Below are 121896 nucleotides of genomic sequence, written 5' to 3'. Positions count from 1 at the left end.
GCAACTCGGGCAATTGCAGTGACTTCCAACCTTCCCCCACCCAATTAGCAGAAAGCTCCACAAACCGCGCGAGCTCCCAGTGTTCCTTCCCCTCCAGGGGAGACTGTCACCTGGGAACCCTGTCCCCTGTACCTGGGCTCCGCGGGCCCTGGCACGCCCCCAAGTCCCTTGGGGAAGGTGGGGGCGCAATTAGTTTCTTTCAATTAGTTTCCCCTCTTTGTATAAACCCATTCAAACTGTGGGATGTAATCCTCCGCGCGAGGAGGAAAGTAGTCCCGACCTCGCATTCAATTTCTGTTTTCGTGTCGCGCATATTTTACTTTTTGAAGCCGGTGGGACGCTCAGTGGGGCCCTTTGGGGAATGTGGGGGCCGAGTACACGGGGGTGAGCGCAGGTGAGGGGGTGGGAGTCGCGACAGGAGGGGGCGGGGAGGGCAGCTAACTCCTCGCTAGTGCCTAGAGAGATGGATCATGGGGCGTAGAGAGATTGCAAACCTCAAACCACGTACAGTGGGCGATACGCGTCAACCGAACCTCACCAACGGAAGCCCGGAGCCCCCCCACCCCTCTCTCCCGCCCCATCTCTTGGATAGACGGGTGCCCCGAGCCAACCGGACTACCGCTCACCGTCCAAATCCCGCAACAGCCAATGGGAGTGCGCGAAGAGCGGAGCCGCTCCTCGCTGGGTTGGGCTGCGCGCGGCTTCCCTCCGCGGGCCCAGGCCCCGCCCCCTCCCGCCCGCCCGCTGCTCTCCGAGTAGTTAGTGCCAGTGAAGTGCGGGCGGCGATGAGAGCGAAAGTTGCGCTCGGCTCGGCGCTGGGGGCTTGAAGCAGCTCTGCGCTCCGCCCGCTAGGGCCGCCCCCAACCCCAACTCGCGCCCGCCGCCCTCGCCCGGCCCCGCGCCGGCCCGCATCCCCCAGTCCCGGCGCCCCCTCCTCAGGAGCCGCGCGTCCCGGTCACTTTCGCCCGGCCCCGGCCCCCGCCGATGCCGGCCATGGTGGAGAAGGGCCCCGAGGTGTCAGGGAAGCGGAGAGGGAGGAACAACGCGGCCAGCGCGGCCGCCTCGTCCGCCGCCTCAGCCGCCTCCTCCTCGGCCGCCGCCTCGTCCACCGCCTCGGCCGCCTCCTCCTCGGCCGCCTCCGCATCGGCCGCCTCCTCCTCCGCGGCCGCCTCGGCTGCCTCGGCCGCCGCCGCCCCCAATAATGGGCAGAATAAAAGTTTGGCGGCGGCGGCGCCCAATGGCAACAGCAGCAGCAACTCCTGGGAGGAAGGCAGCTCGGGCTCGTCCAGCGACGAGGAGCACGGTAGGTGGCTGCCGCCCCGCGCCGCCCGCGCTTGCCCACCCGCACCCGCTGACCGCGGTGCTCTGCTTCCCCGCAGGTGGCGGCGGCATGCGGGTCGGACCCCAGTACCAGGCGGTGGTGCCCGACTTCGATCCCGGTGAGTAGCGCCCCGGGCCGGCCGGCGGCCCGAGGGGGCGGGAGCCCTTGGACAACTTTCTTTTTGTGTGTTCGCCCTGCCGTCCGCGGGGAGAACAGCAGGGCTCGACGAGGAGGGACACACACACACACACACACACACACACACCCCGCGCCTCTGCACACCGGGAAGGCCCAGCCGGCCCCCGGGCCCCCGGGCACTGAAGGTGGCGTCCGGTCGGCCACCCCTGGCCCGGGGCACCGGCGGTCCCCGGTCGGGACCGGCTGCGCCTCTGCCAGGGGTCGGGGTGGCAGTGACGGAGAGTTAGCATCCCGCGAGCGCCCGACTCGGGGCGCCTGCAGATATCCACTCACCCTCTAGCAAATGCTGCCCCAGGGCCTTTCCTCCTGCCGGCCCGCGGGGCTCCGCGCGCCCCGACTCTTCTCCCAGCCCGAGGGCCACTGGAACGACGACCTCTCCAAATCAGCTCGTGAAGAAGTGGCTTCTCAGAGGGCGCCTGCCGGGGGAAAGAGTCTGGCCTGCGGCAGTTTTAGGACCTACTTGTAAATGTGTGTCCTCCCCCCCCCTTTTTTTGAAGGAAGGGGTTATGAAAGAATAGAACCTGCGGAAGCTTTAGCCTAACAGATTTCCACCCCCAAAGAAATCCCTACACCCTAGAATGGAACATTTACTTCCCTCGCTGCTGTTCAGTGTGGAAGCAAATTTAAAGTGGTACCAGAAAAAATCCAATCAGACAAAGGAATTTGTTAGATTTTAATGCATGAGATTCTAGCCCGTCTCTATGAGGCAGTCTTTAAAGATTGCTGGCATACAGAATTTTTGAAAGGACATGTTTTTTTTTTTCTTCTTTTTTTTTTTCAGAAATAAAATTCCAAAGAGAATCTGGCAGCACTAGAGTTAACAGTCCTCCCAGTTGGAGGGCTTTAGAGCTGGAGGTTCTCTATGTAGGTTATACCGCCAGTTTATTTGAGAAAATAAATGCATAAATGCTTTTCTTTGGAAACAACACTACAGAAAATTGCACGGATCTAGTCCTTGAAAAAGGTGATTGTTCTTAAGCTGTTATTGAGGTACTAAACTCTGGGTGTTCTTTGAAGTGAAAATAACAAGGATCCCAGAGTGAGCTTTTGGGTGCTTGGGAAATAAATGACCTTTCCCATATTTGCCTTCTAAATTTTGGTCCGTGGATTTAAATCTCTTAAATTTAGGTAGTCTAACACCCAGGTTTGTATTCCTTTTAAACTCACGTTAGTCTTTTTGCTAATTTACCCTTCCCCCACGTCTTCCTTTTTTGGTAGTCACTTCTCGTTTATAAGTGACAGGAGAGGACTAGGAGACCAGGCTTTTTCTCTTCTGTACTTGCCTTCTCTTGGTTGGCCACCAGGGGAAGCATACTGTTTTTTGGTTACAGTTGACCCTATCTTCATTTTGTAGGTCAAGTCCATCTTTGTTTCAATGCACAGAACATAAAGCTTGTCACCAAGTTTCCCCCACATGTTTTAAAAAATCAACTTGCACAAGTCTTAGTTTTAGTAAGTTGGTCAGTTTTTGTTACATTTTGTTTATGTTAGTTTAGAAAGCTTTATTTAGTACGTTGGGTGTGACTAAGGAAAAGAGCATATTTGATGGCAACCACAGGAATTAGATTTCTGGCATTCCTTTAAATAGTGATGTCTAGCTCTGCACAGTTAGTGATGAACCTGAGGTCTTTGGAGTTCTCTTTGAAACAGCAATAGGATCGTATTTTGAGCTGTCCTTGCATTTTTTAAAAAATTATTTTTTTTCAGTTACAGTTGACATTCAGTATTATTTGGTATTACTTTCAGGTATACAGCATAGTGATTAGACATTTATATAATTTATACAATGATCTCCCTATTAGTACCCACCTGGCACTCTATATAATTGTTGCAACATTATTGACTATGTTCCCTATGCTGTACTTTTACATCCTGGTGACTGTTTCGTAACTGCCAATTTGTACTTCTTAGTCCTTTCACCTTTTTCACCCAGCTCTTCAACCCCCCTCCCCTCTAGCAACCATCAGTTTGTTCTCTGTATCTATGAGTTTGTTTCTGTTTTGTTTAATTTTGTTCTTTAGATTCCACATATAAGTGAGACCATATGGCATTTGTCTTTCTCTGTCTTTTTTTCAATTAGCATAATATCTTCTAGGTCCATCCATGTTGTCGCAAATGGTAAGATTTCATTCTTTTTTATGACTGAGTAATATTCCATTGTATATATTACCACATCTTTATCCATTTGTCTGTTATTGACGGGCAGTTAGGTTGCTTCTGTATTTGGCTATTGTAAATAGTGCTGTAGTCAACATAGGGGTACCTATATATCTTTTTGAATTAGTGTTTTGGATTTCTTTGGATAAATACCCAGAGGTGGAATTCCTGGGTCATAAGGTAGTTTCTATTTTTAATTTTTCGAGGAACCTCCAAACTGTTTTCCATAGTGGCTGCACCAATTTACAATCTCACCAACAATGCACGAGGGTTCCCTTTTCTTTGCATCCTCACCAATACTTTTGTTTGTTGATTTATTGTTGAGAGCCATTCTGACAGGTGTGAGGTGATATCTCATTGTGGTTTTAATTTTCATTTCCCTGATTAGTGACGTTGAGCATCTTTTCATCTGTCTGTTGGCCATCTGTGTCCTCTTTGGAGAAATGTCTGTTCAAGATCCTTTGCCCATTTTTTAATTGGATTGTTAGCTTTTTTGGTGTTGAGTTGTGTGAGTTATTTTTATAGATTTTGGATATTAACCCCTTATTGGATGTATCATTGGTGAATATCTTCTCCCATTCAGTGGACTGTCTTTTCATTTTGTTGGTGGTTTCCTTTGCTGTGCAAAAACTTTTTAGTATGAGGTAGTCTCATTTGTTTATTTTTTCTTTTGTTTCCTTTGCTGGAGGAAATATAGCAGAAAAAATATTACTAAGAGCAATATCAGAGTTTACTGACTATGTTTTCTTCTAGGAGTTTTATGGTTTCAGATCTTACATTTAAGTCTTTAATCCATTTTGAGTTTATTCTTGTATGTGGTGTAAGAAGGTGGTCCAGTTTCATTTATTGCACGTATCTGTCCAGTTTTCTCAACACCATTTATTGAATAGACTATCTTTACCGCACTGTATATTCTTGCCTCCTTTGTCATAGATTAAATGACCATATAGGCGGGGGTTTATTTCTGGGCTCTCTGTTCTGTTCTATTGATCTGTGTGTCTGTTTTTATGCCAGTACCATACCGTTTTGGTTACTATAGCCTTGTAGTGTAGTTTGATATCAGGTACTGTGATACCTCCAACTTTGTTCTTTCTCAAGATTGCTGTGGGTATTCATGGTCTTTTGTGGTTCTGAATAAATATTAAGGTTATTTGTTCTAGATCTTTGAAAACCGTCGTTGGTATTTTGCTAGGGATTACATTGAATCTATAGATTGCTTTGGGAAGTATGGACATTTTAATGATGTTAATTGTTCCTATCCATGAGCATGGTATATGCTTCTATTTATTTGTGTTTTTAATATTTTTTCTTCAGTGTCTTACAGTTTTCTGAGCATATGGACTTTATTATGTTGAGGTATGTTCCCTCTATTCCCACTTTGCTGAGAGTTTTTTATCATAAATGGATGCTAGATTTTATCAAACAATTTTTTGCATCTATTGATATGATCATATGATTTTTATCTTTCATTTTGTTTATGTGATGAATCATGTTCATTGATGTGCGGGTACTGAACCAACCTTGCATCCCAGGAGTAAATCCCATTTTGTCCTTGCATTTTTGATGGAATAGGTAAGAGCATAAATTTGTTAGAGACCTGACATTCCAAATGTAAAACATTGTAAATCTTCTGCGTAGTCTTACTGTCAGTTGATTCGGTCTTGGTACTACCATTTCCAAATTTCCTATTTTGTATTTGTTTTAATCTAGGAAAGTCATTTAACTGGAGAAATAATTTCAGACGCTGTTTGGCCAGTCTGAAAAGTGGGACCCATACCTAGATATGGCTGAAAATTGTGGGACTTTACTGTTTGCTAGTGATTTTTTTATTTTTAGGTGTGTTCTCATATAACTTAAAATATAAGGGAAGATAAGAATTCCATTTGGAATAGAAATGGTCACCATGTTCATTGCATGGCAAAAAGAAATCTTTTTAGGTCCTTCGACTTAAAACGAGTTCTTTCCCTTAGTGCGAGTTAGGAATGGTGTGGATTGAGATTGTGATTGTTACTACCTTTTCTTTCTCCCTGCCTGAGTTTTGAATGCCTTTCCTCCTTCTTTTATTTCTTTATTTTTACCGGAATTTGAACAGAAAGGTGAATATGAAACTCATTAGAAAGCCTTTTGCCGCCCCCTCCCCCCCCCCTTGTAAAGAAGAAGTGGGGTTTAATTTTTCTTTAAGTCAGATTTTGTTTATCCACAGTATCCCAACTTGACCCTGTTTAGCTTTAAAAGCAAATGGTTGAAACTAGGACCAGCTGATACTCCCTGTACAGTCTAAGGAAGCGTTATTGCTGTCATCCCTTGCCTCACACAGTGAGTGAGGTGGATACAGAGAGCTGTAGTCCTGAAATGCTGATTCAGTTCTTCTAATCTCATGAAGACCTAACTACCTCAGTGCACTACGGCATAGCTTGGTAATTAAAACACTGTGTCTGTTTACAACAATAAAAAAAGTTTTATCAATTAGACTGAAAAGCAGAGTTCCAGGATACAGCTCTGTACCTTTCACTTAGGCTTTGTTCTTACATGCTATCAGGCTGCCTTTCCATACTCAGTGCCATAGCATCTGCTGAGTTCTTATTAGTTTCTGTTGGAATTTGATCATCCTGGAATAGAGTAAGGGAGGACTGCTTATTCTGTCCTGCCTCTGGTTAGTTATTTTCTACACTTGCAAAGCATAATTTCTTTTGCAATGAGTCGTGTTTTCTGTACTAAAGTGTGAATGTCCCCAATAAGCATTCAAAGGCAGGTCTAGAGCCTGTATATTTGATCACTTGTTTGGTGTCTGCCTGTTCATTGTCATCTAGATAGAAGAGTGCAGTGACAGGATTTTAAGGTTGACTCAAGTTCTTTGTTTTCTGAAGCAAGTGTTTTTATGTCAGCTTTTGTCCTGAGTTGGTTTTCAGTATCACAGTTCACTAAGAGGAAATGTTAAGGGCAGATATTTTTGCGGTACTGGGCCTTTAAACATGCAGCCCATGTTTAGAACATCGAATCCAATCAATTTAATCAGATTGGAAAGTTGTGGTTGTCACTTCAGAGTTGACTTGTATTAATAAAGTGTGTTGTGCTTTAATGTGGAATAATTTTAGTGAACAGGGTGTCTTGACCTGCTTTTCATTTCTTTTTACTGGTGGTTCTAATGTACATCTTTGAACACATCATTTTCTATGCTTTAGTTTTGTAGATATCCTGAAATTCACAAGTTATGGTGAAAGGTTTGTGATTTAAACATACTTTGAGGCAATGTTTACCCAAATGAGAGGTCAAGATAACGATAAATCCTGTGAGTGATCAAATTCTTTAGTAGTGGGGAGAGAAACACCTAAAAGAGGCTGGTTGGCAGGATACTGCCTCTGGGACTGCCTCTGATACCGCCTCTGTTACAGCCCTGCCTCTGTGACTAAGAAGGTGATAGAAGGAGCCTCAGGTTCCTCAGTCATGAGTCAGGTTCCTTTCATCACTAATAGGCTATTATTATGTCAGTTATAGTCACCTTTCAAATTTCATGTTTCCTCCAGAAGCAATATAGAGCAGACTGAGAGCTTGGGCTGTGACAGTTGTGAAACCTGACTTCACATCCTGGCGGTGCCTCTTGCCAACTGTGTGTTGACCCTGGGCAAGGTACTTCGTTTTTGTCTTCATCTGTAACATAGAGGTAATAGAACTTCCTCAAGGAAAAGAATTAACTGAGCTAATACACGCAGAGTGAGTGGCACAGTGCCTGGCACATAGTGAGTGCTAATAAGTAAACATTTTCTGCTCTGCTTATCATTCATGGAACTTAAGTTGCCCAGTCGTGGTCCCTGCATTGCCTGCTTTCCTGCATAGGTAGGATTGGATTATAACAAAGCCATTGATTTGAATGCAAACCATACACAGGTATTTGAAGATGATTGCGTTTAAGTTACCTATACCTGCTGCAGTTTTGGTAAATAGTCTTTCCTGGAAGAGAGTACTAGTCCAAAAGATTTATATAGCAGAAGAGAACACTGAGGTCCAGCGCGAATAGGTAAAGTTGTGCAGATCAAGTTTCTAGATATACAAAAGAAACCTTGAGGGGCGGCCGATGGCTCACTTGGTTTGAGTGCGAGCTCTGGACGACAGGGTTGCTGGTTCGATTCCCACATGGGCCAGTGAGCTGCACCCTCCACTACTAGATTGGGGACGGCGAGCTGCTGCTGGGCGTCTGGATGGGCGGCGGGTGGCTCAGTTGGTTGGAGCGCGAGCTCTCAATGGCAGAGTTGCCGGTTCAGTTCCCACTATGGATGGTGGACTGTGCCCCCTGCAACTAGGGATTGAGGATGGTGGCTGGAACTTGGAGCTGAGCTGCGCCTCCACAGCTGGATTGAGGGACAACGACTTGGAGCTGATGGGCCCCAGAGAAGCACACTGTCCCCAATATTCCCCAATAAAATAGAAAGCAAGAAACCTTGAATCCATCCTGGGATGGGAAGTGGGGGCAGGACACATGAACGAGGTTCGGAGCTAGGGAGTCTTCAAACTTGCCAGTTCTTGTCCTTACGAGTTAGTGCCTTTGAGGCGGGGTGCTCCACAATCTTCCCTCCGTGGGTGAGGACTGATTAAAGGGGTAGCTGGTTGCCGCTGACCAAAGCAGGGTTGTAAAAGCAATGTTAAAGGTCATTTGTACCGAAGAAACTTAGGCTCATTACTCTTACCCATTTTCCTTAGTAATTTAGTTTAAAAAGGTCTTTGGAGATGAAACATCAAAATTCTACCCATGTTACTGTATTCTTCCCCAGTTTATCAAACTTTTTATATTTTCCTCTCTGCCACATAGATTGTTATAATTAACTTATAGTTTAGCCCTCACATTCTTCTAAGCCTTTCTTCAGAGGTTCCATGCATAATTTGAAAGAAATAAGGCTTCTATTTATCCTTACTCTAATGGAAAACAGTGATCTTTGCTAAGGAGTATAAGTTAGTATTTACATTCAAAGCAGAGAACTGGAAATGACCTTCTGGTAGTGGGACTCTGGCAGCACAGTAAAAGTCTGAAAAAGGTAGGAATTGGGCATTGAAATGTTGATTTGACTGGTTAATTTCTACAGCTTTAAATAGCAAATGTGGAAAGTATTTGTGATCCTAGAAATGATGGGGGTATAGTTACAATATAACATTTTTTTTCTGTTTTGTGTTCTGGAAGTTTCATTAATACACATATCCAACCTCTGTTTCTGTTGTTCATGGTTTCTGTTGTTGATTTTTTTAAATGCAGTATGTTAAAGTTGGTGTAAGGTGGCAAAAAATGTTTTGCTGAAATGTTTGAGAGAAATAAATATTTTAAAATAACATTAAAATGTCACTTAAATGAAATGTTACCAATAGCCCTAAAACTCCTATTTTTTCCCAAATTAGTCAAATTCTTTAAAGATGTGGATCTTAGTAAAAATTGCACACTAGACTTAATTTGAAATTTCTGGATTTTTCTTCCCTGAAAGTAATGAGAGAGAAAATTATAATGGCCATCTGATCCAACCTCCCTCTGTTCTAGATGAGGGAAGGAAGGCCTGTAAACATAAAGTGACTTGTACGTGTCTGCCTTTCAATACCTAATCATTAAAAGTACCTCAAGGTTGACTTGAAGCCATCCGAGGCCAAACTTCAACTTTTATTGTTTTCGATGTTTCAGAGGCTGTTACTGGGTGCAATAATTGGGAACAGTAATATGTGTTCATAATTTTAGAACCAGAAGTAAGAGTTAAACTTTCAAAAATTGAAGTGATTAGGTAGTTACTGTACATAGTTTGAATGTCTTTGCAAATTACCATAAGGTAGGATAGAATTGTAAAGATAGGTTTGTTTTAAAACATCAAATAGAACAGAAACTAACACAGTTATGTGCCCACAAATACTGCTAATATTAGGCCAGATTTGCTTTAGGTGCAGCTGAAGGCTAATCGCTCTACTCCCTCCCTCCCTCATTTGAAGTTGATTTATGTTATCCTGTGATAGTTCATTTGCATCCTCTGAGATTCCTAAGTGTAAATGCCTGTGAAGAATGAAAAGGGGAGGAAAAGGTAAGGTGGCCAAAGCCTTCAGAATAAATGTAGGTGTGACACTTAGGAAGGAAAACAGGAGGAAGATTGACGTGGACCCAGGAGCCTAAGACTGCAGTGCAGCTTGGAGAACAGCTCTGCCAGAGCCAAGGTTGTTAAGGCCCTGCTCTAGAAGCCTGCTGTGTTCAGTTTGGCCTGGCCTTGGTGTGCATGCAGCCCTGGATCCCAGAGCTGCCTTGGGTGGGCGGGCGGGGCTGCTGGGTCTGTCAGCTAATTACCCTTCTCCTCTCAGCACCCTCCTCCCCCAAAGGGAGGTCTGAGTGGCCCACGCTCCAGACCCTCAGACTCCCATGCATGTCATTGTACTTCAGTACATACTTATGTATGGTAAACAGTATGTGTTGTCATTGTCAGTCTTTTGTTGTAAATGGAATTAATTGTGCATATAAATAATTTGCACCACTTATTTTTATGCTTTGATGCTTTCCAAACAAGTACATTCCCACTAACAAGGCATACGAGTTCCTTTTCTTCACCCAGGCTTCACTATGGTGCTAGATTTATTAACTTTCAGTGCCACCTTTTGTGGTTTATGTTGACATTTTTCTAATTACTGGTAAGGTTAAGTGTCTTTTATGTTTTTTTGGCTACTCGGGTTCTGCTTGTGAATATATCTTTTGCTGTTTTTTTGATAGGGTGTTGGTCTTTTTCTTATTGATTGGTGTGAGTTCTTTATATATTTGGGTGCTAATCCTTTGTTATGGTGACATACAGAGTTTTTGTTTTCTCTTTAGTATGGGGGGGGTTGCTGACTGAGATTCTTTGATTAGGAAGGAATGAAAATATATCCCTGGTTGAATATGTTTCTGTTCAAAGATTGGCCTTGGTGCATAGCACCTGTAATATTTGTTACCAGGTACCCTGATTTCTAAGATGAATGTCACTAAGAATTGACGTCTTTTTTGTTTTGTTTCAGTGTTTCTCAGTTCTTTTGGTGTACCGTTAACCAGTTGGCCCAAATTACAATGCCAGGTGACTTGAAAACCTCTAAATTAATTTATGTCTGGCATATAGTTATTTATTTATTTTCTTCACAAGTGATTTTTTTTTTATTAGAACAAAATGCCATATTTAAATACAAGATTACCATTTGTGAGAAAGCACACCAAACTGGTCTTTAAAAAAACCCATCACAATGACAGAAAACGATGTATTACACCTTGGAGGAGCCTGCAACCCGGCTAAATGGAAATAAACACACAACTCCCACCACTACACACACAATATGTACAAGTTGGATAAGCAAAGGTTTAGAGAACACATTGGAAGAGAAGGGCAAACACACCCATGTGTGTACACGTGTGTGTGTTTTCCTTAAAAACAACATGGTTTTTCTTCATTTTACTCAGCTCAAAGAAATTCTCCATCTAAAACTGTTTCGTGTCCAGCATATAGTTATAAAAGCGTACTACTTAGAGGTTAAAGTTATGACTTTAGTTCCCAAAATGATCATTTGGTTTCATATAGAAGGTTAATGTGCTGTGGACTAAAACTAAATTCAGGTGTCTTATGGGTTTGCTACCGATTGATTGTGAGGGCATAATGGGTGAGTGTGTGGATGGGGTGCAATTTATCATTAATAGAAAAACTTCAAAAAAAAAAATACCTCTTTCAGTGCTGGATCAATGTAGTGCTTACTATGTGCCAAGCTGGTTTGACCACTTCAGTAAGTAATTTCACACAACCGTCACAGCAGTGCTGAGTTAGTGAAAGTCGTTGTCTCCCTTTTCCAGATGAGGTGACAGAGGCGCACTGAAAGGTTTATCGTTATGGTAACCTAATAACTTGCCCAAGATAAGCCATTCTCAGATGCCATTAGTTGTAAGATGTACCATTATTTTAGATATAACAAAGAAAGGAAAAACACTAAGATGCCATTAATTGTAAGCTGCAGTCAGATTTCAATCTAGTGTATTTCAGGAAGAGTCAGCCAGAAGTCCTCCTTTGAGAAAAAAACACTTAGGAGCAGTGCTTTATTGGCTCAACTGATTAGCTGTTTCCACGTGGTCCCAAGTGTTGTGGAGTTTTATGTTTAGGGTTTCCAGAGCCTGCTTCATGTCCAAATACATTCCTCCTAGTGAAAACAGATGAAACGGGGGGTAGCTCTCTGGTTGACTGTGGCAAATTGGAGTGGGTTGCTTTACTCTTGTATGTATATTGAAATAGTCAAACATACATGTTCAGAGCTTAAAATACAATTGCAGCGTTTTTGAGGGGAGAGATTTCTTATGATTGTATGACTAAGGGTTACAAAGGACAGTGTATGTTGGCTACCCTTTAGTTTAATAGGTATGGGTATAACATTTAAATATCTTCTATCTTCCCTCCACCTTCCCTCATATGTTTCTCTACAGGTGCACATTGACCTGTGTAATGAATTTAAGAACCATGTCTTGAATAAGGTGTGAAATAATACACAAAATATTTAGGGGAGTATTTTTAAAAACCCTTGATTTCACCTGTACCTCTATCTGGTTAGTATTGTTCAAGAACTAATTTCTTTCCCTTGCATGTTATTCCCATCTTCCTCCCCCCCCCCAAAAAAAAAAGCCCAAACCAAACTAACCCCGCCCCACAAACCCAAAGTATATTTTTTGGTTTTATTAGTGAATTTTGTTCTATTTTTCAAAGACCAGAGAGTACTTAAAGAACATTGCAAGCCTTATTCTGATTGACTCAAATGTGAGGTTTACCATGCTTGATTTGATCATAATGTAATTCAACTAAGGACTAACTTAACTGAGGACTAGTTTTTGCCCAGAAATTCAAGGCTTACTTTGTATTTAAACTGAGGGCATTTAGGTGAGTCTGCTCCTGAAGTGTGGCTGTGTTTATCCTTCTTCCGTCGGTTTTAGCTAGTGGCCAAGACAGGTTACCTGATGTGGCCTTATGTCTGAAAAGGTTAATTAAAAATTTTGAGTTGGTTAGACATTCTGTCCACTGGGTAGGGTATTTCTGTGCTGTTTAACACACACAAGTACACGCTCTCACTGACGGTTTTACAGTTCTGCTTTATCATACTGGCACCTGAATTTTTGGGGCTTGTGTGCTTTGAAACATAGCATGGATACAGGGAGATGAGGAGAGCAGGAAGAGTAGAGGAAGTACGTAGCTAGTCTGGCCTTACTCAGTTCCGCAAAGTCTTCTGGGAGCTAGTGGTGTCTTGGACGTCTGCTTTTCCTAGAGGATGACAGCATAGTTGTTTAAGGTTCAAGTTATGCCAGCTCACGTTTATCTTCTGTTATTAACTTGTTGTAACTGAATGTGGTTCTGAGTTTAAGGAAAATGTGCTTGGTTTGACTGACTTTCCTTGTGTAGACATTTTGTAATGGACATTTGATAATTAAGCACCAAGTTCAGTTATTCAAGAAATGGAAACCCAAGGAGAAATGAGCCTTTACATTGCAGTTAAAAGCTGATTTTCCCTGTTTTCTATGCCTTTTTTATTATGATTTTGTATGAATTAGAGATGCACATCCAGCTTAGATGTACATTCTTAAAATTTTGTTTTAATCGAGATAAAATTCACATAAAATAACCATTTTAAAGTGAACAATTCAGTGGCATTGACTACATCCACAGTGTTGTGCAAACAACACCCCATCTAGTTCAAAACGTTTTTATCACTCCAAAAGAAAATCTCATACCCATTAAGCAGTTACTTCCTATACCCTATTCGCCCCAACCTCTTACGCAATGTAATGACGGTACATAGAGGGTGGTACTATGAGATGTGGTGTAGTGGGGTCACCTTAATCATTCCTGGGTGGGGGAGGAATCGAAGAAACCAGGAAGAAGTTTTAGATGAAATGGTCCTTAGAGCCACGCTTTAAAAACAATGAAAAAAATTGTTTATGATTATGGGTTTTTAAAACTAATTTAAAAATTAATATAAGCTATATTTAAAAATTACTTTGAAAATTCTAATCATTCTTGAAACTTTGAATCAAGATTTTCTTTTTAATTGTCTTGAGCTGTGCTATACAATATTGTACTTACTAGCTATGTGACTATTTAAATTTATTAAAACTAAATAAAGTTAAAAGTTTAGTTGTCACACATTTCAAGTGCTCAGTAGCCCTATGTAGCTGTCTACTATATTGGAGAGCACAGAATAGAGTATTTCCATTGTTCCAGAAAGTTCTATTAGATAGTACTGATCTAGAAAGTTCTGATGAATTGAAAGCTTCATTGTTTTTAATTTTTATAATTAGTTCATAAGTTTTTTGCGTCTTGTAATCAAGGTGCATGGTGAAATGTGATATTGGACAGCGGATAGAAATATTGGCTGTGTACTGAATTCCTCTAGTGGAGTATTTGTTAAATTATTGTTATTAAGGTATCCAAAATAAGGCTTCTTGAGAAAGCAAGTAGAAAGCTCCTTGGGAAATGGAAAGCTTCATAGAGTTTTGTTTTTTGAGCTTGTTATTTAGTACCTAATTAAACCAAAAAGATTATACTGAATAAATGTAGGACTAACAACAATATGAAGGGTCAGCTTTGTCTTGAAAGATTAGGATTTTTAAAACAGCTTTATTTAGGTGTAATTGGCATAAAATAAACTGTACATATTTAAAGGGTACGTGTATAGCCTGTTTGAAGTCCCATTATTGATACCCTGTTCAATCTTTCGTTTCATTTTGGATAGTTTCTATTGTTGTAGCTTTCAGTTTACTAATTTTTTTTTTCCTAACAGAGGTCCTTTATTTGCGATTGTCCTCGTGGCCTAATTATTTTCCTTTTCATTAGGATGATTTTCAAACATAAAAGTAGAGAACGTTCCGTATAGAGCACGCACGCGCACGCACACGCAGATACACACGTGCACGCACACGCAGATACGCACGCGCACGCACACGCAGATACGCACGCGCACGCACACACCCCGGGACACACCATCCCGACGCTAGGGGCGCACGCCTGCGCATACCCACCGCCTCCAGCGCCACGAGGGGCTGGCGCACGCACACGCTAATCCCAAGGCCAAGCGTACGCGTACGTGCCTATCCACACTAGCCCCACCACCACATGCCCGCACATCCACCGCCCGCATTGTGCTTTTTATCCTCTGAGAGTTGCGCACGTGGTTCAGGGGCGTGGCCCCCGGTTTGACCTTGCGCTTGCCCACTTGCAGGAATCTTTGCTCATTTCTGCCCATCCTGTTCCTGCTGGTCACGTAGGCACTTGCTTTAACAGGGGGGGTGAGGGGGGTGGGGCTGGGGGGTGTAACCCATAATGCCTCGCTACAAAACAAAACGGTTACTAATCTTTTTATTTATTTATTTTTTTTCACGTCAGACGGGTAATGTGCCGATGTTGTAACAAGATTTGTGGGAGGCACATCTCACGCAAGAGCATGAACACCCAGTCATCATACTTACGAACTACAAAAGGATCTACTAATTTTTTTTTTCTTGCAGTGTCTAATCTACCCTTAATCCCATCCAGTATATTTTTATCTCAGACGTTATAGGTTTCCTATCTAGAAGTTTGATTTGGGTTTTTTTTTAATCATGTCCCTGCTTAGCATAATCTTTCCTCTAATTTCTTAAGCACATTGAAGTACAGTTATAATTGTTTTAATGCACTTGTCTACTAATTCTATGATCTGTGTCATTTCTGGGTTGGTTTCAATTGATTGATTTTTCTCCTTATTATGGGTTGTCTTTTCCTGCTTCTTTGCTTGTCTGGTAATTTTTGTTTGGATGCTAGATATTACGAATTTTACTTTGATGGATACTGGATATTTTTGTATTCCTGTAAATATTTTTTAGCTTTGTTCTAGAGCATGGTTAAGTTCTTTAGAAGTAGTTTTTAAATTTCTGATCGTTTAAGCTTTGTTAGGTGGGATCAGAGCAGCATTATAGTCTAGGGCTAGAGCATGGTTAAGTTCTTTAGAAGTAGTTTTTAAATTTCTGATCGTTTAAGCTTTGTTAGGTGGGATCAGAGCAGCATTATAGTCTAGGGCTAATTATTTCCTACACTTGAACCAAAATCCTTGTGAGTACTCAATAGTCCATGAATTCTGAGGTTTTCTAGTTCTGGCTGTTGTTGGCAACAGGCAGTCTTCTTGGTGCTGCGTGAGCCTTATGGGTTGTTCCCTTTTATTCTTTGGGTGGTTCTTTATCCAGAAACCTCAAGTATTTTCTTCACAGGCATGTTCTGATCAGTACTATGCTGGATACTCAAGGGGAACCCCTTATAGATCTCGGGAGTTCTCATTGTATGCAGCTCTTTCTTTTCTGATATTCTGCCGTGCAAAGCTGCCTTAGTTTCCCTGGAGTCAGCTCATCTGTTCAACTCAGGGAGTCTGCCTGACTTTCCCTGGTTTCCTCTTCCCCATGGTACCTGCTGGGAATTCTCTCCAGGCAGTAAATTGGGGCAGTTGTAGGATTTGCTTCATTTGTTTTCCATCTCTCAGGGATCCGCTGTACTTTGTTACTTGGTTTCCAGTGTCTTCAAAATTCTTGTTTTTCACATTGTTTGGTTTTCAGTTGTTTGAGACACTATGGGGTAAATCTGGTTCCTGTCACACCACTTTGGATGGAAGCAAAAGTCTAGGTTAAAAAAAAAAAAAAGAATGCAGAGGAATTGGCTATATTTCCTTTTTGTTAGAAAACAGTACGTATTTATATGTTTTCTTTTACCCCTAATGTATTTAGATTCTTCTTGAAGTTGTTAGGGCTTTTAAACTTTTAAATTTGGGGTTTGTGTTCATGGAAACACTCTGTAAATAGAATAATAAAGCTTTTAGAAACTTGAATACCAAATTTTATATTTTTATATAATCACTGTTCATTTCAGTATGTGTGATATAGTGCTCAGATCATTGCAGTCCGATGCTTCTAGCCCAGAATTTTCCAAAGGAGGATAGTTGTTTTTTTTTTAATTCACTGTTCTTTAAAAAGTAAATTACTTAAAAATTAATACTTCTAATGAATGTATTTCCGAGAAAAGTATAATTTAGAAATATCTCATTCTTGGACTGTCTTCAACCTCCATCTTGCTGGGATGTAGTAAGATGAGTATTTGTGTTTGTGTATGTGTGTATGTGTGTATTCCTTCAGAAGCACTTTTTATGGAATTTTTATTGTTTCCTAGTCATTTTCAGCTAGCTGCCTTTCTAATTTTTGAACATCAGGTGCTTTCATGTGCCATCTTTTGATACTTCTGAACTGAGTTAGTGTTTTATGTATCAGCTGATGAACTATCTTTTTGAGTTTTGCTTGGTGTTCTGCTTGCTTGGCAACAGGTCAGTTTCCATGGCATTGCCAGTTTTGCACACGGCATTGTTAGGGGAGCTGAGAGGGTGGGGGCGGGGGTGGGGATGCCAGCCTCTTCCCTGCTAAAGCAGGGTGTAAACTAGAATAGCTGAGCTCTTAGTTTTGCATATGAAGTTTCTGGATAACTTTTTAAGAAAGTTTTATTTTGGTAAAAACGTTTTAAAGCCACACTTTCTGCCTTATTAAGAGCAAGTAGCAATGGCAAAGTGAAAGTGTTGATGCCAGGCGTTTGAAGTGTAGATTCAACCAACTTGAATGCAGTTGAGACAAAGCTAATGATAATTAGGCTTTCTAAAAGCATGCAACTTTTACCCCTGTTAGACACATTCATTGGTTAATTGTGAAGGAAAAACCAATTTAAGAACATTATGAAATTGTAATTATGCTCTGGAAAAGTAAGATGAGATGTAATTAAGTGTTTTTTAGTTTTTAGCTTTTCAGGAACATAATTTCCCTTAAGACATTCTATTGTATTGCTTTTACACGTTCCACTTTTGTAAATGTTTTTGGAACTCGTGAGAAAGTGGTAGATAGCTTATACTTCTGATGGTCTGAGAACACTAATTTTTCTGTTACAGGTTATTATACAGTTTTCTTAAACATTAGTAAATTTGCTTTTTTGTTTATAGGAAATTTGAACACATAGAAAAAAATAGAATATTAATAAGTCCTATATGTTTAGCAACTCGATTTAATAATTGTAAGATTTTTACCATATTTGCTTAATCAGAAAAGTTTTTTGGCTGAATTTTAGTAAATTTGCTCTTCAGTGGCATTTGTACATTACAGAAAATAAAGCTTTATATGTATTAGACTTAATTATCTGTTGGACGCTTATCATTTTCCATGGCCATAAAATGCCTAGTCTGGTACAATAAATGCCGTGTGATAGCGGTATATCTGTGCTCTGAAGGCCTTGGGGGCCAGGTGGGCTGAGGTCAAGTGAATGAAACTGGGTGTGGAAGGCACCGCTCTCCAGAGGTGACCCTTAAGGTAGGGCTTGAAGGGCAGACGAAGGAAAAAGACTCCAGGCAGAAGGAGCCACATGTTTAATTCCTGTGGATAGGGAGGGCTTGACTTTTTTGAGGAATCAGATGTAGGCTGATATCCTTGAAGCTTGGGGAGGGAATCAGGAAAGTGGTGGGGTGGGGCTGTTGAGGTCTGCCGGACCTGACTGCAGGGCCTTGTGTGCCAAGCGGAGGAACTGGCTGCTTTTATATCATAGCTTTGTTAAGATATAGTTCGCGTACCAGAAAACTCACTCTTTTAAAATGTACACTTTGGTGGTTTTTTAGTATCCAGAATTGTGTAACCATTACCACTATCTAATTTCATTTTTATTACGCCAAAAGAAGTCTTGTACTTATTAGCAGTTATTCCCAATTTGGAATTTATTTTTAACTGTTGTTTAAATGATTTTTAACAACCACAAAGACTCATGTGTCTGCTGTGCACAAAAATAGCACACTTTCCTTAATGTTGGTATTACGAAAGCAATAGTGTGACACTTAATGACATTATACATGTTGTATGGACGGTGCATTTGAAAACCACACTGCTCTGCTTTGGAAAATCCTTGTTCTTGCGTGAGTAACACTGGAGAGTGTCAGCCAGAGCGAGCACTGTGAAAGTGATTGCTGTGCGGGAAGATCACTGTTGTGCTGAGGAAGACTTACGAGAACGGGTTCATGGGAGGTGGATCATACCACACAGTCATTCAGAAACTTTAAATGAGCATCTGCTATATACCAGACACTTCCAGGCACTAGAACATCCCAGCCTTCATGGAATTAAGTTCTGGTGAGGGGAAGTGAGGATGGATTGGAAAGCTCTTAAGTTGTTAGAATAGACAGACTTTAACGGCAGATGGGATGTGGAGCACAAGAAGGCCACAGGAACTCCTGGATTAGGGGACTTGGGTTAGGGGACTTGGTGATGGATGATGCCATTCGCTGAATAGGGGGTATAGGAATTTGAGATGAAGTGAGATCCTGCACATAATAATTCAGACGGCATTTATTGACAGTTACCATGGACTCTTCTCCTTTTTCTCCTTTAAGTTGGGTTCTCCTCGTCTGTTTTCCGGTTGTACTTTGTTGCTTAGCTCTGCTATAGCACTTCTCTATTTTTAAGTAATTATTAGCTTTTGTGTCTTCTCCACTGCCTGTTGAGGGTGGGAACTGCCTGTAACATTTTTGTTGCCCTGTCTACAGACCATCTATACGAGCTTGGAGAATATAATTACTTCATTGCCTCCACTGCTGCTCTCTTCCTATAAGCCTTCATTATCTGGAACTCAAGTTACTGCAGTAGCCTAGTGAGTCCTGCTTCTGTGTGTAAAGATGTAAGTCAGTGTTTCTCTGCTGCCCACAATCTCATGGTGGCTACATTTCACTCGGTGTAAAGTGAAAGACCTCACAGTGGCCTGAGAAGACCTACTCTGTCTGTTCTTGCATACGTCTCTGACTTTGTCTCCTTCACTTCTTTCAAATCTGCTCAGATGTTACCTTCTCAGTGAGGCCTGTCTTGACCTATCCACCTATCCATCTATTAGTATATCATCTCTAAAATACGACTTAAAATCTAGCTATATACTCTGTGACTCCAACTACATGACCTTCTGGAAAGGGCAAAACTATATAAACAGTGAAAAGATCAGTGGTTGCCAGGGGTTAGGGTAGGAGGGAGGGATGAATAGATGGAACACAGGATTTTTAGGGCAATGAAGGTACTCTGTGTGATGCCTTGATGACGGATACATGTCATTATGTGTTTGTCCCAATCCGTAGACTGTACAACACCAAGAAGTGAACCCTATGGTATTGTGTGGACTTTGTATGATCATGCGGTGTCAGTGTAGGTCACCATTTGTAACAAATGTCCCACTTTGGTGAGGGTTGCGGATAATGGGGGAGGCTGTGCGTGTGTGGGGACGGGACAGAAGAGAAGTCTCTGCCTTCCTCTCGATTGGCTAGAAACCTAAAACTGCTCTAAAAAAATAAAGTCTTTAAATAAAAAAAACAAAAAAAAAACTAACCAAAGATATCACAGTTAAATAAAATTGATACTTAAATCTCCAGTCAGCTATTTTTTTTTAATTTTTATTTTTTTGGGGGAACAGTGTGTACTTCCAGGACTTTTTTTCCAAGTCAAGTTGTTGTCCTTTCAGTCTTAGTTGTGGAGGGTGCCGTTCAGCTTCAAGTTGTTGTCTTTTCAGTCCTAGTTGTGGAGGGCGCAGCTCAGCTCCAGGTCCAGTTGTTGTTGCTAGTTGTAGGGGGCGCAGCCCACCATCCCTTGTGGGAGTGGAACTGGCAACCTTGTGGTTGAGAGGACGCACTCCAACCAACTAACTGAGCCATCTGGGAGCTCAGCTCAAGGTGCCGTGTTCAATCTTAGTTGCAGGGGGCGCGGTCCACTGTCCCTTGCGGGACTCGAGGAATTGAACTGGCCCATGTGGGAATCGAACCGGCGGCCTTCGGAGTTATGAGCCCAGAGCTCTAACCGCCTGAGCCACTGGGCCGGCCCCTAGTAGACTGTCATTTAAAATGTACGGTTTGATTAGTTTTGATACACAGAGGGTGCCAAAAAATAATGTATACACATTTTAAGAAAGGAAAAAAATGATTAAAATTGTAATACTCAATATATACCGCTAACAAAAGATGAATACAAGTCACGTTGACTTCTGCAATTACCAGAGGTGCTCACAGTGGTTTCCATCAGCGTCCAGACACTTCTGATTGCGGTGAACTACTGCTTGAGCAGCGTTGACCAAAGTGTCCACCTGTAGACATTTTTTTTTTGTGGTGAAATTATCACCGCAATCAAGATACTAAATAGATCTATCATCTCCAAAAGTTCCTCATGCCCCTTTGAATTCCTCCTACCCACCCTCTTCTTCTAAGTAGCCACTGATCTTCCCTCACGATAGACTAATCATAGTATCTATCTAGTGTTTTCTGGACAATAAGACCTACCTGGACCATCAGCTCTAATGCATCTTTTGGAACAAAAATTAATATAAGACCTGGTCTTTTAATATAAAACTGGGTATGATATATGATACATAATATAATGTAATATAATATAATACTGGGTCTTATTTTAATGTAAGACTGGGTTTTATGTTAATTTTTGCTCCAAAAGATGCATTAGAGCTGAGCCGGCTAGGTCTTACTTTCGGTGTAGTTGTATGCTTAATTTTTGAAGAAACAGCGGACTTTTCTAAATCTTACGTTCCCATCAGCAGTGTATAAGAATTTCAGTGGCTCCACAAGATTGCCAACACTTGGTCTGGTCAGTCTTCTTAATTTTAGACATTCTAATATGTGTGTATGTGTCTAGTGGTATTTCACTGTGGTTTTAACTTATATTTGCCTACTGGCAAATGATATTAAGCATTTTTTGTATGATTATTTGCCGTCCTCGTATCTTTGGTGAAGTAACCATTTTCACTTCACTCTACTGGCTTCATGGCCTGGAAATGCTCTTGAATCAGTAAGCAGGAACAGTTGTGGGGCTCCTCTCTTTTGTTTCCCATTTTTCAAAGGTCACTGTCATTTGTTGCTTGATGGCTGTTGTCTGGAAGACCATTGTTTTATGTTTTGTTTATTTGGGTTTTTTTTTCAAGGGGGAGGGTATATGTGGTCTCTCATACTCCATCTTGACCAAAAGTATACCCGGTGAGTTTTAATACATAGATTTCCCCCCCTTTCTTTTGGTTTTCCTTGTAACTTAGTTGTGGAAAACCACTGGATTGTCTGGTTGAGTTTCCCTCTTTCTGGATTTGCTGATTGCAGTCCCGTGCTCTTTTTAATCTGTTCCTTTGTCCTCTGTATTTTCTGTAAACTGGTAGTTAGATTAGAGGGTTGATCAGTTTCTGATTAAATTTATTTTGGGCAAGAATAATTCATAGGGGATATTTTGACCATCCTATTTAAAACATAAACCTCTTCTGCATTCCAGTCCTCCTTATCTCGCTTTACTGTTTCTAATTTTCATAGCACCTGCTAACATACTACTGTGTTTTACGGTGTATAATGTGCACTTTTTTGCCCAAATTTGTGAGGGAAAAATAAGGATGCACATTATACATAGGTAATACTAATTTCGTATTTATATAAATGTTTTTAATTCGTTTATTTATGCTTATGAGTTAAAAGTGTAACTCTGGAAATCAATGTCTACATCCATATGCAAAATAATACCCTGTAATAGGATGATCATCGGTTTTGTTGAACTTAGGAGAAACTTGCAACAACAAAGAGTTCTTGGCCTTGTAAGATGTATGAATATTGTAAATTTGTTACCGGTACATAAAATTTCTTGTATCTTGTGTCAGTTCTTGTGTTTTGTAATTATTTGTTGCATAAAATTTCTTGTCCCATAATATGTTAAAAAATAAATGCTAAAATTCCTTTATAAACAAAAAATAAGAACCTAAATATAAACAAATAAACATTTGAATTAAAAAATTAAAAGTTTTTTTTCCCTGAAAGTTTGGGCCAAAAATGTGGGTGTGCAGTATACATGGGAGCACATTATACACAGTAAAATTTGGTATAAAAGTACATATTTGTTTAATGTCTTCTAAATTATAAACCCCAGAAAGGCACGGGTCTTTGTTTACTGCTGTATCCCCAGAATCTAGAACGTTGTTTAGCACACAGTTGGCTACAGTCTCTTGAATAAATAAATGAATGAAATACGAAGGCGCACCTTCGTATTAAGGTAAAAATACGAAGTTTACCTTAATGGGAAGGTAAACTGTCCCATGCCTCACTACCGTCCCCAGAAAAGTAACATTTTCTTTTGTTAGAATACTTGTGCTTAACATTATTAAAAACAATGAGAAATGCTCTGGAGGTTGGGCAGTTAGAAATTGCAGAGGTGGATTTGGGAGGAGAGCTGTGAAACTGGCTCCTTTTCTGGGAATAACCCTCCTTTTGGTCGCTACCACACCTTTAGTGGCTCTTTAAAATCCGAGTTCAAACTCGCAGCCCTTTCCAGCAGAAATCAAATGTTCCAGTGCATCGAATGAGGCTGCCCCGCTGCCAGCCTAGGCACTTGGGAAGCCCCAGAACTTTAGATTTCCTGGCAGGATCCTCATGCCACTCTCCTTTCCCTCAGCACTCCTAGCTTCTGGCACTATCTGCTACCAGTGCGATCTAGTATGTACTCTTTTTTCTTAGTAATCAGTCACCAAGAAGGCCAGGATTCCTAGGTCATCCCCTGTCCTATGGACTCTAATCTCTGAGTCTGTTCTTTTTTTTTTTCCTGAGCCCAACCCGGACAGCCCCTTGAAGCCTTTACACTAAGCCTTCTGAAACTCAAGACATACCAGCAGTCCCCTAAATCCGCAACTTCTTTTGTGAATTCCCCTTATGTTCTTGAAAATTGGCTGTCTCCTGATGCCACTGTTTGCCCCGCATCCTTTTCATGTCATCAGCAAGTAGTACTTGCTGTTTGCCCTGCATTCCTCACAGCATCTGATTCCTCAGAGCCTCATGTTTTGACTTTTCCTCAAGGAAATACTTATTAACATGTTATTATTAGTGATTATATTTTATAACACAATTAAGTTCAATGTATGTACTTTTCATAAACATAAAATGGAAATCAAGGCATCGGTCAGATTTACATGCTGAGCCAAAGTCCTGGTTTTCAGAATTCTGCAGCCAGTCATGATTCTGATCCACGGCCACTGCTTTGTGATTTCAAATGGGCCTAGAAGTGGGATGCCCTTCTTGTTCTTTTTTGTATTCTTCTTATTTTTATTTTTTAAATTTATTTTTTATTTTTCAACAGTTGACACATAGTATTATATTAGTCTCAGGTGTACAGCGTAGTGGTCAGACATTTATATAACTGAGAAGTGATTCCTCGATTCCTCTAGTACCCACCTGGCACCACACATAGTTATTACCGTATTATTGACGGTATTCGCTGTGCTGTACTTTACATCCCCGTGACTGTTTTGTAACAACCAATTTGTACTTCTTTTTTTTTTTCTTTTCTTTTCTATTTTTTTATTAACAAGCAAAATAATAATTAAAAAACCAACACAACAACAACAACCTTAAAGTTGGAACAGCAATAAGTCAAATTACTGCTGGAGTTCACAGATGTACCTGGGGTACATGCTCCCTCATTGCGAGGCAGGACCTAGGTACATTCATGACTGTGCATTTAGGTATATGTGTGACCAAGAAGAGTCAGAGATGGAAACCGCGGGACAACAGAAAAGCATCAAGAGTTTCTCATCAGGCAATCCCAAAGCGCTCTGCTCTTTTCCTCTTCTTTGCCTCTGTATCCTCTGTGGTTCCTGTTCCAGCTGAACTTGTGACAATTCCAAATCGCTCCTTCCTCTTTTTCAGCTTCTCGTCATCTTTAGAGTTTCTGGAGATTGAAGAGACATTCAAATCAAATCTTTGAGCTCTTTCTTTTAGCTTGTCCAGGTTAACCATAGGCTTGGTGTCAGATGACAGGCCTTTGGATGGAACTGAAGAAATCCCAAATCTAGCTGCCCGGGCAGCTTTCTTACTCTCCAAGCTCACAGGTACATTGAATCGTTCAGCTCTCTTCTGCGTTCTCTCAGTCTGTGGTATTTCAGATGTAATTTTTACCACTTTCTTTTCTGCTGCCACATCAACAGCTTTTTCAGGGGGTTCTTCCTCTTTGACAGGCAGTTCTATGGGCTTTGGTTCTTCTTCCTCTGTTTCATCTCCCAGTACATCTTCTTCATTTGCCTCCTCTTCAGCATGCTCTTCAAGATATGCCTGGAGCCTGTTGATGAGATCTTGTTTTATTCCCTTGGTCTCCAAACCACGAGCAAGACATTCCTGTTTTAGTTCAGCAAGCTTCAGCTTATGGAGCTCCACCGTCTCCGCCGCCATCTTGTTACCCCTCCAATTTGTACTTCTTAATCCCTTCACCTTTTCCACCCTGTCCCCCACCCTCCTCTCATTTGGTAACCATCAGTTTGTTCCTGTATCTTTGAGTCTGTTTTTGCTTTGTTTGTTCATTTATTTTGTTCTTTAGATCCCACATAAAAGTGAAACCACATGGTATTTGTCTTTCTCTGTCTTACTTCACTCAGCGTAATATCCTCTAGGTTCATCCCTGTTGTTGCCGATGGCAAGATTTCTTTTTTTTTTATGTCTGAGGAATATTCCATGGTATATACATACCACATTTTCTTTTCGAATTAGTGTTTTGGATTTCTTCAGATAAATACGCAGAAGTGGAATTGCTGGGTCATACGATAATTCTAATTTTAGTTTTTTAAAGAACTTCTCCCTATTCTTTATTGCCACTTCCATACCATTTTTCTCTCTTCCCTAAAAACACCCACTATGAATATGATGTCATCAGATTGTACTAATCACTGCTGCTTTTTGCTGTAATCTGCCTTCGCAAAGATTGCTTTGGAGGAAACCTTTATCATTATGGAGTGTTCCTCTGTACTTCTAGTAATGCTTCTTGCCTTAATGTCTGCTTTGTCTATTATCAATACAGTTTCTTTTTGTTAGTGTTTGCGTAGTATCTTTTTTTCATCTTTGTGCTTTCAACCTTTCTTTATTCTGATGTTTTAGGTATATCTAAACAGGTTTTTACCCAAATTTTAAAAGGAAATCTTCGCTTTTACCTAAGGCATTTAGCTTCATTTAGTTTCATTTACTGGTGTATTTATTTACTAGTATATTTGTAATTAGGTCTACTGACTCAGAGCTTTCTATTTGACTCACCTGTTCTGTGTTTCTTTTTTGTTCCTTTGACTTTTGCATGGATTTGATGTTTATTATTATTCTACCCTCTCTCTTTAGCTTGGTAGTTATATTCTTTTTAAAAATCCTATTCTCTTAATGGTTATCCTAGAAGTTACAAGTTTTGGTTGTATTTTCTAATTATTTTTATTGGGGTAAAGTGCACATAATATAAAAATTGCCATCTTGGGGTGGCTGGATGGCTCAGTTGGTTAGAGAGCGAGCTCTTAACAAGGTTGCCTGTTCAATTCCCACATGGGATGGTGTGCTGCGCCCCCGACAACTAGATTGAAAAAATGGCAACTGGTCTTGGAGCTGAACTGCGCCCTCCACAACTAGACTGAAGGACAATGACTTGACTTGAAGCTGATGCATCCTGGAAAACACACACTGCTACCCAATTAAAAAAAAAATTGCCATCTTTAACCATTTTTATGTGTACAATTCAGGAATATTAAATACAGCCATAGTGTTGTCCAACCATCCATCCATCTCCAGAACTCTTTTCATCTTGTAACACAAGCTCTGTTCCCATTAAACACTACCTGTCCATTCCCCTACTCCCCACTCTCCAGCCCCTGAAAACCTCCATTCTACTTTCTACCTCTATGCTTTTGAGTATTCTAAGTACTTCGTGTAAGTAGAATCATGCAGTATTTTTTTTGTGTGTGTGACTGGTTTATTTACTTGGCATAATATCCTCAAGATGCATTCATGTTGTAGCCTGTGGCAGAATTTCCTTCCTTTTTAATGCCGTTTGAAGGATAGTTTTGCTGGATATAGGATTCTTGGTGGATGGTTTTTCCTTTTAGCACTTAGAGTATATTGGCCCACTGCCTTCTGGCCTCCAAAGTTTCTGATGAGAAATCTGCTTCTAATCTTACTGAGGATTCTTTATATGTGACGAGTTATTTCTCTCGCTGCTTTCAAGATTTTGTCTTTGACTTTAGAAAGTTTGATTATAATGTATCTTGGTGTGGGTCTCTGATTCATCTTATTTGTAGTTTGTTGAGTTCCTTGGATATTTATATTCATGTCTTTCATCAAATTTGAGAAGTTTTTGGCCATTATTTCTTTTTTCTCCCCTTAAATTTTATTGGGGAATATTGGGGAACAGTGTGTTTCTCCAGGGCCTATCAGCTCCAAGTCCAGTGGCCGTTTTCAATCTTAGTTGCAGGGGGCGCAGCCCACCATCCCATGCGGGAATTGAACTGGCAACTTTGTTGTTGAGAGCTCGTGCTCTAACCAACTGAGCCATCGGGCCGCCCCTCTGGAAGCTCAGTGGCAGCTCATGGTCTTCAATCTAGTTGTGGAGGGCGCAGCTCACTGGCCCATGTGGGAATCAAACCGGCAACCCTGTTTTTCAGAGCTCATGCTCCAAACAAATGAACCATCTGGCCGCCCTCAGCCATTATTTCTTCAAATATTCTCTCTGCCCTTTTCTTTCTTCTTCTGGGACACTCACAATCCATATGTTGGTCTGTTGGATAGTGTCACACAGGTCCCTTGAGCTCTGTTCAGTTTTCTCCAGTTTTTTTTCTTTCTGTTCCTCACACTGTAATTTCCATTGTTCTATCTTCAAATTTGCTGATTCTTTTTTCTGTCTGCTCAAATCTGCCTTTGGATCCTTCTAGTGAATAATTCATTTTAGTTACTGCACTTTTCAGCTCCAGAATTCCCCCACACCACCTGAAAGTACAGGGAGTTTATTGAAATGAAAGTACACACTTGAGAGGGAAATACAGGTGAACTCAGAGATTGAGTTGCCCTGAGGAAGTCCCAGCCAGGGGTGTTTATCTCCCTTAGGGATGGGAATTGGAGATGTTCTATTGACGGGGCCTGTCTGTCTCCTCCAGTAGGTGGGACCCCTCAATTTACCGCTTTTTCTTCCTCATTTGGTTTTCTGTCTCTTTATTCCATTTTGTTCATATGTTACTTTTGTGACTTTCTCCACATTTTCCTTTAATTCTTTCAGCATCTTTAAAACCATTGTTTTAAAGTCTTTGTCTAGTAGATCTGCCATCAGGTTTTTTTTATTTTTATTTTTTAAAGATTTTATTGGGGAAGGGGAACAGGACTTTATTGGGGAACAATGTGTACTTCCAGGCCTTTTTTCCAAGTCAAGTTGTTGTCCTTTCAATCTTAGTTGTGGAGGGTGCCGTTCAGCTTCAAGTTGTTGTCCTTTCAGTCTTAGTTGTGGAGGGCGCAGCTCAGCTCCCGGTCCAGTTGCCGTTTCTAGTTGCAGGGGGCACAGCCCACCATCCCCTGTGGGAGTCGAGGAGTTGAACCTGCAACCTTGTGGTTGAGAGCCCACTGGCCCATGTGGAAATCGAACCGGCAGCCTTCGGAGTTAGGAGCATGGTCTTTTTTTTTTTTTTTTTTTAATTTATTGGGGTGACAATTGTTAGTAAAATTACATAGATTTCAGGTGTACAATTCTGTATTACATCATCTATAAATCCCATTGTGTGTTCTCCACCCGGAGTCAGTTCTCCTTCCATCACCATGATTTGATCCCCCTTACCCTCATAGGAGCATGGTCTTTTAAAGGGACAGTTTTTGTTGAAATTTTCCCTTTGAATGGGTTATACTTTCCTGTTTCTTTGTATACCTACTGATATTTTTTTTTGTTGAAAACTGTACATTTGAATCTAATAGTGTGATATCTCTAGAAACCAGATTCTCCCCATTCTCAGGGGTTTGCTGTTTTTGTTTTTCTGATTGTTATAGGCCGTCTCTGTGTCAAGGGTCATCCTGTGGTGTAAACTTAAGGTTTTCTCAGATCTTTTCAGAGCCTGCTCTTTTCCCTGGGCATGTGCAGTCACTGTCTAATTATCCCCATATATGCAGTTGCTTTTGAATGGCCTAGTGATCAGTGTCTGCCTTCCAGAAGAGAGGAAAGATAGAAATGAGGGGTGGGCGTCACTGCCGCTAGAGGGGCAGAGGCTTGCTACAGTGAGGGAGGTGTAACAATAATGGCCACCCACCCCTTTTCTGCACCTCATGATCAGAAGCAGCAATCGGTGATCAGAGCACAGATCCTCAGTAGTTGGAATACAGGGTCCTTTTTGCCCACCCTAGCTCCTGCAAGCTTTGTGCAGGCTGCTTCAGAAGCTCGTGCATAGCTACCTGCCTGATGAAGTTGGGGGCGGGGGTAAGAAGGGGGATGGGTAGCTGCTACTGTGCTAAGCGCTGAAATTGACCTCTATTTACTATTCAAGCCTTTGAAAGGTTTAAGCCTTCAGTAGATTGCAGAGTTCCAAAATATTTATATCAGACAGATTCTATAAGTGCAATTGTTGTCTTGGTGGGGAGACAGATTCCTATTGCTTCGTACTCCGCTGTCTTTCTGGAATCCTCTCCCCCAGAGACTACAATTTACATCCTTGATTTATCAGTTTAATTGTAAATGGGGTGCTTCTTTCCTCTTAAGGGTGATACAAAGACTGTAGAACTTCTGCTCCAGTTAACCCCCGCCCCCACCCCCGTACTCCCTTTGTGCCTTTGTTTTAAATTTTAAAGTCTTACGTACTTTAACTTCTACAAGAAACTATTATCTTACACAATTATTTCATTTAGATTTATTCACATGTTTACCCTTATTGTTGTTCCTTAATCCATGGTATATCTTGTGAATTTCCATCTGGGTTTATTTTTCTTCTACCTGAAGAATACCCTTTGATATTTCTTTTAGTGTAGGCTTGCTAGTGAGGAATCTGTCTGAAAATGTTTTTATTTCAGGTTCATTCTTGAACGTTATTTTTATGGGGTATAGAATTCTTTCAACACTTAGGAAGCCAAAACACAATTAAACACTTTCGAAGTATTTACCTGTGTTTTGGCTTCCTTTCTTTCTTAGTTGATTAACTGTTGTTATAATGGTAATCTGCCCCCTTTTCCCCAGGTTTTTAAAAAACTTTTCTTTTTGTCTTTGTTTCAGCTATGTTATTGTGATGTCTGTAGGTACGAATTCTTTTTTAAGTTTATTCTGCTTAGGATTCTTAGGACTTCTTGAACCTGTGACTTGCTGTCTTTCATTAATTTTAGAAAGTTCTCAGCCATTATTTAGTTACTGCTTCTGTCCCATTCTTTTTGTCCTTCCTGGGATTTCAATTTCATATGTATTCGGTATCTATGTCTCTTAGCCTCTAGTCTTTTTCCAAATTTTCATATCTCAGCTTTATTTGAAATATTTTATTCTGATTTGTTTTTCTCATTTTGCTTGTGTCTATCTGCTTTTAAATTCATCCATTGAGTTCTTATTTTCAGTTGTATAGTCTTTTTAGTTTTGAGCTTCCATTTTATAGTTTTTAGTTCTCTGCTAAAATTGTAAATCTTGTCTTTTATTTCCCAGAACATTGTAAGTATATATTCCCCTCCCCTCAGTTCAAGCCATTGTTTCTCAGTCTGGTTGTGTAGGACACAGCTCCCTGGCCCATGCTGGTGTTATGAGCTTTGCACTCCCCCTGACTCAGGCAGTCGGTCGTGGGTCCGCCGCTCACGGCAGCACATGGTAGCCCGCGGCAGCCCACGATGGTTGCTGGCCACACCTGCTGCCTCAATGTGAGTGGGTGCATGCCCGCGCAGCTCACACTGACCTCCAGCTGCTCACAGCAGCCCAGCTCCAGGGAGAGCTGTTGTTCACAATCTTAGCTGTAGAGGGCGCAGCTCACTGGCCCATGTGGGAATTGAACCCGTGACCTCAGCATTCGGAGCACGGCGCTCCAACCACCCGGCCACTGGGCCAGCTCCTTAAGTATAGTTATTGTAAATCTAGTATTTCTAATATCTGGAATGCTGTGAGTCTCTTTCTATTTTATATTTCTTCTGTCTTTTGTTTATTATTTCCTTATGTGTCTGGTCGTTTTTGATTGTGTGTTTTATGTCAAACTTGCTACTTAGAAAATTGTTTATTAAAAGTTTGAGGCCCAGGATAATATTTTCTTCTAGAGAGGTTTGATTTCTACTGGCAGTCTGGAATCACCTTAATCCAATTGCAGATGACCCAGTTGAAATGGTTCAAAGTTAGACTGCAGTCCCTTTGAGTGTCTATTTAATTCAGTTCCATTCTTGCCTTCTAGGGCATAGCCTGTTGGAATTCGAACCGAAAGAAATGGGCATTCACTGACGGCTGTCCTTTTCCCTCTCCTCGGTGGCAGTAGTTGGAGTCCACTGTCCATTACTCTAACTCCAAGAGCCTGTCAGATGCATTACTTAGTCTCTCAGCCTCTTAATGGCCTCCTCTGGAATTGGCAAAAACTCTTGGGGGAAAGTGACCCCCATAGCTGGACTTTCCTTCCTAGGCCTCAGTTTCTCCTGCATTCTAGCCTTTACCTTGTTAGTTCGCTGATTGTTTCAAGCACATGTTTTTAATATTCAGCTTTTCTCATTGTCCTCAGTGGGAGGGGTCTGAGTTACTTAGTCTGTTACTAGAACAGAAGTGTGTTCTCTCTTTTGTCACTTAGTACAGCACAGTGTCTGTAGGCTTTTGTGATTTCAGTATCTCTTAAGATAATTCATCCAGAGCAGCTGTGAATGGTGGACAGTCCCACAACAGTGACACTGATTCTTCAAGTACCGTGACTTCTTCAGTTCTTGACCTCTCTCCCTGGCACCTGTTCTCTCCTCTGCCTTGACCACCCATGCCCTTGAGTGACCAGTATCTGAAACTCCTGTGTCATTTCAGTTTCAACCGTAGTACTCTTACTACCTCTTCCTGATCGGTTTAGCTCACACCTTCTAATATCCCATTTCCTGCCGTCTTCAACCCCGTCGTGACTTTCAGTTCAGTGGCCCTACCTCTTTTTCCCCTGGTCACGCTCATGTCTTCGTTCACTTTAAGTTCCATAGTGAATCATGATAATATATCCTCTACTCCGATTCCCTGTTTTCCTCTCATTTCATCTACAGTTGTGAATAAGCCACAGCCTGCGTCTTAGCCTGGATTCCCCAGAGAAGACAGCATAAGACAAACCTTATATGCTAATACTTGAAGTTAGAGTGAGAGGGGGGAAAAAGAAAGTGAGGCAGAGAAGGAGAGAAACAGACACAAAGTGGTATGTTATCAGGTTGGCACAGCCTCTCAAGAACCGCAGCAGGATGCGCGGTGATGCTGGAAACCCTTGGATAATCATGGCACTTCTCAGAACACTCTCAGGTGGGCAGCTATGTGGAGAGGACAGCTGACAAATTGATGTGTTGCCTCCTCCCCGCCTCCTGTCTCTTAATGGTCAAAGTTGCCCCATGGAGTCTTAACGATTCTGTGCTTTTGGGTTTGTTACTTGGCCTCTCCAAGCAGCTGCTGGAGAAGCAGCTGAATTTGGGCTTTGGAGCTCCTGTGGCTTCTGCCACAGTGGGCACAAAGAAGGCTACCAAAGACCAGCTCTTCCCCTGGGGTAGGCAGAGACAGCTGGTGGTATTAGGAGAGGAGACACGTATAGTGGGCTGGGGCTTTGGCAGGCCTGGTGGGGCTGCTCCCGTGGGGAAGTAGAGCAGCAGGCATGTCGGAGTGGATTTGGGGGAGGTGCATGATTGCAGCCAGCCTTTTGCTTACGCTCCGCCTGTTTTTGTAATGCTGGGGAATCATACCGACTAGTCTCACTTTAAAGTCACGATCCCCAAAATCCGGTAGGCCCTTTACATGGTACATCCCGTTTGAGTACTGCAGTTACTCACCTCGACAGCATTTAAGTGTCTCACTTTAAACCTTCAGTTCTTCTTTCTCCATCCTTCCTTTATTTCCCTGGGAAAAGAATTGAAGCAACTGGAAGGAAACTTCCACAGGCTTCCACTGCCACATGTGCCACCGTCTCCCCTCTGTGCCTAATATGCTCCTTTGCCTCACCTGTAACCATTAATGCTCCTAGCGGAGGCCAGGTCCTCTGCATGGGCGCCAGACCCTGTTGCCTTCTCGCTAAATGAAGACATTACTCTCTCATCCTTTATTTGTATCATCAGTTTTTTTCCCCTCTGTTGTAGTCTCAACAGTGTATAAACAGGCTGTTATTTCTCCCTTATTAACAAAAAATTCCTCTTGCTAATTGTCTAGATTCTGTTTTCCGTTATATTCTTTTCTCCTGTTCTCTCTTGAATACATTCTACTCAGGCTTCACCTCCAGAATTTCTTACAACGTCACTAGTGACCTCACATTGCTAAGACCAGTGGTTAGCTTGCAGTGCTTATCTAATTTGACTTACTACCCCAAGGGACCCAGTAGTTCACTCCTCTTTGAAACCTGATTAGTCAGGGTTTTCCAGAGAAACAGAACCAATAGGATGTCTATGTCTATCAGTCTGATACACACGTATACAGAGGGTGCCAAAAAAATGTACACACCTTTTAAGAAAGGAAAACCTGTGTTAAAATTGTAATACTCAATATATACAAATAATAAAAGATGAATACAAGTCACGTTTGACTTCTGCAATTATGAGGTGCTCAAAGTGGTTACCATCAGTGTAATTTTAATGCAGTTTTTTTCTTTCTTAAAATGTGTATACCTTTTTTTGGCACCCTCTGCATATTATAAGGAGAATTGAGAAGTTCCAAGATCTGTAGTCAGTAAGCTAGAGATGCAGGAGAGGCGATGGTGTAAGTTGTAGTCCAAGCCCAAAGGTCTAAGAACAAGGAGATCCATGGTTCCAACTCAAGTGGGTGGACTAGAAAAGTCCCCTCTTACTCAGCCTTTTGTTCAGTTCAGACCTTCAGCTGATTAGACGAGGCCCACCCATGTTATGGAGGGCTATCTATTCCGTCTGCCAGTTCAGATGTTAATCTCGTTCGACACTGCCTGCACAGACGCAGTCAGAATATTTGACCAATATCTGGGCACCCTATGGCCTGGTCAAGTTGACACATGAAATTAACTGTCGCAAAACCCTTTCTTCCTGTGGCATGCAGAACAAGATGCCAGTTTAGTCCCTCTAATATCTGGTCTCAGTCACCCCTCACCTCAGCTCCAACTACCCCCATTTTTCTCCACTCCAGTCATAGGGACCAACTTGCTGTCTTAGGGTCTTTGCCCTCATTTTTCTTCTGCCTGCAGTGCTTTTGCTTCGCTCCTCTGCCTCCCCCTTTACCCTTAGTCCATAGGGCTCGTGGCCTATTTCTTCCTCTGCGTTGAAATATGCAGCGTTCTCAGGCTCTTCCTGGTCAGTCTATCTAAAAATTTCAGCGGCATCCCTGCTGCTTCCTGTTCCCCTTCCTTGCTTTATTTTTTCTCATTCACTCTTATCATGAGCCAACATCCTTATTTCTCTCGTTCATTGCCTCACTCCTCCACTCGGAGGTAAGCTGTGTCTTAATCCTGTGGTCTTTTCTATCCCAACCCCTAGAATAGTGCCTACTGCCAGTTTGCCTCTCAGTGGGCATAACTTTCTGATTGTTTAAAACCATGGACAGAAACTCTTTCCATGAAGTTTATAAAATAGAGGTTTCTGCCTGCAATTCTCAGCAATGAAGATGTTAATTGGCTTATAGATGCTTTTTGTAGTCTAACTATGGATGAACTGATGTAATTCCTCAGGCACCTTGCCAGCCACCCCACCTCTGTGTCCAGCTCCGTGTGTGTGCGCGCGCGCGTGTGTGTAAGAACCAGCACTGTGCTGAAGAGCTTTTCAGAGGTGATTTTATTTAATCCTCATGCTAACAATCCTCCCCATCGCACAGCTGAGGAAACAGATTGAGGGAGCTTAAACGAGTGGCAGAACCGAACTTGGAGTGATTTGATCTGGATCCTGTATTAACTATTTTTACATTATATGCTGCCTCCTGGATATAGAGATGTCGTCTTGTTTGGTGTCATGCAGGAACTTAGGAATCTCAGGCAGGCTGTTTAACTTCTTTCAGCCATAATAGTGTGAAATATTTAAAGTATACACTCAAAGAAAGCCACCACTCAAAGTTAAGAACCCTCTCTAAGACCAGTGCAGAAACAGCTAAACCTCAAGCCTTTCTCAGCGTTAGCCTCCCAGGCCTTCCTCGGGCCAGTCCCCGTTAGGTTCTTGGATCTGAGGGACATTCCTTGTCCAGATGACAGGGTGGTGGTGACTGCCATTACACAGGATCTGTCCCTTTTGGCTTAAGGTATCAGTCAGCTCCACCCCCTCGAGTATTCCATGAAGAATTACAGGAGTCCCCTTGACTCTCACAGAAAAGTGTAACAAGCCACTCAGGTTTTATGGCTTCAAATAACAACTCTTCTGTCATGTTTCTTGCTCAGCTGGAGAGCTGTTTTGGGCTTCCTCGGAGTCTCGTGTGGTTGGTGTCTCAGGGGCTGGGATAGTGGCATCTGGTGGCTTCAAAGAGATGCTGGGATAGCTGCACCTCTTTTCTTCTCCGTGTAGTCTCAGGGGTCTCCAGCGGGGTGGTCCATTTGTTCCAGTGGTCGAGGGCTCCCCAAAGTAAGCATTCCAAGAAGGAGGAAGCAGAAAGTGCTGGTCCTTTGAAAGTGCAAAGCCAGACTGGCACATTGTCACTTCTGCCACATTGGTTAACGTGAGTCACGGACCAGCCCACATTTGTTTTGAGAGCTGACGACACAGGGTGTGGGTGGAGGCTCGTGGTCGACTCGTCCAGATGACTTTTGAGAGTGAACGGGCCTATTAAAAATTATGCCAGCTTGACAGGTGTAAACTGGAATGCTCTGCGACTGACGTGGACACGTGGTCATATGGTGCCCTATAGGAAGCAAGAAATAGGGATTACCTGACATCTTTCCTTGCGAAGCTCCCCGTGTGATAATGTGGCTGTTTAACGATGGTCTGATGTCTTAAATTGAACATGACTTCTACACACAACTCAACAACCCGGAGTGCTCAGTGACTACAGAAGGAGTCACTTATTTTTAACAGCGGAGGGAAAACTGGCGTGGAGCTTACCCAGAGGATTCGTGTGTTGATCTCCACTGCGGAGTTTTCCTGAGGTGTTTTTCAAGATTGATTTTGACTGTGTGCCATTTTCACCTTCCATGATAACTTGGAACCTGATCGCTTCCTGTGTGCAGCTCCATTTTGCAGTTCATCAGATGATTTCAGAGGTCTCTTCCAGCTCTGAAGTTGTCTTCTAATCTTAAAGAAAGTGGGTACAGGTACCCCAAAGACAACTGGAGAGTTGTAATAAGGGCTTTCACAGTTCCCATGGGATCTGGGGCCAGGTGTGATCCAGAAAACTCTGTGGGGTCGAGTTCTTTTTATGCTTTGAAGGAAAGTTAGGTTGTAATCCAAAATAGAATTTGTTCTTAGTAGACTATTAAATCTTGAAAAGTTGACTGTACAAGAACATTCTAAAATTGAACGCCCTGCTTTTCTATACACTGGAATGGAAGTTTTTGAGGCATGACCTGTAAGCTCCCATTTTGCCTCCAGAATGTCTCCCACCTGCATGCATGTGCACCCACACGTGATTGTGCGTCAGGGACAAAGGATGATGCCCACGGGGTCTTCCTGAAGTTGGTCGAGGCGGGAGAAGGCGGGGGCGCCTGTGGAGGGCCGCCTGACGCACGCAGTTCCGTCTCTTGCCCCAGTTGGGAGGGATCGGTGACAGTTCTTGGCTTGAACGCAGTGTGATGACCTCCTGTTCATCCTGACTACAGTGTAGAAAACAACAAACCTCTCAAAGCACGTTTCTGCAGATTTGAATAGTTGTGAGATCTCCTTTTGGCCGAACAAGTTGCTAATGTGACTGTAGTCAGCTGAGGCTCTATGCTCTCTGCCATGAGGGGCAGAGGACTCCCCAGCACTGGTTTCAGGGGGCATGTGCCAAAGAAACATTCTGTCCAGTTAGGACATCGTCTCCACAGGTGTTTTGTGTTCCATTTTGAAGGCAGCAGGAGCTCTAACACTAGTTGCATTTGTAGGAAGGAAGGCCACCTTCCTAGATTGCTGTTTATCTACTTCTAGGAGTGGGGAGGGGAGGTAACTTGATAAATCAGAATGACTGTTGAACTTTGCATTTGTTGGACAGGCTCATATATGTTGAGAGTCAGGGGAAATGTTAGCGATTTTATTTACTTTTAAGATGCCCTTGGTATAGATAATGTTAATTTTTAAAATTATTAAATAATCACATAGGGGAAGATTACCATTTATCGATCACCTTTTGTATGTGCTCATTATAGGAGTCTTATGAAGAATATCGGCGTTTTACACATGAGGGAACTAAGACTGAGTTGCCCAGAGTTATGTCATGTAGCCAGTGATTGTCAAAGCTTGGATTTGACCTCATGCTTGTTTGACTTTAAAATTCTCCTGGTTCCTCTCCACCCCCTATCTTGGTGATGTGTGCAAAGGCCCTTCTCAGTGACACCATCTGTATACTCTACTCTGTCTTCTACCAAATGCATAGACCCATCCACCCTGGACAGACTTGCATCTGGCTGCATTGCCTGATATTTTTCACACACCTATTTCTTACATTATTGTAAACATACTGAGTGTTGGGATTTTTTTTTTTTTTTTTTTTTTTTAAGCCAAGCAAGCAGTGGATTTATGAAAAGAAATAGGATAGTACACTCCCAAGATGGTGGGAGCAGGCAGGCCAGGAGAAGAACAAATGCTGAACGCAGGGTTTTTTAACCTAGGACCTAAGGACCCTCTGAATTTGTGTGCAAAACATTGTATGTAGATTTTTTTGTGGAAAATCAGGATCCGTAGCTTTAATAAAATTCTCAGTGGTTTCTGACTCAAGAAAACCACCTCCAAGAACCACTGCTTTAAGCCACTAATAATTTATTAAGTGAATTAATACATAAAGTGCTTGGACGTGTCTGACAAGAAGTTCACTATTAGCATTGTTATGACATTACTAGTTCTCCGTGGGGTTACCTTTTTAATAATTGGAAAATTGTCCATGGACTAGATTACTAGATATACCAACTCCTTATTTATTGTTGACAATGTTTGGCCTTAACATTTGTTTTTCCTATAAGTAATTTGAGACGACTCTCCATGTATTTATAACACTTTCCTGTATTTTGGAGCATTTCTATAGATTCCCACAGTGAGATCACTGGGTCACGTGTGGACATGTTGCAGAGCTCAGACACGCTGCCACGTTGCTCCAGAGGCACACACAAGCCGCACCAGCAGCTTATGCTCTGCTTTGCTCTGCACTCTTGCTTGCACTTGACAAGTAGATCAATTTAATAAGTGAAAGATTGCCTTGTTTAATGAGTATTTTTCCAGTTTCCGCAGAGGTGGAACATTTTTGGTGTACTTTTTTGTGAATTGTCTTTGTCTTTTTCTCATTGAATAGGGTTTCTATGGTTTTCTTATCAGTTTGAGATATTAACACTTAGTCATCCTTTGCAAATATGTATTCGCAGATTGCTTACCTTTTAAGTATTTAGTTACAGTTCTTTTAGTCAAATGTCTGGTTTCTTTTGCATGTGCTTCTGTTGTTTCTAATTTTTAAATCCTCCTTCCCTGTCCCATTTATTCCAGTGTATTTTGTGCAGACTTAAAAATTTTCCTTTATATGTTTCTACAATCTCCTGATATAAAAAATACTGGAGCAATAGATATTTCTTAGAGTGTATATATGTGTACATATACAGAAATGGGCTGAAGGCAGCTACATTTCTTCGTGATTGTATAGAGTGTTTGTATGGGTTTAACCATAATCTGACGCTATTGATGGACATTTTCTCATTTCTAATGTTTTCTACTACAACTCTAGTAATTCTGCATGATTGTCCTTATTTTAAGAGTTATCATCAGTCCATTTAACTAGTGAACTTAAGCATCTATTCATATATTTTGCTTTTTTTTTCTTTCTGTGTAGTGCCTATTTGTGACCTTGGCCCATTTTACTTTCTTACTGATTTATAACAACTCTTTGTATATTAAAGGAATTAGCCCTTTGATGTAAGTTTTGTGATTTTTTTTCTTTTTTTTTTTTGGTTATGGTTTATGTTTATGTTTATTGTTTATGGCTACATGTGTGTTATATGGTTTATTGGACTGATTATGGATTACATTTATGGTGTATGGCTATGTGTTTTTGGTTGTAGTTTATGGTTATAGTTATGGTTTACGGATATGGTTCATAGTTTGTGGTTTCTGGTGATAGTTTAGTATTACATTGAGGGTTTAGATTATGATTTATACTGTTGGTTATGGTTTATGGTTGTAAGGTTTTACAGTTTATGGTAAGGTTTAGATTTAGGCTTAGGGCTAAGGGTTTAGTGTTTAGGTTTTAAAGCTTAGGTTTTAGGTTTGGGGTTAGGGTTAGGGCTCAGTGGTGTGTAATCTATTGCTTTCCTGACCCAGCATCTGTTCTCTGGCCCCAGTCCAGCACCGCAGCTTCCAGGGAACTCCCTTCAGTTGCTTCCGGTCCTATCTGACATATCAGAATCGAGGCTTCCTGGGTGCGGGAGATGAGGACACTGGGTGGGGACCAATCTCAGGGGAACTTCCGAACTGCTTTGTCCCCTTTCCTTCCCTGTCCCAGGAGAGGGAACTCCAGAATAATGTGACGAAAATAAGCGGGAGGAGAGATCCTGGATGGCTCATTGGTTAGTATTTTCCTTATTTTAGGGTCCATTTTGTTCATGGAAATCACCCATTTCGATGCAATAGGTATATCTTACTTTAGTTTTACTTTCTCTTCTCTTTCCAGAATTGTTACAATCAATGTACACATGTTGATACATTATTATTCACTAAAGTCTCTATTTTATTCAGATTCCTGCTTTCAGGCTCAGTCTCAGTGCTGACACCTTTATCTGTTAAGGCCCACACCAGACAGGTTAATGCTGACAGCTGGGGCACCTGGTGAGTGAATTGGGGTGTTATGATAGGAAATGAGACCAGGAGAAAAACATGAGACCTGATAAAGTCGCAACACTGTGCTGATGATAGAGGCTTTACTCTCTAGCCCAAGTTGTAGGCACAGGAAGTGACAGGATTAGATCCCTAACTTAGAAAGATGTAGCTGGTCACAGTTTGGAGGTTGCACTGGATGAGAGGACGGGAGCAGGAAGACCAGTGAGAAGAGCGGTGAGAGGCGCTCTGGCCTGAGCTGAGACAAGGGCCCTGAATTTGGAGATGAGCGGGGTTTGAAGACCAGGGAGGGGCTCTGCTGAGCACCGCCCTGAGGATGAAGTTGGCACAGATGGCAGAGTCAGCATTCGGGACTGTGGCTGTGTGGACACCAACAGGAGATCTCATTCTGCCACCAGGAGACTACTTGCTAAACTCTTGATCCTTCCAGCCCACAGAGGTAGAGAAAGGACTGGGAAGGGAAGAGGGAGGGGGAGTGAGGGCCCATCATGTGTGGGGCAGGAGCTGACCTGCATCACCTCACTGATCTCACAGCCACTGGAGAGGGAGCCGTTATCCCCACCTGACAGGTGAGGAGACTGACTTTCCATGTCTTTGTCTGAAGTCACACAGCTAGTACTTGGAGGAGACAGAAGCCAGCTCTGCGCCTGTCTGAGGCTCAGGCACCCCTCCATAAGGAAAGTGTCACCCCAGACTCCATTCTGAGCAGCCAGGAAGCTCTTGGCAGTTGTGACCTGAGAAGAAGGGAAGATGGGGAGAAGCAGATCCGTGCTCGGGGCTCAGGAGGAAGAGATTTTAAAAGGCCCAAGCACAGGACTCCCCCAACGCATAGCTGTGGGGGAGTCGTTGTCATAGGATCTGGTGCTGCTTGTGCTCCTGTGAAGGGCCAGGCCACCACCTCACTCCCCACCTGCCTGCCCTGGTCCCACCCCAAAACCTGCTTGGGTGAGTGCATGGCAAGCTGGACCATTAGGTTATGTGCAGGTTTTCTTCAAATCGAATGACCATGATGCACCCCAACGCCGCAAGGACTATTTGTATCCAGTGTGTGCAAGCTCTATTGGCCCATGTTAGCCCATTTCGGTCCCAGTTTTGGACTCAGAACTGTGCTACAATCACTCTCCTGTTTAATTACCTGTGCATGGAGATAATAATTGTTTCTGCCTTTCCTGGAAAATGGGAGCAGTAGGTGCCTTGAGGCCTGTGAAACAGGATTTATTTCACAGTCAGCTCAGTCCCAGGGGCCGGGATTCTCAATTTAAGGAGGATGGGTATGCAAGAAGTTAGCCTCACAAATATTTTTGTCAATGTAAATTTAGAAAGGTGACAAGGCCTCACACCTTTTCTAACTTCTACCCAACTGCAGAGAGACCAGGAATTGTAATACATGCGTGTTATAATACATGTAATTACATATGTGTTACAATACATGTAATACATGTGTGTTACAATACATGTAACACATGTGTGTTATAATACGTGTAATAATGCACATAGAATTCACATAAACATGACATTTCCAAAGACAGTGAGGAGAAATCAGGTAAATATGACATTTTAGACAAGGGTGGGAGTGGGCCCTTAGATTTTAGATGAAGAATGGGAGATTTACAGGTAATTCAGGAAAAGCTGAACACACATGGCAGGTAAAGTTTTGTGAGGCTCCTGCATGGAGTCTTCCTGTCTACTGCTAAGGGGATTGTGCTCAGGGTTTTATTTGTGCTTCGCAGTCTTTAAGGAGGCAGGAAAAGGGGAGCCAGGCTGGACGATGGAGGCTTGTATTGTTAAAACTGCCCCTTTTGAAATTTTTACGTTGTTTAGCTCAACGGGCCTGGGGCAGTTGTGGGCTGTGTTTCCATTTCAGATCTACTCCGCAGAGGGCCGGGGGCTGATGGTGAGACTTTCTCACTTCTATGAGACTGAAAAATCAACTTCCATTTTTCTCAAGTTTCTGATAGGTTATTAAATCCTTTAAAGCTGGTTTCAACATACCAATTCTCATAATCTTATATATCCAAAGTTTTTTAATATTTGCACTTCTCTTGATTTTCCCTTTTGCCTTTTTCAAACCTAATATTGATATTAGCTTCTGTAAGACCCAGGAAGCTGAATAACTAAATCAAAAGCTTAAGAATAGTTAAATTTCCTTGTATTCCTTTGTATTAAACATGTGGTCTTTCTCTAGGGTCCAGTAAAACAGCTGTTTCTCATGAACGTTCTCCAATGCATTTTCAGATTTTGAAGTTTTTCGAATTCTAAGGATCCATAGTCTGGCCACTGATGGTAGGATTTTAATAGCTACTCAAACCAAAAAGCCTTTTTACAGCTTAACCAAGGAAGCCAAAAGCTTTCTTTCTGTCTCTGTGGTATTTCCTTGTCAGGACAAATGACACAAGAGACGTAGACACCAAAAAAATGACCACCTCTGGGAGGAAAGATTCAATAAAGAAAACCTGTGAGTCGCTACTCCCAAGAAGCTAGCTTCACAAACATTTTTTCCTGACAGTCCACATGTAGAAGAGAGGAAAAGGACACGCAGCACTTTTAAATTCTCCACAACCCCGCAGAAATAGACCAGGAAGCCTGGCAGGGTGAACAAAAACACCGCTTACTTCTACGTGCAAAGGTCCTTGAGTTCTCAGATACAGCACTTTCCAGGGGCTAGCAGTGCCCCAGCCAGTAATTCTCCTCGCTGACTCCCCAATACTGTGGGGGCTTAAAAATTTATTATTTTGTTCTCATCTTTTAAGTGTGTTGTCGGAGAGTGGGTAGGCATTCCAGGATGTAGGAACAAAGCCTTGTGAACAAAGCCAAGCAGGCCAAGCATTTATTAAAAGAAAATGTAGTCCCAAAATGCAGCACATAAGTGCAGGAAGAAAGTGACTGCCGTAAATGTTTTTATTATGATGGTGTACTAATAGTTTGGCTCTTCAAAAGTTTAAAATTTTATGTAGACAAATTGATCATTTTATTAATATTTTTGACTTCTGGGATTTTTAGTCTTTAGTTTGTGCCCTTTTTTGTGCTGTTACAAGTTTTACATTTTAGGAAAAAGTTACTTGAACAAAGGAAGAGTGTCCTTAAATTGCTATGAGGGAGTGTTCCTTTATTTTCTCTAGTCACAGTATATAAAAATTTAGTTTTTTATACTTCTTACAATGTTTAAACACTGGAAATAAATATCCAAATTTAAAATAATTGTCTTCTCCACAATTTGGATTATGTACTTCTTTCACTTCAGATATCAGTATTTTTAAAATTGATTTAGGAAGCAATTAAAATGTTATTGATTTAGAAAACCAATAAAAACATTTAGCTTTATCCAGATTACAGATTTAAAATGTGAATGGGCATCTGCCTTGTGTTCAAGCCAATTTGACAAATTTACTACATCAGAGAGAACTGTGTTCCAGTCTCGGTTGGGAATAGCGCGTATACAGATAGCCTGACGTCATCATCAACGCTGCTGCAGAGGTTATTGCCGAAGCCTTATTAATAGTTGTCTGTGGAAACACTTGGTGAGGGCGGGGGGAGGTTTAAGGAGGGAGATTCTAATGGGAGGCTGTTGGTGACTTGGAGGGAGGTGGATTTAATGAGAAGGATACTAGACGTTATTCCTACCTTTATAGTGTTGTTTTCTAGCCACATTTTAAATATGATTCTCTTGGGGTTCTTTTCTTGATTTGTACAGCTGCCACTGTACTGTGCATGACTGTATCCATGGGAACATAAGTAGGATGACATGACTTTATAACTTGTTGCTAGGCAGATCTAGCTTGGAATGTAATAAAATTTTCTCATTAAAAAGTATTTGGATGTTCTACCTTCTGTGCGGGAAGGTAACTAAACAGAGTAGTTTGGAATTACAACTGTGAAATTGTATTATATAAACCCTTTATAGTGGAAAGGATTGGTCATGTTTTAAATTAATTGAATGTTTGAAATAGAAGGGAATTAGTTGAGATAACTGATCGTGTGCTGTAAGCTTGGCCTCTTAGGCTTAAAAGGTCAGTATTCAGATGTGTATGGACTAGATGTGAATACCTGATCCATCCTAAAGTATATCAAATTCCAGAATGATATGTGATATGTTAGTCCGTTGTGACGCTGAAGGACTTCCTAACCAAGGAAACCTCATGGAGCTTGAGATACCCGTCTCTTATTTTGGCTGAAAATTTAACTTTTTTAAATTTAATTTTTTAATTAAAAATGTTCAGTAGGTAATGTGTCATTGGTATAAAACAACTCAATTTCAAAAAGATGTAGCAGAGTGGAATGGAATTGGTCTCTTACCTATGACTTCCAAGTCACATAGTTCCCTAGAGGCTACCACACTTATTAACTCTTGGTCTGATTATAATTTAAAGAATTATTTGAGTATTTAATAATAGATAATTAGGCATTTCTATGCCAACCACTGTGATCAGTGCATTACAGGACAATCTTAGGAAGCAGTGAACTCCATTTTAGTATTAACTCCATTTTATTGATAAGAAACCCAAGGTGTAGAGGTTAAATAGAGAAAAACTTCTCTACAAAGAGAAGTCTGAGTAACAGCTACACAAGTCCAAAGGCATAGAGAACCAAGGCATAGAAAACCAAGGCAAAGAGGTTAAATAAATCCCACAAGGTTTACTATTTCTTGCCCACTAGATTGCATGCTCCAAGAAAGCAAGGGTCATGTTTTATTTCTGCTTTATCCCCCTGCGTCTAGCATAGTTCCTATGAGGTTTGGGTAGTGTGTCAAATATAGTATGAAGGCTGGTTTTACAAAGGTGGTTGTATTCTCATTAATACGCTTTGGACTTGTGTAGCTGTTTCTCAGACTTCTTTTTGTAGAGAAGTTTTTCTCTATTCACTATTTGAACAGCATTGAATCTACATATTTATCAGGGAACCTTATATTTCTGAATTTCATGTTGGGAACATTTGAGAGAACCTCCTTTGTGATTTGATAAGGTCCAGTATTTGGGGACAAGGGTGGTTAATCTAATCTGTTTCATTTCTAATGCTTAGTTTAGCCTTCACGATCAAGCTTAGAATACTATAAAATCTTCATAGTGGCCTTCCTGACTCCATTCTACGTACTACAATCCCTCCTATGTCTCACCATACTTTTCTGTCCATGCTACGCTAGCACACAAAGTGCTCAGCAAATGTAACTATTAGTATTGCCATTAAATCATCAGACCAAGATTTTATAAAGATGATCTCCTATCGACCTTGTGAGATAAATATTATCCTCACTTAACAAAGAAAATAATTTCACAATTATTTGTGGAATTGAACTGTCCCTCATTTTCCTCTTGCCAAATAATCTCAATAATACTACCCAGCTCTAAAATTGTATTTTCTATAATTCATGGATTGATATCATTATGACTCCATTCCCTTGGGGTGTATTTACTTTTTACCCCTTTTCTTCCACTCCTGCCCCAACTGTATTTTGGCCAGTGTCTTTTTAGTTTCTTGATCTAAGAGAAGGAATAAGCAGGAATAGAAGGAATCAAACCGAAGGAATAAAGTCCTTTGTTAAATTAAATGCCAATATTAGAAAGTATCTGTGATCCTGAAAATCTGTTTAATATAAGTTGTATGTAGTGCCTCTAATTTCTTACCTTTGAATTATAGAAAATACAATTTTAGAGCTGGGTAGTATTATTGAGATTATTTGGCAAGAGGAAAATGAGGGACAGTTCAATTCCACAAATAATTGTGAAATTATTTTCTTTGTTAAGTGAGGATAATATTTATCTCACAAGGTCGATAGGAGATCATCTTTATAAAATCTTGGTCTGATGATTTAATGGCAATACTAATAGTTACATTTGCTGAGCACTTTGTGTGCTAGCGTAGCATGCACAGAAATGTATGGTGAGACATAGGAGGGACTGTAGTACATAGAATGGGGGCAGTTTGAAGATTTTATAGTATTCTAAGCTTGACTGTGAAGGCTAAACTAAACATTAGAAATGCAAGAGATTAGGTTTGAGAGGATGTGAACAAACCATATAGGGCTGGTGGAAAGGAAGGGAGGTAAAAAGATTGTTTTGTTTGAGGCCTTGAGTAACGGGATACTATAAACTAGAGCAGTCTGGAGATGTCACTGATGTTTTGGAAACTGAAAAATAGGTTAAGGTAAAATAGTAATTACCGTGGCAGAACCGAGAAAGCTGAAACCAGAGGATGTAGTGACAGTGGTAAGAAGCAAGCAGAAGTGGTGGCATCAGGAATGTCCACAGGCTTAGGTGTGGTGTGGATGGCGCTGAACTGGAGGGCTGACCAGGAGTCTGTCGGAAGTCCTTAGATCTCCGGCCTCTGGCTCGACTCTAGCAGCCTAATAACTGCCCCTTCCCTGTTCGAGCAGAGAATACGTTTATTCTTCATGGAGTTTGAACCAAAGGGACACTACATTTGAAGGGGGAAGGATGGATGGGACTGGACACCAGAGGATGGGAAGGTGCATCGATTAAGTGAAAGTTTGTATATTGAATGGTGAGAACCTCAGAACATCCCAGAATTCTTGCAGCCTGGCTAGAACCTTCTAGGCAGTAGTTTAGAAGATTTCTTAAAGAGAAAACTGGCCCGGATGAGAAGGTCTGTACAGCTTCTGACATTTGTCACCCTGCACTCCAGTTATTGTTGCATTACTGTTGCCTTAAAACAACACCAGTCATTTTATCACCTCGCACAGTTTCTGGTGGTCAGGATTTAGGGAGGGGCTGGCTTCTTGCGCTTCTCTCTGGGTTGTGGTCACATGGTGGCTGGGGCCAGAGCAGCAGGGATGCTGCAGCCGCTTGGGTTGGCCCAAACATCCTTATTATGTGGTCTCAGCGTGGGCAGACACCAGGAGAACCAAGGGTGAATTGTATCACCTTTCTGACAACCTTGGCGTCTTTTCTGCCATAGCCACAAGTCTGTTCAGCTTCAAGGGAGGCAACATAGATTCCTTCTCTTGATAGAAGTTGAATCGAAGTCATTGTGAGGAGAACACGTAGGATGATGTGGCCATCTTTGGAAAACATGATTTACCAGTTTACCCTTGGTTGTAATACGGTCCAACTCCATGCAAATTAATATTCATACCTTCCCCAGAAGCCCCACTCTCTTCCTGTTATGACATTAGCTGCAAGTTCAGGATCTCGTCATCTAAATCAGGCGCAGTTATGACCAGATGAAGCTCCTCAGGTGTGGTTCTAGATCTGAACACATGTGAACTCCAGAAACAAGTAGTCTGACACTCCTGCTGACTTACACTGGCGGGTCAGGCTTAGGATAATTGCTGTCGACACATTTCTGCACAGAAAAGGGGAAACAGGCACAGCAGTCACCAGTCTGTCGCTTTTCTGAAATCCAGCCAGGCACAAATGCTAGTTCAGTGGCTGGGGAATGGTTCTCCAAGGTGTTTGCTGCTGCTCTCTGAGAGTTTTGTTTTGCCTTCCAAGTTAGCCTTTTTTTTTTTTAAAATGGTGTTAAAATATACATAACATAAAATTTGTCATCTTAACCATTTTTAAGTGTGTGGTTCAGTGGTATTAAATACATTCATAATGTGCAGCCCTCACCAAAAATCTACCTCGAGAACTCTTTTCATCACGTAAAACTGGAACTCGGTACCCATTAGACGCAAACTCCCCACTTTCCCCTCCCAGCCCCTGGTAACCACCATTCTTTGTCTCTATGATTTTGACTAATGTAGGTACCTCGTAAGTGATGGAGTGATAACAGTGTTTATTTTTGTGTCTGGTTTATTTCTGTTAGGGTAGTGTTCTCAGGGTCCATCCATGTTGTAGCCTACGTCAGGACTTCCTTCCCTTTTAAGGCCGAATAATACTCCATTATATGGGTACACACCAAATTTTTTGTATCTGTTCTTCTGTGGCTGGACACTGGATTGGTGCTTCCGTGTTGTAGCCATTGTGAATGATGCTGCTCTGAATATGGGTGTACAAATGTCTCTTCAAGAATCTGCTTTCAGGGGGCGGCCGCTTAGTTCAGTTGGTTAGAGCGCGGTGCTCTTAACAACAAGGTTGCCAGTTCGATCCCCGCATGGGCCACTATGAGCTGCGCCTCCACAACTAGATTGAAACAACTACTTGACCTGGAGCTGATGGGTCCTGGAAAAACACATTTAAATAAATAAAATGTTAAAAAAAAAAAAAAAGACTCTACTTTCAGTTCTTGTGGGTACACACCCACCAGTGGAATTGTTGGATCATGTGGTAATTCTATTTTAAATTTTTTTAGGAATCGCCATAGTTATTTCCACAGTGGCTGCAGCATTTTACAGTCCCACCAGCGTTGCACAGAGGCTCCAATGCCTTCACATCCTCAACAACGCTTGTTACTTTCTGCTTTTTTGTTTTGTTTTGTTTTGTTTATAATTTCCATCCTAGTGGGTGTAAAGTAATGCGATTATAGTTTTGGTTTGCATTTCCCTAATGATTGGTGAGGTTGAGCTACTTTTTATGTGCTGCTTAACCGTTGTATGGAGGCAGACCTCAGAGATATTGCGGGTTCGGCTCCAGACACCACAATAAAAGCGAGTATTGCAGTGAAGCGAGCTGTAATCTTTTTTGCTGGTGGAGGGTCTTGCGTTCAGTTTGTTAGAAAGCACAGCACCCGTGCAGCTCAATAAAGCGGGGTGTGCCTGTAGCTTTGAGAAATGTCTGTGGAAGTCCTTTGCCCAGTCCTTTGAACTGGGTTGTTTGGTGTTTTGTTGTCGAGTTTTATGAGTTCTCTGTGTGTTGTAGATTTTAATCCCATATCAGATCTATAATATACAAATAGTTTCTCCAAGAAATGGCTGCTTTTATAGCTGAGTAGTTTTCTCAGCCTGCTTCGTGCTCATAATATTTTGGGAGGAACAAAGGCCTTCGTTTTGTACTATTTTTATCTCTTTTAGTCCAAACTGGTACAATTCTTGAAAAATTTCGTAGGTTGTGTGTGCCAGTTGACAATCCCTCCCCCCCCGCCCCCCCCATTAAACAAAAGCCACGTTACAGATCTCTGTGGTTAAGTCCCTCACTTCCTCGTGAGTCTGCTGTGGGACAGCCTCTCCTCAGTCCTAGGAGCTTTGTCTAATGAGAGCCCCTTGGTCTGCCCGCAATGCCAGTTGGGAACCTGCTTGGCTCTTGCTGAGGTTTGAAAAGGTTTTCAATCATAACCTGGATTTGTTCTTTCCTTCTGTAGCCATTTCTTATTTTGAGAATCATTTGCCCTCAGGAGAGGCTGGGGATGAGAAATCGCTGTAATTTTGAACCCAGCAAGTCCTGACTTCTTTATTTCTAACAATTTCTTTTCCCCAGCTCACCTTTCTCTTCTCTCATTTTATCCTAGGCAGTGCGAAGAAGCTGGATGGTACTTTCAGTATTCTGTCTGGAAATCTCCTTAGATAGAGGACTGAGTGTGTTAGGTACATTTCCTGTATTCCGTTTTACTGCAGGCTCATTTTCCACCACTACATACCAAGGGCGCCCTTTTCTCCACTGTACAGTAATAGTTTTTCTTACTTACACTGCGTCTCTACTGATACTCTCCTGTCAAGGCCCTTCAGGCTTTCAGAGCCTCCTCCGGTGCTTCCAGTTCCGTCACCCACCCCAACGCCAGTTCCACGTCTTCCAGGTTTTTGTTGCAGCAGCATCTCCCTTCCAGATGCCAAAGTCTTATTCTTCCTGCCTAAAAAATGACCCCTCAAAATGAAATGACTTAAGATAATTTCATGGTTTCTATGGGTCAGGAATTGGGTGGGAGCTGGGCTGGGTGATTCTGGCTCAGGCCACTTCTGTGGTTGCAGCCAGTTGGTGGAGGTGGAAAGTTGTGGGCACAGGGCAGGTGGGCAGTGTGTGTCCATCTGGGCTTCTGTCTCTGCATGAGTCCCGGGGCCTTTGCACGAGGTCTCTGTGCGGGCTAGTGTGTGCTGCTGCCTCCAGAAACTCAGGTTGCTCCCATGGAGGCTCTCCGTCCAAAAGTCTGTGTCCCAAGAGAATCAGGCAGAATGTGTTCCATTTTTTTAGGACTTAGTCTTAGAAGTCGTATCACATCCCTTCCGCTGTGGTCACAAACTTGCTCAGGTCCAAGCGGGGAGGGAACCCAGACCTCACCTCTGAAGGCCAGAGTTCCAGCTGGTCACACGGGGAGACGATCATGTGAGAGGGGAGGTAGTGTGGTCAGCTTTAGAAAATGCAATCAGTCGTGGCTCTTGGTGAAACAGATCCCTGTCTGGTCACCCCGCAGGCATGCCTTGCTGCTGCTCTTAACACGCCCCGTCTGTGCACACGAAATTAAAACCGACTTTTTTAGTTAGTACTTCCTTTTTTAGTTAGTACTTCCTTAGTTAGTACTTCCTTCCTTTAGTTAGTCCAGGATGATCATAAATACGAAGAAAACTTCTAACAGTCTAACACAAACAGATAAAAGAAAGTGAAGGAAGAAATGGGAAATGCAAGCAAGCTGTTTTGAAGGAAACTTCCAAAACAAAAGGCTTAAAGAACTAAAAGAAGATGCTAAATTCATGACAAAAATAGGATGGTATAAAAATGGGAGACCATTTAGAGAATAAGGAAGAACTCTTGGAAACCAGGATAGCAGGGAAAACTTTCAATAAATAACTGAGGAAATCTTCCAGAAAGTAGTAGGCAAAGACAGATGAGCCTTGATTGAGTCTTTGATTGAAAAATACTGTTTGAGGTGAGAGGACGAAGTGTAGAAATGTGCATATGGACTGCATATTAAGTGATAATAATTAATGTTAGTTAATTAAGTATAATAGTGACACTGTGGTTATGTAGGAGAATGTCCTTATTCCTAGGAGGTGCATACTGAAGGAGTTAAGTGTCAGCATGCGTGCTGCGCTTTTCAGATTGTGCGTGTGTGTGTGTGTGTGTGTGTGTGTGTGTGTGTGTAGAGAGAGGAGAGATCATTAAAACAATTATGGCATGATGTTAATAATTAAGAATGAGTACAAAAGCAAAACAGGAGTATATAAGAGGTAACAGATCAGTTCCGGGGATCCAGCATCTGAATTACTAGGTGTTCTAGAGAGAGAGAAAAAAGCAAATTGAGAGGAAACAGTGATTAAATTAATAATTTAAAAATCGCCAGAACGGAAGGCCACAAATCTCCAGATTGAACAGATCCGCTGAGTGCCTTGCACGGTGAATAAAAGAAAAAATAAATTGGTATATCACAGTGGGATTTCAGAACCCTGAGAATAGAGAGGACCCTGAAATCTTCCCGGGGGAACAGTCAAGTCACAGCTGGATTGGGAGTCGGCATGACCCTGGATCATAGGAGATAGTGGAGCAGGCCCTCAGGTACTAGGAGTGTTACTTCCAATCACGGAGCCTGTGCCAAGATGTATGTGTGAAGTGTGAAGGCAGACATGTTTTACACATGGAAGGCTGTTTTCTTTTTTTAAAAGGGGGAGGGGCTTATCTGCCCTCTCTATATGTAGAAACCTTTTTTGGGACCATTTGAGAATAAGTTTCAGACATGATACTCTTGTTTCCTAAGTGTTTGCCAGGGTTCTTCACTGTAAAATAATACTTAAGAAGTACTTATTTCAAATATATGGTGATGGAAGGAGAACTGACTCTAGGTGGTGAACACAAAATGTGATTTTTTTAGATGATGTAATACAGAATTGTAAACCTGAAATCTATGTAACTTTACTAACAATTGTCACCCCAATAAACTTTTTTTTTTAATTTTAATTTATTGAGGTGACAGTTGTTAGTACAATTACATAGATTTCAGGTGTACAATTCTGTATTACATCATCTATAAATCCCATTGTGTGTTCACCACCCGGAGTCAGTTCTCCTTCCATCACCATATATTTGACCCAATAAACTTTAATTAAAAAAAAAGTACTTATTAGTGTATTATAAATATTTTGTGAGAAAGTAGTTTGTGACTCCTAAATTCTCTGCCATTTATTTATTTCTTCATTTTTATCAATTTGGACTCAGTGATTTTCCATTTTATTCAAAACGTTACAATTCATAAATATCATTATTTAATGCTGAAATTATTCCAGATTTGGCCAGATGGAGCCCCTTCAAGCTGGCTCCTGTGTCCTTTTGACAAATTTCCATCATGCTTGGAGCAGTTCTTTGCTTGCTGGTGTGTCGAAACATTCCAGATTCACCTGGTATTTTCCCTGCCCCATGCTGGAGTCAGCTCTTTCTTTAAGGCGCACTGATTCCTTTTAATGGAGGAATACTATTGTAGAGACCAAGGTCTGGCCATTAGACATGCTCTTGCCTCCCAGGAGGCATTGCTTCCGGGCCTCTCGATGAGGAGGGCTGTGTGTACGTGAGATGGAAGCAAACGGTGAGTGTTTAAATAATAGCACGTATTACAGTAGAGGACACACTGCCATTAACCCCCTCAAAGTACTCCCCTCACTTCAAACACACTTATCCCATCGTTCTTTCCACTTTCTGAAACAGTTCTGGAAGTCCTCTTTCACAAGTGTCTTTAGTTGTGCTGTCGTGGCTGCCTTCATGTCCTGAATCAATTCAAAACATTTACCTTTCATGGTCATTCTGACTTTGGGGAAGAGCTAGAAGTCACACGGTGCCAGATCCAGTAAATAAGGTGGATGAGGACACACTGTAATGTTTTTATTTGACAGAAATTGCCGTCCCAGAAGTGATGTGTGACACAGAGCCTTTCCGTTGTGATCAAACAATACTGCGAATACTGCTGCCGAATGCCATTCAACGGAAAGGCAGGGATCTTCAATATGGGAAGCGGTACCTCAAACCTTAGTAACAGCGTGTGACATGTTTCAACTTGTTCGGTGCAGTCAGTCAGGTGTGAGCTACGGTTGAGTGAAGGTATATTTTAAAGTGTGCCAGAAATCATTGTCCTTCATGATGACACTCCGTTTCACACATCACTTCTGGTACGGCAGTTTGATCCAGCTGTGAATAGTATTTACAGTCATAAACAATAAACATACGGATTTAATCACAATATTATGTCATACTAATATAATCACAATTAAGCGTATTGGAGGAAGGGAGAGGTTTGTATAAGAACGCCATGTCCTCCTCTTCTATACGTAGTGAAAAGGTACTGACAGTGGGGAAAAATTCAACAGCATGTTGTTTAGGAATACCAGAAACCATTAATGGGGTTGAAAGTGATTCCACTCTGCAGAGTGAGGAGGGTGAGAGCTATAACACCAAACTTTAGGGAACAGTCGAGGGGAAGAAGCCGAGAAAAAAATAGGCCAGGGCCGTAGGAGGTGAGCGGCTAGTATGATATCACGTGTGGGTATTTGTTGTGCTTTGTGGTCAGCAGCACCTTGAAATCTTCTGGAGGCATTTCCCACCTGTTTCAGCCGAAGGCTAATATGCTTCCCCACCCTTCCTTATGGTTGGCCACAGACATGTGACTTTTGCTCCATGAATCAGGGCAAGGCTGAGACTGGGCAGCAAGTGATGGGAAGTGGGGAGGGGGGGGCTGAAGGCTGTGCCCGGTCGGGGCAGCGGGCACCGGTGGCGTCCCTGCTGGGTGCCCGGTGTGCCGCGGTCTCAGCTGTCCGATGTCCCGTGAAACAGTTCTCCAGGAGAGTTCTGGTGCTGTACGTCTGCAGGAGCACTAAGTTCTTCGAGGTATCGTGTTGCTTACACTAGCGAGGCTGGGTTCTGTGACTGATGGAGCAGTTGACACTCAGAGTCGTGATCTCCAAGCAGATGGACTGGTTGTCTGTGAAGGCAGGGAAGAATCACAGTGATCAGCAGTGTTTGATGACTAAAGATTCGACAAGTAGGAAGTCAGTGTGTAAGAACGTTTCAGGGGGAAGGGAGTGAAAAACACCCCAGTGTTACGAACCTGACCACACCCGCTCAATAAAAAATAAAACAAGATTTCCTTGGATAGTGGGAAAGGGAGGTCAGACTTCAAAGTGAACGGGATTATGCCACTTCATTTGTCTATTAAGTAGACTCCAGAGATCAAGTCCAGTCCTCTCATTTTACTGATGGGGAAGCTGGCTCTCAGATACATTTTGAAATTTATATGTTTTTGCAAGAGATTGGTTATTCTGCATTTAACATATACAAAGGAATAAACCCTGGGGTTTTGGGGCTCTATTTCTATTCATTGGTATTATGGGTGTTTGCTTGTTTTTTGTCGAGGAATTGAACTGGTAATCTTGTGGTTGAGAGGACGCACTCCAACCAACTGAGCCATCCGGGAGCTCAGCTCAAGGTGCCCTGTTCAATCTTAGTTGCAGGGGGCGGAGCCCACCATCCCTTGCAGGACTCTTGGAGTTGAACTGGCAACCTTGTGGCTGAGAGCCCACAGGCCCATGTGGGAATCGAACTGGCAGCCTTTGGAGTTAGGAGCACAGAGCTCCAACCGCCTGAGCCACTGGGCCGACCCTATGGGTTTTCTTTATCACTGAGTTAGAAACTGATTTCCCTGAGATATTTCAACAAGATGGGACTCATTTTAGAGTTCTTAATCTTCGTCATTAAATGTTGGATGGTTTGTCCTTGTACTGAATAGTTTAATTATCTTCCCACTAATAATTGCTGTATTAGGCAATGAGACTTGAACGCATAATAGAATCCAGATATCTTAATGAGAATGTTCTCATTTTTAACGTTAACTCCTAATTTACTAGCAGCTGATGGAACTATCAGCAAATTGTTGACGGTGATTGTTTAGAATGATTTGACAGTAAGTTTTGAGTATTGCCATTGAGGGATATAGAATTAAAAAATAGTTTAAAAGACTGGAGTAGAAATGGTTGATATGAGTAGGTGTACTTGCAAAATAAATGGGTTCCCTAATTAGATAGCTGCATGTGTCTGCTTTGTGGCTGAGGGTTGCCTGAGTTGATTATCAGCAGGCCTTTTAAATAAAAGGAAACTTACACTAGGGGACCTTTATGCTGAGTTGGCTGGAATAGTAGGAGTTGCTGGGTCCCCATTAGATGAGAGCTTTGTAACCAGTCTCTTAAAAACATCCTGTGGTTGAATCTAGTGCTGGTGTCTGGAGGGATTATTTTAAGCTCCTAATATGGGACAAAATCTTTGCTCCTTGTTTTATTTTATTTTAATTTTTTTCTCTCAACATTTTTTCAGTTTCTGAAGTGCAAATCAAAACACATTTTTGTTACATAACATGTCATTCTTTTCAATACAGGATGACTTAATATAGGTACTTTAAAACTTCCTTTTTAAAAACACATTTTATAGAAAAATAGCTCATTAATAAGATACATGGGTACATGGGCTGTAATTTTTCATTATTTTAGTGTTTATGAATGACAAACTAGGATAGCAGGCCCTCCAACTGAAAATATGGTCCCCTAAATTATATAAGTATTCCTTCTTTAAGAAAAAAATAAATGTTCTGTTGAAAACACAAGTATTTGGTATAGGCCTCTGAGTGAGCTTGAAAAATGAATTAGAATGTGTTTCAGCTGTAAAGAAGGAAAATTCTGGAATCCACCTGAAACCATTTGGCAGAGCTGGCCTGCTGTTGTTGGGTTGTTCTGCCTCAGGGGGGTCAGGGTGCCTGGGCGAGTGCTCAAGACTCACAACAGCCAGAGTCACCTACTCAAAATTAACCAAAATCAATGTGGAATAGTACACAACGGTAGTGGTACAATCTCTACAGTTATTCAATGCCTGGAAAGCAGACTGGAAGCTTAGAACACATGCCTCAGCAGGAACAATATTCAAAATGTTTACAAGACTTTGAAGGCGAAAGAAACTTGATCATTCATAGATGATGTCTTGTGCATAAGTGCATTGTTTCCAGGACACTAGGGACAACCACAAAACATACAAAGTAAGAATAAATCCAAGCTGCTTAACCTTCCCCCATTCTTGTGAGTGTTGAGCCCAGATCACCTCTGGCCACTTGCGGGGGTGTCTGTCTTCTTCATTCTCAGTTTGTCAATACTTGCTCCTTGGGACACCAGGCTAAGTGTAGCGGCGTGTTGGCGCTCAGCGTCTGGGAGGTTTGCGGCTGCTCTATGGTACAGGATCGGAATCACCTTCACGTGGCCCTGGGCTGCTGCCCGGTGCATTGCTGTAGCCTCGTAGTGGTCCTAAGCGTCTGGGTTAGCCCCGCCTTCCAGGAACACGACAGCGATCTAGTGCCTGCTTTGGAAGCTGCATAATGTAGGGGAGAACAGCCATTATTATGACTGGAGCACCTCTTCCCAGAAGGGCATTTAGTCTCATCCCGGCCAGCAGAAGCGGCAACATGAAGAGGACACCAGCCTGCATCATCTTTATCATTCCCTGGCACTCAAGTTGCAGCAAGAATTCAGCATTTTTTGTCCGGCTGAGCACGCCCAGGGCCGTGCAGACAGTGCTGTCCTGGTCGGTGCTGGGAGCCAGGGATTTGTCGGCCAGGATCCTTTCCTTCGTCTCCTCCAGCTTCCCGCTGTAGGCAGATTGCAGACCGTTAGGTTCGACTCACACCCCTCCATTCTCTTTCCCCCCTTGCTACTTGTTTTAAAATGCTATTTTATTTCATCTCTAGTGAGGAAGGAATTGCTTCCTCTATTTTTACAGAACAGAAAACTGAGGTCTGGAGAGATTGGGTAACTATTTTAATCCAAGACTGTTGCACTAAACCAAGTAAATGTTTGCTGCATTAAAGAACGATGGACAGTGAATACGTTGAGTCTTGGATGTCCATTTACCTAGATGGGAGAAGGAATGAGACATGAATTATGGGCGCTCTTTCCCTAATCTGTCTGTTTTGGCAGTGATCAGATTGCTCAGACCTTTGCGCAATTCTTGTGTCCTCAAACTTAGTGCTTTATGTGATACTTGTTCTATTCTCACATTAAACTTGCCTATCTGCTTGTTCCTCTGAATAGTTCTCTTCAAGTATTGTACCATCCACTCACATCTGTGTTTATTTTGTGTCCTTTCATTGAGACCCTAATTTGGGTGAAAATTCTCCAAACTGCATTTCTTTCTAGCGTACTCTGTTTTTATCACCTAGAACCAGCCCCAGCTGAGACTCTTTTTGATAGATAAAGGTTTCCCCCACTATTCGAAAGTAGAGCTTCCTTTGACACCTTCCATAACCTGAAATGACGTGAACTGAAGAAGCAGTTGCCATTAATTTCTGCTCGGGTGCAAGCTGCCTCTGTAACAGCTCGCTGCAAAACACGCTGGATGCTATTTTCGCTTTTTGCCTTTTTTCCTAAAAGTGAAAATTCTCTTTGGATTTCTTTCGATTAACAAAAACAAGTACTAACTAAGTCTTTAATAAAAGTGAAGGGACGTGAAAAGAACTTTTGAAAAGCCGGGGACACCTGCACATAACAACCACTTTTAACATTTTCTGTCTTTCAGTTGACAAAAGTATTATTATTTATAAATAATGAACTTAAAATGTATAACCATACACATAAAATGGGGAGGATGTATGTCTGCAGGATTTCAGGGGAGCGTGGAAACAAAGCTGTTTGAAAATAGCAGCCGTTGAGTTTTATCATGTTATTCTTGAGTGACATGTTTATAACTCATGTAAAATACGGATTCCATTTTGAGTTGGGTCCTTGGCTAAGCTGAACAGTAGGTAAAGACAAAATTTAGTTCTAGTTCGAGTGAGTCATTGAGTAATGCCTTATAGTGACAATGGGGTTCTGACAACACACCCCCTTTCTGGGATGTGGAGGCCTAGGGAGAAGCGTGTTCTGTTGGAACCATAGTGTTCCCTGCCAGAGGGCGGCAGTCAAGACTAACCTGTCATTTAGAAGTGGTGGTCTTCACTACGCCTCTCTCCTTGTGGTTGGCTTTTTAAAAAAATAAAATTTTATTGAGTATTTGCATAGGTAATACAGGTATGAGGTACAAAATTAAAAGATGCAAAACCGTGTGTACAATGAAAAGATTTTTCCTCCGTTGCTAGCCTTCCATTTTCCCCTCACTGGAGACAACCATTTTTATTGCTTTTTTTTTTTCCTGTGTGTGTGTGTTTTGACACTGGCTTCCAAAGGATTCTCTTACCTGTTGTACTTTGTTTTTCATTTTTATTTATTTTTAAGTTTTTATTGGGGAACAGTATGTTTCTCCAGGGCCCATCAGCTCCAGGTTTTTGTCCTTCAATCTAGTTGTGGAGGGCGCAGCTCAGCTCCAAGTCCAGTCGCCGTTTTCAATCTTTAGTTGCAGGGGGTGCAGCCCACCATCCCATGCGGGAATTGAACTGGCAACCCTGTCGTTCAGAGCTCACACGCTAACGTCGTTCAGAGCTCAACTGAGCCATCAGGCCGGCCTACCTATTGTACTTTAGAATGGCAGGAAACTGAATGACTCATGTTCAGATATTTTTTCTTTCTTTCTTGAAGCTCGTTGGCATTTCTTCCTCTCACCTTTCCAGTGGTAAGTGTTGAAATTTGCTTTTTTCACTTTATCATGGCACTTTCCTGTTTTTTTCTTTTTCTCTTTTTGGTCTTTCAGTTTTTAAGAAATGGCTTTGGTATCTCTTTCAAAGAGTTGTGATGATTACAAGCTAATTTTTGTGAAAGTGCCTGGCACATAATAGTTGATCAATAAATATTTCCTTTTATCCCTTCTCTCTCTCCTACTAGTAGTGTGTATAAAATAAAAAAGACAAAAAAAAATTGTGAACCAGGCAATGCAGTGGATTCCAAAATTAAGAGTAAGCTTGGATAAGTTGCAGTGTTTCTTGCTGAATCCATTCATTTGAATACAAATAAGTTATTTTCTAGTGGATGGGGGGAGGGGGGGTTGTCACTGTGTGAGGGATATAAATGATAAATGTCTAACTATTACATTGTTTTGTGCACCTGAAACGAATAAAAAAAGTTATAAAAAATAAGTTATTTTCATTCTTTGAATTTACTTTGCTCAGATACACACACGCACACACAATATTTTTTTTTAAAGGAGGGCACAGCTCACAGTGGCCCACAGGGGATTGAACCGGAAACCTTATTGTTAAGAACACCATGCTGTAACCAACTGAGCTAATTAGCCACCCCTGCTCAGATATTAAAAAAAAATTCCTCAAGGCTACTCTTGGTTTTTTCCCTCATATAACTTCATCAGGTTGGCTATGTAAACCCCAAACACGTTTTTGAAGATATCTTTGCAAAATGTTCCTCATCACTGTGGCGGATATGTGCCTAGTGTCCAGATTTTGGGCTTCCCACCTGTGTTGTTCTTACGGTGTGTCCTCCAAGGACACTTCGTGTCCTCGTGCTTAAGGCATAGGTGTATTGGCTTTCTGTTAAGTGTGTTACAACTAACCCTAGTATTTCAATCCTAATCTAAGACCGATTTCCTTCCACTTAGAGTTAATATGTATGAACTTCTAGTGAAGTTGTCTTTGCTTCAGAAGAAAAATGCTATAACACAGAGGTGTTGTAGGATTTTAGTGAATGGCTTTTGAAGACGAAAAGAATTTTATAATGTTATGTCATTAGAATGTTTATCATCGGCCTGGAAAACTATCTGGCGTATAAAACAAAACTTCCAGACTTATCCATTCTTTTTGATATTATAAACGGGCTTCTCAACATTACATGTTTGCCCAAAAGATCTGATAATTAAAGGTAAATTTAAAGTAGACAATTTCCCATTCATTCTCTGACCCGAGTGCAAGGCTGTCCTTCTTTCTGAGGAGTGACCTTTCTTTTACAAAAGTGAGCCGCAACTCTTTGTGACGTTTTTCTATGTTTATATTTTCATTCTGGGAGTTTTTCAAATGCTGACTTTCTCAGAAACCCCGTGGCTCTCATCGGTCCTCCTTGCCTTCCTGTAGCCACAGGTCATCAGACCGCTTGTCCAGTTGTCCCCATTCCATGCTGTCACATTCTCACATTGAGAAGTGAGTTGGTACATTACCCTTAACTAAGCCACACACTTTGTTCAGAGTTCACTCGTTATCCCATTAATATGCTTTTTTTGTTCCAGAATCCAATCCAGGGTACCACATTTCATTTAATTGTCCTGCCTCCCCATCTCCTGTGTATGCCAGTTTTTCAGTCTTTCTTTGATTTTCATGATCTTGAGAGTTTTGAGGAGTCTAGTCAGATATTTTGTAGAATATCCCGCAATTTATTGGACCTTTTTCTTACGATTAGACTGGGCTTACGGGTTTGGGAAGAACCCCTCACATCTTATCACACTGGAGTGGGGGTGTACATGCTATCATGACTTGTTGCTGGTGATGTGAACCTTGATTACACGGCCAAGGTAAAGTTTCCAGGTTTCTGTACTGTAAGGATACCCCACCCCCTTTCCTGCTGTATTCTTTGGAATCAAGTTACTAAATTCAGCTCATACTCAGGTGTGAGGAACTAAGCGCCACCTCCTGGAGGAAGGGAGTATTTACACCAATTATTCGAAATTATGTAGGCAAGCGGCTTTTTCTATGAAATATCTTTGCCCATTTTCCGGTTGGCTCATTAGGCTTTTTATTTGATTTTAAAAAGAAGCACTTTACATAGGCTCTCCATAAGTATTTGGATAAATTACTGAACTTAGCTATTTTCATATGAATAAGTAGGCTTGTTTTGTTGATAGAAAGTTATGAGATCTCTACTATCAAAACAAATATATCTAGACCATATCAGCATTTATAAGTATCTGGGTACATGAATCATTAGGCCCAAAGTCTTTCATTTTTATATTGGCTATTCTGGTGGCAGATAACGTATTAACAGCAACAGCAAAAAAATTCACCTTGTTTTACCAACAAAAAAAATTCACCTTGGTTTACCAACAAAAAAACTCACCTTGTTTTATCAGGAAATTCCTGTGTGAAGTGCCACAGAATACCAGGACGAGGAATCATACTTATTTCTTAAACAAGGAAGGTCTGGGCTGAATGTAATCACGTGTGGTCAAGAGAAGTCTGAGCTGGAATTGGGATGGGAGGCTGCACTAAAGAGTTAGCCTCGGCACTGTGTCACCTTGGGCAAGACACTGCATGTCTCTAGATTAAATTCAGCAACCTCCATCTATGAAGTTCTTTTTAGCTGTAATATTCTGAGTCAGTTTCTGAGTTTGCATGGATTTTGGAGAAGTTCTTACACGGTACTGTGAAGTAGCACTGTGTGTGGACAGTACAGGGAGATAGATGTTTCTTGCTGCTGTTTATGGAATAGATTTGAATTTGGAGGCGAGGAGAGGAGGCCGGAAGTTTGATAAGGATGCTGTTGCCACCTGAACAAGCCACGTAGGGCCTAGATCAATAATGTTTGGGAATGTAGGAGAAGAAAACCATAGCGAAGAAGTATGAAGTTATGTTCAGTTATTTTAGTTTTTTGTTTGTTTGCTATTTTTTTGCTTATCTTACTCCAAACATTGGCATTCGTAATAAGAACAATCGATTATTTGGTGAGTAGAGTGCTCATGGTGTGTGCCAAGGCATTAAGTAAGTACTTTACGTATATTATCTCATTTAATTCTTTCACTGTGAGGTAGAGACTCTTTAAACCACCTTTTCCAGATGAGAAAGTAAAGGCTTCTTTCTAAGGAACTTTTCCAGTGTCTTAAACGTTGTAGGTGGCAGACCTGGAATTCTAACTTATGATAGTTTGAGTTTAGAGCCCATCTATTTAACTAGCTCATCTTAATAGGTTTTTTGTGGATGTGAACCAAAGTTTTGAGGTGTGATCAAACAGTATGGTAAATGTTTAAATTTAAAAAATTTATTACAGTAAAAGACACATTGCCATTAATCCCTCTCAAAATACCCTTACTTCCAACACACTTATCCCATCATTCTTGCCACCTTCTGAAGCAGTTCTGGAAGTCCTCATTCATGAGTATCTTTAGTTGCGCTGTTGTGTTTGCCTTGATGTCCTGAATCCATTCAAGATGTTTACCTTTCATAGTCGTTTTGACTTTGGTGAAGAGCCAGAAGTCGCAAGGTGCCAGATCTGGTGAATAAAGTGAATGAGGACGCACCATAATGTTTTTATTTGACAGAAATTGCCAACCAGAGTGATGTGTGACACAGAGCCTTTCCATTGTGATCAAACAATACGGTGAATGCTGTTGCCAGAAAGGCAGGGATCTTCAATATGGGCAGTGAGGCATCGAACCTTTGTAACAGTGTGTGGCAAGTTTCAACTTGTTCAATGCAGTCAGTCGGGTGTGAGCTACGGTTGAGAGAAGGTGTATTTTAAGTGTGCCGTGAATCATCCTCCATCATGATAATGCTCCGTGTCACACATCAACAAAGAGATAGGAAACATAAGAATGGAGATAGAAAATATAAAAAAGAACCAGAGATATGAAGGATACAAAAACTGAAATGAAGAATAGAGGGAATCAATAGTAGATTAGGTGAAGCAGAGGATTGAATCAGTGATTTAGAAGATAAGGTAGCAGAAAACACCCAATCAGAACAGCAAAAAGAAAAAAGAATCCAAAAACGTGAGGATAGTTTAAGGGGCCTCTGGGACAACATCAAGCATACCAACATTCACATTTTGGGGTACTGGAAGGAGAAGAGGGAGGGCAAGAAATTGAAAACATATTTAAAGAAATAAAAAAACTTCCCTAATCTGACAAAGGAAGTAGACATACAAGCCCAGGAAGTGCAGAGTCCCAAACAAGATGAACCCAAACAGGCCCACACCAACACACATCATAATTAAAATGCCAAAGGTTAAAGAGCAAGAGAGATTCTTAAAAGCAGCAAGACAAAAGCAGTTAGTTACCTACAGGGAAGCTCCCATAAGACTATCAGCTGATTTCTCAAATCAGAAGGGATTGACACAAAATATTCAATGTGATGAAAAGCAAGGACCTATAACCAAGATTACTCCACCCAGCACAGTTATTGCTTAGAATCCAAAGACAGATAAAGAACTTCCCAGACAAGAAAAAGCTATAATTGAAAACTAAAAAATTATTTTATAAAAATGAAAAGAAAAATAAAGAAGATGGCAGCATTAGGTTTTCTGCCATTATTAGTGTCATTACCAGATTAGTATGCTTATGTGAGATTGTATGGTAATTTTCATTCATATTAAGGATAGGCGTTTCCTTAATATGGTATGACAAGTATAAATTACAATCATAAATTGGTTCAGGTTTGTTTTTAAGAGAAAACAATTGGTAAAATTGTATATTGTGATATTGCTAAGCTCTTCAGGGCTATAATGTGGTTTTATTTTTGGATAGGTGTTGCTCTTTGAATTAGAGTAGTCATAGTTGTAGCTTCAGACTGCATGTACAATGTAAGATTATTGCTCACAGGAATGGAATGGTACTCTAGAAAAGTCTATTATTAAATTGTGTTCATATCATTACATGTCAAAAAGAGAGGCATTCCCTAATTCCTGTTTTAATTTACAATGGCAAGTTTTTTTTGTTAATTTGGTTCTATGCTGTCTGAAACTTAGCTTATTTGTTTTAAGTCTTTAACCTTTGAGGGCAAAGAGCTTTTACATTGCTCTTGGGTCTGATTAGGTTGATGTCATTTTAGTCAGAAATTATGTCTGCTGTACACTTGTCTTACTTCGAGCAGTGCTTTGTTTAGATTGCATGGGACCAGGAACGTGCAAACATTTTCAAAGGGATAAAGTGCTGTAAAAGAGATTGTGGAGGTAGGAATCTAATAAAATCCTCACAAATCTGAATTAGTTATGGAAAAGTCAGTAATAATTATGGAGGTTTTTAAAAATCTCACCCACAGTGCTGTTTTTTATTCCACTGAAAGCATGAATGTTTATTTCTTCTTCTTTCATTAAACTATGTCAGTGGTTTTATACTCAGCATTCCCTAACCTTGTAAGACTTCAGAGGCAAGAAAATTCAGAAAAATGTAGTCAACATCATAACCATCCATGAAGTGTTAAGCTTTGGGAAAAGCACAGCGGAGAGAACCTCGAAGCGCAGTAGGTGCTCTCGTTAGAGGTGAGCACAGGAGACGTGCACTTGCAGGTGAGACGGGTAAGAACCGGCCACGTCAGGGTTTTAGTACAGTGTATGTAGTTATGTTTACGGAAACGTAATTCTAATGGACATGCATGGTTATTTTGGATGGTTCTGGAATGAACCTCCAGGGCCTCAGTGGGCTGTTGAGGCCAGGACGTTGTGGACGTCACTCATTGGTAGGCACGTAACACGCACACTGTCTCCCCACGGTCATGGCGTGTACTTCCTTCCCCAGCTTCTGTTCGTGTGCGCGGTTTCTGCTGGAGCGCTGTACCAAACTTTGCAAGTCTCTTGTTGTTGGACGTTTGAGTTGTTCCCAGTATCTTGCTGTTTCTGGTAGCACTTGATAAACAATTTTGTAGGTGAGTTTTTTTATAGCTCTGTGATTATTTCGTTTTAGGGTAAGTTGCTAGAGGCTGTGGTAAACATTGCCAAACTGCCCTTCTGAAAGCCTGCACTAATTTACAGTACACCACTGTCAACCTTTTGGGTGGCCATTTTTTCTGTACCCCTTTGTAACATCCTGTTCTGCCAAACTTTTAGAAAGAATTCCATGTTCTCTTTTTTCCAACTCAGCTCTGTATTAGGAAACTCTGATAACATGGGTATGATTTTAAAGATACGTCCTCAGCTAGCGATTCAGTAATTGAAGTTTTCACCAGGCTGTGGAGAAGTGGTGGTGATTTCGGGACTGTTGTTACAGGGTAAACTGGGCCTGTGTTTTCTTACGGTGGTGGTGCGTCCCCATTAGCAGACTGTGGCTGCGGGGCTTTTTTCTCTCCGAGCACTCGTGGTGAAATACCAATACAGGCAGACCTCGTTTTATTGAGCTTTGCTTTATTGTGCTTTGCACACACTACACTTTTGACACATTGAAGGTAAGACCGTCCATCAGCAAAAAGGTTTAGATAACTGTTAGAATTTTTTTATCAATGAAGTGTTTTTCATTAAGATGTGTACATTGTTTTAGACATATGGCTATTGCACACTTAATACTCTATGGTATAGTTTAAACATAATTTTTATATCTACTGGGAAGTCAAAATGGTGTGAGTCAGTTTCTTGAGAGAATCGCTTTATTGCAGTGGTCTGGAACCAAACCCACAGCATTTCCAGGGTGTGTGTGTGGTCGTCCCCATTCAGATTAGTGCTTTTGTGGCATTATTGGGAGAGCAGTGTTAAGGAAAACGGGGATCCAAAGCATAAAATGTTCCACTATGAAATGATTTGGTCTCTGAAGTATTTTGTCCCTCTTTTTTTTTTGGTTTAACGATATGTGCTGATATTACATTGGTGTTAAATGATGAGTTTGTTAAATTGATAACACGGAAGGAAAGTGTGTTTTCTCTAGAGAAGACTAATTCAGAGTTCGAGACATTTGTAGGTTACGGAGAATGAGAGAATAAGATGTTAATAGTTAGAGACTGGGCACACAAGTCCAGTTTCTAGTGTAGACAGTTACTTTAGCAGCATTTGATGAGAATTGGACTTCCTTCTTGGGGAATCAGGAAAGGGACATAGGTCAGGCATTGACTGGGCGTAGGTTACTGGACAGTGATGTAACCAGTTCTGTGCTCAGTGTTGTCCACTTGGAATATTGAGACTCACAGTATGTTTGAAACGGCCTCCCTGTAGGAATGGACCGTGCCTGCAGAGGGCGGAGCGCTAGTGTGAAAAGGGGAGGGAGGGCTGCGTTCCAGAGGCCGGACTGCGAGAGGTGCTGCTGGTTTTCACACCTGGCAGCAGCCTGGATAGCTGCTGTGAAAGAAAGGGAACAGAAGAGTGGACTACTCCCTTTCTAAAACTTTCCATTAATTGGCCACCTAACTTGTTACTTCGTGCATATTAATTTACTCAGCTTTTATGAAGCACCTATCATGTGCCAGACAGCGAAGATACAGGGTCTCAAGAACCTTAGTCTAGCTAGCAGGGGAGACAGAAGAGAATAATTGCTATTATTTATTGTTAATAAGTGTGTACCAGGTACTTAATATGTACCCTTTCTAATCCTCACAGAAACGTGGGCACAAGGTGGCATTTTCCTTCCCCATTTTTCAACAGAGGTTGGTGAAGCTAAGTTCATAACACTCAGTGACAGAGTGGCTAAGGTGGGATTCAGACCCAGCAGGGGTTGAGTCTCAGAGAAGAGCCCAGATCCTGGCCAGTTTATGCTCTAGCACGAGTCACTTAAACCCTCTTTTCAAACAAAGTAGAACAGTTCTTATAGGGTTGTTTCGTGTTTTATAATTAGGTCTTACTAAAAATAATTAGTAATAATTATTAGGGACCCCCCCATCCATGGATTCACTTTTCACAGTTTCAGTTACCCATGGTCAACTGTGGTGCAAACATATTAAATGGAAAATTCCAGAAATAATTCATAAGTTTTAAATTGTGTGCCATTCTGAGTAGCGTGATAAAATCTCGCTCTGATCTGCTCTGTCCCTCCAGGACGAGAATCATCCCTCTGTCCAGCGTCTTCACACTGCATATGCTCCCCTCTCGTTAGTCACTTAGTAACCATCTCAGTGGTCAGATTGGTTATCAGAGAAAAAGAAAGAAGCACACACACAGACACTACACATTCACGTGACTTTTATTACAGTATATTATTATACCGTGTTTCCCCGAAAATAAGACCTAGCCAGACAGTCAGCTCTAATGTGTCTTTTGGAGCAAAAATTAATATTAGACCCGGTCTTATTTTACTATAAGACCGGGTCTAATATAATATATAATACCAGGTATAATGTAATGTAATATAATTAAAATAATATAATATAGTATACTATCATATCGGGTATAATATAATATAATACTGGGTCTTATATTAATTTTTGCTCCAAAAGATGCATTAGAGCTGATTGTCTGGCTAGGTCTTATTTTTGGGGTAACACGGTAATTGTTCTATTTTATTATTAGTTATTACTGTTAATCTCTTACTGTGCCTAATTTATAAATTAACTTTTATCCTAGGTCTATATGTATAGCATAAAACATAGTGTATAGAGGGGTTTGGTTCTATCCGCAGTTTCAAGCATCCGTGGGGGTCTTGGAATGTGTACCCCATGGATAAGGGGGCACGACAGTACTACCAGTGATAACTGAGTCTTACTTGCAAAGCCATTGCTCTTGCCACAACAGCAGGTGCTTTTATGCAAACCGTTACTGATGAGAGTCGAGGCTGGCCCGAGGATGGGCCTCAGTGTTACGGGACGTTGAGGACAGGTGGCCTGCTGACCTGGCCGAGGAGCGGGAGAGCCGACTTCCCAAGGGTCGTGGTCCTGGGGTTATCGTGACGTGAGGAGGAGTTAGCTGGTGGGGAAAGATGCTGGGGACGACAACACTGCAGTGAGGGACGTGGCAAGGGGAAAAGACGTGGGAAAGTAAAGGGCACAGCAATGGAATCACCATGGGGAGGACGCAGGAGTTGTGAGAAGGGTCATAAGGTTAGAAAGATCGGCTGGCAGGTTGTGGGGGGCCTGGGAATGCCGTGGGTTTTATGCCGGAGACAATGGGGGAGCTGTGGAGGGTTTTTTCCCAAAGTAAACTTCTTATTTTTAGAATGGTTTTAAATTTACAGAAGTTACAAATGTAGTACAGAGAATTTCCACATACTGTACCACACCCCGTTTCCCCTCTTATTAATGTCTTACATTAGTTATAATTAATGAACCAATATTGATTCATTAGTATTACTGGAAGCCATAGTAATTTATTCAGATTCCCTTCGTTTTTACTTAACGTCCTTTTTCTGTTCCAGGATCCCATCCAAGACACCACATTGCATTTAGTTGCCATGTCTCCTTAGGCTCCTCTTGGCTGTGACAGTTTAAGACTTTCCTCGTTTTTGATGACTTCAGCAGTTTGGAGGAGTACTAGTCAGGATTTTTGTAAAATGTTCTTCCACTGGGACTTGTCTGGTGTTTTTTCAATGGTTAGGGTGAGAGTTTGGGGAGGAAGACGAGCGAGGTGAGGCGCCTACCGAGGGCATATACTGTCAGCACGACCTCCCCACTGTGGGTGGGGACGGGCACCACGTGGCTGAGGTTGTATTTGTCAGCAGTCTCCACCCCACGCGTAGCCCTTCTACACTGTCCTCTTTTGCAGGAAGTCACTCTGCACAGTCCACTATGGAGCGGGAGGCAGGGCCGACCTCTGGAAGGGTATTAAGCATCGGAATGGTTTGATCTGAACTGTAATAGGGCTGTGCGCTGGGGCTTGGTTAGCCTGGGACCCGTTAGACAAGGTGAGACAAGATGAAGGTCTGCACTGAAGGCCGCGAGGAAAGCTGCCGGGGGCTCAGTGGGTGGGGGTTTGGGCCGGTGGGCGATGGAGGAGGAGGAGGAGACCAAGATGACGTGCAGGGATCTGGCGGGGTGTAATGAGGGCACGGCCTGTCAAGATGACTAACCACGGCTATGCTGCTTTCATCAGCTGGCAGAGGCGGGGTTTGTCAGGTTTCTCATTGAATTTAGGAGAACTTGCATGGAGTTCGAGTTTGTACGGGCCTTATAACATTCCTATGTTTATTGTAGATTTTAATAGCAAAGAGCTGGTAATTGAAAAACTGCGCACTTATTCCAGCATAAACTTGTAGCATTTTAAAAAGGAAGAGCCTAGAGGAGAGGGAGCCAGACAAAGAAGTGTATACTTTGATTGTAGGAAGATACAAGTAAACACCAAAATTGCTTCTGATTTCTTTGTTTAATGGAGGACAAATGGTTGTCATTTGAAAATTCTTAAGCCTTTTTAAGTGTTAAAATACTTAATGGGATAATATCCTGAGGAGGAAACATGTATTTATGTATACTCTGGCTTTTGATCTGTTTTTAGACTTCTGATAATTGATGGTGTCTCTGAAAAGTGGGCAGTGTACATACAGTTAACAACGGGCCCTGGAATCTACTGCTCAGGTCTGACCCTCAGTTCTATTGCTCTTAGGTGTGATGTGGGACAAGTTACTTTCTCTCTCTGTGCCTTAATTTTCTCATCTGTTAAACGGGGATAGTGACAGTAGCGACCTCATAGAGTTGTTAGGGAGACTGAATGAGCTAATGCATGGAAAAGTACACAGTGCCTGGTACGTAGTAAATGTGTGTTAGTTATAACAGCAGTAGTAATATTATGCTAGTGCTCTTTAGGTTGATCTCCATTTCTTTCTGAATGCCCAAAATCAGAAGCCCAAAATTTTGGAGTCACAGAATGATTGTTTTCCACAAAATTTTTATCACAAAATGATAACATAAGGTTAAATTTATGGATGCTTAGCTTCTCGGGATAGAGTGACAGTATGGGTAGACAGTGGGTACATTTAAGAATAAGAATTTATCAGTTTCTAAAACTTTATCCCTTTATTCCTTTCTTGATTAGTACCGGTGAGTAGTCTATCCTACTCTATATTTGGAATTCTATGTGTCTTTTTTGTTTTTGATTTTGTTTTCAAACTTTAAGTTTTTTATTGGGGAATATTGTGTGTTTCTCCAGGACCCATCAGCTCCAAGTCGTTGTCCTTCAGTCTGGTTGTGGAGGGCGCAGCTCAGCTCTAAGTCCAGTGGCTGTTTTCAATCTTAGTTGCAGGGGGCGCAGCCCACCATCCCATGTGGGAATTGAACCGGCAACCTTGTTGTTGAGAGCTTGCGCTCTTAACCAACTGAGCCATCCGGCTGCCCCTCCAGAAGCTCAGCGGCAGTCCGTTGTCTTCAATCTAGTTGTGGACGGTGCAGCTCACTGGTCCATGTGGGAATCGAACCGGCAACCCCGCTGTTCAGAGCTTGCGCTCTAACTAACTGAGCCATCCGGCCGCCCCTCCATGTGGATTTTTTTAATGGAGGTATCAGTATGACAGTGACAGTCATATGGAGATAGAATTGAACTTTTCAAGCAAACAGCCATCTTATTTATGGGAGCTGGTTTAAGATAGTCTGATACTATGGAGATATGGTTATTAAGGTGGATATAATGACCAGAGCGCTCTGTATATAGACGGTTATAGCTTTTAAACTTCACTTTCTTATCAGGAACTTGAGCAGGAAGATAGCATTTGATTCATAGCTCATTATGCTATTACTGCTGTTTTCATACTTGTTCATTAAGCTTCTGGTAAGATGAAAACATTTAAGAGTTAGGATCGTGGAAAACAAGACATGTGTTGCTAAAACCTGTAATTGTGAGCATATCTGAACATGGCAAGGTTATCCTGTATGACTATGGCCAGAAAAGCATCGTTGGAGGGAAATGGCACACCGTTTCAGTTCTGGGTGCTCTTTCTCCCTGTCCTTCTCTCTGTGTTGATCCATTTGGCCAGCCTCTTGCTTATCTTCCCTTATTGTTCTGCCTCAAGTCATCCAGGGCATAGTGTGGACCCTGAGTGGTAGACCAAGCCCCTCCCCCTCCCCCCTGCAGACTTAAAACAAAGAGAGCTTTTCAGGGTGTGGGGGAGATGTTCTGAGAGCAGGGGAACCGAGATGGATGGTTCCCATGCCGTGGAGGGGCTGATAGTAACCGTTCTTTCCTTTCCAGTCACGTTGTTGGTTTTCAGTGCCATGTACAGCCATCGAGGCACCTGACCTTGACCAGTGCACACAGCGGCCTGGTTTACCTTGCTTAGGGGGCTGCAGTGTGTTTGTATACCACTCATTTCACCTTTCTGTGCTTGTCTCTTCACATATAACCTGGGGATGGTGCTATTTGTCTCAGTTTGTGTGTGTGTGAGGAATAGATGGGTTAATACATATGAAGAGTTTGGGCTGTGCCTTTTTAAACGTTGCTCCTAGTACGACCACCACTCTAAGAGAAAAGAGTAGAATGCATATATAACCTCGTACAACAACAATCCTTTTGCTTAAATTCTCAAATTTTGGCATAATGTTTATAATATGTAATCTTTAATTTCAAATAGATCTGGAATTGTATCCACTTTTTTGATTCCTAAAATTATTTGTACCTTCTCTTATTTTTCTTTATCAAATTCTGCAAAGGTTAGTCTATTAGGTTTTTCAAGAGACCAACTTTAGCTTTGTTATTAATCAGTGTTCCGTTTGGTTAATTAATTTCTGCTCTTTTTGTGTACCTTCCTCCTTTTCTTGGATTTATTCTGTTGTTCTTCCCATGTTCTTAAGTTGGATGCTTAGCAGAGTAATTTTTAGCCACTATAATTTATTATAAGCATTTACAGCTAAAATTTTTTGGTAAGCGTAACCTCTTCCATTGTTTCTCATAAGTTTGTAGTCTTTCAATTTTACGTAATTTTAACTTTTTTGTCAGGATTTCTTCCTTGACGCAGGATAATTGAAGAATATTTTATCATTTCTGAATGTATGGAGTTTATGATTTAGCTTTTAATTTTATTGTGGTTAGATGGTGTAATGTACCAAAGGTGCCAAAAAAATGTATACAAGTGGACACTTTGGTCAGTGTTGCTCAAGCAGTAGTTGCCATAATCAGAAGTGTCTGGACACTGATGGTAAACACTTTGAGCACCTCTTATAATTGCAGAAGGAAACGTGACTTGTATTCATCTTTTGTTAGCGGTATGTATTGAGTATTACAATTTTAGTACAGTTTTCCTTTCTTAAAATGTGTACACATTTTGTTGGCACCCTCTGTATATGCTTCCTATTCTTTGGAATGTGTTTAGAAGTGCTTTGTACATGGTCAGTTTTTGTAAATACTTTGTAAGTTTGAGAAGAATGTTCATACTTTTATTGATACAGCCTTCAAAAAAGTATGTCCAGTAAATAAAACTTGTTTGTGTTTAGATCTTTTAATTTTTGTTTGGCCTGTTAACAGATGTATTAATCTCGGTATGATGTTGTTTTTGTCAACATCCCATTTTTCCATCAATTTTTGCCATATTTATTTTGAGACTTCTTTGTTACGACCGTATAAAATTATAATTGTCTTGTCATTTTCCTTTCTTTTATTCTACTCTTAAGTTTTTTTGTTGTGGTTTTGTTCGTTAAAGAGTCTTTCGTTATTCTGCCTTCTACTGGTTTGGAAGTTTATATATACTTTTTAGTAGCTATTCTTGAAATTTTGCTATACACACCTAATTTAACATCTACAGTTAATCTTTAAACTTTAGAACAGTTTAGTTATGATCTACTATCCGAGTTACATGTTATTGTCCAGAGTTTTAGTTCTGTTCTTTTTCAAAACTCCTTCAATTGGACATATTTTTATTTTTTACAGGCAGCATTTACAAAATCTTGTTTACCTGCGATTTCTTTTTTGCATATCAACCTTCCTTTCAGGATTTATTTTGTCCCTGAGCATATTCTTTAGAGTAGGTAAAATCACCCAAAGTTTTTGTTACTGTGAAAACATTTTCATTTTGCCCGTGTTTCTTGACCCAGGATAATTGAAGAATATTTTGTCATTTCTGAATGTATAGAGATTTATGATTTAGCTTTTAATTGCATTGTGGTTAGGCAGTGTGATGTACCGTTTGGTAGGATACATTCTAAGATTTCCTCTCAGCACTGTAAAGATATTATTCCACTATCTCTGGCTTCTATTGCTACTGGGAATTTTACTGTCAGTCTGTCATTTATTTGTAGGTGATTTGTCTCTTTCTCCCAGGCTTTTAAAATTTACACTAACCTTTACAGTAAAGGTCTTTTTTGAAGATATAATTGACATGTAATAAAATGCACAGATCTTAAGTGTTGACTGAGGTTTGACAGTTCTTTATATACCTATGCAGCTGCCACCTCAAGGTAAAGAACATCTCTGTCCCCTCAGATAGTTCTCTCGTACCCCTTTCCAGTTAGCACCCCTTCTCTCCCATTCACACCATCCACATGATAGTTTTTATTGTACTTGGATTTCATGTTAATAGAATCATGTACTATGTACTCTTTAGTATCTGGGATTTTTTCCCCTCTTTTTTTGTTTTTGAGATTAATCCATGTTGTTGTTTGTATCAGCAGTTTGTTCCTTTTTATTTCTGTGTAGCATTCCTTTGTTAAATATGCCTCTTATTTGTTACTTCACTCTCCTGTTGGTGGACCCTTGGATTGTTTCTAGTTTTTAGCTCTTATGAATAAGGCCGCTGTTAACATTATTTTTGTGGATAAACGTTTAATTTTTCTTGCGTAAATAAAATATAAGGGGTTGAAATGCTGGGTAACAAGATAGTTTTAAGCCCAACTTTATAAGAAATTATCTCAGACTGTTATTAAGACATCTCTTTTGGTCGCTGCCATTCTTCAGTTTTACCGTAATGGACCTGCGTGTGGTTTCCTTTTTAGTCATTTGCTCAGTGAACATACTTCCTGTGTCTGTGGATTTATGTATTTCATCATATCCATAAAGTTATTAGGTTTTATGGCATCAAATATTGCCTCCTCAAATCTGTATTCTTTTTCTGGGACCCTGATTAGACATGTTGATCTTACTTTTTTCGTCCTCCATAATTCTTAACCTATCTTTTATATTTTTTATATTAACTGCGTTGTGAATAATGTTTTAGACTTACAGCTCTTCAACTAAGCTAACCTGCTGCTTAATTTATCCATTGAGTTTTTTGTTTGGACAATTATAGGTTTCTATTTTTAAAGTACTGGCTGGTTCTTTTTCAAACCTCTCTGGTAATTTTTGATGCTGTTTTGTTGCTTACTCATTTTTGTGATTCCAACTTCAATTTTCTTAAACATTTCATGCGTATTTATACTTCTGTATTTGTTAATTACAACATCTAAAGTCTGGTATCTACAAACTCACTGACAGTGTTTTGTTGGAGTACTTGCCGTCTTTTGAATGTGAGCCCATGTTGGTTGATCTTTCTGTGGCAATCTGAGAGCCTAATCCTGCAGGAAAGTTAGCTCTTTTTTTCCTTCTGTTTGGCCAAGGAGAGCACAAAGAAGATAGTCTTGCTTTATAGTTACAGGTTTTTAAAGTTGTTTGTTTGTTGCCCAAGTGTTTTTGGGCCCTATGTCTGTGATAACGGGCCTCACTATTTAGTGCCTCACTAAATTTTGTGAGTGTAAGATCTAATTTACTAAAACTGTGTCTGATTTTGCTTTCTTTACTGCCATCATAATGGATGTCCCTGTCAGAACTCAGAGTTCTTAAATTCTGAAGATATATTTAGTTTACCTTTTGTAAGTAATTTGTACAGTATTCCTGTTTTCAGGAAAAGAGCAACATAAGAGATAAAATTATTATGAAATGATTCTTCAAGTTTTAAATGAATTTACTTAGTATTTTTCTTTAAAAGAAAAATAAGTACTATTTGAATGTATTCTTAGGATAAAAATCCAAACAATAAGGAAATATGTGGTGCAAAATTACAACTTCCATTTTTCTTCCCAGCCCAGTTCACCACTTCTTTCCTAGGAATTGTCCACTGTTTAAATTTACAGGGTGGTTTGTCTTATCTATAGTTTGATATGTTTGCTTTTTAATTCATTTATTCATAAAGAAATACATCGGCTAAAAACAATTAAACCGAGTATTCTCACTTGCTTTTTATAACAGCTTTATTGAGATATAATTCACAAAACATACAATTCACTTGTTTAAAATGTACAATTCAATGGATTTTAGTATATTCACAGATTTGTGCACCCATCACTACAGTCAATTTCAGGCCATTCTCATCACCCCATAAAGAAACGCTATACCCATTAGCAGTCGCTCCCCGTTTCTCCCAAGCTCTCCACACCCTCTGGCAACCACTAATCTACTTTCTGTGTCTATAGAGTTGCCTATTCTGGACATTTCATATAAATGGAATAATACAGTATGTTTTTGTGTGTGTGTCTGACTGGCTGCTTTCACTTAGCATAATGTTTTCAGGTTTCAGTCATACTGAGCGTTGATTAGTACTAAGTTCCTTTTTATGGCAGTAAAATATTCCATCATATGGATCTACTACATATACTATATATTCATCAGCTGGTGGACATGTGGCTTGTTTCCTCCACCTTTTGGCTGTTATGAATAATGCTGCTGCAAACATTTGTGTACAAGTTTTTATGTGGGCATAGGTTTTCATTTCTCAGGGCTGCATACCCAGAAATGAAATTGCTGGGGTATATGGTAATTCTACATTTAACCTTTTGAAGAACTGCTAGACTGTTTTTCCAAAGTGGCCACACCATTTTACATTCTCCTTCTAATCAAATAATCCAATAGACAAGTGGGCAAAGTATCTGAATAGATATTTCTCCAGGGAACATATAAAAATGGCCAATAAGCATATCAAATATGCTCAACATCCTTAGTCATCGGAGAAATGCAAATCAAAACCACAGCGAGACACCACTTCACACCCACTGGCTAGAATCAAAAAGTCAGATAATAACAAATGTTGGAAAAGATGTGGAGAAATTGGAATCCTCGTATACTGCCAGTGGGAACATAAAAATGTAAGTGTAAATTGTTGCTTTAGTCCCAAACAGTTGGCAGACACAATATATGTTACAGAATGAGGAATAATTAATTCCAGGTTTCAGGGCAGAAAAAAAGATACACTTGAAGAGTGTTTCCCGGAGCGTGGGACAAGATTAGATTATTTCTTTTTCTTCGTCTTTATTCTTTTTAAAAAAGTGTTTTTAAATTCTACACATAAATACTACAGAAAAATAGTATTTGCCTACCTACCACCCAGATTTGCATTAAGCAGGGGAGCATTACAGATAACAGCCAAAGCATGACAGCCCGTTCTTAGAGTGGCTGTTACTGATTTTTCCCCCCTTTCTTCCGCCTCCTCCTACTCTGTTTCAAGCCGTTGTTTCTCAGTCTAGTTGTGTAGGACACAGCCCCCTGTGCCCATGCTGGTGTTATGAGCCTTGCCCCCCGCCCCCCTCAGGCAGTCGGTCACCAGTCGGCAGCCGGCTGCTCCTGGCAGCACTCAGCAGCCCACGGCAGCTTAAATTGGCTGCCGGCCACTCACAGCAGCCTGAGGCAGCTCACACCACCCTCCCGCTGCTCATGGCAACCCAGCCCAGCTCCAGGGAGAGCTGTTGTTCACAATCTTAGCTGTAGAGGGCGCAGCTCACTGGCCCATGTGGGAATTGAATCAGCGACCTCGGTGTTACGAGCACGGCGCTCCAACCACCTGAGCCACTGGGCCAGCCGAATCTTTGGATTCTTGTTGAGTCACTGAAAAGTTACTCTGGAGGAGAAGGGTAAGCGTATTCAAAGCACACTTAAAGGATTCATATTTTAAAAGAATCTTTGAGGAATGTGCCACATGTGACTTCCTGTTTGGATGTCCCATGTCTGAAACCAGGGCATCATAGTAAATATTGCTTAAACCCTTGGGCACTGGAGCCATTCTGTCTGAGTTCAGTCCTGACTGCCTCCTTCTAGCTGAATGACCTGTTTAGTTTATTCATCTAACAAACAGGAATAATAATTGTACTTAATCTCATACGTACCTGTTTGTTAAATAAGTAATAGTAAAGTAGGAAAAGACTTAGAAGTAGAAATGTTTCTGCAGACTTCAGAGCCTCCTCTACCTCCACCCTCACCCTGTGATGGTAAGTGTGCAGGTTCCACTGGGGCAGATTTCAGTAAAGGAAAGGTGATGTCGTCATGTTCTGAGGTTTAAAAGACCAGAGTGGTATTGTTAATCATTACTTCTTCTGTTGGTTAAATTATAATAAGAATTTTTTTTTTTTTTATGTCTACCAAGCCAAATTAGCAAGACGCAGTCAAGAACGAGACAATCTGGGCATGCTGGTCTGGTCACCTAATCAGAATCTGTCAGAAGCAAAACGTAAGTTTTAGAGCACCTTTATTTTCCACCTTCTTATTAAATGCATAGCTTTAAATAAGCTTTTAGCCAAAAGTCTCTATATGTTACCTTTATCTTACATTTTTTAAGTAAATAATTTCAAGAGTTTGAAAGTATGTATTTCTTTACTGTGGCCTGTCATAATGATTTAAAGATTGTAACCTATGGTTTCATAATCTATTTTTTCAAAATGCTGTACAAGCTAATACTGAAGTAACTAGGAAGAAGGGCTCAGAGTGGGAAAAAAAATTGTGATGCAGTGTATAACTTCCTCAGCTGGGAATCTATAGATTTATAAAGATGAAGAATTGAACAGCTTTCTGATTCTAAGGATTACAGCGGGCAGATACGTGTTCTTGGAACGGCATTCTAATACAAGACCTTCAGCCTAACTAAAAGTAAACTTTGGAATCGGCTCTTTCATGTGTTTCAAATTTTATTAGGATGAATATTCTGAGCTACCTTGGATTTTTTTTGGGGTGGTGGTAGGGGTCCTATAGCTATTACTAATATTAATTGTATTTTCAGTTTGCTTTTTCAGCTTTTTTGTTCCCTCTGCTCAAATGATACCATGAAAGAATAACTTTTTATCTGATAAATTAATATAGTCTTTGCCATTTTCAGAGATTTTATTTTCTTCATAACTTGAAAGAGAGAAGAAAAACTAAATCCCCTTTTTGAGAATTTTTCAGTCGGGTCTATGAGTGGAATTAATGGGAATTTGTGCACTTGGAAATCACATGGCAGAGGTTTTTGGTATATGTGGTGTTTTTCTGGAGAAAAGGACGTCAGATCGTCAGTGAGGTCTTTGACAAGAAAAGCAAGTTCACAATTAATGCTCTAAAATGCGGCAGGGCTCAGACAAAGCCATCAGTGGAAAATGTTCCTCAGGAAACTGTTCAATGGTGAGTGAAGGCTGGAACTCTGAGGCTTTGATCAGGATTTCCCAAATGGTGATTTGCAGGTTTAAAGTAGGTGTTAACAGGTTTCCACTGTCAAATACGTGTGAGAAATGGAGTATATTAAATATCCTCATCTTGTATATCCAACATCCGAATTAGCATTTTAAGATGCAGAGGGCTCATACAGTAAAGAAACATGTTTAATTTGGGCCAATCAGGATCTCTTTTTGGGTGCAGTGCCCTCCATGGAACAAGGGAAATACAGCTCCTCTGAGCAGTGCTAAATCCAACAAGATAAAGCTGTCTCAGTATGATCTGACTTGAAGAGTGCCTTACCTCTGCCTGCACCAGGCAGCATGCTGCTTGACGAGTTATGGTGCAGAACAGGACAGCAGCAGCAGGAAGTGTGTCGGCGTTTCTGATGCCTTGACCGCGCTGGGAGGACCTCAAGTCGTTCCTGGTCCCCGCTTTGAGCACTTGAGTGACTTACAAAAGCAGTCTGTTCCCTTTTTGAACATGTTGTTCTTTCTAATAGAGAGCTGAAAAGCTGCCTGCCTGTAATTTTTAAAGCTGTATTTTCCTGAGCTCTGCTAAATAAGTCTGTTTCCATGTGAAGCTTTTGGATGTTCAGTCATCCTACCTCCCCTACCATCCCTGTCCAAATTAAATTGGTCTCGTTGTTTCAAGTGTTTTTCAAATTATTTTTTGTTTTTCAATTACAGTTGACATACAATATTATATTAGTTTCGGGTGTACAATATAGTGATTAGACATTTACATAACTTATGAAGTGATCGCCCTAATAAATGTAGTACCCACTTGGTACCACACATAGTTATTACCATATTATTGACGATATTCCCTGTGCGGTACTTTACATCCCCATGACTACTGTGTATTAACCAATTTGTACTTCTTATTCCTTTCCCCCTTTTCACCTATACCCTGAATATCTATCTATCTGGCAGCCATCAAAATGTTTTCTGTATCTATGAGTTTTTTTTCTGTCTTGTTTGTTCATTTATTTTGTTCTTTAGATTCCATATGTAAGAGATCATATGGTATTTATCCTTCTCTGTCTGACTTGTTCCACTCAGCATAATACCCTCTAGGTCCATCCATGTTGTTGCAGATGTCAAGATTTCATTTTTTTATGGCTGAGCAACATTTCATAGTATATATGTCCCACCTCCTCTTTATCCATTCATCCTGATGGACACCCAGGCTGCCTCCACATCTTGGCCATTGTAAACAATGCTGCAATGAACATACGGATGCACATGTACCCTCAAAGTAGCATTTTGGGTTTCTTTGAATAAATACCTAGAAGTGGGATTACTGGGTCTTTTTTTGTCTCTTGTTATAGCCTTTGTTTTAAAATCTATTTTGTCTATTGCTACCCAGCTTTATTTTTCATTTCCATTTTCATGAAATATCTTTTCCCCATCTCTTTACTTTCAGCCTGTGTGTGTCTTTTGATCTGAAATGAATCTCTTGCAGGCAGCATATGAAAGGGTCTTATCCGTTCATCCACCCTGTGTCTTTTAATTGGAGCATTTAATCCATTCACATTTAAAATAATTGTTGATAGTTATGTAGTTATTGCCATTTTATGATTCATATTTTTTAAAACTTTTTTTCTTCTTCTTAAAGAAGTCCCATTAATTTCATGTAATACTGGTTTGGTGGTGATGAACTCCTTTAGCTTTTTCTTGTCTGGGAAGTTCTTTTATCTGTCCTTTGATTCTAAATGTTAGCTTTGCTGCGTAGTTTAATCTTGGTTGCTAACTGCTTTTCTCTTGCTGCTTTTAAGATCCTCTCTTTGTCTTTAACCTTTGGCATTTTAATTACGATATGTCTTATGTGGGCCTGTTTGGGTTCATGCTCTTTGGGACTCTGCACTTCCTGGACTTGTGTGTCTGTTTCTTTTGCCAGGTTAGGGAAGTTTTCTGTCATTATTTCTTCAAATAGGTTTTCAGTTCCTAGCTCTTTCTCTTCTCTTTCTGGTACCCCTATGATGAGAATGTTGGTACGCGTGATGTTGTCCCAGAGGCCCCTTAAACTATCCTCAGGTTTTTGGATTCTTTTTTCTTTTTGCTGTTCTGATTGGGTGTTTTGGAGGCTATCTTAGCCTCCAAATTGCTGATTTGGTCCTCTGTTTCATCTAATCTGTTGACTCCCTCTAGTGTATTCTTCATTTCAATTATTGTATTCTTCATTTCTGGCTGATTCCTTTTTATGTTTTCTATTTCCATTTTTATGTTTCCTGTCTCTTTGTTGAAGTTCTCATTGAGATCACTGAGCATCCTTATAACTAGTGTTTAGAACTCTGTGTCTGGTAGATTGCTTGTCTCCATTTTGCTTAGTTCTTTATTTGGAACTTTGTTCTGATCTTTCATCTGGGACATGTTTCCTTGTCTCCTCATTTTGGCTACCTCCCTGTGGTTGTTACTATGTATTGGGTAGAGCTGCAAAGTCTCCCAGTGTTGGTAGAGTGGCCTTATGTAGTAGGTGTCCTGTGGAGCCCAGTAGCACAGTCTCGTCACCTGAGCCGGGTGCTCCAGGTGTGTCCCTTGTGTGGGTTGTATGTGCCCTCCTGTTGTAGTTGAGCCTTGATTGCTGTTGGCATGTGAGTGGGAGGGATTGACCCACAGGCCGATTGGTTGTGAGGACTGGCCGTGACTACAGTGGAGAAGCTTTTGTGCAGGAGCTGACCCTACAGACTCACTTTACTGGGGCTCTGGTGCCTGCTGAATCTGCCCTTTGGGTGTGTCATTTGTGGAGTTGGTTAGGTGGTACTCTGGTGTGGTCTAAAGGTGGCCACTGGGTTTGTTGGTTCTGAGGCCTCTTGGGAAGAGCTCTGGTGCAGGCCAAAGTCAGCCAGAGCCCCTTGGTATGAGCTACAAAGTGATCTGCAGATGGTTGCCACTTGTGCTGGGCTTGGAGGTGCCTGGGAGAGGCTAAGCTGTGAACCAAGGTCGGTTGCCACTATTGTTGGGCTTAGGGCTGCTCAGCAAGAGGTACAGGGCACCCCGAGGCCAAATGCTGCTTGTTTGGGGTTTATGAATCTTTGAGATATTTTAGGAAAGTCCACAGCATGAGCAAAGGCAGGTCATTTGTACAGAAAAGGCACTGGAAGTGGTGGGCCTGCAAGTTGGGTGGGGCAGGGTCTCAGGGAATCACCAGGGTGGGACTAATGGTGTTAGCTAAGTTGATGGAGACTCATATATAACACCCGCCTGTTTCTGCAGGCTGTGTGTGGGGAAGGCTCAACAAAGGAATAGTGGTCTCTGCCAGCACTTCCATCTGGGAGAAAGCCACTGTACTGCCCCAGTGCTGGAGCTCAGAGCAAGTGAGTCCATCGAGAGTACATTCGTAGGCGGTCCCTTTAAGAGGATTGCCTGGGACTCCAGCCACCCTCCCTCCGTCTCACTCAGCCAAAATCCCCGCTGGTTTTCACAGGCAGAATTATGGGGACTTCTCTTCCGGCATTGGAACTGTGGGCTAGGGTGCCTGGTATGGGGTTGGGACCCCTTGCTTCCCGAAGGGAGATCTCTGTATCCGAGATAGTCCTCCCAATTTTCAATTGCCTCACGTGGGTGTAGAACCAGCCTGTTCCACATCTCCGCCTCCTACCAGTCTCAACATGGCTTCTTCTGTATGTCCTAAGTTACAGGATTTCTGTTCAGCTAGACTTCCCGGCAATTTTCAGTGATGGTTCTGTAGTTTTGTTGTAATCATGAGCGTTTACCTTATCCGCTATCTTGACTGGAAGTCCTCAAGTGTTTTTAGATGGTTTGATTTTGCTGTCTCTTTTCATCTCTGTTGTTCTTCTGGATGTATTCCAGTTGGTCACAATGCCCATCTTAAATTGTGGTGCCCAGGACTGAATATTCAGAATAGTGAGCAATTTGTTGAGACTTTTATGCCAAGCACTGTACTAAAATACTTTTTGTGTTCCTATATCATTTAATCTTCACAATAACCCCAGAGGAAGTTTTTGTCCCCATTTTATAGATGGCATTCCTTGGGCTTGCTGATTCTTCCCCTTGGTTCGTGCTCTAAACGCATCTCTCAGATTGAATTCATTAAATTTCAGTCACTTCTTTATTTTAGCCACTATCCTGTTATTACAGTTCAAGATTGTGTTAGTGCCTCCTGCTATTGTATTACCTGTTGACATCTTTGGAGTCAGAATTTAATTTTAATGTTATCTTATTTTTGCTAGACCTCACAGTAAAGAGCAGAATATGAAAAGTTAATAGGCTCCTAAACAATGGTAGTGCCTAAAATAAATTTGCAGGTCTAATGTAAGCCCTGCCTGTATTGGTTAAAACTTTAAACTTTAAAAACTAATCTAAAAGTATCATTTATATATTGTTGAAAGTTTGGAAGATACAGAAAAGCATAAAGAAACAGTTCACTCATTATTCCATTATCCAGAGAAAATTTAAACATTCTGCGATGTTTTTCCACTCCTTTCTTCCCCCCGTGTGCATATTTACGTACATGAGATAATGGTATTTCTGTGTATGAGGGTGTGTACAGTAAGTCCTCACTTAACGTCATCGACAGGTTCTTGGAAACTGTGACTTGAAGCAAAATGACAATATTATAACAAAACCAGTTGTACCCTAGGCTAATTGATATAAACAAAAGTTAAGTTCCTATGGTCACAAAACATCACTAAATTCTAAATGAAGCCCCAAAACACTTCTAATACTCAACATTGAAATAAATGTGAGCTATACAGACACTTAAGCCAGATCAATAAAAACAAGTAAGATAAGCTTATTCCAGGTCAGGGTCACAGTTGGCTGGAGCCAGTCGCTGGCAGCTCAGGGCACAAGGCGGGACCACCCTGGACTGGACGCCCTTCCGTCACAGGGCCACTCACACCCCCACCCACTCACACAGTGGGACAGTGTAGACACGCCATTCACTCACGGGTACATCTCGTGATGTAGGAGGAAATCAGAGTCCCGGCAAATACCCACGCAGACCTGGGGAGACCTGCACACTCCACAGACAGGGGCCCTGGCCTGGAATAAGTTTTTTTCTTTTTCCTCATCAATATTATAACAAAAAGACTGTGTGTATTGTCCTCCTGAACTTTGACCTAAGCATTTCCCACGTTGTTAAAACCCTTGTACACATTTTAAATAACCGTACAGTATTCTGTCAGATGGATATATTAGTGTGTTGAACCATTCTTGTATTGAAACTTTAAGTTGTTTCTAATTTGTTGCTTTTATGAAAGAAGGCTGTTGTGAAGAACTGAACCATAGAGCTTTGTCGTCTTTTCTTGTTTTTTGTTGTTTTTTCTTTACTGTTTTCTTAGGCTGTGTCCCTAGGAATGGAATTGTGGATTGACAGGAATTTGCTAACCTACTCAAGCGTTAATGTCGCTCCTCTTAGTAGGCACCAATTTGTGCAGTGCTGGGAATCATACCCCTTGACTAGTAGTCTAATCACAGGCCTTAAAATGTAATTATAGGGTTAATACAAACACGCATGCACAATTTATTCTCTTTGCCATCTGTCATTTCTCCCAGTATGTAGGCAAAAAAGAAGTATTTTCCACTTGACTTTCTTTTATTTTGAAAGCCTATGAAAGTGTTGGTTGCCTAACATTAGTTCTGACTTTATGTAGAAAGAGGAGATTTGGAACATATATGGAGTCCTAGCACATGTATCTCCCCCACGTGTAGGAATGTCTGTAGGTCCGTGGCTTTTCCTGTGTTGGTTTTTCTTAAGTAGCTGTTTATAGCTCTGCCTTTTAGGGTTTCTGCAAGTTTACAACATCATTTTGTGGTTATAAAAATGAATGCTGTTGTAATTTCCAACAATGCAGAATGTATAATGTAGACAGTTAAAGCTCTCTTATATTCACTATTTACAATGTATATGCTTTTAAAAATATTTATATAAATAAATTTTAAAACTTTTTTACCACAAAATATGAGCTGCTCAGCAACTTGCTCTTATCAGTATATGTGGGACTGTTTTCTAACTCAGTACATTTACAATTAGCTAGTTTTTAACAAGATGAGTGTATCATAACTTAGTCTTTCATTTTTTAAAAAAACAAAATTCCCTGTTGGTGCATATTTGAAATCTTTCGGTTCTTTTTTTTTTAAACTCTATGGTGAGTGTTCTTATATCTTTAGGCTAAAGCTCTAGTTCCTAGGTCAGGGGGCAAATATATTATTTCGTCTTATTTATTTTCTTTTTTTAAAAATAAAGTTAATTTTTTAGAGCAGTTTGAGGTTCACAGTCAAGTTGAGCAGAAAGTAGAGATTTCCTACATATGAGGTCTGATCAAACAATGCAGTGAATATTTAAATAAAAATTATTACAGTAAAAGACACATTGCCATTAATCCCCCTCAAAATACTCCCCCCTTGCTTTGAGCACACTTATTCACCAGATCTGGTACCATGTGACTTCTGGTTCTTCCTCAAAGTCAAAATGACCATGAAAGGTAAACATTTTGAGTCGATTCAGGACATCGAGGCAGCCATGACAGCACAACTAAAGACACTCACGAAAGAGGACTTCCAGAACTGCTTCAGATAGTGGCAAAAATGATGGGATAAGTGTGTTTGAAGTGAGGGGGGTATTTTGAGGGGGATTAATGGCAATGTGTCATTTACTGTAATACATTTTTTAAAAATTTAAAAATTCACCATGTTTTTTGATCACACCTCGTACCTCTCCCCACACACACACAACCTCCCCCACTGCGGACATCCCTCAGAATGACAGTCAGTGCCCCTGCATTTATCCATCACTAACACCCAAAGGATATGGTTGACATTAGCCAAAGTTATAGTTGACTCATGTTGTACATTGTATAGGTTTTGACAAATGCGTAATGACATGTATCCACCATTGTCGTATCATACTGACTCCTGTGCTCTGCCTATGCATCCCTTCCAACCCCCGTAACCCCTGGCAACCAGCGATCTTTTTATGTCTACATAATTTTGCCTTTTCCGGAATGTCACAGAGTTGGAATCATACAGTATGTATATAGCCTTTTTCAGACTGACTTCTTTCACTTAGTAATAATCTACATTTTAGGTTCCTCCATGTCTTTCATGGCTTGATGGCTCATTTTCTTTTTAGTGCTGAATAACATTCCACTGTCTGGATGGACCACAGTTTGTTTCTCTTCGCCAGCTGAAGGGCATCTTGGTGGCTTCCACGTTTTGGCAATTATGAATAAATTACTATCTGTGTGCAGGTTTTTTTATGTAGACATAAGTTTTGTGGACATACGTTTTTAACTCCTTTGGATAAATGCCAAGGAGCAGGATTGCTGGATCGTATGGTAAGAGTACCATTTCGTTCTGTAAGAAGTTGCCCAACTATCTTCTGAAGTGGCGACGCCATTTTGCGTTCCTCCCAGCGATGAATGAGAGTTCCTGTTGCTCCATGTCCTCACCAGTGTTGGTATTGTCCGTGTTCTGGATTTTGGCCACTCTAATAGGTGTCTAACTTCTTTTCTTTTAAACCAAAAAGTAGTATATACTCACTAAATAAAATAAAATAGTGAAAAATATCCTATGTCTCTCAAGTTAACCACTGTTATGTTAATTTTCTGGGTGTATGTTAGTTTCTATAAATAACTTATTTTTTCTAAAGGTCATCTAATGTGGGCATTTCATAGTTTAAGTATTTCTAAACCGTGCTGCAGAGAACGTCATTGAAGTCGGGTTGACAGATCAAATGGCACATACATTTTAAATTGTATCGATTTCCCCCATGTTTCACCTGAGGAGATGTGAGTGTGCCTATCTTCCAAGACCTCCCTAGCACTGTGTATATCAACTTTTTCTTTTCAAAATATATTTTAAAAATTATTTTTAATTGTGGTAAAATGCACACAACATAAAACTTATCATCCTAACTATTTTTTTCTGCATAAATGTTTATAGCAGCTTTATTTATAACAGCCAAAAAGTGGAATCAACACAAACAGCCTTTAACAGGCGGGCCAAGAGGTCAATTGTAATGTGTCAGTCCAGTAGAGCACTACCGAGCAGCAAAAAGGAATGGACTGTTGATGTGTAGAACAACTGGGATGAATCTCCACGTCACCATGCCGGGCGGACGCAGCCGTCCCAACGGCTTCCGTACCACGTGATTCCATTGTATGCCGTTCTGGAAAAGACAAACAACGGTCCACCTTCACCATCTTTAAGTGTACAGTGAGTTCGTGTTACTAAGCACATTCACATTGTTGTGCAGCCAGCTTCCAGAACTTTGCATCGTGCAAAACTGAAAACTCTGTCCCCATTAAACAACTCTACATTTGCCCTGCCCCCAGTGCCTGGCAACCACCATTCTACTTTTTTGACTCAATGAATTTGCCTATTCTAGGTACTTCATGTAAGTTGACTCATACAGAATTTGTTTTTTTGTGAATGGCTTATTTCACTTAGAGTAATGCCCTCAAGATTCATCCACATTGTAACATGTCTGAATTTCCTTCATCATAAGGATATCCCACATTTTGTTTATCATTCACCTGTCAGTGGACACTTGGGGTTGTTTCCACATTTTGGCTATTGTGGATAATGCTGCAATGAACATGGGTGTGCAAATATTTCTTCAAGACCCTGCTTTCAATTCTTCTGGGCATAGACCCAGAAGTGGAAGTGCTGGATTTGGTAATTCTGTATCTTCGTATTTTGAGGGAACATCATACTGTTTTCCACAGCAGCTGCTCCATTTTGCATTCCTACTAACAGTGCAGAAGGGTTCCAGTGTCTGCACAGCCTTGTCATATTCTGTTTTGTTTTGTTTTTTATAGGAGCCATGATAATGGGTGTGAGGCAGTATCTCGTTGTATGGGTGTATTAACTGTTTTAAACTTTGCTGAACTGATAGGAAAGGGTTTTCATTAATTATTACTGAGGTTGAGCATCTTTGTATTTTGACTTTTTGTTTCTTCTATAAATAGCAGTCAACCTCACTTTATTTTGTTTGTTCTTTAAAAATTATATTTAGTTAAATTTGTGAATCTTATCTGTGGCTTCTAGAATACTGTCATGCTGTAAAAGCCCCTCCCCCTAAACCTTACAGACACACATACTGTTTCTTCCGTCTTCCCCCTCCTTTCCCTTCCCGTCCTAGTGTACGTCATTGTTCTATCTGGAACACTGAATTCTTTTCCTCTTCATTTATATTAAACTCATACGTACTTTAGTCTACATCTGGACTTTTGATTTTGTTACATTGAACTATCTGTTGATTCCTGATTTGGTACCATTTTATTTTTCTCAGTGTTCCTGACTCATGTATTTATTCTTCTGATCTTAGACTCATGGTATCAAGTTCTCTCCAAAAGTATCTCAATTAGAGTTATATTGAGTTTATTTAGTGAGAATTGGTTTCATTCAGATTTTTATTGAGCAGTTGATAGTCTTACCGGCAGTGAAGGTTTCAGGAGCTTATATTCTAATGGAGAAGAGGGGAAACTCAACATGTAAACAAATCATTTATGTGTATTTTCTCTAGTCCAGCACTTGCTTCTCAGATGCGAAAAACAGATCTAGAGAAGTGAAGACAAATGCTTAACGTGCCACGGCTAGTTAGTAGCCAAGTTTGGGCTAGATCTTTGGTCTGCAGTGGGCATTATTACACATACCTGCCTTCACGAACTGCTTCATTTAATAAACTATAATTAACTATTTAAGTCATTTACCGATAACACACGAGCTGCTTTGGGCCGTGTCTAAGTAAAACTTTTGTTAGAATTACAGAATTCTAGAAAACTAGAATTACAACCTTGGGGGTATGCCTAGAAAATGTGCCTTGGAGAGACACAGTTCATGTAGAGGAAATGTAAATAATTTCCAGGAGATGGATGAGAACAATAGGATGGAAATAGTATATCAAAGATTGTGGGAAACTACTTGCTGAAACAATGACATGAGATTTCGGGGACAAAGAAAGGAGTGAGCGAAGGTTGAATTGTGTGGAATCTGGACGTTGGACAGACAGTGAGAGAAACGAAAAAAATGTTCACTAATTGGAGAAGAGGACAGTTGATTCTTCTTCTATTGTTTTCATCAAGCACCCCCTGTGTGCCCCGCGAAAGTGCCCCATTTTCCGGGTAGAAACAAGGGAGACATTGGGAACAGTTGACATTTGAGTAAAATGTTGAAGAATGAATAAAATCAGTTTGCTGGCTGGACAGAGGGCTCAGGTACATCGACACAGAAGAAAGGCGAGCACTGGCGTTTGTACAGGCGTGAAGGTGTGGGAGGCAGTGTGGTGCTTTCTTTTGGAGACTTGCCTGGCTGTGACATGTGTTGTCCTTGAGGAGGTGAGAAGCCATGAAGCTGGAAAGGCAGGCCGACTTCTTAAAGGGATGAGGAATTTGGAAGGCTTTTTAGCTAGAAGCAGAATAATTTGCATTAGAAAGCTCGTGATGGCAGCCTGTGGTTTAGAGGAGGCCCGAGACTGGAGGCTGTGCGAGGAGGGCCGGCCGGCCGTGAGAGAGGCCTTCCTAGGCCAGTGCAGTGAAGGGGGGCTGGGTGGACATTCAGGGGGGCAGTGGTGGGAGTGTTGGAACGTGCTCAGAGGGACCGAGATCACAGGAGTAGGGGTCGGGGGGCGGTCCAGGCGGCCCTTACATGCCTTTAAAGCAGGATACTGTTAGGATCTAGGTGTGTCATTTACTCTACACGTTTCTATTGAAGATGCCTGCTAGGCATTCTATTCCTGTGATGTGGCTCATCTCTGTGGGTTCAGCTCCCTGGTCCCTGTGGGGTGTGTGCAGCTGCCCTCCTGCATGGATGCTCCTCTCTCCCACCTGTGGGCACCCACTCCACCCCATTCGAGGCTGCCCTCCCTCAGGGTCGCCCTCCTCACCCTACATGGTCTGGACCCGAGATACCCATCTCGGTTGCCCCCATGTAATGGCTTTAGGGGAGTCTTCTCTCCGTGGGGGTGCTGCTGCACTGGCTGCAGGACCCAGTCCTTACTCTGGATGCCCCCCTCCCGTTCCTATGCCTGCTTACGCGTGGACCCACCCGAGGGCTGGACTGTGCGTGGAGAAGCAGTTGAAAGTGGACATGTAACAGGAAATGTTAGTAACAAGAAATCTCAAAAGGTTTTTTACTAGATAATCTGGTCTGTTTTGAAATGTTGTGTAGAGTTAGGCCAGACCTTATTCCCAGTCTGGTTCACTGGATTGTTTTAAGGAAAACAAAAAAGTTTACCAAAGCGAGTGTAGTCAGGTGCAATATAAAACCGTGGCCGGGAGAATTCTTAGAAGGGAGTTTGAGAAGAGAGGGTGCGTTAGGAAAGGGAATACTCTGAGGATGATTTTTTATTTGATTCTTTTAAAGGTGGGGACTGAAAGTGGTGAATTGGAGCTAGAAGGGAGGCCAGTGTTAAGCCACACTCGATAGTTTCCTGAAGAAGCACATTTTCTAGAGCCAGCTGTACTTGTCTCGGGCATAGAAATTGGCAAGGTACCTTCTGGCTGTTGGGAATCAGTGAAACAGATGGTGTCCTCCTTTATGCGTTATATTTTATAGATTATATATAATCAGTTCTTTTCAGTACGTAAGTCTTTGGTTGCATTTTGTTGTTATTTTATAAAAATGAGGGGAAACTGGTACAGTGGTAAGAAGTGCTGGTCTCAGTGTTAAAACAGACAAAGATGGAGCTCATCAGCTATGCCAAAGACAGTCAAGCTGGGGTTTTTTTTTCAAAGCTGGATGACTATTAACTGTAAAGGAAAAAGTTAACACATATAACATGATAGACATACAAAATTTAAAATTCTGTCAAAAGCCAAAGTCAAATTAGAGATTTTAAGGTTAAGTGTAGCCTTCTTGGAATAAGAACCCTCCTTAGACCTGCAGCGTACACAAAAGTTGTTTCTGTGCTAGTGCCTTTCACTTCAGTGCACGTTTTCAGGATTATGTTGTGTTGTGAACATTTTGTAGAGACGTAGTGAATGTCTAGAATTTCATATAAATGTATGAAATGCGATGTAATACAGTAAATGGCAGGAGTATCTATTCAGAACATTCCAGTGGCATTCCAGTCCGCCGTGAATTAAGGTCACCAGACGTGACCGTTGGCCATAAGGCCCTGCATAGTCTGAGCCCAGCTCTGCCCTCCTGAGCTCATCCAAAACCTGCTCTCCAGAGCCTTTTCCGCTCCCTCTGTCTGAAGTATTCTTTTCCCCACTGTCCATGTGGAGCGCTCCCTCAGTTCCTTCCTGTCATTGCCTCAGTGTCACCACCAGAGAGGCCTTCTTCAACCACACTCTGAAGTAAAGACCAGCACTGCCTGCCTTGTCTCATTTCCGTCATTCCATTGAATGTCCCCTGACCTGGTAATACTGACTGTATGTCTCTCTCCATAAAAACCGATGAACAGAGAGCTTGGTCTGTCCATCCAGTTCTCCGTCAATCCTGTTGGCATGTGGAGGCTGTTCCATAAATATTTGTCCAATGGGTGAGAAAATGATGGAGGTGTGGACGCTCCGGTATGGAGATTGGCAAGAACAGGCTTTGGGGCTGTTGGTTCTGCAGCTTGGGTCATTTGGGCTCTCTGACATTTCCTTCTTTGCCACTCACCTTGTGGTGGCACTCATTTACTCAGTAAATATTTGAGAGGGTGCGTGTGTGCCAAGCACTGGGGGAGTACCAGAGGGACAGTCCGCTCCGTGCCCAGTGCAGCTCACCGTCCTGGGAAAAGTGTATTAGTCAGACTCTCACCTGTTCGGCCTTTGACTGCAGGTGTGCAGGGCTGGGGGTGGGAGAAGCTAACACTGGCCTTGGTTTTCAGCTTTTTACAAGTAAATGGCTATTGAAAAGCTTGAAGCTTGTCATTAAAATGATGTTTTTTAGTGTGTGAAAATTATTTTTATCATTTTTGTTCTCTTTTAAGTGCTCTAGAGTTAGCTAAAATGTGCGAGACTTACTAAAAAAGACAGCCAGATTTACACAGTAGTGGAAGCCCTCCATTAAAATCAAGGATTGCTTTACCCTTTAATCATATCAATGAGTCTTATCTTCATCCTTTTAAACTTAAAATTTTTATTTTGTTATCATAATTTATTTATCCTTTCTGTTCTCATGGACATTGGTTTTGTTTTTTTGCTATTAACAGCTATTACTGCTGGGAACATTCTTTGACCTGTTTCTTGATATCCATTGGGAATGTAGACATTCAGCTCTGAGACATCAATTATTTTCCAAAGTGGTCAGACTGGTTTATGCAGAATTTATGTGCTCCGTGTCCTCTTCAGTAATTGACATTGTTGGACGTCTACATTTTGGGTGATCCAATGAGTATAACATTGTTTCTCATACCAAGGAATTTGCTATTTTTGTTAGGTGTGATAATGGCATGGTAGTTCTGTAAAAAATACGTCCACATTTTTAAAATATGCATATTTATGTATATAAGGATGAGATACCTGGGATTTACTTTAAGATTCTTCAGCAAACATAAAGCACATTTTGGCTCAGTTGGCCAGATTGGAATACAGACATTGATGATTGTTTCGATGTTAGATTTACTGTTCTGTGGTTATATAAGAGAATATACGTACCTACTTTTAGAAAACATATGCTGAGTATTTAATATGAGTACAGGGCCTAATGTATAGTATTTTCAAATGGTTCAGAAAGGAAATTACAGATACATAAGCTTGTTTTTATTATTAAAAATAGCATAACATTCCTTCACCTCAACACATGGATATAACCACTGTTAAATTTTCCAGTAGAAAAGAAAGTTCCTTGATTCTGCAGATCAGGTTTCCCAGGTAAGTGCCTCCATAGTCCTTTTTCTCTGGCACTTAATGACAGTTGGAATTATGTAATTATTTGTGTGATTAATCAGCCAGACTTTGAGTTCTATGAAGGCAAAGACTGTCTGTTTTAATCATGGCTATATAAACAGCATTGGGCACACAGTAGGGCTGAAAGACTTGTTGAATCAGTGGAGAATAATTAAATGTAAAACATACGAGTTTATTATAAAACATTGCTTTTTTGCAGTCTACTTTCAAAGTTCAGATTTCTTTACTTGATGAAGACCTCCCCTACCGCCACCACCACGATTCAAGCATTGAAAATGGTAGGACTTACAGTTCTACCATTGGGAAGGGGTAGGCCCCTCCCATTCTCACCATGCCACTGTGCGGTTTAGCTTCCATTTTCAGAGCTAAAGAAACCGGGGCCCACAGAGGGGAAGTGACTTGTGTGAAATTTGTGGTGGGTAGAGCCTTGTCGTCTCCCCAGGCACTTCCTGGAACCTCGCCTCCCCTGGCCACGTGGACCTCAGTTAGGACCCCTCGTTCCTGTGCCCATGTGCACAGACGATTGTACTGAGGGAAGGACCACTGTGTGTACATAGGTCGAAGAAGCAGGGTTAGAGGACAAGTGTCTCTAGGAAGTGAGATTTATATACGAGATCTAAAGAGGCACTAGGATTTGCAGACTTTGAAATCCCTCCGCTGACCACCCACTTCCTCCCCTGCCCATAGCCCCTCAGCAGGAGGTGGACTTAACCGGTAATTTAAAAAGGAACCACTTTAGTCACTGAAAGGAAGTTTTTGTTTGCACGATTGAAATTCACAACTCACAAATTCACAAACCTCAAAGCACGTTTCTTCTTGTTTCTGTGATTTTGATATTGTCGTAGTCTTTCAAACCTTAAAATTTTGTGTTTGTTGAGATGATTTTTATCCCATTAAAATGGGGAATGTTATCAGCGCTTTTTACCTATGGTCTAATTCACTGATTCTCAAAACTGGCCCATCATCACCTGGGAGCATTACAAAAACAAACCAAAAACATGTAGGGTACAGTTGATTCTTTCCTTGATCTAAGTGTTTCATTTTCTGAAAATTCACCAAGCCGTGCCCTTTTCTATATGTGGTTTACTCTACTTTATAACACCTATACATATACATCCATGCACACATATACACGTGCACAACGTAAGCACACACATACGTATAAAAAACGGTGGACCAGGAGCCTGGATTTTGAAGAAAACGATCAGATGGTTCTCATCAGTCAGGGTTGGGGGCTGCTGAATTCGAGCACAGCTCCAGTGAAACTCAAGGCACCGGTTTGGTCTCTTGCTGAACTAACTCTGGCTCTAAACCGTACCGCCTTCCCTCGAGTTGAATCTCACAAATGTTTATGAATGAATTATTTTAATAATACTTTACATTTGTATACTTTACATTTGTATCTTTCGACTCCTCTGCTACCTGCGTGAAGGATTAGAGCAGGATATCTTATCGTATTCTTGTTTTATGGCCGAGGAGATGGCTTTAGCTTGCAGGTTCCCGATAGAAACCAAGGACTTGGACTGGTGTCTAGGACTCTGGCTGCTGTCGTCTGCTGTGAGGTTATGGGGCAATCAACAGCCAGTCTTACTTTCCCCCTTCTCTTATCAGGGAAATATTGCCTTTAGTTAAGGGAGATGCAGACCTTGTTTTGAGCGTGGTTCCTTTCTTTAGCTCGTATTGTATAAACATGGTGAGAGCAAACAAAATGATTCTGAGTACACAGTTGCCTGCTGAGGGCCTCAGTCAGCAGGGAAGTTGACGTGATGTGGACGATACAAGGGGATAGTGTGTCACTACGCTGATTTTACTCTTTGCCATAGGCTTTGGGCATTTTGAAGGAGAAAGGTAGTTAACTGTTTAGTCACAGCTAAATGTCATTCTAGTGGTGATCCGTTTTAAAAATACAGGTTCTCCATCTGCCTTCTGGAGGACACTCAAATGTGTGCATCCTGCAGTGAAGGTGGAAGAATCCTCTGATCCTTTTTTTGCATTGGAAAATTCTTAAAATGCAACACACAGAAAAATTTATATCTACATTAAAATGTTTTAAAAATTACTCATACAGTGTTAGCCCTGGAAGACACTGTTAAGATCACAATGGTTGATCCACTCTTACCCTGATAGGGAAACTGAGGCACAGAGACGCGGGGGTAGAACTTGTTCAAAGGCATACAAGCTACAGTGGAGGGAGGGAGGGAAGGAGGGATGTAGCGGTGTGGATTTGGCAGGAATAGAGGCCAGAAGCTGAATGTAAATGTGTGTGGCTTGGTGGGTACTCTTATTTCTTATTTCCACTTGATCAGACAGTCTGAGAGTAGGTTGGATTTTGTAGTATTTACTGAGGTGCCAGAGGGTAGGGGGGAGCTTTTTGTATAAAGTGGGATTTTTAACAAAACTACATTAATAGCATTTTCATAAAGAAAACGTATTTTATTACTGACTCAGAAGGGCTGGTTCATTATATTATACTCTGCCTCTTATGTTGGCTGATCTGGTTTCTTGTGTTCTCTTTTGCCCCTGAAGATACGCAGAGGGATCATTGAAATGTTAAGTGTATTAATAAGTGTGCCCACCAGATGGCATAATTGCTTTATTTAAATGATTTAAGCTCATTTAGATTCTCAATGAGTTACAATGATAACTTATTTTAATAATAAAAGGAGATCCCACGATATTATTACATTCTTGAAGAAAATTTTGGCATGCTCAGTTTGCATTGCGAGAGAGAAATTGGTACCATGTTTCCTTTGCAGTAGTAATGCTGCTGCCAATGTTAGGGTAATGAAACTTTTTTTTTTTTTTTAGTTTCAGGTGCAGAAGACAAAGTAATACTTAGACGTTTATCATTTCTATCCCTCACACTGTGTGAACCCCCCTCCCCCATCCACTATCCCTCTGATATCACACACAGCCATTACATTTCCACTGTCTCTATTCCTAATGCTGTACTCCGCTTCTTGTAAGTATATACATACACACACACACACACACACACACACATATATTATATAATATATATATATATTATATATATATATAAAATCATAGTTGGCATTCATTATCATTCAGCTTCAGGTGCACAGCGCAGTGATCAGGCATCCACATCATCCCCGAGGTGGTCTCCCAAATGGGACACGTGTCCATCGGACACCCCACAAAATCTCCACAACATTATTGATTACGTTCCCCAAATTAATTTTCAAGACCCCGTGACCATCTTGTGGTTACCTGACTGTTTTCTAATCCCCTCACCTTCCCCCTTATCCCCACCCCTAGGGTAATGAAACATTTTTAAAAGCTGTATTAAGGCTAGTGCTTTGTCCTCAGCCCACCTATGGTGTCAGCCTCTTGCTCTGCATAGAAGTGCAAGCTCGCAAGGTGTCCTGACTCTGCAGTACCTAGGGAGAGGGTGGGTGAGTTAAGGTTACAGTGGCAGTTTTCATGTGCATTTGTGCCCCTTTTTGCAGTTAAATTTGAGTGTTAAGTGTATATAGCTGATTGGACGAACGCATGAATATAGAAACAAATGAAGCCTAGCGCAAGGCAACCGTTTATCTGTTACCTTCAGGTACCCTCTCTTCCTTCACCTACCACAGTTCTAGTTCCTTAACTCCATTCAAGCCGGATAGACCGTGTTCATTGGCCTTGCTCAGTTCTCTGGACCATGGAGACGGTTCTTATCGGAAGTGCCCTTCTCCCTCTGTCTCCTTTCCTCAAGAGATAGGATAGTGTGTAGAGGTTCAACACCATGGGTCCTGGAGTCAGACAGGGTGTTTGTGTACATCCTACTTCTGCTACTTAGCAGCTGTGTGACCCTGGCCAAATTACCTAACTTCTCTGAGCCTCAGTTTCTTCCTTTTGTGAATGAGAGTAATAATAGAATTATTGGAAAGATCTTAGAACAGTGGCTGGCACATAGTAAGTCCTTAAATGCTAGGTACTGTTATTAGTATAATGGTTGCATCTTTAGGAAGCTTTTCTTGATTTATCATCATCATCATTGTGATTTACTGATTATTTTCCTTTCCTATGTTACCCTACATCTATACTAGTATTATTTTATGTATTTATGTTCTCCTGTTACCTCCTGTGTGTTACTTCAAGCTCCTACAGGAAATCGGTTCTTTTTTTTTTTTTTTTTTTTTTTTTTTTGTATTTTGGCCTATTTGGTTCAGTGTGTGTGCACAGTAAGAGTTGCTCAGTAAGTGTCTGACAAGGCTTTAGGAATTGTGTAAATTTTCTTGATGAATCTCTAATGCACTCTACCTATACATGATGTTACTTCCAATTATAACTCACTCACCTGTGCTTTCCACAATGATAAGTTCTTGTCAAAAAAGCCAGTGGTTTGGGCAGCCAGTTGGCTCAGTTGGTTAGAGCACGGTGCTCTTAACAACAAGGTTGCCGGTTTGATCCCCACATGGGCCACCGTGAGCTGCGCCTCCACAACTAGATTGAAACAACTTCTTGGAACTAATGGGTCCTGGAAAAACACACTTAAAATAAATAAAAGTTAAAAAAAAAAAACAACACCCAGTGCTTTGTACAGGCTCTGTATTTTTTTTTAAAGAATCAGAGTGATCCATATATTTATCAATCATAATTTAAGATTGGACAATTCTCTTTGGTTGTTTCCATAGGAATTTTCAAGTTTTTAAAAAATACTGCATTATGCGATGATAGATTATTTTTAAAGCAGAGTACACTTAAGTCAGTGACTGATTCTTCTGCTTCTGATGGACAGATTAGGATTTCAGCTAAGCTGCCCATGACAACACTGCTTCTTCTTGCACCCAGATGGCTCCCTGGGACTGTCCCCTGTGTGTTGGGGAGGGCTAGTGGGTGCAAAGGCTCAGCCCATGGAAACGGCCTGGCATTTCCTGGAGCCACACGGACTTTGCTGGTCATCTGATCACGTCTTACTTACTGACTCTTGGCCTGCGTGGCTCCTTGCCCCCAGATTGGGACTGACTCTCGTTAACCTTTCATCTTTCAGAAGCAAAAAGCAAGAGTGTTGTTGTCAGAGATAAATAAAGTATTAGAAAAGTCCCCGAGGATGCCTGTTTTCTTTGTTGCAGAATGGTTTGTCTCGAGTAGCTTGTATACCTCTGCTCCACTTTCTGTTTCATCTTTTATCCACCAGGTCAAGCACCTGGTCATCCGTTGGTTTTTGTTTTGTTTTGTTTTTAAGGAGAGTGCAGCTCACAGTGGCCCATGTGGGGATCAAATTAGCAACCTTGGTGTTATTAGCACCACGCTCTAACCAACTGAGTCAACCGGCCATCCTCATCCTTTGTTTTTTATGAGGGCACTTGGGAGTGGATTTTATTTTCTTAGGTTGAAAGCTTATTTTAGCTTCAGGAAACCATGTGGGAGGGTTTGAAAAATGCATGTTTTCCATTTTCATCATGTCCTACCGGCAGCTACTGGCGTGCGCTGTAAAGGAGCAAGGTAGGTAGGTGGTGGAAGGTATTAGAGATTCCAGAAACTGTGCTAGATAGCTGCATCCCTCGGATTATTAAAGGGAACAAGCGCTCAGGACAGGTGTAGAGTAGGAAGGCAGGACGAGACAAGGCCTGTCCAGAGCCCTGTTTATTTGTACAAATGGCAGTAGTCATTGGGAACGGACTAGTCTTAAACATTCTGTGGAGAAGAGACCCAGTCCTATTGTGCTGTCGCTGTCACAGGTAGGTGACAGGAGCTGCTTCCTGGGAAGGTCCAGGAGCTGCTGAAGGGAACAGCCTTCACTGGTGTTGAGTATGTGTCCGGCACCGCTGTCTATGAACTCATTCTATTTGGGGGGCAGGGGGGAACGTGCACACCAGGATTGGACCTGAAGCTGTTCTTACCCCGTACCTAATCTGTGCTGTGTTTTCACTTGCTAGAAAAAGACCCTAAAATGTTCGCATTGTACATATCACAGCACCCCAGCATTCGTTCAGCAAATGTTTGTCTGATCCTTGTTGGACACGGGGACAATGAAGGGAATGAAACATTGTGTTTTTGCTAATGGGTATTAGATGGTGATTCTTTCCAAGTTGCCAGCCCCCCATATATTAGCTTACGTTACCTGGTGGCCATTCCAGGTGACTTCGCTTAAGTAGCTGGGATGGAGCTCTTTCTTCCTCCACTTGAGCTTTCAGCCCTCACATGGTCTCCAAGGAAATCTAAAAGATGTGTGAATCCGGTGGGGGCCGCAGGGACAGGCCAGTGAACTCCCACTGATGTGAAGAGCACACACACAGGCGGCAGGCGGCCTGTGTGTTTGTGTGCTTAGACAGCACACACTGACTGGAGACTGCACACATCACACATTCCGTACTCGGCCCGGCTCTGAGATTGCATAGCAGAAGTTCGAGGTTCATTTACTGTTCACTCGCCAAATATTTATTTAAAGAAGAAGCTTTTTCTGCAGGATTGGCCCTCAGTTCACTGTAGATTGTTTTTCTCTCTTCCCTTACATGTTCTTGACTTGAGCACTCACGTCACCTCGTTCTGATCGTCTGGCCCACGGTCCACCCCCCCCCCCCCGGGGTTTCGTGTGCTGCCCTTGGCATCCAGGTCCCGTCCAGGGAGGGCTCCACAGCCGCCCCTCTCAGCAGAGCCACCTCCCCTCACATTAGCTGTTTGTTTTTAGAACCTTAGAGCATGTTTCTTGTGTTGGGCATAATCCACCCTATTGTGAAGTAATAAGCCAGAGACACACTTTGGAATAATTTCCTCCCCCATTTTTAAAATCACCAGTTTCAACTTTTGTGACAAACTAAGGTCACTTAGTTTGTCATTCACTGACTCGCCGGGAAACTGGAATTTTACTACATTCTGAGTGAAGTAACCAGTCAGTTTGTAAGGAGATGGTTAAAAAGGAAATAGAAAATGAGTGCCTTAGTATTGAAATTAATATTGAGTTGTACTATGTGTAGTTACTGTTTGAATTACGTTGACTTTTATCAATGGAAAAAATTTCCCCCAGTAGTAGAATACACGCTAATAAAAGAGTTTGAATTACTTTCAAAATTGATTTCTTTTCCCTAAATCGGTCGTCATTTACACCACGGTTCAGAAGGTGGTTGGTTGTGGCGTGACTGCACGGCGTGCTGAGACTAGAGGCTCTGCCTGCTGCTGGGGTTCTTCTGTTCACTGTCTGTGTGACTGGGCAGGTGAGCCCCTCGGAGCCTGTTTCCTCAGCCCGAAATTGTCATCTCACTTGGGGAGTGAGGTCTGGGGGCAGAGGGAGCAGGGGCTAGCGGGAACTTGGCTGTTTGTTTCATTCATTTCTATGCTGCGTAATTTTTTTTTTTTTTTGAGTTTGTGTTACTCGGTAATTTATAAAGAAAAAGTCATACATGGATATAAGGAGTGCTGTCAATGAATAGTCTCTTATTTTTCTGGAAGAAGACTAGAAATCTAGAGTGGAAGCTCATTCACCTTTGGGGGTGACAACTTCTCCTGGATTGAGTCAGTCAGCTTTCCTTGGTGTTTCCTTTAGTACTTGAAGCTGGCACTTGTCACTTTGGATTGGAGTTTGAAAGCAAGTACCAGGCATTGGTTCATGTAATTTATCTTCAATTTTTTAAACGTAATAATAGGTTGCTTGTTCTTCAACCTGGGCTGAGACTAAAACGAACCCCATTTAATATTTTTTATTTCTAAATAATTATCTTTCAGAGTACCAATAAAATACTTGTTATAATATGAAATTTAAGTAGAAAATTATAATATGAAATGTAAGTATTTAAAAAGGAACCATATTCTTGCAGTCCAGAGATAAGTACTGTTACTATGTGAGTATCTTTAAGGTTATTTCCCTGTGGGATTTACATGTGTGAGCCCCACAGCGGGCTCATATTAGACGACTCCGTTTGGTTACTGTCTGTCTTCAGTTTGGTGTTGTGCGTGGCAGGCCTGAGGCGCGATTCTAGTGCCCGTAGGCTGCTGTGCCTCCGTGTGGTCATGGGCCTCCTCTTGTTTTTCAGTGGACGAGTACATCGCCATCGCCAAAGAGAAGCACGGGTACAACATGGAGCAGGTACGCGTGGTCCGCTTTTGTGGGGGGAGGCGGCTTTCGAGCTAACCTGCTCCCCTTGTGTTCTGTGTGGGGAACAGCGGTGCTTCCCCATCAGCAATGCTTTTGGTGGTTCCTAGCATGTCATGCGTACAAGGCTCTGGTCCCCTCGTCACTGCCTGAGAGGAGTGTGAGAGGACCCTTTCATTCCAGAGGCGTCTGTGGATTTCTGCAGGTGTGCTGTGTTGAGGGTGGCAGGGCTCTCTAAGGTGCTGGACGCTTGCTTCTATGAATATGTGATTTATCAGTTCTGTGGTTGTGTAATGTTTTTGTCCTGACTCGTGCTGTCACACTCAAATCTATAGTGTTTTCATATTAAGTGTTTTAAATCACTTTCAGCTTGTAAAATTGGACTAAGGCTTTCTTTTAAAAATTGTTTAGAGCCTATTAATGAGAAGTCCATGAGATTTGTTTTTCTCCAGGTGTGTGATATCTTATTTCAGCCTTATTTCTAACTACTATTTTAAAAATAAGCACATTAAGTTGGATTAATGCTTTCCTTGGCATTGATCTAGATTTTGTAGCCTATAAGTTACTAACATTTCTCGTTTATCCTCATGACTGAGGGTACCAGTAACTGAGATTATATAGAATTGGCCTCTTTCTTTCAGCCTTGGCCTTATTTTTAATTTTAAGAATTTTATTCTACCCTGGTAGAACTGTTAGAAAAACCAATTACAATAAGAGTTTCAAGATCTTTCAGAGCAAGAAATGTATGCTTCTCCTTTTCCAACCCTACTCTTGAACTTCACCAAGCTTGCCCAGAAAATCATCAATTATTTATTTAGAAAGTAAATCAATAAATGTACTTGTATGAATTTTTAAGGATTCTGGTCTTCAAAAGTGTGATAGTTTTCACTTTAGGGTTGTACTACAGGAAATATTCTCAGGAAAGGATTGCTGAGTTCTCTCTTGTTTCTAGTTACTCACCCATTTGTATATTTTTTCCTTTCTGAGCTGAAAAAAACTTTATGTTTGCATTTTTGGGGCAAAAGAAGAATGAAGAATTGAGTGAATTGAGTGCTTTTATCACTTAGTTTCTCCCTTCATGTGCAGAGGCTTTAGAATGGCCCTGGGGGCACAGAGTCCAGAGCCACGCTGCTTTCGCCACTTTCTGGCACTGTGACTCTGGCAGTCACTTCACTTCCCAAGCCTCTGTATGCTAATTTGAAAGTGAGAATGGCGGACCTTATCCCCGAGGGCTTGTGGGATAAATGTGTTAGTGTACCGAAGGGCGAAGGGCGCATGTCAATCGTTTGGGTTGGCTATTTATTAATTGGGGTGTAAGGAGGTGCACGCCCTTCTTTGCCAACCTCCTTGTTTCCATGTTAATGTTGCGTTCACGTCTTTGGTCTAAAATCTCACTGATACTGTTTTTCTAGGCTCTTGGGATGCTCTTTTGGCATAAACATAATATTGAAAAATCATTGGCTGATTTGCCCAACTTTACCCCCTTCCCAGATGAGTGGACTGTGGAAGATAAAGTCTTGTTTGAGCAAGCCTTTAGTTTTCATGGGAAAACGTTTCATAGAATCCAACAAATGGTAAGTAGGTGAGACCACTGATGTTTTCCCCTGGCCTCTCTCCTGTGCAGTGTACCTGAGGGGAGGATATCCTCTGCACGCACTACTCCCTCTTTTAATACAGCTCTCTTTAGAAAAAGCAGCTAGTTCACTGCTCCTGCTGGGTGGGTGCCAGGCCTCAAATTATAGCAGTGAGGCGATTCCTTCCTAGCAACTCCCGGCTGGATGGCTGTAATGCAGCCCCTCCCCCACCCCCACCCCAAGCTCCCTTGTTTTGGGGCGCCCCGGAAGATTAGACGAACAGAAAGGATCTTTGATGGCTATTTGATAAGGTGGAGCATCATGGGACCCTGTCTGTCCGGGGAAGGTTTGCTTATTTTTTAGATTCTAGAGTGCTTTTTGATAGACTCCTACCGTGAAAGCTTATTGACAGCTACTTTAGTGCTAAATGAATTTTTTTTTAAATAACCCAAAAGTTACGTGTGTGAAAACTCTGATTCATCATTAATTGAATTTACAGTCTTTCATGGGCTACATTTTACTTAAGCAAAACTGCAATAATTTGAAAATGTATTGATGAGAGTTGTTTCATGAATTTTTTTCCTTATTGGAGAAAAAGGGGTCCGACTTACGACAAAATATGTGAGAGTGATCCTAATTATGTGTATCTAAACACATTTGATTGTTTAAATGTTAGCTTTAAATCGAAACCAACTCGTTTTTTATATTTAGCTTCCGGATAAATCCATAGCAAGTCTGGTGAAATTTTACTACTCGTGGAAGAAGACACGAACCAAGACCAGTGTGATGGATCGTCACGCCCGCAAACAGAAGCGCGAGCGGGAGGAAAGGTCGGTAACCTCGGGGTGCTGTCTCACCACGGAGGGGCATCTCGAGTGGGTAGGATTTCTAAGAGCTGATGGACACAAATAGGAAAAGTAGAGTGACTGGATTTCCTCCAGTACTTTCCTGCTGGAACCAGAGCTCACTCAGATACTCTGCACTAAACGTTCCTGAGCTGTAGGAATGCATGGGTCCTCTTCTTCGGGCAGTTTTCTCACCACTCTTCCTGCAGTCAGTAGACTTCCATTTTGAATGAGTGGACCTTCCCGCATATTCTCTCCTGTCCCTGAAGGGGGTCTCCTTTGAATAAAAAGGAGTTGTTTTCTAGGTTGAAATGTGTTTGGTAGCTTGTATAAATTCATTTGACATGTTTGTGTTTGGTGTGTGAAAAAGATACCAGTACAATTTAGGTTTCCGCCTTCCCTTTTTTGACCGTCTGTTTTGTATATAGGAACGAGTGAGGGACACGATTCCTGGTTTCTCCTTAAGTGTTAGTTTTCAGGAGAGCTCCGTGAGTAGGGTGCACCTTACTCATCACTCCCTCAGGCTCCCACTTCCTACAGCGCGGTGGAAACAGCTCTGTACTCACACAGAAATACGTTCTGGCCTCCGCTCTGAAGGGTCTACTCTGCATACGCGCAGGCGTGTTTTAGTTCACTACGCTCCTCCCAGCCCCTGTCTCTAAAATGAAGATGTCTGAAGTCCGAGGTCACACGGACATCATGGTTTGGGGGTTAGGTTGTTGGTAACACGGGGCTTTTTAAAATTATATTTTCCATGTTTTCTATAATATAATGTTGTAAATTAGTAATAATTTGGCCCCATCACAGAAGAATATTTTACAATTTCAAATGGAAGAGAATGATGTGGGAACAAATTGAGAGTTGAGGATCACTTCAGGAGAATTCCGGTCTCTCGGCTAAGTCTAACATGAGTGATGCTGAATGTCTCCAAGGCTCTTCCGCCTGTCAGATCCTGTAAGACGGCTGCCCTCGGCACGGCACGCCTCACACTCTGGGTCTGCAGCATCAGCGCGGCTGTTTAGGGGGCAGTATGCTTGGTAACCAAAGAAATGGGACAGACCTGCTGAGTTTTAGTGTTGCAGCAACTTTTGATTAAAATGTTTCTTTCCATTGCATGTTTGATCTAGTTTACTGTTTTTGAGTTTATTACTACAAACACGTGCAGTCTGCTAAGCTAAAATCAGTATTAAATTTAAAAAATAGCTCGGCTTTGTTACCCTGAGTGTGAAATGATCAGAGCATCGGCTGACACGGCTCCGCTCCCACCCGCAGGTGGTTCCCTCGCATGACTGCCAAGGAGGGATCGCTGCGCCCCCAGCTCCGTGTGCACCTTCACCCTGCTAGGGTGCAGGCAGGAGGGGAGCACGGCAGGCAGTGGCGCCTGAGAGGTTGTTGTGAAAGGAACGGCAGGGACTGGGGCAGGATTCCCTCAGCTCCGGGCTCCTTCTCTTGGAGCCTGCACAGCCAGAACTTCCTACCACTGGGCCGTGGGGGGTGGGGAGAAGGGCTGAGCAGTGGGGGTCGCCTGGGATGCCTTCCAGAGACCAAGTAGGGCCTGAGCACCTGCCGCCCCTGCTGTACAGCTGGTTTTAACTGGGGCGAACTGGGCCAGGCCCCTTGACCTCGGTGAGCCTTCGTCCTCTCAATTTTTTTTATTGAAAGTCCCGCCTACCACAGAGCTTTTTTTTTTTTTAAAGTAAGAACTACTGCATGGAAGGATATAAACAAAAACATTTGAAGGACCACATCAGTGTGAGTGTCCTTTTTGAAATTAACTTAAGATACCAGTTATCCAGGCCACCGAAAATCCTTTCCTATTCTCAGACTCGTGTCGTTGCGAGTGGGCAGGTGGGACTTGAGAATGGATTTTCACTTGTTGATTCCCAGTGCAGTGGGACTTCATTCTTGAATAATTTCTCAGTTGTGTCTAACGATCATGCCCTAGTTCTCCACTGGGTAATTATGAGGAAATTAAGTAAATGTCTTCAATTTGATGTTTTCAGTTCAGAGGTGAGAGGAAGCACTTTACGTGTATAACGCGGCAGTGTTCTAGGCCTGGTTTGGGAGTTAGAAACCTATTTTAATAGTTCTTTTTTTAATCATTTAGACTAAAAGAACTATGGGTTCGTATTTTGTATGAATTGTAAAAATGATTTTAATCTCAACAATCTGAAAACATACTAATTTTATGTTAGAGCTGTCATTAAATGAATTTATTGCTTTTATTTGTGTATCAAGTAAAATTAGTAACAAAACAATGTTTTATTTTTAAATTATTTAAAAAATTTTTTTAATTTTCCGTTACAATTGACATACACTATTACATTAGTTTTAGGTGTGTAGCATAGTGGTTAGACATTTATATAACGTACAAATTGATCTCCCCAATTAGTCTAGTACCCCCTTGACACCATTCATAGTTATTACAGTATTAGTGACTATGTTCTCTGTGCGGTACTTTACATCTTGTGACTATTTTGTAACTGCCAATTTGTACTTCTTACTCCCTTCACCTTTACACCCAGTCCCCCAAAGCTCTTCCCATCTAGCAACCATCAGTTCGTTCTCTGTATCTATGAGTCTGTTTCTGTTTTGTTTGTTCATTTGTTTTTTAGATTCCACATATAAGGGAAATCATATGGTATTTGTCTTTCTCTGTCTGACTTATTTCATCTGGCATAATACCCTCTAGGTCCATCCATGTTGTTGCAAATGGTAATATTTCATTCTTTTTAATGGCTGAGTTATGTTCCATTATATACATGTATCACGTCTTTATCCAATCGTTTATCAATGCACACTTGGGTCTTATTTTCTTATCCATTCAACCACCCTGTTTCTTTTGATTGGAGCACTTTATCCATTTATATTCAAAGTAATTATTGATAGGTATGTAGTTACTGCCATTTTTTTCATATTTTTTTATCTTCTTCGTCTTCTTCTTCAAGAGGTCCCTTTAACATTTCTTGTAATAACTGGTTTGGTGGTGATGAACTCCTTTAGCTTTTTGTCTGGGAACAGAATAATCTTTCAGTAACTTTTTCTTATCTTTCAGTGAGGATGAACTTGAAGAAGCAAATGGAAATAATCCCATTGACATTGAGATTGATCCAAATAAGGAGAGCAAAAAGGAGGTATTTTTTCCCCTTTAGGCAAATAAATTGTATTACAAGTTCCATAAGTAAAGCATTCGTACTTTTTCTACTTAGCACCTTAAGTACGAGGCATCACGGTATGACATTTTAAACAATACTAACTCCACTTTCTAGAACTTAGAGTTGTGCTTGCCAGGAAACATGAGTAAAGGAAGTCTGAAAGGACAGAATAGCACTGATGAGTGCTGATCCTGTCGAGGGCAGCAGTCCTCACCGCCTTCTTTCCTGAGCTCAGTCCCTTAGAAAGTGGTCCTGCTTAGGCCCACGCTAGCGTGTGGCTCCTCTTCTCAGCCTCGGGTCTCCTTCCAGGCTTTCGCTGGCCACCGGCTCTGCACGCTCTTGGGCAGGAAGTGGCTACAGGGGCCGACCGACTCACTGCAAGTCTTCTCCTTACTCCACCAACAGTGGGTCATACAAGGGTGAGCCTCACGCACGGTGAAGTTTTAATCGCTCACATCTTAGAAATCATTATGCCAGAGGTTTCTAGTCTCTGGGTTCAGGGGACCCACGAATCCCTACAATTGTGGATGACTGTTTTTGGTGTACTTACAACATTTGTTCATTGTAAACTGTCCAGTGAGAACAGTGGGATGTTGCGAATACGGCTTGCAATCTTGCATTATTTTGTCCACTCATAACATTGAATAAAGCATCTGTGGTACACCAAGGGCCATCCCAGGAAACCCAGGGCTCCTTGGCACAGGTCAGAAACCCCCACAATCCAGCACTGCCTGCCACAGGCCCTGGTGGAGGGCCAGGAGGACAGAGGGACGGGGTACTGGTGGGCAGGACTCCTTAGCACCTTGGAGCCCCTCGGCCCCCCAGTCAGTCTGGAGCATTGAGTCCCATTGTGGGTGGGACTTCTGTGGTCAGATAAGAGTTTCTCTGAAGACAAGACTCTAGTTTCAGGAAAATCGTGAAGGGTTCTCTATTTCAAAAGATTCTAAAGTATGAGACAGCTATTTTAGATATGGAAAAACGAGTCTAGACATATCTAAACTTGAAAAATACATCAATAACATATGCTTTGTATAGACAAAGTATGAAATACAGTAAAATAGAAAGAAGAAAATGAAAATGATTTACAATATTGTCACACATAATCACTTAACATTTTGATGACTCTTTCCAGGCGACTTCCTCTATAAAATGTATATGCCTATATACATAATTCTGAGTAAAAGCTCACTTTTTGAAAACTAAAAAATGGGATCTTAATATGTAATTTTTATAACCTTTTAAATTTACCTTGAACATATTTTTATGTCAAATACATTTGTATGCACAGCTGTATGTTATTTCATCATACAAATCTTTCCTAATTGAGTAAATTAGCCTTCTACGGGTTTTTATAGTTTTTGTCCGTGCTTTTTGCTATATAAACAATGCTGATCTCATACTAAAGTATTTGTGTACTTTTTCCATTAGAATTAATTTCTTGAAGTTGGATTATTGGGTCAAAGTGTTCCAGATAACTTTTTGAAGGCTTCTCTTGGTAGGGTACATACCGTGTTTCCCCGAAAATAAGACCTAGCTGGACAGTCAGCTCTAATGCATCTTTTGGAGCAAAAATTAATATAAGACTTGGTCTTGTTTTACTATAAATAAGACCCGGTCTTATGTAATACTATAATATTATAATATAATACAATAACGGGTCTTATGTTAATTCTTGCTCCAAAAAGTGCATTAGAGCTGATTGTCCGTCCGTCTAGGTCTTATTTTGGGGGAAACAGGGTATCATATCACCAAATTGGAAACTGGCAATTCTTTCTGGGTGGCACTTTTGCCAGTGATTTACATGAGTGCCTATATAACAAGATCGTTTTAAGGGTTAGCAAAATTTTGTTTGGGAAACCACGTGGTACTTGGAATTTTTAGTAAACTGTTTTGATGTATTGTTTATTAGGTTCTTCAATGAAACATTTTAAATGGAAGAGAAAGGAGTTGATTTTATATTAATTTCTATATTACCTATATGTATAGCTCAATTTCTGATTCAAAAAGAAAACTGGTTAAATCGTAGTTCTTTACGTACTAAAACGTTATTAAAACAGACACATCGTCAATAGGTGAACTTACTAAACGGCATAGTGCAATTGCAGAACAGGTTATTGCCTGCTAATATTTTTATGTATTGCTTATTACTGCTGTTCAGGAACTTACGGCTGCCATCATAGTTTGTATGGTCTTTTTATCTCGGTCTTTTAACGTATGAAGCAAAAAGCCTGAACATATTTTAAGCTCTATCAGCAAATGGTAACACACTTAACAAGATGAGATTATGACCAATTACAAAAACTTCTTGTTCTTAAAATGTTACCAGTAAGGCGTTATCCTTTCCTTGCCAAGATTTTACAGCATTTCATGTCTGGAGGTTTTGGTTTTAGAGAAAGCACTTTAAAAAATTAGCAGCAGTCATGCATTTTAAAATGACAGCATATTTTTTTGAAGCAAATTTTTAGGGCCCTAAAGTTAATGTGTCATCCCCCAAAAATGATATATTAAAAAGTTGAGGTATAAAAAATAACGGAAGTTTATATTTTTTAAAACTTCTATAAAGATTTAGAATTTAAATTGATCTTTATAAGAGTGCTGAGTCTTATTTTTCTTTTTTCTTTCTTTGTTTATATGTCCATCTGTATTGTTAGGGACTGTCAGCATAAAATAGCTCCTTAGCCATATACATAAAGATTGCCAGTGGAGAATGCAGATTTTTTCCTTCCTGTATTACTACAGGAAGCTGAGAGTGCTGTCAGAGGCTTAAAGTGATTCATTGAATACGGATGTGTCTGTACAAGAAGGAAGTGGCGTCCACTTTGAAGTGGTTAGCCAAAATTCAATGTCCAGTGTCTCGTTTGTTAGCTACCTGTTCCAATTGTAGATGGTACTTATGAGAGAGCGTGGCATTTGTCTTAGATTGTGTGGAGCCACATTAAGGAAATATGCTTATCACTGTTCAGTTGGCATTGAAATTTTTTTAGCATCTCATTTATCAAATATGTATACGTGCAGGTGCCTCCTACTGAGACAGTTCCTCAGATCAAAAAAGAGAAACATAGCACACAAGCTAAAAACAGAGCAAAAAGGAAACCTCCAAAAGGAATGTTTCTTTCTCAAGAAGACGTGGAGGCTGTTTCTGCCAACGCCACAGCTGCTGCCACGGTGCTGAGACAACTGGACATGGAACTGGTTTCAGTCAAACGACAGGTACCTGCGAGCCTAGTCCTGGGTAAAGGTCGGACCAGCACTTTAGAGCTGGTTTTATTTTTCACACACATGGATGTTCTCTTTCCACAAATATCAAGGGCATTTTGTTTCTGGACAGAAGAGCGTAGCTACAGGCCCACTGATTTTTCTTAAATTAACTTTAAAATTGATGTTATATATCTATATACAATTGTTGTGTGTGTGTGTGTGTGTGTGTGTGTGTGTGTTCAGTGTGTTCAGTGATTTTTCACATTGCGAACGTCCCCAACTAACCTCTATCTGGATCAAGAAATGGAATATTGCCCCCAAAACCCCATTCACGTCCCCTTCTCGTCACTACTCCCCTTAAGAAATGCCACCTCGCCTCCGCAGCTTCACTCCAGCCCTTCTTGTTCATGACCCACTTCTCCCAGCAGGAGGCCACTATTCTGGCTTTAAAACCACAGATTATTTTTTTTTATTTTTTTTAAAAAAGATTTTATTGGGGAAGGTGAACAGGACTTTTTTGGGGAACAGTGTGTACTTCTAGGACTTTTTTCCAAGTTGTTGTCCTTTCAGTCTTAGTTGTGGAGGGCGCAGCTCATCTCCAGGTCCAGTTGCCATAGCTAGTTGCAGGGGGCGCAGCCCACCATCCCTTGCGGGAGTCGAACCGGCAACCTTGTGGTTGAGAGGACGCACTCCAACCAACTGAGCCAGCCGGGAGCTCAGCAGCAGCTCAGCTCAAGGTGCCGTGTTCAATTTTAGTTGCAGGGGGCGGAGCCCACCATCCCTTGTGGGAGTCGAGGAATCGAACTGGCAACCTTGTGGTTGAGAGCCCACTGGCCCATGTGGGAATCGAACCAGCAGCCTTCGGAGTTAGGAGCATGGAGCTCCAACCGCCTGAGCCACCGGGCCAGCCCCAACCACAGATTATTTTTTATCCATTTTTGGATTTTATATTAAAAAATGATTTGTGGTTTCTTTTATGTCTGCCTTTCATTCATGTGAGACCCACCCATGTAGTACAGAGCCATAGTTCTTATTTCTCATGGTGTGCGTGTAAATGTCCTACAGATTACCCGTTTTACTCTTCGTGGACATTGGGTTGTTTCGCATTTTCGGCCCTTACGATCCTGATACGAACATTCTGTTGTATAATGGGGTGCATGGTGTGTTACGCATCTTTGTTGGATGTGTGTCTGAGAGAGGGGTTGCTGGGTTACAGAGTGTGCACGTGCCCAGCACTGGAAGGCCGTTCCCCACGGTTTCCACAGCGGTCGTGTCAGTTCACGTGAGTTTGGGTTGTACTACATCAGGGTTCCCTAAGTGTAGCACTGTTGACACTCTGGGCTGGGTACTGCTTTTTTGTGGGGGGCTGTCCTGTGCATTGTAGGGTGTTTGGCAGCATCTCTGGCCTTTACCCACTCAATGCCAGTAGTACCCTCCCCCATGTGTTCTGTTGTCACAACAACAGAAATGTCCCCAAGCATTGTGAAATTATCCTTGGGGGCGGTGGAGAGGGGCGAATTGTCCCATTTCCCTGCTCTGAGGCTTGTCTTTTCACTCTCTTTCATGTTCCCTTTTTTTGGTGGTCAGAAATTCTTAATTTTAAGGTAGTTCAGTTTCTTGTTCTTGTCTTGTATGGTTAGTGCTCTTCCACCTTCTGTTGAGAACCTTCCCTGAGGTTGTGAATACACTCTCATGCTGTTTCAAAAGTGTTTCTTTTGCCTTTTACATTTTGATCTTCAGTCTACCTGGAAATGTTTTTCTGTGTATGTTGTTACGAGTAGGGTCACTAATTGTTTGTTTGTTTGTTTGTTTCATATAGATAGCTAGTTAACCGAGTACTGTTTATTGAAAAGACCACCCTCTCCCTGCCCCAGTGCAGTGGGGCCTTTATTTTAAATCCAGCATCTGTGTGTGGGGGGCAGGTTTGGGATTTCCCACTCTGTTCCTTTGGTCTGTTTGTCCATTCTTCAGCAGTACTATGCTGTCTTAATTACACATCCACTATAATCTAGCTATCTGGCAGTGTAAGTACCCCAGGATTGTCTCAGCTATTTGTGTCTCAGCTACATGTCCGTATAACATGTAGAATCACCTTGTCAATTTCCAGAAAATTAATTCTGCTAGAATTTTGATTGGTTATATTGAATCTATAGATCAAAATAGAGAATTAACATCTTCTGATCCATGAGTATGAAATATACCCCCACTTATAGGGGTCTTTAATTTCTCTGTTTTGTTGTTCCCTATGTATAGCTCTTGTATATCCTTTGTTAGAGTTATTCCTAGATATTTGGTACTTTTTGATGCTCTTGCAAAGGATATTGTTCTTTAAATTAATCCTTTTCTAATTATTTGTGGCTGGCATGAGAAATGCTCGTTATTTTCATCTAATTTTGCACAGTACACTGAAAATTCAGCTCTGTAGCCTTGTGTGGTCCTTCTATGTGTCTCGTCCCGTCCCCCACTCCCTCTCTTTCTATATGGAATTAAAGGCAAATTGTGGACTCAGTTTACTTTAGCTTTTGCTTCTTTGACTTGTTAATCTTGATGGTTCCCGTGGAAGGTTGAATTAAATAGGAGGGCAGCTGTTGCTTCATAGATGAGAAGAGGGGTCAGTGGCCCCTGTCTTCTGGTGTAGGGAGCCGGCACAGACCAGGACCAAGCGGCCCCATGGAGCTAGAGAATTGGCTCCGTGTCTTGGCTGCTGGCACAGCTGCATTCTAATCTTAGGAGAATCACTTCATCTTCCGGGGCCTCTTTTCAAATGAAGAGATGAATCCTTGCTTGCCTGATCTTCTAGGATATATGAGGGCTGCTGTGTGAGAGAGCATTTTCTGCTCTGTTTGCGTTGGAAGAGCTCACTCTGATGAGGGCTGTGAGCTCTTGGACGCATTTTCATCTTCCTCTGCGTTTGCTCCTCTGCTGAGTGAGTTCCTAATGCTTGCTGCTTCACGTTCAAGAAAGAAAGCGAGACCCCTTCTTCCACAGAGGTGTTACTGATTCCTTGGTTTTCAGAGTCAGGGTCAAGAGCAGGAATTTTTTATTTGAAGGTAGCTACTCACAGTTCTCATTGTTGAAGAGAGGGCTTGCTTAGAGCCTGATGTCCTGAGAGGAGACAGGTTGTTTACTTTCCATAACCTTTTAGAGCTACTGCTAAATGCACTTCGGGCTCCAAATGACAGCCAGTCACACAGTGGACATTTTATTCTGGGGGCACCTATGTTTGGTGTTTGGCTGTATATCCAGGGAACCGTTCGCCTGAAAATAACAAAACCTGACTAACAACAGCTTAAACAATTAAGGATTTATTTTTATCAAATAGCAAGAGATCCCAACATCAGTGGTGCTGGCATTAGTCCATCTGTTCAGCGATGCTCTCAGAGAGCCACATTCTTTCGGCTTTCTACTCGGCGTTCTTAGTGATTGGCCTTTCATCTCGCTTGTTGCCCCACTGGAAGCTGCCAAAGCCATTTGGTAACCTTTCCGTCTGTGTGCAGGGCAGTGAGAGGAGGAGATGGCAGTGGAGCTGACCCATCTGTCCCTTATAGCAGGAAAAGCCTTTGCTTCCCAGAAACCCTAGTTCCTGTGTGCCAGGCTTCGCCACGCTTCTCCTGGCTCCAAGGAACACGTGGGAAGGAGGCTGGGAATGGCTGTTAGATTAGCCAGCGAACAGAGCCTGTTGTATCAGGTCTTTCGGAGCAGAGACTAAAGCAGTCTGACATTAGAGAAGAATCACTAACCACACAACAACGTAGAAAAAAGAAAGTTGTGTTCGACTGGGAGGTCTAGTAAGGCACCAGGCCAAGTGACCGCTGCGTTTTTGGTTTTTCTTTACATGCCGATTACATTCATAGCCTGTTGCTTATCCAGCTTGGTTGCCACTAACCCTATTGTGTTAGTGAACATGGGCTACTTCCAACATGGAAAGTGCACCAGGATCAGAGATGTAGGTTAATGAGTTCAGAACTGACTTTTAGTTCAGAGTTTGTAGATGTTCTTCCTTACAGCCATTCATTTAATCTGTATGCTTCTTTAGCTATTGATTTTAGAGAGAAAATGCACGTGCTAAAGTAGGCTGGTCTCCCTGGGAAATGCACATTACTCCCAAAACGCACTGTATACCCAGTCTTGTACCACGAATACACAAGCAGCCAGAATGGAGGGAGTGACAGACCTGGAATGCTGGGGGGATGCAGTATTCCAGACCCCGGACTGTTTGCTAATTCCGTCAGAAGTTTCTAGGTCTAGTTTTTAAGCCTAAGGAGAATTCAGTGACCATCATCTGAGCACCTTGCAGTGTTTTACGAGTTGTTGGTAACTGAAAGCTTTGAGCGAGAGTCTACTATTGTGCTATTCGATATGGTAGCCAGGAGCCATTTGTGGTTATTTAATTTAAGTTTAGATTAGTTAAAATTGAGAATATTTAAAATTCGATTCCTCAGTTGTATCAGCTACATTTCAAGTGTTCAGTAGCAGTATGTGGCAGGTGGCTGCCATATCGGACAGCACAGCTTTAGACGTTTCCATATCAGACAGAGTTCTGTTAGATAATGCTGATCGGAGAACTGGTGCTCCTTTCCCGAGAACTTACTATGAGTCAGTTTCTATTATTTTCTTCTGATTTATAACTCTTCAAAATAAACTAATTTCAGTAACTCAAAGTCCTCGTTTATGGTTTTATTGTGGAGTAAATTTTGTGCTTGTCAGATATTTTTCTTACACCCACACACCCCCTCCCAACACCCCCGCCCCCAACACCCCCGCTTAAGTCCTGCCTTCCTTTGTCTGCCTTAATGAGATCTCTGCTTTCAAGGGCACCAGCTATTCATTAGTGTCTGATGTTTTACTGGAAAAATGGACCAATTGCTCCCTTGCTTTCTTTTATTTGCTCGTGTGATCATTCAGAAATGAAAAATACTAGGGTCAGAGTTCTCTCGTGCTTGGCACAGAAATGCCCCCCTACTTGGAGCGGAGAGAGGAGGGCCCATTTCCGAGTCCGTGCAGAATGAAATGGCAGCAGGGATTGGTTGGGCGGTTGGTAGTGTTTGCGCCTTTCTTTTGATTAGGCCGAGGTGATGAGAGATTAAGTACATTGAATCAAAGCAATAATGAGGAAAAGATAACTTGTGACAAAATGAAGTTTCAGCTGATCCAAATGAGGCTTGTAGAGAACTGGCATGTTGCTTTCTTCTTTCTCCCCATAAGAACCTGCGGGCTGCTCCCATATAGAGCAGTGAGGGCTGGGAGGCTCGGCTGCCTTGCGCCCACCTGTTCCGGTGTTCGGGTCAGTTCCGCAGGCCGGAAAGCCCAGGCACCACCTGTCCTTTGTGTCAGACCCCAGATATGTGTTCTGCTCAGGTGATCACCCGTCAGGAAGTGGTGGGTTAGGATTGTGTACACAGGAGCCTTTTTACCACCGTCCCCTCCTTCTTGGTTGTCCCTTGTCTGTTGCTGTCAGCAGGTCTATTAAAGAGACCGGTTAGGTGCTCTGAAAGGATACTGCGGGGGGGACGTCCAGGTTTGGCACCATACAGGTTAGGAACTGCGCTTGGTTGGTTGGTTTCCTTTAGTTTATTTCTGTTTTCATACCTTCACAAAAGATTTTCATTTTTAAATTGAAATCTTCTCTCTCTTAGATTCAGAATATTAAACAGACAAACAGTGCTCTCAAAGAGAAACTTGATGGTGGGATAGAGCCATACCGACTTCCAGAGGTAGGATTGTGTTCACAGCATCTCAGAAATCATGCCCAAGTTTTTTGTGTTTAAGAAAATAGTATCCCTGTAGTACACCTCCACTTACATCTATTAAAAAGAAAGGTGGAGACATAATTTTATAAATGTCTAATGTTAAAATTCTCATATGAGAAGAAGAAAGACTCGTTAACCGCATATGGATGTGCCATCTCTAAGTGTGGTGTGCTGATCTGACTCCTTTGGTGCCCAGGTCATTCCGAAGTGTAACGCACGCTGGACCACAGAGGAGCAGCTCCTGGCCGTACAAGGTATGGGGAGTGACTCCTTGGAAAGATCGGGAGCAGTGGCAGCTTCTAGGAGAGAGCAGTGCCTCACCACGCCCCACACACGGTTCTCGGGGGCAGGTTCTTGGAGGGTCCCGTTCCCACAGGGGATGTCGTTTTGGCCGTATTGCCACATTCCCTCTGGGCTTTACTCCTTTCCTGTCCCGTATCTCACAAGTCGTAAAAATCAGTGTGCAGGCGTCAGTTTCTAAAGGCGTGAGTACGTCATTCTGATAGCTACACGTTGGGTTCTGAATAGTCAGGAAGTACAAAACCCCAAAAGAAGCAGACTGAGTGTTGGGGTTTTAAGGTTGGGGGTGTTCTAGTCCTGGCGACCCTGGAAAGATGAATGTGTAACATCCACAACCATATAGTAATTGCTGGGTGACTTCAGTTCTCATGTGACGTGATGGCAAGGTACAGATTTCTGGGTCATACTGAACAACTTTGATCAGTCATCTATGGAATATATCTAAACTTCACTACTTTCTCCGCTGGTATAATGCACAAAGGTAGGGCCTGCTATTAAAAGCCTGTGTGTTTTGTTATCTGGGTATGGGCAAGTCTCAATTGTGGTTTGTTTTTTTTTTTAATGTTTTTCTCTTGTATTGAAAAAAAAAAACTGTTCTCTTACATCCTTAGCCATCAGGAAATATGGCCGAGACTTTCAGGCAATCTCAGATGTGATTGGGAACAAATCAGTGGTACAAGTGAAAAACTTTTTTGTAAATTATCGACGCCGCTTCAACATAGATGAAGTTTTACAAGAATGGGAGGCAGAACATGGGAAAGAAGAGACCAATGGGCCCAGTAACCAGAAACCTGTGAAGTCCCCAGAGAATTCTGTCAAGATTCCTGAAGAGGAAGACGAGGTAAGTCTGAAACATGAGCTCTTCTGTGCTGGATTCGTGCTCAGTGGTTCAAGTAGTTTCTTCATTGATGACCTTTTTCTGCTGCAGAAATGGTTTTAGGTTTTAGCTATGTCAGTAACTTGACTTTTGCCTGTAAATACCATAATAATGTGTGTGTTGGATTCACTCAATTTTTGGTCACTGTGTGTATTATTCACAGTTGAATTCCTGGACTAATTTCTCATTCCATCCTCTAGCCACAGAATATTCCACTTTACCAGTATTTCTTTAAATACAGTAAACCAGAAGTTGGAAGTGCCTAGAGGAGTGTCAGTAGAGCTCAGTCATGTCAAATCATTGTCATCTCGTTGTGAGTTTAATGAGCTTACCTGTGGGTCTGCACAGCGCGCCACCCGGTGCTCCTGGGTCTGCCTGCTGCACAGCCCTCCCAGCCTTGGGTGCTGTTGGCCTAACTGGCTTACATGTGGATGGGACAGTGCTAGGCCCCGTGCTTGGCCGGGACTTCTGGGACAGTGATGACATGCAAGTCATCTCCAGAGTAGTGGCACTGAGTCATCAGCTAGTCGCGGAGCCTAGGCCGGAAAATTATTGAGGCTCCAGGGACCCATCTGCTGCCTCCCTGCTTCCTGTGACAGGGTGGCCGTTTCCCCGACTAGCCTGGCCTGCCCCGCTCCGTATTTACCTCTCAGGCCCACAGAGGAGGAGGGTGGGGCTGGGCAGAGGTAAGAGTTCATTGGCAATCACTTCACATTTGAGTGTGTTCACTGCCATGGTAACTTAAGGATTAATTTAGCTTTACAAGGAAAGTCACTTTCTCATTAGTCTTCCAACAACCATGCTGGAATGATTTGAAATTACCTATTTTCCATTGTCTGCTCTCCTTGAAAGAGCCTGGCTATAGCAGCAGCCCAGAGGCCCCCTCTTGACTTGAGTGGGGGTGCCTTATCGGGAAGAGGGTACCCCTGAGATCATGACGTCGGTCGTCCACGCCGTGCCCCACGGCCCGTTTTCAGAAGAGTGTTAAAACATACTAATTCTGTTAGAATGGACTCCTTAGAGCCTTCCACCAGAAGATCTTGAGTAAGTGTACAAAGTGTATAATATTGCCAACTGTGAGTGGTTCACGAGTGAGTCCACCTGCGTATGGCCCGCCTGCATAGCATCTGAGCAAAAAATGAAGGTGCTTTTCTCTTCTGGCAGTGGTTTTTGTCTCAGTGCTAATTGCTGTTACCTTTCGCAACAAATTAACTTCCTGAAGTCCTGGACTCGATTTAGGAAGCACTGAAAAGATGAGCTTACTAGGAAAGGAGCATGAGAATTTGCGAGAAAGAAAGCTATCTTCCATGTGAAGATTTCCAGCCTCAGTCCCAGGAAGCAGAAATAATAGGACACTGGCTCTCTGCTCTCTGGAAATTTAACCAGAACCGGAGCCCTCAGGGTTGGCACAAACAAGGTGGTAGTGAATTTAACCACCAGGATGTCAGTTCTTGTGCACACATGTATTTTTCTTTCGCCTGGTTCATTTACTGCCTGACTTCCATAAGTCAGTTTTTTTTCTTTATTAGTCCATCCTTAGTGGTCCACTTCCCGTGTTGATTTGACATCAAAATACCCATGTAATTTCCTCTCCTCCTCTCTGGTGGAGCTGGCTGGTCCATCCATCACTTGACCTCCCAGCAAGCAGCAGGTCTTCCAGATGTCTGCTTACCCAACCTGGTCTTCCAGAAGAATCTTATCATCCAGCTTCTTTTTGATGTGTAATCTTTCTATTTCCTTTAAAATTTTTCACCCCTTTGGTCATATAAAACACAACACACACACATTCTCACACACACTCGCTGTCACACACACTGATTCTCACACACATGCCTGTGTTTCCTTTTCTCTTTAGTTTCTTTCTGCTGCTTATAGCACAAGCCCTTCACTCCATCACCCGGGGTTTCCGTTCTCCATTTGCATCTGCTTTCTGTCTACCGAGGGCCTGAGCGAACTTGTTAGAATGCTAATTGGAGTCAGTGCTCAGAACTTGGTGTCCTTGGAATTCTGCACTTGCGTTTATTTCGTGGCATCCAGCAGCTAAGGAAGGTCGCTGGTGTCCTGCCTGCCCCTCTACCCTCAGATTTTGTGTCTTATGTAGCACAAATAGGGAGGAAGGCATCAGAATTGCCACAGGTCCTGTGACAGTGAACCCTCACTGAATGTCGCAGATAGGTTCCGCAACATTAAGCGAAGCCATGCAGAGCGAAACCAGTTTTACCATAGGCTCATTGGCATGAACCGGAGCTCAGTGCCCAGGCATCTCATCTACCTTATAAGGCAACCACATCGAGGACCTGCTGTAACATGAGGGCGAAGAAGGGAGGGAAGCCTACAGGGTCCAGAGTTTTCTGCGGTGGCCGAGGATGAGGTGGGGTGCAGTCAGAAAGGGCGCGGAGCGATGCTAAAAATGACAGGTTAGAGATAAGGTTTAAGATTGTTACTTTAAATTAGAGAATGGCTCAGTGACTGCTAGTGGGGAGGAGTCTCTGGTTTGTCTGACAGCAGTTCTAATAAACTGACTTCACCTGGAGAGCAGCCGTTCCCAGGTTCCGGATTGCTGTCCAAGTTGTTTGTCAGCAGCGCGGCACAGGAGGGGCGCAGTGAGCACCGAGGCACGAGCGTCCTGTAGGTTTGGGTCTGAAATGCCCTGGAAGAGCCTGCAACCTTCAGGACCCAAGGCAGCCTGTGTCCCTGTTTGTTGGCTGGGGTGGGTGCCATGCAGCCCCTCCAGCCAGTGCCCGCATCCCTGAGCAGAACTCTGCCAAGCACTGTGCTTACTGCCCTTTGCAGAGGTTTTCTTGAATCCTGTGAAGTAGACGTCGTTACTGTGTATATTCTTCAGATGAGGAAGAGAAGCTCCAACGGGAATGATGGCTGTCCCTGGGTACACAGCTAGAAAGTGGCAGAGTCAGGACTCCAGCCCAAGACATCCTGCCATGCTGCCTGCTGCCAGGCGCCGGCCTCGGGCCTCGGGGCAGCCACCTCCTGAGGCCCCGCACTTAGGAGTGGAGTGTGCATGTGCGCGTGCACGGGCAGTCCCGGGAGGCCGGCGCCCTCTCCCTCGTGCAGGACACCGGAATACACCGTTTGTGTTGTTGACCTGCTCCGTTTTTCTTCTGCCCTCCTCAGGCTGCTTCTGTTCTTGACGTCAGATATGCCTCTGCCTCCTGAGAAACTCTGGTAGCCTCCAGTACTTGGTATGGACAACTGTGTTACCCAGGATATCAGGTATTACAAGACATCACCTAGCCATCTGCATCACATCTCTGTGGACAAGCAGCTATTACCAAAAAGGCATACACTTCCAGTCCTGTGCTACATCTGCCTTAATTCTTTGCTCGTTCCTCCATGTTGGCGCCACGTCTCAGAGAGCTCCACTGCGTCTCACACTCTGCCTAAGTGCGGAGGGAGCCTCCTGGCCTGCACGCCTCCTGTGACTCTGGGGACCGCCGCCCCAGTCGGAGCTCCTGAGCCCTATCAATGGCAGCTCTTCCCGTCAGCGGCTTCAGAACAGGTAGTCGACTCGGAAGGCACGACTCTGCTCCTGCATGGCCTGCAATTTCTACTTTGTGCATATTGTAATTTTCAGAGTAACTGTGACCCTGTTGGCCTTCTAGAAAGTTTCTCTTGTTCTTTTCTGAGGCATCCACCTAAGTGATATCATGCTTCTTTGGAAATCACAGTACATTGGCAGACTGCATTATAACCTTTATCGTGCCAAACATCCTGATTCAATTCACATTTCCCTGAATATAGGGTATAATTATGGTTCATAAGTGTAGTTGGCTTAAATCTCTCCTTCTCCTTTCCCAGTTGGTAGGAAACTCATTCGCAGCAACTCTCCTTGGACACTGTAGCTTAAAAGGAACGTGGACCTCAACACTTTCTGCCTTCGATTCTCAGCATTGTAATCAGGATGGGTGCCGCCCTGTCTTTTCCTGACCCCCCTCACCACCCAGCTCCAAGAGATTTGGTCCATACCACTACTGTACCTGGTGCTTGTACATTTGGAATTGGTGCCTTCTCCTTTTGGCAACCATGTTATGAATCCTTTTTCTGTTTTAGTGTCTTACTTCTTCTTTAAAGTTTATTGCTTGCCAAAGATGACATCACTAAGATTGGGAGATGGGAGAACTTGCTGCAGATCTGAAGAGTGCAGATTTGAAATGTTACATTAGCTCAGCAAAGGGTATTAGAGTCGCTGGTGATGGTTTTGTACAACTGCACGTTGTTTGTTCCCCATCCTCTCGGTATGCCTGGCCTTTTATATGTCACTCCACATGTCCTTTTGTGTCCTTCATGTACTGATGCGACCACATAAACACCATCCTCTCTCTTTTCATATAGTACAGGACAGAGAAGTGGTCAATTTATTGGTTCTAGTGAGACCAAGATGAAAAGAAACAATCTACAAAGTGGTATGTATTGCCTTTTGGTTGGACTGGCACAAGTGAAAACTTATGATAAATGTCCTGAGGCTTCCAGAATCCCTTTTATTCTCTTGCCTGGCCGTGGACCTGTGGAGGGGCTGAGGGATCCTGTTGCGCTGCATTTGAACTCCCTGCCCCTTCCCACGGTCAGTTCAGCCTGCACTAAAGATGCGAAGGAGCGTTTTTGTTCTTGTTTTTTGCATCATTTAAATATTTTTACCGCTTTCAATACCAAAAAGTAAAGAATGCAGATGCTTTAAGGTGGCATAAACAGAATTCTTAAGAGTTTAAAATATGCAATTAAAATGTATGTGTTCTGACTCCCAAGCACCTTGCCTTTTTTTTTTTTTTTTTTTTTTTTTTAAAGTCGGACTCTAGGAAGAGAGCTAGAAAAAGTGGATGGTTTGGAATTGTACTTTTTCTTTTAGAAATCTGGAGAAGGGTCATTCAAAGCGGGGGGAGTGAAATGGGACTTTCCCAACTTTTATCATCTTATCCCTAGGCTGGGAGTCTGTAGTCAGGGGTCAGGGGACAGCATGGGAAGGACAAGTCACAGCGGGGCGGTCACAGCTCCCCGCCCCTGCCTGGACGGGGGCAAAAGAACACTAGGAATGCTGCAGGGTTATTTTGTTTGTATCGTAAGCCTGCTGTGTAATTGGAAAGTGGCAGGAAAGGACCCGGGGAGGAGGTGCCATAAGTTTTGCACATCTCATTAAGGGGACACGAGGTGTGAACAGAAGCTTCAGTTTCTCCTTGCTGCCTCTCACAAGCTCCGTCCTCTTACTGGAAGCAGTCGGCAGTTTGCTGCGATGGGTTTCTCACTCTGCCAGTACGTCTGTTCCCCTCTTCTCGCCCAGGCTATTTTCCTTAAGAATTGGTCCCTTCTGGCAGTGCTTGAAAGCATGAGGCTAGGTCTTATGTAGCATGATGGATATGCCAGCAGTGCCAGGCCTCTGTATTGGGCACCAAGCCCTTAGGTGGATCCTGGCGCTGAGTGGTCTCCTGTCCTGAAGAGTCACTGTGCCGGTATTGTCGAGATCGCAGCAGCTGGGTTTGGGCTTTCTCTCCAAGGGAAGGGGCATGTTGTTTCCATTTGCCAGAAGGGAAAAAGAGAGTTGTCTTTGCCTGACTGCCTTCGTTGTAGTTTCACGGATAAGATAGCACTGTGTTTTAAACTGTTTCATTACACTGTCTTTGCAATGATGTTGTAAATGCAAGAAATCACGCAGCTTTAAAAGCTAAGTGGTTTGGTCTTATTTATGTGCAGCCCCTTTTTAACATATCAAGACTTTGGTGCGTCAGCAGGTCGTGTTTGGACGTGTAAAGGTCCACGTGACAACTGCTTCGGATGCAATGTTCACTTAAGCTTTGTCTTCTTAAAAATTATCAATGTGAATGTCATAATTATATATATATTTTTGTGGAAAATTTCTCCTAAGTTATTGTGCAAATTATAGTACCATTGAAACAAATGATAGTTTTAGTTTAGAAATCCTAAAAGATATAAATTGCATTGCATATGCATTAAGTTTGTTTTATTTAATTTTATGTAGATGTGTAAAGTGTTAGGTAAAAATTTTTTCACTTATCCATTTAAACACCTTGTTACTTGAATATTGTGTTGACTGGTCTGAAACAGTGGTCAGTTCTGTAATGTAGCTCTTTCAACCGGAAGCAGCCCCGCGGTGGCTGTGCTGACGTCAGCGGAGGGCGGGGCATGGCGGGGCCATGGCAGCGGGAGCCAGGCGGTAGGGTCCCGTGCCTACTGTGCTGTCTCGGTGTATTTGTGCCGGCCGAGACACCAGTTCCTCAAAATGCTTTTTGATAGTTTTTTAACCTGTAAGACCCTTTGATGGTCACAAACCTCTAATCAAAAAACGAAAAAAATAGTTGAGTTTCACAGCTTGACTATGGTGGACTAATTAAGCAGTTTTTCTGTGTATATAAAGTTTCCTCAAATATCACACACCACTATAAGTGTGCTCATTGTCACTTTAAATTTCAACTATGCCCTATTTTTGTCTTTCTAAATATCAGATGTACTATTGGTATAATTGCATACCAAAAATAAGCCAAACAGTGCTTTACACTAACTGGATCCCTGCTTTTGTGAGCAAAGGAAAGATGGAGCCAACTTAGTCGAGAGTCTCATTTTCTCTCTTGTTTAGCCTGTTTCTAAATCTAGTGACCCAGGACTCAAGCTTTTAATATCAAGTGAAACTTTGCCTCAAGTTGACTCAAGGTAGTTAGCTAGCTAATCAGACTCTAGTGATCTTGTACAATGTTCAAAAACAAACACTCTTTCTGCCACGCCTGGATCTCTGCGGCTTTTCCTACTTATAGTGAAGCACAATTGCAGTAACGTTACAATTCAGAAGGAAGGTCAGTATAGTCTATGCATGTTGTATGATAAGGAGTGTTTACAGTCACCTTCTCCCAGAACTGAAACTTACACTGGAGGGGGTAGTGTTCCATTATGTAGACTTATCGGCTTTGCTGAGTGCTTTTTAGATTGCTTAAAACTTTTTCAAGATTTTAAAAGATGTATAAGGTTAAGTTTGCAAATATAATGGAAATGCTGTATATCTTTTGAAGTGATAAAATCCACATTGGGATTTTAAAGAAAATATGTTGTAATAATGCTGTTGTAAGTAATATTCTAATGTCTCTTTTGCCTGTTTTCTATTTCAGCACATTCATTATGGTGAATGTTCATAGCATTATAATTGC

The 121896-nt window shown here is 41.7% G+C and overlaps 2 protein-coding genes, 1 non-coding gene and 1 pseudogene across 3 annotated transcripts; 1 reads left to right on the top strand and 3 right to left on the bottom strand.

The window, feature by feature from the left end:
- Positions 1-746: 746 nt before the first annotated feature.
- Positions 747-119487, top strand: RCOR1 (REST corepressor 1). Its single transcript, XM_033107782.1, has 12 exons — positions 747-1303; positions 1380-1439; positions 76150-76233; positions 98976-99028; positions 100447-100608; positions 101320-101438; positions 104509-104587; positions 107624-107818; positions 113443-113520; positions 113753-113810; positions 114468-114697; positions 117866-119487. The coding sequence occupies exons 1-12, from the start codon at positions 985-987 to the stop codon at positions 117905-117907; spliced, it is 1479 nt and encodes a 492-aa protein (XP_032963673.1). The 5' UTR covers positions 747-984; the 3' UTR covers positions 117908-119487.
- LOC117024335 (small nucleolar RNA U13) lies at positions 15052-15155 on the bottom strand. Its single transcript, XR_004423413.1, has one exon. It is a non-coding gene; the product is annotated as a small nucleolar RNA U13 (small nucleolar RNA).
- LOC117023286 (SAP domain-containing ribonucleoprotein-like) lies at positions 24063-24943 on the bottom strand. Its single transcript, XM_033107783.1, has one exon. It carries the CDS (start codon positions 24935-24937, stop codon positions 24305-24307), a length of 633 nt encoding a protein of 210 aa, XP_032963674.1. The 5' UTR covers positions 24938-24943; the 3' UTR covers positions 24063-24304.
- Positions 55430-56057, bottom strand: LOC117023287 (26S proteasome non-ATPase regulatory subunit 10-like; annotated as a pseudogene).
- Positions 119488-121896: the final 2409 nt, after the last annotated feature.

The sequence above is a fragment of the Rhinolophus ferrumequinum genome, chromosome 6, assembly GCF_004115265.2.
Source record: "Rhinolophus ferrumequinum isolate MPI-CBG mRhiFer1 chromosome 6, mRhiFer1_v1.p, whole genome shotgun sequence".
In the NCBI taxonomy this organism is placed as follows: domain Eukaryota; kingdom Metazoa; phylum Chordata; class Mammalia; order Chiroptera; family Rhinolophidae; genus Rhinolophus; species Rhinolophus ferrumequinum.
The sequence above is the reverse complement of the archived record's forward strand: the minus strand, read 5'-3'. Positions and strand labels throughout refer to the sequence as shown.

Coding starts and splice junctions, on each gene's coding strand:
- RCOR1 (XM_033107782.1), top strand. CDS start 985: ATGCCGGCCATGGTGGAGAAGGGCCCCGAGGTGTCAGGGAAGCGGAGA. Junction 107,819..113,442: donor TGGTTTCAGTCAAACGACAG/GTACCTGCGAGC, acceptor TCTCTCTCTTAG/ATTCAGAATATTAAACAGAC. Junction 114,698..117,865: donor TTCCTGAAGAGGAAGACGAG/GTAAGTCTGAAA, acceptor TGCCCTCCTCAG/GCTGCTTCTGTTCTTGACGT.
- LOC117023286 (XM_033107783.1), bottom strand. CDS start 24,937: ATGGCGGCGGAGACGGTGGAGCTCCATAAGCTGAAGCTTGCTGAACTA.